We start from the raw sequence: 144,179 nt of genomic DNA, 5'->3' as shown, positions 1-144,179 counted from the left end.
AACAAATAAAACGGTGAGACCATTATTTGTGGACGAATCGATCAGGCATAAGATAATAGATATCGGATTTGGGCGCGAAAGCCTTTCATCCATTTGGCTAAGTAAATTTCTGGCATTATAGCTGATATGAGTTCGTGATGAAAACCCTATATATAATTCCTAACTAAGGTAAATTACGAAAATTATCGCGAACTGGATAATAAAAGCACTGATTGCAGCCAGGTACTACAATATATATACGGATGTTTGGAGAGCGTACAGACTCCTACATAGGCTTGGTTATGTGCATCGTGTCGTTATCCACAAGTGGTATTTCGAGTACTCAACAACCGGAGTACACATAAACAATATTGAAGCTTTATGGTCGAGGCTGAAAGTGTTTTTGAGACTTTATCATGGCTCCACAGGCCAACTATTCTGTAGCCGTATGAATGATTTCCTCTACTGAATGCATTATGATTTTAAGACCTCTGAACCTCTTTCTAGCCTTGAATCACGTATAAGACATGTATCCACTTTATTTCCTTGGTTTTGTATAATATATTTTTACTCTATACTTACTGTTTGCTGATTGACTAATATTCTCAAGGTCACTTGAAATTCGCTCAAATGTCATTCATAAATAAGAGCCTCGCCAATTCTTTTCAATTGAATATCATGGTTTATGTATACTAATACTCAGTATATTTACTCTCAAATGATATAAAATAACAGATATTTTAGTTAAAGTCAAATGATTTTCCATTCGTTAATACAGTATGAATTCCGCTTGTAGCTCTTTTAGGACTACTATTGGTCCTAAGCCTAATTAAAAAACAGGAGGATTGGATATGCTAAAAAGATGCTAACTAAAATAAACAAATCAAACAATTTAAACTCCTCACTCCAAGTCACATACACACAAACAAATTTAAGTGACGATTGCCTGTGCGGTAACAGCCACTGAATCAGTAGTTCTCACCATACGCAATGAGAGAAGCAAGATCTTTAAATATAACACGCAGAACACTAACCCAAACACATTTGATAGAGAAACTCTGGGAGTTGTGAAATCCTTCACGTACCTGAACTTCAGCATCATCGATAAACAAGGAGAATCTGATGCATAAGTGAATTCAAGGACTGGCAATGTAGGAGCACCATTCATATAACTAAAGGAGAGGCATTGGTATCTAGTGATTGATATTCATTTTATTTTTATAAATGAGCTATCTTGAGTAATACTGACTCATAAAATGTGCAGTATTGAAATGTTGATCATATATTTACAGAAACATACAGTATACACTTTTTCTAAGAGTACTGTGTCAGGAATTTTTTAAATTTACATTACGTCACATTCAGTAATCATATCGAACATTTTACAGCACAGTACACAGAGTATCACTATTGATTTCAAATAATTTAGTGAGTAATTATAGACAGATATTCTGAATTTATTTATTCAAAAATTGACATACAGCAATGTCCGGAAGAAATATAAATTTAATCATTTAATTGATCCAATTAATTCAAATGAGAAAAAAAATACTAAGTAATGTGTAGTATACAATAGAAGCATCCTTATTTTATTAATCTCTAATTGCTTTGTCTGGTATTCGTTCGAAATTTTAACATTTCTAAGTCATTCTAACTTTCTTATTTATTTACTAGTTGAGTGCACTATGGAGAACCTGAAAGCGCTGGACGGTCGTTTCGTCCTAATATGGGACTCTTCAGTAGCGAGAATCCGCGATCCCTCATCTCATATTTCTTTTTCTACTGACTTAGTATCAAATACAGTCGGTATTGTTTAGCTTGTATCTTCTCATTAATGTTTTAGACTGCAATTGATCAGTCTGTTATTGGCATATGTGCATACTGTACGTATGCCTCGATATTGCCTTAATTCACAAGCTTTTTGTAAGCGATGATGGATAGTGGCTAGCGGTGAAATCCAGAACTCACATTTCGTCCTATTTGCGACTCGTCAGCTGGATGTACTCAAATCTCACAATTGATGTTCACTCTGGGACTCGAAGACTCGAACCCAGTACCATTCGCTTCAAACCCCATCGCGTTATCCACTCAGCTACTGAGTCCTGACAGCCACTTGCTTGTGCAATGGGGTGAATAATAAAGATAATTGAAAAAATAACCAAGTTTTTTATTGTTTAAATTAAAGATATTACTAATTAGTTTACCACACAGAATTATATGATTATGCAACTATTTCGTCTTAATTACAATATTTTTATTACATTTTTTATCTAAAGTTTGATTGTATTTAGAAACAATAGAGAGTTTTAAAAAATCACAGTGGTCTGAAAAAAACATTAATCTTTCTTTTATTATAATGTTTTCAATTAGGAATAAAATATTAGTATTAATAATAATAAATTCATGATCTCAGTCAAAAACTTAACAATCTCCACAACCTCATACTGATAAGTTCTCTGTGCTCACTAGTGACTAGCTTCGTGAAGGAATTCTCGGAGTTCTAGTGAGAAGCTATGACCAATGTAGCTAATCCAAATCAGGTAGAAACAGGTATCTACCTCAGACAATGGAAGTTGGTCGGACAATTTCGTGGAGTAATGAATTAAGATAAAATCTAAAGTTAGTCAGGTTAGATTGTAATATTGAAAAAATCAAAGCCTATATGTAACAAGAAATCCATATTAAGCTAATAAATTGTGAGTTTCACAAACTAATTATAATAAACGATATGTGAAAATGAATACCATTTAGAACAGAGACAGACAAAAAAAACAAAATTTGCTTTGATAGAGGGGAGTGAAAAGGAATATGTCTAAACATGAAACAAGGAAACAATTTAGGACTAATTGAACTGACTTATAATATCTTATAAATATATCTTTGGATTCTTCGGAAACGTTGATGAGAATTCTATCTGAATTGCAGTGGCACTTAATAAAAGGTCATCGTTCTGATGGTGATCTATATGATAAACGATATTCTAAAATTAGCAAAAATAGAGATTACTTGATAACTTTTTGGTATGTTTACCAATACAACTTATGTGGAATAACCACTTTTCATCTCATACACAAATATCATAAATTGTTTTGGATATAATTCTTGTTACCTAAAGAAAACCTCGCTAAGAAATGGTTCGTCATAAGTTTACAACTCTTCGGTAGTAGGTTTTCAGTATTTCTAGTTAAAAGCTGTGATATAAGGTATATTCGAGATTGGAAGTGAAACAGTAAATCACTAGTGACTTTGAATGAAATTTATCTTATATCATAAAGTTTCTGAAGAAATGGATACCACATACTAAAATTCTACTTAGTGGTTTTTAGATGTCACTATAATGGTGGTTCTTAGCTCACATTTATTCTGTCGTTGTAGAGTCCTTCGACGACTTCAGTTGTGCTCTTAAAATTGAACTAATCTAAAGTCATTCATTTAAATTAGCCATTTAACTTGAATTTTTTTGGTGTAAAGTGAAGCGAACTACTTTTCTTTGTTATATCGTACTAAATTGATGTGTCTGACAGTTTCAAACAATGAAACGGTTGGCAAGTTGTGATATTTATAAGCATTTGAATTATAGTATGAACTAAGAATCCCAGAAATAGCATAATCGGATCAAGAATTACTAGATAAGCACAAATGAATGTAGGCTGCAATTAAACGCAACTCAATTTCGTAAACGTTCTGTATTTTGAATTCCAAATCAAACATTCAACAAGTACAAAAGTATCATTAGTTCATTCAAACACCACACAAGTACTATTCGATATTGCTTATTGGGATCTATGAAAATGAGTTTTTTCTGCATTACGACTTATACAATTGACTTTCGACTGAACTTATCATAATCTCTGAAATTGAAAAAAACAAAAACAGAAGAATGTTTTTACCCACTTCTTATATTCTTAGTAAACAATTAGTTAAAGATATATATATCCTTGTTTTCTACTGTTTGGAGCTACAAACGTTATGTGAATTATGCCTAGTTTCTTTTAGTTTATTTCAATAATCCTTCATGGAATCGTTTATACAGTTTACATTAGTATGCTTATTGATGATGAATGATTTTTATTAAGTTACGAGTATCAATTACGTCATGAATTATCAAAATCTTTATTTGTTAAATACAAATAGATGTTATTTGTCAGAGATTTCACAGCGTAATAATGGAATGTTATCTCGTTACATTTTCCTAAATAAGAATATTAAAAGATCCATCTATTCATTGATAAATAAAATAGACTAAATGGAATATTTGAAATCATTTTGTAAAGTGTATAAAAGTATTTCTATCTTCTTAAATATAACAAAATATCCTAAGTAAAGATGGATAGTGGCTAGCAGTGGAAGACAAGACGAACGTTTCATCTTATTTAGGACTCGTCAGCTGGATGTTTCTGCATTGCAGGGTCGATGTTCACTCTGAGACTCGAAACCAGTACCATAAGATTTAAATGCCATTGCTTTATCCATTTAGCTACTGAGTTCTGATAGCCACTTGCTCGTGTAATGAGGTGAAGTTTATATTCACTTGGTATTCATTGTTTGAATGTTCCCATTAATGTTTAGCACTGCAGTTGATTAATGGACGAAACGCGCATTAACTAAATTATGATGTTTTTCATTTGATTTATTTGATAAATATTTGTTTCCTCTATGTTCTTTCTGTAATTTAAATTATTATGTAATCATAAATCTTCATTATGTAGTCAAAGGCAATCAGCTATGGTTAAGCGCGAAACTGATATATCCTGGGTTTGAACCTCACGGGGGGCGGGATCGTAGATGTGCACTGCTGAGTAGTCCCATACTAGGACGAAACGGCCGTTCAATCCTTCCGAATTTTCCATGGTGGTCTAGCTTCAACTGACTCATGATCTTAACCATTGAAATTACCATAGTATCCACAAAACCCATCTGATATTAATCAACATATGCTCACTAGTGACTGGCTTCAAGAGGTATGTCCTGGAGTTCTAGTGAGAAGCCGTTACCAGTGGAGTTCAACCAGGTCTGTTGTGAGATAGTAACTCAATGAAGACAATGGTGGATGTGTCGCTCAATTTCGTGGATTAGTTGAAGTTAGACATTAACACCGTTGGATTCTGGCTCAATGGTCTAGTGGTTAAGTCCTCGCGCGCGAAACCAGTGGGTCCTAGGTTGGAGTCTCACAGGGGGCGGTGTCGTGGATATGCACTGCTGAGTAGTCCCATAATAGAATGAAACAGCTGTCCAGTGTTTCCAGGTTTTCCATGTTGGTCTAGCTTCAATTGACTAATGATTTCAACTATTGTAATTTCTAAAAAAAATCTTCATAAAACCCCTTCTGATAACAAAGAAAACCTAATAAAAAAATAATTAGCTATACCCTTTTTTAAAACTTCATTTGATCTCAAATTACGTCATAAAATGTAATTCTACAGTAGGTCAAATGATTTAACGTAAAAAAGCTTCATTGTTTTATTTGACATTGACTTCAAACGAAATTGATATTTCTTACCTTAATTAGAAATGAATGAATTACAGTATAAAATAATATAATGTTGAAAAATTCTTTCCAGATATTCTTAAAATTGAGCTTGTTCTATCTGAATATATGTAAATGGTATATTTTAATGTCCAATGAATTGACAAAAGACGTATTTAAATCAATCTACGCGTTTATAAATACTAATTTCAATGTCATAACACATAATACATGCAATAAACTAGCCAAATAATTGTTATTTGTTTCTGTCTACTGTTTGATTGTTTTTTCAAAGATCTAAGCTAGACAACATCAGAAACCTGTAAGAACTGTACAACCGTTTCGCTCTAATATGGGGTTTTTCAGAAGTACTCATCAACGACCCCACATACTGGGCTCCAACCAAGGACTTTCGTCTTCACACCTGAACACTTAACCTCTAAACTATTGAACCGGCATCTAACAGTGTTGATGGCTAACTTAAATCGATTCGTAATCTTGGAGTATATTTGTAAACACTGGTCAATTCAATTCGATGTACAAACAGGTATGAATCGTTCTATTATTGTTATATAAATTTTTCATATTGAGATGGTAGAGAAGATTTGTAGATCAGGACGATGATTTTGATGAAGTTTCGTTCTCTGAGCTGAATGGTTTGGTCGTGGAGCCTTCATCGTTCTTCTCAACAACATCGTTAGTACAAACTTCAGATAGACTTCTATGTGCTGATGATGTCGTTCAGAAGAACGATGATAGCTCCACGACGAAACCATCCAGCTCAGAGAACAAAACTCGATCAAAAATTTTCATATCCACACTTTTCATGAATGGTATCATGAATAAGTTCGCATTGATTATAACACCTAATAAGATATCCATTTTTTTAAAATATTTTCACTTGTATCTGATTGCATAACCAATAATCATTGTAATTTGTTTACATGTATGTATTGATTATAAAATATTCCGTTCAAACACTTAACAACCTGAGATCGGTTTTACAGTTCTCGACTATCGTCTATAATTTTGGAATATTTTGATTAGTTAGTAAAGATACTTTAAATACTTATTATCGAAATAAGAAAAAAAAAGTTTCGAATTAGATGAGTTGAAATGGAAGATGGTGAATTAGGCGACAGATTCAGATAAATGTAAGTTATATCTATGCGAATTTATTGATTTTTAAGTATTTAAAGAAAGAAAATTTCAATTTTAATGATTGAAAATAATTTGAATGTAGCGAATGTATGTGAAAAATAATATTGACTTAACGTGATCGGTAAATATTATTGTTACTATGTGAGGGGGAGGGGTGAGGAATGAAAAATTCCATTACAAAATTATTAAGATGGAATAGAACAATTTTCACTTAAATAAGAACGAATTAATACATTTAGCTAATCAATTGAGAAGTATGTCAGATTTTTGTCACAATTCAATCGATATACCATTGTGAAAACTGGATAATTTATTCTTATATATAAATTTGACATATATTAGAGTATAATAGCGTGCACTTGGGAAATAAGTTACATTATTTACAGTTTTGAGCCATAAGAATTGAAATCTATATACCGCTTGCTGGAAATTTTTATTTACACCCATTTTTAATTTGGTTTCATGTATTTATGGATACCGTTAACAATTGTGCTCGCAAGTAATTAACTTCAAATGGAAATTTCCGAAGTTTTAGTGAGAAGTCGTGATCATTTGGGGCTAATCCGGGTAAGAAATAGTGATGTTAGATGCAGGGTATTAGGGAATGATGGTAAATCATTTGATGAAGTTGTGAACTTTCATCGACTGCGATGGTTGGGTCACCTGTTGCCTATGCCCAACTATCGACTACCATGGCGCTCAATGCTGACTAGTGTTGGAGACTGATGGAGGAAAGTTAAGGGCGGCCAAACCAAAACGTGGTATTAGTCCACAAAGTCATTGACTTATGGTCTGAGCCATTTTGATAGATTCAGACTACTTAGTTGGGGTCCGTGTGATTGTCGTAACAAGTGGTTGGAGACTCTGTGTGACATGACTAAAAATCGATCACAATGGCTTTGGTGTATTAACTCTCTGTCTTCCCTTAAACCATGAGATTAAAATTAATTGCTGAAAACCTCCTATTACTATTAGAATTACTTTATACCTTTCTTTCTACGGACTAATTCTTTCTCCCTGTACTATATCCTTAGATGTAATCCTTCTTTTATATATTACTACCAGTGTGGCGACTGCTTCTATGAATTTGTTATTCACATTCTTGTGCTAATGAGGTGTGGTAACTTGGACCGATGCATATATATACATTGCCCTACCTTGTAGCTGACTGGCTGACTGAATCCATATCGAGTGTGATACAGTTATCCACCGAAGATAATGAGAGGATATAGAATAATGTCGCGCTTTCATTAAAGTTAGACTTCAACTCCGTAGGATAACGGTTCAGTAGTTTGGAGGTTAAACATACGCGAGCAAAACCGAAGGTCCTGGGTCCGATTGCCACTTGCAGGGCCTTGAATAAGTGACGATATGGCTGTCCAGTGCTTCCACGTTTTCAACGGTAGTTTAACTTAGATCGATGTACAATTTCAATCAATTGATGTAACTGTTTATTACAAAATATGTTTACCATTTATACAGTAAATATATCAAGGAAATGTTACTTATACGATGGATTATCAGGTGATACAAACATGAAATTAATGTAGTAGATGTAAATTAAGCATTTGTTAATGTTTAAAACTGATGGATCCATGATCTCATTATTCTATATATCGTGATACATTTCTGTATATTTACGAATCTACGTAAATTCCCCCCACATAACACAGATTTGATTTTCCAATAAGAATAAACAGTACTTTAAATTAATTGCTTAAAAAACTTGAATTCCATACTTTATTATAAACATTATTTGTATACTTTCAACTTATTCATTAGTTATTTAATCAATCAATAAGAAATACAGAATATTATAAAATTCCTTCTGAAAGTTATTCACCTATTGAGTATCCGATTATGTTAAAATGTTACGAAAATGGTTTTTATTATAAACGAATATACTTTATTATCAGAATGAGTTTTGTGGAGATTTTTAGAAATTTCACTTGTTGAAATCATGGGTCAAGTGAAGCTAGACCACTATGGAAAACCTGGAAGCACTGTCGAGGAGTCCCATACTAGGACGAAACGGCCGTCCAGTGCTTGCAATTTTTCCATGGTGGTCTAGCTTCAATTGGCTCATGATTTCAACAAGTGGAATATACTTTATGTTATGTAGGACTTATGTTACAGTATATACGGAAACAAATAAACACTGCTCAAATAATTTTACAATACTATGAAGATATTAATATTTAATAAATACAGTTACATATTGAATATATTTAACCAAGTTTAATATGACATCATATCATTAAACATTTAATATTATACTATTACGAAGGCTGATAGTAACTGGTAAAGAATATCCAATATGAATTTTAAACCATCTTAATTTTAAAATTAATTGAATTTGTAATTATAGAGTAATATAGTTCAACCCAATGGTCATTCTGGTAAATTTTAGTCTATATCTGAGTTTATTCATAATGATTATCATAAACAAAGATAAGTCAAACTACCCATTAACATAAGCAAACAACATTGTTTCCAGTTAGATCGTCATCAGGTTAACGGTAATATATAATGATACTTATATGTATAGATGAAAATATTGAACCAATCAAATCAGTTTATAAGTCAATAATAACAGTGGAATAGATTACATCAACAAATAGTAAGTAAAAAAAAGGACAAATCAATTGTGTGATGACAGATGTATTTTTCATCATTTTCTACCGTGTCAGAAGTACACATTTTGTTGTGATATGAATAATAAAGGCTTGAATCAATGTTTCATAATGGGAAATAAGTTTATGACCTGGTAAAAATAACATTTGCTATAAACTAATAAGATTACGACGTAAGAAATGTTCGAATAGTTAAATAGTGAAGTGTATATTTAAAAAAGTGGTGTAAAGAAAAATAAACAACCAGATAGTTTGGAAATTAATAACAAATGAAATCAAAAGGGGTTTTGTGGAGATTAGGAGTCTCACACTGAGACGAAACGGCCGTCCAGTGCTTCCAGGTTTTCCATGGTGATCTAGCGTCAATTGGCCCATGATTTCAATTATTGAAATAAACGAAATCGTTTTTTTCAAAGATAATTTAGCAGAAGAAAAGATAAGTGTTCCAAAATTCTTATGAATACAAAACTTGGGTTATTAGTTAGCTTCATTAAACGTCTTCTTTGTTACTTTAGTCGGTCATTCTCATAATACTCTAGCTAAACTTAAGTTGTAAACTCAGAAAGAGTGGCTTTTTAATTACTATCAGTTCATCAATATTTTCCTGCACATCATATGGATGTATTTCTTTGTGAATAACCAATTTCAATAAGCATATTTTAAAGATGCTCAAGCTCTTTTTTCTTGTGCAATCTGAGCATATCTTCCTAGCTCTACTTTCACAAAATGTAACTAAGTTTGTCTTGTAATGAATGTTTGTTTATGTGATATATTCCACTGATATTACTAATTCATAAACCATATATATATATATATTGTTCTAACTACTCACTACACTTAAAATGATTTTTCGCCTAATACTGAAGAATTAATGAATGTATTATTACAAAATGGATAGTCTATTCAACTAAACAGTTAATCGATGTCAGGTAGAGACAGGTATCTACCTCAGCACAATGGAAAATGGTTGCGCAATTTCGTGGATTGATTGAGATTAGACATTACCGCCGTTGAATGCCGGTTTAGTGGCCCGAGATCTGAATCCATTTGGATCGTATGGTGATTGCTATTGAAATATATATGTCGCCTATGCTCGTATCTACTTAGATCGCATTAGTAAATAACGGAATTAAATAAGTTAAATACGAGAATGAAGTTTTGAATACGAATATTTTGTACAAATTGATCTGGACAAACAATCAGAGGAATGAAGCGAAGAGAAGAGGGCAGAGCGAAATAATGCGCAGTCGAGAAGGCGTGTGAGTCAACTCCATTTAATCAACCGTTAATCAATATTTATAGTCACACAAAAGTAAGTTACAGATATGTGATGAGTGGGATAAAGTGTACGTACACATGCTCACATAAAAACAGTCAAGGTTAATAAGTGAACAATTAACAAAGTCAAAACGTGACTATAAAAAAATGGATAAATTGGCCTGTCCGCATGCTAAAATAAGCTATATGGGCCGGATCAACCACTACATCGTCTCACTGGTCTAGATGTTGAGTGTTCGCGCTCGAGACCGAAGACCCTGGGTTCGGATCCCGTGAGTAGGATGACGGATGCGCACTGCTGAAGAGTCCCACAATAAGACGAAAGGGCCACCCAGTTCTTCCAGGTTCTCAATGATGGTTCTAACATCAATCGGTTCATGATCTCAATCATAAAGAGTTTAAACTTTTGTGTTTAGTCATATTTAACTTGAATTGTTAGTTATTTCGTGTTTATCATTATCTAGATGTTAAAGTAATAAACAAATCATATGCTCACTAGTGACTGGCTTCAAGATATATATCCTGGACTTCTAGTGAGAAGCAGTGACCAGTGGAGTTCATCCAGGTATCACTGATGACAATGATGGATGTGTCGCTCAATTTCGTGGATTAGTTGGAGTTAGATATTAACAACGGCGGATGCTGGCCGGCTCAGTGGTTTAGTTGGTTAAGCGCCTGACGTGAGACTGATAGGTCCTCGGTTCGAGTCCCACGAGGTGGGGTCGTGGATGCTCACCGCTGAGGAGTTCCACAATATGACAGAACGGCCATTCAGTGTTTCGAGGTTTTGCGTGGTTGTCTAGCTTCAAATGACTCATGATCTCAACTGTTGAAATTACTGCAATTTTCACAAAACCCCTTCTGATACTAAAAATAAATGTATCCTATAATACATCTATTTACAAATACATTCCTATAATGAGTGTAAATACTTATTATTTGTGTATTTAACCGGAAAAAAATATGGTCAATAATGGGTTTTTTTTCTATATCTCTCTCTTATTCATTATGATCTAATTAGTGGATAATTCTTTAGAATAAAAACAGATTTTTTACAACTGTTATAACTATCTACATGCACTTTTAACAACATGGTTATATAAAACTTTGATAAAGACACTTAAATAGAAATTGCTTCATTATAACCTCTTTATTTATTTATTTATTTTGTTTGTTTGTTTTATGTTGCCGTTTATTTCAAATGGAATTGAATTAAACTTTAATTTATAGGGCATTTGTACAATTATAATGACTTGTGAAACTATTCAGTAACATTAGGCTGAATATGTTTATTTATATTCTTAATGATCTATCTTGATAAATAAATGTTAAATTCATTTAATGAAAAAAGGTAGAATGTATTTAAAGTAAATTCAATATTTCACCTGGTAATATCTGGTTCAAGTTTTTTTTTTCATTTTTTTTCAAGGAAATATCTGTATTATTGAATAACCTTTTTCTTCTTTAATGTCTCATTTCACCTTGACCATGCAAATACTATGAAATTATTTGATCGAATTCAAACGAAAGTTCTTATATAGCTAAACATAGTTTCTTTGTTTTAGTCATTTGTAAGTTATTGATTCATTTGTGAGAAATATATAAACCACATAGAACATCAGTTGGAATTAGTTTAATTGAAGTATATTGGTTGAAGTTAGATATTAAGAACGTCGGATGCCGACCGGTTCAGTGGTCTAGAGTTTAAGTGCTCGTGTGCGAAACTGATAGGTTCTGGGTTCGAATGTCGCGAGCGGGATCGTGGATGCGCACTGCTGAGGAGTTCGACAATAGGACGAGACGGACATCCAGTACTTTCAGCTTTTCCATGTTGGTCTAGTTTCAATTGACTCATGATCTCAACTATTGAAATTACTACTATCTCCACAAAACCTCTTTCTGTAAATATATTGATAAGTCATAAAAATTATGTAGAATATTTCATTTTTTTAAATGATGGCTCATTTCTGTTCATGGTATTATTCTTATTAGTTATATATGTTAATGATCGTAAGGAAAGAAAAGAGTTTCTTTTCAGATTTGCCTTTTCACAAACCAATAAACATAATTATATTAATGGAGAATATTCTTTTCAATGATTTCTCATCAGGTTCTACAATTATCACATCCAAATTAATAATCCATAAAATTGGCCAAGTTTAAGGCAGAGTACATCACTTAAAATTGTAACATGTGAATTAAAGATTGTTTGTCATATAAAATTATATCAAATCAAATCGTTCATGTTAGGATAACTAATATGAAGTAATCTAATATAGAGCAATCTTTCACAATAATATATCGTGTTAATAGTCGTCTGCCTAATTCCGTTAGACTGAGAATCCAGCAGACGGTTGAATCAATTGTTACTCAGATAAAAAAGACAGAGCTTTCCATCCAAAAGAAATATATTCAGTTATTTTTTTTTACCCTGGCCAACTTCGGGCCCAACTAGTTAATAATCAATTTTATGATATGGTGACGTAATTTGATTGATGGTCATTTTTATACCCTAAACTTATCTTATTCACACATCTTAACATTGTCATTATTATTATCATTATATTTTGTGATTGAGTTCATGAACCGATTGATATTAGACCACCATTGAAAACCTGGAAGCACTGGACGGCCGTTTCGTCCCATTGTGGGTCTCCCCAGCAGTGCGCATCCACGATCACGTTCGCGGGATTCGAACACAGGGCCTTCAGTCTCGCGCGCGAACGCCTAACCTACTGGACTACTGAGCCGGCATCCAATGGTGTTAATATATAACCTCGACCAATCCACGAAATTGCGCTACCATCTTCCATTGTAGACACCTGTTTCTACCCGACATGGATTAGCTCCACTGGTCACGGCTTTCACCAGAACTCCGAAACGGCCGTCCAGTGCTTCTAAGTTTTCAATGGTGGTCTAACTCAATCGGTTCATGATCTCGATCAAAAAGCTAACAATCTGCACAACCCCTAAAGTGATATCATTATATTGTTATTATTATTAGTAAACGTATTTAACTGACTTTTTTTCTGATGGCGATGTATAATAATTCGACAGTGTTCTTTTTCTATAGCATAAAAAGTCCCATGGTACCAAATACCACGGTTTACATCAATTCCTAAACAAACTCAAAGTCACTTAAGAAAAAATGGAATAGTGGTTAGCAGTAAAATTCACTCCACCTGTTTATTCCGATTTAATATCCTTAAACAAATGTATTTAGATCTCAGTTTTCGTATTTATTCTAGGACTCGAACACGCTATCTTTATGCAGTTAATTCATTTTTAAAATTAAAATAAAACACTAACAACAATATTTACAGAATATAATGAATTCATTGTATTTCGTCGTTATCTCTTCAACCGCACTCAAGTTACTATATTTAGTTATTTCTAGTTGATAATATAATGTGTAATGTGACAGAATTTTTGAGAACTAAAGTATTACAGGAGTTGCTTTGATAATTGTTTAATGTATAAGTTCTAAAATATTGAAACAATTTTATTGATTAAAATAACAACAACAACATCATTGAATTATGATTAAATTTGGTTGAAAAAAAGACCAAATATTACCATGGTAGTTGAAGATCAACTACTGACCTTTTTTAGCTATAAAAGTTAGGTTTTATTCTTTTGATTATTATGGGTTTTTCAAAGTTTAGAAGAGTGGAATTTGACTGTTTATTGATAATTTTAAATGAGTTCATTGGATCTATATTGTGTCTTTTATTTAGTAGGTGGTGTGCTATTGAACTCTATACGTAACTTTCAGCTCTCAATAAAACGAGTAGAATCCTATTTTTCTGTTTATCTTACGTAAGCATTTTTTATATGTACATGTAGATTGCTATCTGGATTTGGAAGAATCATTTAATGAATATTCATCTACTTTTGTTCGTATTAATAAATATATTGGTATTAACCTGACAGCAAGGAATGTACTTTTTTAGAAATACCTTCAGTCTACAATTGATTTTATTCATTATTTGATTATATATGAATGAAAGTTGAATAAAAAACATTCTTATTCTTCTTTTCAGGTTCACGTTCTTTCATCATGTCTTGGTATTTATTACTATATTTATTTATAATTGATTCTGGATAGCTTTTAACTTCAAATCTTTCATTCTGATCATGTTATTCTATAGTTGAATTGTCAATGATTCAAAACATATGTCATTTCAACATATATTTATTTGGTATATCTTGTAAAGAAAAATAATATACTGAAACTATTCACAAAGACTTCTATAGATCTAAAGAACACAATTGTTAAAGATCAGTAATGTTAACATTCCTTTCTGATGATTTGAAGGTGTTTCATTGATTCCCACATTATAATATCTGATCTCATCGTTGTGAATACTACAATTTTAATTAATTTTGTGAGAAGTCGTAGCGGATTTATTCTACAAATATCTTCTATAAATAATTAAATAAACTATTGTACATAGCTGTATAATGGCATGCATGAATTCATAATTACTTTCTTTAAATAGAAACAACATATTTTCGAGGATAAAATGTTTTTTCTTTTAACTAACAGAAACGCTATACTATCAATGTATTAATATAAGATAATCAATGTGATGAACAAGTTTTTTATGTTGCTATGCATATGGACGAGACTCTAATCTATGGACGAGCCAGTCAGAGGCATTTGAAGGATTTCAAGGTTATGGCGCCAACTTCAATGCTTAATACTAACGTACGATCGGTTCACAGGGAACTCTGTACAAAACGTGATAATTGAGCGGCTATAACAAAGAAAACGGTGAGACTATAATATGTGGACGAACCAATCAGATATAAAATAATAGGTCTCGGACTTTAACGTGAAAGCCTTTCATCCATTTGACTAAATAGATTTCTGGCCTCAATATGTGCAAATTGTAAGCTAATTCTTAAACGTAAGTCTCATTACATGTTTAATTTTTCATCATATTCATTTCAACATTAAAGTCTTACATATAAATACAAAGAGCTTTGATAATAATTCATTCAATGGATTGTTTTACAATAATCCTGAAAACAATTATTCTATTATTAAACATTCTTCTTCTTCTTTTTTCTTCATCGATTCCGTTTTTCATTTTCAATTTCTTTTCAAAAGTAAGTTCGCCAATTTGATATTTTGTTATTGAAATATTTCGATTTTCAGAAAATAGACATACATATGCTACTGTATGATTCATTTAAAAGTGATCGGCTGATAATTTTGTGTGATAATGATTCAACTTACACAAAAAACATTAGCTTTCTTAGAAGTTCAAGTACATTTTGTTGACGATTGATAGATAACCTATTTACAGGACTTTTTCTGATTACTTCCAACTAATAACATAGTGTAGTGTATCCAGCATCGAATCATATAGACTAGTGGGAATATTGTAACTTGGTTGATTGATTTCGATCAGCACTGTAAATATGAGAAAACGTACTACTCAGTAAACAAATAGTGAAATTATTTCCCACCATATAGATATCTGAAAGAAAGAAATGATGTAAATTATGAAAGAGTAAATATTAATCATACTGTAATATATTCTATTTATATTGACAGATGTAAGTAATATGTAACACCGATTGAAAGTGAAACACTTGCTTTACTTCAAATATTGAAATTTCTAAAAATCTCCACAAAACCTCTTCTGATAATAATCATCTGCTCACTAATGACTGACTTCAAGAGATATTCCTGGAGTTCTAGTGAAAAGCCGTTACCAGTGGAGTTCAACCAGGTCTGTTGTGAGATATCAACTCACTGAAGACAATGGTGTAAGGTGGCGCAACTTCATGGATTGGTTGTAGTTAGACTTTACCACCGTTGGATGCCAGCTCAGTGATTTAGTGGTCAAGCGCTCGCGCGCGAGAATGATAGATCCTGGGTTCGAACCTCACGGGGGCGGGATCGTGGATGAGCACTAATGAGGAGCCCCATACTAGGACGAAACTGCCGTCCAGTGTTTCCAGCTTTTCCATGGTGGTCCAGCTTCAATTGACTCATGATGTCAACCATTGAAATTTCTAAAAATCACCACAAAACCCCTTCTGAAAAAAGAGTGATTTTGAAAGAACAGAAAGGATCTGGAATAGAAACAGAATCGGGAAAAACCATAAGTGATGTAAAGGACAACTGAAAGATGAGCAAATGATGTATTTATTATGTGATTTTCATATTTTACTAAGCTATTTTGTGATTGTGAATTTTACAATAAATTGGTCGTTTCCACCTGTGTTCTCGCTCACTACAATACTAGTTTAATTCATTTGTGCACAATTCTTAATCTAATAAATTTATGAATTAACACAGCGAACCATCAATATCTCTAGTAATTCAATGTCTATTTTCGAATTGGTTAACTACAAAAGTCATGATTTTACAGCAAATAAGCTGAGTCTATAAAAAAATGTTATTTCCATTTATTGTAAATTGGTCGACAACAATATGCTTTGTTGTTGTAGATGAACTTATTAATAACTATCAGCATTAGGTTACTCAGAAGTCTGATGTTGATTAGATGACCATCGAAAACCAGGAAACAGTTGTTATCTGTTTTGTTCTAGTATAGGACCCCTTAAAAGTATACATCCACGACCGTACAAGGGATGGAATCCATAACATCAAGATCTTGTGATAAGATCGGGTTGTTAAACTAAGATCGATTCGTGATATGGATTATAAAATCCAACACATAATTAGTAAAATATCTTACAATAGAACTTTGTACAATAATTAGTGTACCTTTCATATGCTATCTATTTTTCGTTTAGGAATAATTCGATCAATTTTCTTGTGTGCTTATGCCAAGTTAATAACCTTATGAATATGAGAGTTAAAAGGATTCATTCTGTCAACGATGTGGCGTATTGATTTGTATGTATATGATGTCAACTAATGGAAGTTTATACATTTATTTTTATCTACTTACTTTAAAGCAATGACTTATTGATCATTTCCATGTCATTTACTTATAGTTATTAACATTTCTTTCGAGAAAGTAAATTACATATCCCTTCACATTACTTTTCTTGTTTGTATTCCCTTTTTTATACCACTAAATATAAGTACCTGGACGAGATTTACTACCGTTTTTCCTCATACAAAGATGTCTGCTTATATAATCACATATTGTACGCTATTATTTACCTTATGGATTATATCTTTATAATCATTTTCAGTAATGAGTGTTGATATGAATAATGTTATGTAATATGAACAATTGAAATCCCCATGTAATTGAGAAAACGTTTTGGGTAATTCGTAGATGCTACATTCTTGATTAAAATAAGTGTTTATAATGAAAAATTAAAAAAAGATTATGGTATTTTTTATCAGTGGTGGACTAACCTTATGAATATTGCTTGTCCAGTACTTAAAGTTTTTGTTAACGTTTATAATATATTGAGGTATATATATGAGTCAATAATTTACAGTGGAATATTTTGCAGATCATTTTGTGGTCTGGTATCGAACTCCAGTTAGATCGTATGTTGATGTTATAAAAATATACATAATTATCGACTTGATTCACGTAATAGAATAACGGAATAAAATAAGTCGTGTATGAGAATATGTTTTGAACACGTGTACATCGTACACTCGTTGTTTTGGATAGACAACCAAAGAAACGAAACAGAGAGGGCGAAATAAAACGAAACGAAGAAAGGGAGTAAGCGAACTCGATTTGACCAACCATAACTCAACATTCATAGTCGGACAAAACTAGGCTACACGCGTGCGATGAGTAGGTTAAGCATTGTATACAAATATGCTTATATAAAAACAGTCAAGGTTCATAAGCGAATAATTGACAACGTCAAAATGTAACTTGAAAAGAATGAATAAATCGGTCTTTCTGAAAGCTAGAATAACCCATTTGTCCTTGGCACAGTACCAACCGCTACAATTTATATACTGAAGAAATTAACATAAACATACTAAGCAATATACTATATTTACATTATTCAGATATAAGAAACATTAATTACTCGTTTCAGTAAACATACAAGTAAAATTAGTGTTGATCATCATCTCTCATTACTTTGTGTAGAAAAGAAATTTGTTTATTTACTTTCTAATTCAATATTCCATTACTATACTCAACTGTTATGTTTATGATTGATTAATTTGTTGATAAACAATTGTAATCATGTTATTCTATGAATTCCCGGTTACATTTAAATTAAATTAACAGTTATTCATTGGTTACGCTTGTAGATATATACATTCATCTCAAATAATAGCAGCTTCAATAACATGACAAGTTCTTATAGAACATCAATTCACAATTACAACTGATATACATGAAATACAAACTTTTACGTTATATGTTACATAAATCACATTGTTACAATCATGTAAACAACTGATATTATTAGAATTGTTAAATAAATCATATTTTACACATGTAACAAACCAAAATATAACTTAATTCATTATATTCGATAAATGTACAAGTTTACCTATCAGTTGGCCAGGGTCAAGTTTGTTTGACGTCCTGGTGATACGCACTATGGGACTGATCCCTAGAAGTAAGTGCCCCCAAATGCCCTGGTACGACCGAGAGTGGGGGGAGTCCGCTCTCCCTCTTGAAATGCCCACACATGGCCACGCGTATATAGCCACTACCAGGGAAGTCCTAGTCACTGCCTTCTCGTTGCATTACTGTTATTTACGACACTGAGAGGACGAAAAGTGAATGTCCGGCGCTTTAACCAGATTGGTGGACACGGAGAGTACACCTAGAGGAGTTAGAACACCCTGATTCCAAACCAATGGTGCACATGGGTTCCAGTATCCTGAAGGAACAAACGGTGTATGAACCAATCGTTGGTCACTGGCTGCCATGGGACTGCATCTCCTGACATTGCTTCACTGCCTTGTGGATCAGACATTTAGGTCGAAGGCTCCGGGTGTGGCCCCCTAAGAAAACCACCTGCCTCGGTTTGGGCACCCGGGCAGCCCGCACACATATCAAATGAGATTGTGTGGCGCATATGTATTTGGTGCCTTCTTGTACCAATATCTATGTGTTAAAATAAATAAATAAATAAATTACCTATAAGTATAAATGATTACGAAAGATGAGTGAAAATTTTAATTTGAATGATGGTAGATTAATGAGACTTTGGTGGTCCCTTATCTGACTCCATTTGGATCATATGAATGTTATGGAAGTACATATGTCTTTAGCTTATTTTTGTGTGACTAAAAATATCGATTAACGCTTAATTAAATAGAGTTGGTTCATTTGCCTTCTCCACTGCTTGTCATTCGCTTTGCTCTCTTCTCTTAGCTTCCTTCGCTTCATTCCTCTGATTGCCTGCCCAAATCAATAAGTGTACAAAATATATGTATTCGAAAATTCATTCTTGTATTTGACTTATTTAATTCCGTTATTTACTAACGCGATCTAAGTCAATAATTATATACTAGCATAGACGAAATGTACATGTCAATAGCAATCAGCATACGATTCAATTGAAGTCAGATCTCGGGCCACTAAAAGACCACTTTACGTACATAAAGAAAAAAAAATAAACATTTCAAATTGATAGATTATAAAGGACAAAATCTTTATCATCTGCTTGATAAGTAAAATTTTATATCACTACTGTTTATTACTGAGATGTTATAAATAGAATCTAACTGAAATAATATGCCGTGCTAGTAAGTATATTTTTATTTGTAATAAAAATGATTGTCAGAGAACATATTTCACTACAATAGATCAACTTGTTTCACTTCCATTGGCTAGGTATGTATCAAAAAAAGAGTCATAGAGACTAAATAATGAGGAACCTTCTCATTTCAATCATATATATATCTTTGGGTGAATCCATTAACTTGACAAAAGTAATAGGATATCCATAAATTGCTTACTGAACTTTTGAGCATATCTTTAACAATTAATTGTGATGTACAAATCCATTTTACATTCATTTAATACGATTTTAGTCACCGTTTGTTTATTTTTACTTCAAAGTGTAGTAAGTTTAACGAATGAAATATGGAAATGGATGATAAGTTACCCTAATGTTTATGGTGATCGGAAAAAAAATATTTAAATATGAATCGTTCAAGCGACTATCCAAATTTGATCTTGGTTAACACATGATTGTATGTGTTTTACTCATCCATCTTATACAAACATCTAAACTAATCAACAAACATAAACATCGATTATTTAATTTCAGTGGTTAAGATCATGAGTCAGTTGAAGCTAGACCACCATGGAGAACCTGGAAGCACTGGACGGCCGTTTCGTCCTACTGTGGGACTCCTCAGCAGTGCGCATCCACGACCCCGCCTCACGGGGTTCCAACCCTGGACCTATCAGTCTCGCGCACGAGCGCTTAACCACTGAGCCGGCCGGCATCCAACAGTGTTAATGTCTAACTTCAACTAATCCACGAAATTGAGCGACACATCCGCCGGCTCAGTGGTCTAGTGGTTAAGTGCTCGCTTGCGAAACCAGTAATTTGTGGGTTCGAATCTCGCAGGGGGCGAGATCGTGGATGCGCACTGCTGAGGAGTCCCACAGTAGGACGAAACGGCCGTCCAGTGCTTCCAGGTTCTCCATGGTGGTCTAGCTTCAACTGACTCATGATCTTAACCATTGAAATTACTACAATCTCCACAAAACATCTGATATCGATTATTTAATTACTAAGTAAAAATTCAATCAGTTATGTTCATAACTTCTTTACTGAATTACATTTATATTTCTATTTACATTACATCTATCATTATGGAATACTTGACAGAAACAATTAATTATAGTGGTTGTAAACTTTGTCATTTTATGCTTATTTTTGGCATTTATTCAAAGTCACGTTTCTTAAAAAAATCGAAATATCGTGAACTTATAAGATTAACATTATATTTAGAACAATAGTTCTATGGCACCATCATTCTAACGTAAAACAAATCTTTCTAAACAGATAGAAATTACTAATTGGATATATTTATCAGGTGAATTAAGTTACTACAAGGAACTCCATGTATTATTTTCTTAAGATAAGAGTGTTATTTATTAATTCTGCTTTTGAATAACTGGAGATTTGGTGCTATAGAGTTAGGTGTAAAGTTTTATTACGAAAACAAAGATTACGATAGAAACTATAAGAACAGAAAAACATAATGAAGTGAAATTAGTTTATGTGGTACACTATATTTTCAAAAGTAGGAGAAAAATGAATCCTTCTACGAACATAGAGAATTCAAATTTTAAGTCATCTACATTAACTGGATTGATCTTACATGTAAAATATTTTATAGTATAGCATTTTAATTTTCTTAGAAGCATGGTGAAATTTCACAGTTTGCCTTTATTATCGAAACAGCAGTGATATATATATATCCTGGAGTTCTAGTGAGAAGCAGGGATCAGTGAGTTTCAACCCGGTCAGTTGTGAAATAGAAACTCACTGATGACAATGGTGGATATGTCGCTCAATTCTGTGGATTAGTTGAAGTTAGATATTAACAACGTCGGACCCCGACAGGCTCAATGGTCCAGAGTTTAAGTGCTTACGCACGAGACTGGTAGGTCCTGGGTTGGAATCTCGCGGGGGGCGGGATCGTGGATGTGCACTGCTGAGGAGTCCTACAATAGGACGAAAAGATCGTCCAGTGTTTCCAGGATTCCCATGATGGTCTAGCTTCAATTGACTCATGATCCCAACTATTGAAATTATTACAACATCCACAAAACCCCTTTTGATATATATATATATATATATATATATATATATATATATATATATATATATATATATATATACCGGAAGTAACTTCTTTCAGTTTACAACAGATTCATTTAACAGACAACCATGTACATATTGGAACTTCATCTTTTAGCGTAGACAGTAAATCTTCAAACGAATGGCTTACATATTGACAAGTTTACCTATGGTAATAGGTAATCTTAGTTCAAACACTATGACGAGCATTGTGTCCTAAAAGACTTGAACTACATTTTGTTAGTGAGTAGTCATGATGATGACTTTTTTCTACTCGCTGGCTATACGAAATATGTGGAAGGTGTCATATTTTGTAACTAACATTGCAAATGTAAGGCATTACGTTAATGATTAATAAACTTAATACCTTTAAGTTGAAGCTAATGATAATATTGTTGATATTGTGGAAAGTCAATATTCATGAATATGAATAAAGCATTAAATTCTAATTAGGACGTATTAATACATTATAATCACATAATTGTATTTAGCTTACATTGTAGTGTCAGTTATTATGGCAAGCCTATATACTTTATTCTAACTTCCGGACATCCTATTTTATTCATTTTACTTGAGCCATATTTTGACCTTGTCAATCATTCGCTTATTAGCCTTGACTGTTTTCATATGAGCGTATATGTGTGTACACTTCATATCCCATGATTCATCACATGTCTGTAGTTCATTTTGTCTGCCTATAAATACTGAGTAACGCTTAATTAAAATGGGGTTGGCTTCCCAGCCATTCTCCTTGTTCGTCATTTTGCTTGGCTCTGTTTCATTCACTTCATATGCAAAATATATGTATTCACAAATCAATTCTCGTTATTCGACTTATTTAATTCCGTTATTGGATAACGCGATTTAAGTCGACGAGGATATACGAGAATAGGTGATAGCAAACATTTATACGATCTTGGAGTCAGATCAACGGGCCACTAAAGTGGTGAGCCCTTCAACGAATATCGCCGATCTAAATGAGGACAAAAATCAAACAACGGGACACCATAACATGTTACTTAATTCACATTTGATTATTCTGATAGTAATGTAATAAAATGTGAACTGTGTTCTATATATTTTGTTCAACTGTGACTACTTATTAGGTTCTGGTCTACAATCCTGATCTTAGTTATATAATGGAATTCTATAATATTCTTCAGTGTTAATATTGACATACCTACAAATATATAAAACTGATTCACAGGTCTAGGAATTCAGAACCATAATAAGGGAGTAGATTAATCGGAGAAAATATAAATTCATCTGTATGAAATCTCTTTTAGTACGTTTTTTTTTAACAACAATACGTCCGATCTACTTCTTTGTATGAGTGCTGAAAACAAATAAGTTGAAGTAACGAAATAAACTTCATTAAGTTATGTTTATGCAACAAAACATTTCCCCTGCTTATCAGTATTTATTATCAACAATTGTGACTGAAATACAAAATTTTCCCCTACTATACTCTGTCCATCATAGTAACCGACACTAATCAATCAATGTCCTAACAAACAGAATATTTAACAGTGTGTTCAGATATGTTAGTTTGATAGTACATAGCTAAAAATGTTTTCATATATGCTGTTATTTAATTTCTACTTTTTAATTAAGTGACTATATTATGTCTGAATCCATAGTAAACTGATCAGTTTATATTGATTAAAGAGATCATAAAATGTATTACTTTAGTTAAAACGTAAAAAGCTTTTCATTTTCATCATTATCGTTAATCTTGTAGGAAAAGTGTAACTTTTTCTCCATTCAAATCGTATCGGACATAAACCAACTGGAGCAATCCAGTTTGGAGTTTAATTGAAAATACCTAAAATGAATTCACTTGGTATCGTTTGACTTGTATCTTCCCATTGAGGTTTAAGACTGCGCTTGATCAGTCTGATATTGGCATATGTGCATATTATGCGTATGCCTCGATATTGCCTTAATTCACAAGCTTTTTGTAAGCAATGATGAAATAGGACGAAACGCGCGTTCTGGATTCCACTGCTAGCCACTATTCATCATCGCTTACCTAACATGAATGATTATAACGGATTCTGAAATTCATATTATGATTATATTATTATAATATTTATAAAGTTTTATTTATTATATTTGTATTATATTAAGCTTATTGAACTTTTAATTCACTGGACTATGGTATTCATCACATAAGTTGACATTAAAAAAAACACTTCAGGAATGTGTATGACCTACAAGTAATCCAGGACATTAGATGATTTTTTGTATGTGTCTATGTATACCAAGTCTATCACAATTGACAAACATTCGACCAAAAATCTTTTTTGTTTGTTTTGTTATTGATAATTTAATCATTATGTTATGTTCAAAAAAAATTCGGTATGCAACTCAGAAATTCTATTTCAAATCAGTTTAATATGAATAGTAATATTAAATGTAGAGGACATATGAGATATCAGACTGTTTCGTGTTCTAGTTGAGGAATTGTTTACGTAGTACCATTTTCACACGTATTAAAGCAATGAAAGGTATCAGCCAAGAACTTTTAATTCATTTTAAGTGGACATCCATTGTTACATGACTGACGACTACTGGTTTCCGGTTTACTTAAGAATAATTGGAATCTGTTGCAATAGCCTTAGCATTGAATTTTAGAGCAGATGCATGTATAATTGCATTATTAATAAGATCATTCATATTATTAGAAGTATCAGGGGCTTTTTATATGCATACTAGTAGTAGACTTTCATGTGAAGTGTTAAATGATATCCAGAAAAATTAAGGTAAACTACTCAATATACTCTCTTTGACTTTATCGGTTGTTAGAGAATCCAAGACATGTATAAGACATCCAGCCGCACGTTTAGTTTCTTTGGTACATTGATAGAGCCGATAGTTCTGGATATTTAATTCTGAATCAGACACTACTGGAGAGCACCATGTTTCAGTGATAAGTATGAAAAAAATGTTTGGCTTGTAAAACTATGGTTCTTAAGGCCGAAATATTATTTAGAAGTAAACGTGCATTGATAAGTAGTAGAATTAAAAAGGAAGTGTGGTATGTAAAAAAAAACCGAGAACATACTTATTGATGTTATGTATTTTGCAGATGACTGGACTATGGTTTAGTATGGCATGAACAAGTTGTAGTGCTAGAGAGACCAGGGATTTCTGAAAGACAAAGAGTCATTATTTTGACATGGTGAACTTATTTGCTGAAATTAACTTGACGGGCAATTAAGAAAGCCACCAGCTCGTTGGGGTTGAGTTAATGGTGCACAACCTAGCTAGTTCATCTTGCCTGTCTGAAATGTGATGAAAAAAGTTATATCTTTCAGATTCAGTACATAAAGAGTTTTTTTTGGATGCAAACATAGACCACGTTTGTTTCTTGAAGGCTGTCTAATCCTAGGTATACGTACGTCAAGGTTGTTGTAAGCAATTTGTGCATTAATTATTCTAGGTATATTTGTTGATTTAAGTTTATCTGGGATGACGAAATGGTGGATTTACCAGTTCTTGTTTGTTTAGCTATATAACCACCCCTACGGTTAATAGGATCCAACGTGGTGTTGGGGTGTGTATTATTGTCTGGTTGAGCCATTCTAATATTTTCGGTATTAGTTTTGGAACCAAACACTTCTGTAAATAGTTTATTCTCATATGGTTCAATTTTTTTAATCTTGACAGTATTTTGAAAAGCTTTCACGTTAAAACTATAACCTTAGATTTAATTTATTTGCATAGCAATGTAATTAATCCGAAGTTTTTTTGGTCAGGTAACAATCAATACTTTCTGTGTAGAATACTTACTTGCTAATTAGTATTAACGGAGAATCTGTTTGATCGATATAAAAAACCATTTTATGTAGAGTAGGGCCTAATAATGTTGTTGGCGCTAAAATAAAACCATCTAGGTTAGAGGATGTTATACCAATAAAACTATTCATCCAAGCTACATTTCTCGTTGATTTTTTTTCAAAAGAATATTCGCTTATTATATGGAAAAAATTGGGTTTTTATGGAAGGCAATTTGATGAGTCAAAATCTTTCCAAGCACATTTGGATAACTCTCGGTATTATCCTGATAGATAAATTAGTTGAATGTGATAAATATGTTTCGTGCTATTTGGTACTTGTCATGGATAGCCCAGTGGTAACATCTCTGACTGCGAAACTGGGTGACACGGAATCGTATCTGGTGGGGAGCATCAGTTCCCTCAAGATTACAGGTAAAGCTTGCTGACTAGTTCCAAACAGCACGAAACCCATGTCCAGGGTTTACAACCACCATCTTATTTCGACATATTGCACGTAATGTCGAGTGATCTAGACTGGTGGCCACATTGCAAGTTGGTCGATAGCGCCCGATCTGCACTAAGAAGGGCCTGACACATATGACACTGATCACCACCCAGTGATCAATCAATCATGAAGTCAATAATGTATTTCGTATCATCTCGCAGGTTAGTACTTTAATTACATCAGTAAATGAAATAGGTTTCGATTTTAATGAGAGTAGATAGTATGATAAAGTGAGATTAGTCAACTACTTCTTATCCATCTGACAAACAAGAATAATACTAAGTAAACTTAAATTATCATTTAGAGGACATCGATTCAAATCATACTTTTAGTAAAAGTTTTTACTTCATTCTAGTTAACATTGTATGCCAAACTTGCTGGAGAAGTTCTGGAAGATGTGGAATCTTTCACGTACCTCGACAGCAGCATCATCGATGAACAAGGATGATCCGATGCAAATGTAATGGTGAGAATTGGTAAATCAAGGACAGCATTCCTACAGTTGAACAACATATGAACTTAAAACAACTGTCAATCAATATCAAAGTCACAATCTTCAATACGAACATCAAGACAGTCCCTCTGTAGGTAGCTGAACCTTGGAAAACGACTACAACCATCATCATAAAGGTACAAGTATTTATGAACAGTTGACTGCGTAAGTTACTGAATGTTCGTTGACCGAATACCATCAGCAACAGCCTACTGTCGGAGAGAACAAACTGGATTCCAGCTGAAGAGGAAATTAAGAAAAGACGTTGGAAGTGGATAAGACATACATTGCAAAAATCATCAAACTGTATCACGATTCAAGTACTAACTTGAAATCCTAAAGTGAAACGGAGAAGAGAAAAATCAAAGAACACACTACGTCAGGAAGTGGAAGCAGGCATGAAAAGGATGAATAGCAACTGGAAGCACCTGGAAAGATCGTGTAGGACAGAGCTGGATGGAGAATGTTAGTGGGGGGCCTATACTCCTCTATGAGAGGTAACAGACATAAGTAAGTAAGAAGTAAGTGTATGCCAAAAAAACGAAATTCGTTGTTTTTATTCCAACCTGGCATTACATTAAGATGAAATAACTGTTTTGTACACATACAAATGATGAATACATTTGTTTATCACAGGAAGTATTCTATCAGCAGAATGATTAATTAATAGTATTATAAGAATAATTAGAAAAATATGAAAACAAAAACATACAGAAAAAAATCATTAAGATCGTAGAATAAATTGGCTGATGTATAGTTTTGTCCTTAAATCATGTACATCTTACAGTAAGTGAAAAGTGTGACTAATGATTTTATTCTAGTCTCTTTCACGAATGATATTTAATTATTATGTATTTTAGTAAATGATAGAACATAGTATTTGATGTATGTTGATGAATAACTGCTTTAGTATACAAGACATAAATATAATCAAAACAGTTCATATGATTATTGTCTTAATAATTTATAGAAATGTTAGATTACTTAGTAATAGTTTAACTCACTTTATGAGTTCATAGAAGGCTTCCATTTTCAACCTCTAATCGTTTGTTAAACTAACAAAAATATATTATAACCGTAAATATATTGTGAATTTACTTCGTATTGCTTACTTGAATCATCCTATTGATGATTAGGACTACAGTTAATCAGTCTCTTATTGGCATATATGCATACTGTGCATATTGCCTCTATATTTGTCTTAATTCTCAAGCATTATAAGCAGAGATGGATAGTGGCTAGCAGTTAAATCGAAGACGTGCGTTTCGTCCTATTTGGGACTCGTTAGTTGGGTGTCTCATAGTTGATGTTCACTTGAATGCTTGCGAATTAGGCAATATACACAATATGCACATATGACAATAAGAGACTGATCATTGCAGTCCTAAACATCATTGAGAAGATTTAAATAAACGAAGTGAATTCAAAATTCACGAGATTGCATAAGCAACAACCTAACTGGACTCAGTAGCTAAGTGGATAATGAGATGGCATTTGAAGCGAACGGTACTATTTTTGAGTCCCGGAGTGAACATCAACTCAAGGGTATAGGTACATCCAGCTAACGAGTCCCAAATAGAATGAAACTCTTATTCTATATTCCATTGCTAGCCACCATCCATCTTCGTAGATATATTGTTCCTGAAAAGTAGTAGTATAACGATCACTTATCAAAAAAAATATCTTCTCTCTATTAATTAAAGGTTTGTGAAAATTTAGTATATAACACATTTTAATGATTGAAATAATTGTTTTCAAGGTTATGAATAAACCAAGAAAATTATTTCACATATTTTACCTTATCTTTCTAACCAATCATTATTTTATATGGTTAACTACCTGATTGGTAGAACTTAGACCAATGAACTGATTGTATATGAAGAATTCTTTAAACTAACTTGGTACTTCAAGATTATTATTACCAGTTTTATGTACACAAATTATTGTTTTTCAAAGATCCTTTTTCGTGATCTGTATTGTACTCAACTATATCAAGCATTATAATTATTCATTACAAACGTGTTTAAAAATAGTAAAGTTTTGTTTTTCTGGATATACTTAACTTTGGAATAAAAATAACTATTGGATATAACTTACTGGAATTTATTCATTTATAAATTCTATAGTAGATAAATGAAATATGAAGTCTACAAATTCGATTGATCAACAAACTGATAATACAAATTCAAAAGATATGATCAGTCAAGGTAAATAAATAAATAATGCAATGTTCGTTTATATTGATTTTGAAGCAATGAATACTGTTTGCCCATTTTTAAAACAAGATTTAAGAGAGGGGGGGTTTTGTGGAGATTGGTACAAATGAATAGTTGAATTCATGAGTTGAATAAAGTTAAACTACCATGGAACACGTAAATGTACTGAACGGCTGTTTCATCTCAGTACGAGACTCCTCAGAATTCATGAACGCACACGCGGGATTCGAACCCACGACTTTCATTTTAATTTGAGATAACCATATCTTGTAATTTACATCAGAAATTTACTGTTGTTTCCGAAAGAATATATTAATATTGATTAAATTGGTTTTACAGAACCTTAACAGATCAAATTGTGGTTTGACCATAATCTTAATTAAGGAATGTCATAAGTTTCTATTTAACTCTACTTGCTTATGTTAAGGCGATCTTGTTACCTCATAAAAAATTATTTATGATTTATCTAGGAGTATATATTTGATTCTGTTGACATCTACTACTAGAAAGACTGTATGTTTTAATGAAGATAAGAACAACCTACTGACATATAAAAAGAATAATCCATTAAAACGCAAATAGTCTATTCATGACTAATTGTTTAGAAAAAAAACCCACTATAGGTGAAATCATGGATTATTGGAATGAATATGACAGGACCAAGTATTTGGACAGGTTATTTCATATCATGTCAATTAAGTCACATCTCCAGTAAATACATACACAAAAAAAAACATTTTGTTTATCAATTATTGATATAGATTGAAACCAACTTTCCAGTTGTTCCTTTTCTAACAAAATCTGTTAGCTTTTTACTTTTTCTTTTAAATAATCCCGTTTTGATGAAACATGGATATAAACAATTATGTAACTATACACCATATGTTTTTGGTGATTCTTTGGATTTCCTCTGAGCTTTTATTATATATACGAGTTGCATATGTTATAATTATCAATAATCATATCAATATTATCTTTAAATGGATGATATACTGAAATGCTTAAGATAAGTCCAAAAAAAATATGTTAGTTACTGAATTGTTTATGATTATTACATATGCAAGATTTACTGAAGGAGAACATTTGTTTCTTTTTAACAGAATATCTAATCATATAACTAAAAAGGCATAAGATTGAATCTGACAAATGAATAAATTGATGATTTTTCCTTTTGTTTATCTTACTGATAAGGCAAGAAAATAAAGTTAACATTGACTAATGAAAAGTAATTATAGAAATTAAAATCATTTAAGTGGAATGGTTTCGATTAAATATTAATGCCATTGGATGCTGACTCAGTGGTTTAGAGGTTAAGCGTTCGCGCGCAAGACTGAAGGTACTGGGTTAGAATCCCTTGAGCGGAATCATAGATGCGCACTGATGAGGAGACCCACAATAAGACGAAACGGCCGTTCAGTGTTTCCAGGTTTTCAATGGTAATCTAACGTCAATCAGTTCATGATCTCAATCAAAAGCATTTAAGTTTAGCTATTTCAAAAAAGGTAAAATGAACTATGGAGAAAATTATCTTTTACTTGGTATTCTTTTGCTTATATCTTCCTATTGAGGTTTAAGACTGCAATTGATCAGTCTGTTATTGGCATATATGCATACTGTGCGTATGCCTCGATATTACCTTAATTCTTAAGCTATTTGTAAGCAATGATAGATGGTGGCTAGCAGTGGAGTCCAGGACGCGCGTTTCGTCCTATTTTGGACTCGTCAGCTGGATGTACCCGCATCTCGAGTCCCAGAGTGAACATCAACTCTCTAAGATCCAGGTACATCCAGCTGACGAGTCCCAAATAGGACGAAACGCGCATCCTGGATTCCACTGCTAGCCACTATCTATCATTACTTACAAAATTATCTTTTGTTTTTAAAATGAAAAAAAGTTGATTATTAAACTATACATTTGTATTTCGACCAAATCTATCAATGTATGTTTTTGCGAATTATGATAATAAATAAACATAAATTTAAATGTGATTGCTTTAAGTAGTTGGTTTCAGCTTGAAAATCATTGGAGTAGTCGTTCGAGTACACCATAATTCATGATAAATAGTATAAATGTCTTTGTAAAATCTTAATTAAATGAAACGTGAATTTCCGTGACAATGTATTTAGCCTTAGTTATTTCGATAGTGATTGAAGTAAATTTCCTAAACATTCATTTTACTTTAATTTCAAGTTTATTCTATGGAATTAACACTTTTAAACATAAAGACTGGAGATCTATAAAAAAAGGAAAAGAAATTAAAATTGTTTTTCAAGCTTACAAAGTTTCAAAGTGCACATTGTAACAACAGTTATTAGCACATCAAAAGTATTAAATCGTAAAATATAAGAGTTAGACACTTATAGTTTTAGTATCAGAAGGGGTTTTGTGGAGACTGTAGTAATTTGAATAGTTCAGATCATGAGTCACTTGAAGCTAGACCACCATGGAAATCCTGGAAACACTGGATGGTCGTTTCGTCCTATTGTGGGTCTCCTCATCAGTGCGCATCTACGATACCTCTTGAGGGATTCTAACCCAGTACCTTCAGTCCTGTGTGCGAACTCTTATCCATTAAACCATTGAGCTGGCATCCAACGGTATTATATATATATGCTTGAAGCAATTAGTCCCGTTAGACGAAGATTATCAGAACTACGTGATATATTATCGGAATACATTTTGAACAGTCTGATCACACATATACTTGTTAAGAACATTTATATATGAAAACTAAAAAGTCAACTAGACTAGAAATGGAGGGTAAGAGGAGATAAAGATAATGAAGAAAATAATGTGAAAACAAATTTAAACTTAATCACTCTGGATAATAAGCTAATATTATCAGGGTAGATTTAATATGCGAAAAAACTGTTCTTAAATACACAAATGGGGTTTGAATTTCACATTATTTCTATATTATCCTTGTCTCCTATTACCCTCTATTTTTAGTCTACTTGACTTTTTAATTTTCATATATAAATGTTCTTAACAATTATATATGTGATCAGATTATTCGAAATTTATTGTGCTAATATATCACATAATTCTGATAATCTTCAGTCTTATCACACTATAAAAACTTATATTTTTTCGGTAGAACAATAATAAAACGGAATTAATCCGAAAAGTATAATGTATTTTCGTTATACATTTCTAACAATCTGGTCACATATTATTTGTATGCTAAATGAAAATGATAAATTATATTTAGGATATTTTCCTACTTGTTACTATGCAAGATTGTTTTTTTATAATCTTAGTTTGTATTGTCATTTAATGGTTTCAAATGTTTTAAAATTCCCAGTCTTAACTGTAGATTAGCTATAGACTGAAATAGCAAGTTAGTAATTTACAATGTCCATAAATAATTAAACACTTTAGGGTGATTGGTTTCTTATTGTTTCTGAACATAATTCATTTCAAATATACATAGATAAGTTTGAGATGTAAACCAAATTAATGTAAAGTAGCTTTCATAATATTGTGGTGTTTGCAACTGATATCGACAGATATAAGTAGTATGTATCATCAATCGAAAGTGAAATGCCTAATGGCAGAAGGTTAAGATGATCAAAGAAAAGAGAATGAGAACAGAGAATGATTGCTTGGGAAATGAAGTAACAGTCAAGTTTAAGATAATTGATTTACATTTTGCAAGTGAAGTACCAATTGTTTACTAAGGTTTTCTGTAAATTTCTGTCCAAATACATTCGATTTTCTCCACTTATGTTCTCGTTCAGTGCAATACCTGTTACTTGGGACACGCCATCTGGCTATCAAGTTCTGCATTTCTCTACCACGTTATACATAGTAAGCTGTGTTCTCCTAGAAATAAACAAATAACTTAATTCTTTTGGATGCTCTCACCGGGTTACTAAACTGAGCTATATTACAGTACATTAATAACTGACCAGAATATAGAATAGTTGTCTGGTGTTTTTCAGCTAATCTCATTCCATCATGAACGATGTCTTCCAAGTCAACTATTTTCTTCTACCAATGATTAAATAATGTTTCTTTTTTTCACGAGAATAACATTATGGTAAACACAACTGCCCAACTTTTATTCCATTATTTTGTTATGATGGGATACTTGAAATGGTTTCTTTTAGTATTGCTTACAAGAAATTTATTGATCACATTTGCTGACTACATGACCCAATAGCCCAGCTTTTAAAACAGTTCAAATCAATCAGCAAAAATGGATGGTGGCTAACAGTGGAATCGAGGACGCTCCTTTCGTCCTGTTTTGGGCTCGTCGGCTGGATGTACTCTCATTCTAGATTTGATGTTTACCTTGGGGCTGTAATCGAGTAACCTTTGCTTCCATTGCTAGTGGTCACTCATCTCTTCTCATAATGTCTGCAACGTAAATTAATATTGAAACAATTTGCACAGGATGTACATATTCCAAAAGAGGCTGATGAATTGCAGTTCTAAACATCAATGAAAAGATTCAAACAACCAGTACAAATGAATTTAAACTAACATTGAAAATATTTCCAGTAAATTTTGAGTATACAATTCTAGATACTGTTTGGATGCTCATTTACCTATCTATCTCACTATCAATCAACCAGTTTATTTATCTACATTATGTGTCTTTCTGTTAACATAAGTTGGAATCCTTTTTATGAATACTATGATATACTGTACTGTTTTTCCCTTTTTAATCTTATGCATTTCTGATAAATAATTGTTTAAGCATATGCAAATATTAAATCGGAAAATACGCCACAGGTTTAAATTGTCTTTAATTAACCATTTAAACTACCTGTCCATTATTATCCCATATATAACTTCAGTAATAAGAGTAAAGCGATAAGAATCACTAATGTTTCCCATGTATTTCAAAAAGCTTTATAAATTGACATTTAGAAATAAAATAATATCCCAAAGGCTAATCAATAGAATCAATTCTTTCAACAACAAAAAAGATAAGGAGACAGTTATCGAATGATATTAAAGTGTTTTCCATGTAAAGGAAATTATTTGATTACAATTTTCCATCGGCTTTTTGGTATGGTGAATATGATGAAGACATTGAAAGCCAATAATTTATAATTGTCTCTCTGTTTTTAATGACCTTCGAATATTTGATTCCAATTTGATCAAATGATTATCGTTGTCGAAATATACATGTCGCTAATACTTGTATATAATCATCGACTTAAATCACATCGGTGAATAACCGAATTAAATAAGTCAAACACGAGAAATAGATTTTTCAATACGTATAGTTTGTATAATCGTCGATCGAAAAGCAAAGTAAATAAAATATAACGGAGAGAAAGAGTAAGCCAACTCGTTTTCATCAAACATGACTCAATATTTCTAGTCAGACAAAAGTAAATTACAGACACATGATAAATAAGGTAATTAATTAACACATATACGATCATATAAAAATCGTTCAAGATTAATAAGCGAATAAGTGACAGGGTAAAAATGTTGCTTGATAAGAATGAATAGATTGATCTGTCCAAAGACTAGAATAACCTATGTGTGCCTAACATAGTACTATCCCTTACAACTTAAACAATTCGGAATTTTTGCAGTTTTTAATTAGTACTGTAAATTTCGAGGTGGAAAATAGTCATTTACCTGAAAACTACCATTTTTATGATCTAAGTCACTGTTGTATAGTCTTCTAGATAAACCACATTAGTTCTTTTAATTTTATCTACATCATTCAACATAAACGTTTAATATACCAACTGTGATAATTAGTAATTAGTAATTCATATCATTATATTAATCAGTGATAAACATTGTAAAATCACTTATCTTTATTTGATTATCTTTTAAAAACTGATTTTGCATCTTAAAACTAATATCGAAGAGATCATGATACTTCTTGTAACATTTCTTACGTGACTGGAAAGTCATTTATAATTTATTGTATTGATTAATAGTAGACGAATGAGAAATGTCAGAGTAATTAATCCATCATCATCATCTTCTTCTTCTTCTTCTTCCTCTTCTTTCTCGTCCTCCTCCTCCTCCTCATCATCATTATCCAAGTCATCATCCAACTCGTCATCATCACCCTATTATTGTTATTCTTATTCTTCATGTTCATCATCATCATCAGCATCTTCTTCTTCTTCTTTTTCTTCTTCCTCCTCCTCCTACTCACCATCATCATCAACATCATCATCATATTATTATTATTATTATCACTATTATTCATATTCGTGTTCATCGTCATTATCACCCAACTCATCATGATTATCTTCTTCTTCTTCCTCTTCCTCCTCCTCCTCATGATCATCATCCGAATCATCATCATCTTCTTCGTCTTCTTTTTCGTTGGCAATGACGATAAAAATTAAATAAATTAATGACTTAATATCAATCTCCTTTATATATTAAAATATTTTACTTAAATTATTTTAAACCAAACATTAAAATTAATTTCTATTTGGGAAAAAATCTCATTTTCTTTTGTTGTTGTAATTATACAAAGCAAAATTTGATTTATGTCTTTTTTTATCAAACATACATGGCATATCATAGAATACACATCTGTGTACATTATCCCATCTTAGTTAAGTAACAAAATACTAAAAAAATGGATATTACATCATTTTATATTATGAGCAAAGATGGATAGTGGCTAGCAGTGGAATCCAGGACGCACGTTTCGCCCTGTTTGGGACTCGCCAGCTGGATGTACCTGCATCTCAGAGTTGGTGTTCACTCCGGGACTCGAACTCAGTACCGTTCGCTTCAAACGCCATCGCGTTATCCACTTAGCTACTGAGTCCTGATAGCCACTTGCTTGTGCAATGGGGTGAAGTTTAATTCACTTGATATTGTTTTACTTGAATCTTCCCATTGATGTTTTAGGACTGAAATTGATCAGTCTCTTATTGGTTATCAGGTCTCAGTAGCTAAGTGAATAACGCGATGTCGTTTGAAGCGAACGGTACTGAGTTCGAGTCCCGGAGTGAACATCAACTCTGAGCTGCAGGTACATCCAGCTGACGAGTCCCAAACAGGACGAAACGTGCGTCCTGGATTCGACTGCTAGCCACTATTCATCTTTGCTTAGAATGCGTGAGAATTAAGGCAATACGCACAGTATGCGCATATGCCAATAAGTGACTGATCAATTTCGTTCCTAAAACATCAATGGGAAGATTCAAGTAAAACAATATCAAGTGAATTTTATATTATGGTTATTCGGGTAACAGAGTTTTTTATAAAATTTAATATTTAATTTATGCATGATAATATGCATTTTTTGTTTGTTTCTTATATATTGCTCAACTTTTATTAAGAATTAGTGAGATTATTAATGATAATGGAAATGATCATAATAATAATTCAGTAGTTCTAATCATTAAAAAGAAAAACGAAATTCCCATTTTGATTTGTTGCTTCTGTATAGAAAAAATAATATTTCTATGATATAAACAATTATATAGAGATCATGAATTGATCTAAGTTAAACAACCATTGAAAATCAGAAAGTATTGGATAGTTGATTTATTTTAGTATGGGATCCATCAGTATGTATGTATTCAGGATTCGAACCCACAACCTTCGGTTTTAAAAGCGAATGTTTATTAAGTCACAGAATTGAAATTCAATAGTTTGGAGGTCAGATATTTGCATGCAAGATCAAAAGTCCTAAGTTCGACAATAAAATGTATGCTCATATATACGCAACTCTGACGGGTTTAATCATGAATCTCTTGAAAATATCCTAACAACATTGTTTGAAGAATGTGAACTATTACCATACTTTTATAAGTTGTATCTGCTTCTATTCATTTTAAACAGTCGCTAGATGTCAGAAGTATTTAATCTCAATATATGGATTATGAATAATTAAATTGTTAATTAGTTTCCGATGTAAACTCTTCTTAATATAAACATTTATAGTGTCAAAATATACCTAACAGTTGGTGAGTACTTACAAACTGTTGTGTTTGTCATTTAATTGATAATAAGATGTGGTTATGCTTAATATATGGCAATAAAATATTTGAATGACTGATGTGGCTGGTCATTTGAGATTTTGACAACGGTTATTTATATTTGAAGAAATCATATGAACTTATTCATATGTGGGTTTTTTCAGTGTTTTATTAGCATTCACAATTTATTTTGAAATGATCAAGAAAGACAATTACAATGTATTGATCTTCAAGATATTTTACTTAATTATGGTTTTATCCTTATTCATTCAAGTACAATTAATATGATCGAAGAATATACTTTTCAATAAGTTCTCATCAGGTCCTACTATTATAAATCCAAATTGATAATCCAAAATATTGGCCAAGTTTAAAGCAAAGTGCATCATTCATTGTATCGAAAGTGCTTCCATTGACAAACACATAGTAATAAATCAGGCTTACTTAGCTGAAAAAATATATATAGTTATTCATTTCACTTGTAAGAAATTTGAAAATATTGACAAATTCATTGAATGAAATCGAATAATTAATTTTTTACCTATTTCATCATACAGTAATTTCACCATGACTCGATATTATTAAAGAACTGTTCGATGAGACTGTGATTTATGGACGAAACCAATCAGGTATAAGATAACAGGTCTGAGATTTTAGCACGAAATTCACTCATCCATTTGGTTAAATGGAGTTTTGACATTATACCAGATATCAATGTCGTAATGAAAATGCGAAATCCAATTCATAACATGAACCATCAACTGTAAATCATAATTTCAATTCCCCAAACTGGTTTATAAACCTCATTTTGTCCTAGTTATTAGGTGGACACTCTCAAGGTCAATCTTGCATCGCTCAATGGTCGTCCACAAATTATAGTCTCACCAACTACTCACTAAACAGAATGAGTTTTGTCGAGATTTTAGAAATTTCACTGGTTGAAATCATGAGTCAATTGAAGCTAGACCACCATGGAAAACCTGGAAGCACTAGAAGGCCGTTTCGTCCTAGTATGGGACTCCTCAGTAGTGCGCATCCACGATCCCGCCCCCCCCCGAGAGATTCGAACCCAGGACTTATCAGTCTCACGCTAAGCTCTTAACGAAGTAAACAGACATTATAATTCCACTTGTTATTTAATAAAATATTATGCTACTCTATATCATGTACTTCTGTAAAACTTCACTGAATTTATCATTTGAAATAATTCTCTATGATTATCACTTTATGAAAAATCTAGATATTACCATGATCTTTTAAAGTGTACATTTTACATGACTTTTCATTTTATTACTAACCAGCTGTTCTATAATTGAATTATATATATATATATATATATATATATATATATATATCACTATTTTCTAATGAAATCATCATTTGAAAAAAGCAAACATAAATCTTATTGTTATACACATTTATTTTAATTATCTCAATATAACAATAGTCAATAAGCCTTCGTCATTTTTTAAAAATCATAAATTCAAGAGAGAATATTGTTTCTTAGAAAGCAACGAATGAATTTCTAAATTGTTCAGTCAAGAAGAAATGCATGTATGATATATATATACTACTTAATAGGCATAGATAAACAAACCACTTTTGTCGAATATACCTTTTAACTTAAACATCATTTCATTCACTTTCTACTTCACTATTAAAAAAAGTAGAAAGAAATTGAAGTGAAAACTATCTAAAAGTTTGTCCACTAATTAGGTTTATTTTTCATTTTGTTTCTTTCCTTTGGTGTACATCGCATACTCTTTTTTACAAAAAAAAAGAAAAAACATGAAAAAAAGAAGAAAATACATTCGTTGTATATAGTTTTAAGGAAAAATAAATAAAGAATGATTAATGCTATTTATCAAATAATCGTCAATATACATTATGTAATATCTCATTCTTTTGTTATTCTATTTAGGTTTTAATATAAAATATAATTGTTCTATTCACTTGGTATTGTTTGGCTTGTATCTTCCTGTTGAGGTTTAAGACTGCAATTGATCAGTCTGTTATTGGCATATGTGCATATTATGCGCATGCCTCGATATTACCTTAATTCACAAGCTATTTGTAAGCAATGATAGATAGTGGCTAGCAGTGGAATCGAGGACGCGCAACTCTGAGATGCAGGTACATCCAGCTGACGAGCCCCAAATAGGACAAAACGCGCGTCAAAGTGGATTCCACTGCTAGCCATTATCCATCATTGCTTACAGAATAATTGTCCTATGTTTACTGAATTTAAAGTGAAACAGTTTTAATGATATTTATCTGAATATATGAGGTTTTTTTCTTGCTTTAAAGAACTATATTTTTCATTATAAGTTTTGGCATAAAAATGTTTAAGGTATTGTTGTACACGTTACTTACTTACTTACTTACGCCTGTTATTCCCAATGGAGCATAGGCCGCCGATCTGCATTCTCCAACCCACTCCGTCATGGGCCTTCTTTTCTAGTTATATCCGACTGTTGTTCATTCTTCTCATGTCTGTCTCCATTTCTCGGTGTAATGTGTTCTTTGATCTTCCTCTTTTCCTTCGGCCTTCAGGATTCCATGTGAGGGCTTGTCTTGTGACACAGTTGGGTGGTTTCCTCAATGTGTGTCCTATCCACTTTCATCACTTCTTCCACTGGGATCTGATTTGTTCTTTCCCACAGTTGGTTGTTACTAATAGTGTCCGGCCAACGGATCCGAAGTATTTTGCGTGGACAACTGTTAATAAACACCTGTATCTTCTGGATGATGGCTTTACACGTTACTATATATATATATATATATATATATATATATATATATATATATATATATATATATATATATATATATATATATAGTTATTTAAATTGGTCACATTAAGTTGGTCACTATGCAAGTTTTAGTGTGTTTTAGTCTTAAATAGATTGAAAAGAAGAACCATATCAGTATATAGATGACTCATTGGAAGTTAACTACTTCATTATTTTATAGTAGTTGTAAAACTTTTCAGATATATGAAAATGTATTATGATAAAGTATTATGGTAAGGTCATTCTCATTGTATACATTGTATTGATTCATGGAAATAACGATAAATAGATTGTTAAGTATTTCGTTTGTTTTGTATCGAGGATTTAAAGAATGCTGATGTTTAAACATTTACAAACTATAAGCAAAGATGAATAGTGGTTAACAATGGAATCTAGGCCGCGCGTTTCATCTTATTTAGGACTTGTCAACCGGATGTACCTACATCTCAGAGTTGATTTTCATTCTGGGAATCGAATAAGAGACCGATCAAATGCAATTCTAAACATCAATGGGAAGATTCAAACAAACAATACAAAATGAATCCACAAACTATGTCGAAAAATGACCAATCACTGCAAAACCATTAGACAACAATCATTTTAAAAAAGTAGTTAGTTGATTTCAACTAATATAAACTGGTAAATATTTATGGTTTTGAATGTGAAAGTACTCAAAATCTCATATATTAGTTGTATAAATCTAAGCTACTTTATAACAAATTAGTTAAGAAGTTTAGAACGCTTCCATATTTCTTGATTACTTTCATTATTTAATGACACCAGCTATAAACCTAATAAAGAAACCTAATAGCAAACAACGCTATTTGCTTTGGAACAAGAATAGCTATCAGTTTTAGTGAATAAAACCTATTTATACAGTTTATAGTGGCCCTCGAATATCTGATTCCATTTTGATTATGTATTTATCATTATCGAAATGAACATGACGTCAATCCTCGTATATAATGATCGACTTGACTCGCGTTAGTGATCAACGGAATTAAGTAAGTCAAATACGAGAATGGAATTTTGAATACGTATACTTGGTATAATCGTCGATTGGATAGCGAAGTAAAACAAAATGACGCGCAATGGAGAAGGTGATTGAGCCAACTCAATTAGGCCAAACGTGAATCGATATTTGTACTCAAACAAAAATAAATTACAGACACATGAAAAACAAGGTAATTATTTAACACATATATGATCATATAAAAATCGTTCAAGATTAATAAACGAATAAGTGACAAGGTAAAAATGTTGCTTGATAAGAATGAATAGATTAATCTGTCCAAAGGTTAGAATAACCTATATGGACTTGACATAGTACAAGCCTGCATAAGTTAGGTCCATTGAATTTATTACGTTTCCGTTTATTTCAAACATTTCGTCACTCAGTTACATATTACTGCTTCATTACAATGGTTTTGATCAACAATCTTTGTATATTCCATAGTTCATTTGGAGATGTTTTTGTCCAATAAATGGTATTAAAAAAATAATAATAAATAACTGTCCTTTTAGTTTATGTTTTCTCTTGGATTTTCTCTTTATATCAAAGTATTAGGAAAAGATTTTATTAAAGACTGTTATTGATTAGAAAAAAACAACATTAATCTGTATGATCCATCTTCACAAACAATTACGCACTTTCCAAACCAATTTCTTTTCCGATACAAGACGTTTACTGAGAAACCAGTCCTATTTTTATGGATTAGTGTGGTGGTGTTATAAACATTTGAAAATTATTACAATCTGTATTTAAATAAAGATATGAATCTAGGTAATTTATTACCAATCTGTATCTACTGGTATATTGTTTCTTGATAATTGTCTACGATTACATAGGATTACACAAAGAGATATTATATAATAAATTAGTTTATGTTACATCCTTGATCTGTCTACCCACTTTGGTGCTGAGGATAACTTGTCTAATCTAGATTAAAACCTTGATGTGACAGGCTGACTGGCTTAACCTTGAGGCTAGTACGCGTGAGTTTGAAGTGGGGTAAAGAGAAGAAAACTATTCTATCACCTGATTGGCTGATAAGCATCCGAGTGAGAGAAGACAAGTCCATTGGAACACTATTCGATTTATTCTCAATTCCAATCTGGTTCTCGATTTCAGAACAGTGTCAAATATACATGAATAAATAGATGTCAAACTCGACCACGACGTACAATGATTAGGAAAATACAATTATATCCAAAACTGGGAATTAGTGTAGAAAATAGAGTACAAAATACTACGTCTAAATTACGATAGCTTTGGAACAAAAAGGGCTATGGCAATGAATCATGCATCAAACGAAAGCTTATGAATTATAGAATAGACTAGAAACAAAAATAAATATTACCGTCTTACAAGATTTGAATTAAATGAAATAAATTCTCGGAAAAATAGCTCTCGTAGTTTGTCAAGGCTTCTTGTTTCTCTGTTCACATCAGTTTACAATACTGGAGAAAAGAGAAATTTCTTAGTTTTTGAAACTTTCATCTTTTAATTTGTTATCTGAAACAGTAATATTTTGTTTAACTATTCAAAACAATAGTAGATGCTCACATAATATATAATCGTAAATTATTCTTAAAACTGGATTCCATATGCTGTTATAGATCATTGCGACCAATAAAGTAACATTAGGATTCTGTGGTCTATAGATTATATTCTAAGAAACAAGTTCACTAGTCATTGCAAAACAAAAATGATAACAGAATGGTTATGACTTTGATTATAGTTATCAATCGCTCTTTAGATGTTTAGTTAACCAAGAATAAATGAGAATTATGATCATATATATGAGTTTATTCCTTACTAGTTAATACTATAGAAGAATACAATAGTTTTGATCAAGTCTGCTAAACTCACATTTAGACAGAAACTGAAGTAATAAAATATGCATTACATATGGTAAATGAAAATTACAATATGTATAATTACAAAAATAAATGAGATGATTGAGGTCGTGAACCGACTAATGTTAGACCACATTTGGAAACCTGGAAGCACTGTATGGCCGTTTCGTCCTATTGTGGAACCCCTCAGCAGTGCGCATCCGCGATCTCATTAGCGGGATCCGAACCCAGGGCCTTCACTATCACGCACGAACGCTTAACCTCTAAACCACTGAGTAGGCATCCAACTGTGTGAATGTTTAATCTCAACCAATCCACGAAATTGTGCGACCATCTTCCATTGTACTGAGGTAGATACCTGTCTCTACCCGACATGGATTAGCTCCACTGGTCACGGTTTCTCGCTAGAACTCTGAGAATTTCCTCATGAAGCTAGTCACTAGTGAGAACATGTTGATTACTAGTATAGGGGTTGTGGAGATATCAATCAAAAACTTAATAATCTCCACAACCCCTATACTAGTAAATGAAATGACATGGCATCCTATGATTATGTAACCATATATGATATATGAAATAATCAGCTATTCTCCAATCCAATAAGCAGTTGATTGAAGGTCTGTATCTTACACTTATACAAGTGTAATATGAATTAATATAAAATCAATGAATCCAAACTAATCAAAACCTTAAATTCCATATGAACTACCATTTTTTTCTCTATTCATTTCTCTATCCAAATTTTTTTTCATTATCATAATGGAATATCATTTTTAAAAAATTTTCTTTGTTATTTAAGAGAATGAATCTGTAATTAACAGTTTAATTTCGATGGTAAAAGAGACAAAATAGTAAATAATTTTAAACTATCAATATTTTAATTAAGTCAATGATAAGGTGGAATTATTTTACAAGGAAACAAAACACGTTACAGGAAGTTAGTTATTTTTTTATAAACAGGAAGTTAAATTGATGATAGTAGAATTGATTTTTTTCTTTCTTCTTTTTAAGGTAAACAAAACAGACATTCTTTTAAGTAAAAATGGACAGTAGTTAGCAGTAGAACACAAGACGCACATTCCGTCCTATTTGGACCTCTTCAGCTGGATGTATCTGCATCTCATAGTTGATATTCATTCTGAGACTCAAAACCAGTACTGTTCGCTTCAAACGCCAACGTGTTATCCATTTAGTTACTGAGTCCTGATAGCTACCTGCTTGTGCAATGGAGTAAAGTTTGAATTCACTTGGTGTTGTTTTACTTGTATCTTCCTATTTTCATTTGGGACTGCAATTGTTCAGTCTCATGTTGACATATGTGCATCCTGTGCGGAGTGCTTTTTTAAGAAAAAAACGGGTGCAGGTACATCCAACTGATGAGTCCTAAATAGGACGAAACTCTCGTCCTATATTCCACTGCTAGCCACTATCCATCTCTGCTTAAAAAGCTTGTGACTTAAGGCTATATCGAGGCAATCCGCACAGGATGCACATATGCCAATATGAGACTGATCAGTCGCAGTTCTAAATAACATTGGTAAGATACAAGTAAAACAACACCAAGTGAATTAAAACATACATTTATTATCTTTCATTACAACCTCAATAAAAATAAGTGTATCTCATTAAGAAGGCTAATACTATAAATTTCAGTATAATCATGAATAAAACCACTTATAGGAATTTATATTTTGTGCATGTATATAATTTAGTATTTGTAATATACCAACGAAATATAAATGTAAAATGTAATAGCGCGGGAAATAAAATTGTCATATGCCTTTCACCTTTTTCATTATTGGAAATTTAATAACAAAATCGAAGCATAAAATTTGTTATTTAGTTAGTGGCATTTTTCAACGTGACTATTCAGTGATAAATGTAAACTGGTTTATGCATATATATTACTATTCATTATGAATGTTATAATGTTAAGCATGTGTACTTGAAACTTCATTTGCTCACCTTGATAACTGATCATGACTGATGTAATTTTGTCTATTTGTTTTATCAGCTGATAAATCTACCATTGTTGTTATTTTAAGGATTTTATTTTCTGTAAACTTTGGATAATCTTAGAATTTCATTCTGAATGCTTATTGATAAACTATAGGTTTATTCAAAGGTGTATAGTGGATAGCAGTGGAATACATGACGCACGTTTCATCCTATTTGGGACTCGTCAGCTGGATGTACCTGCATCTCATAGTTAATGTTCACTCTTGGACTAGAAACTAGTGCTGTTTGCCTCAAACACCATCACGTTATCCAATTAGCTACGGAGTCCTGATAGCCATCTGCTTGTGCAATAGGTTGAAGATTAAATTCACTTGGTATTGTTTACTTGAATCTTCCCATTGATGTTTAGGACTGCAATTGATTAATGGACGAAACGCGCGTCCTGGACTTCACTGCTAGCCATTATTCATCTTTGCTTAGAATTTTTGTGAATTAAGGCAATATCGAGACAATACGCACAGGATGCACATATGCCAATATGAGACTGATCAATTGCAGTTCTAAACATCAATGGGAGGATTCAGATAAACAACACCAAGTGAATTAATCGGCTTATTCTTTTCGCATATCATATTATTACTATTTATAGTATTTACGTCTTTGATAGTCATTGGTTGAACTGGTTGAAGAGAAAATTAAGTTTTTCAGAAAACAATGCTCACTATTCACTGGATTGATTCATTGATTCTTTTTAGACAGAAAAGGAGTATTAAATAGGTGTTTTGTAATAGTTTTTGTAACGTTATAGTAATGATTTGAATACATTTTTTCATGAGAACTAATATAAAATCGAAGTCATTGTCAGTGTTTGATGAAACAGCTGATCATTGTTTCATAGAGTTGAATTTCCCCTGAATTTCTCACTATTGTCTCCTTTACTGTTAGTCAGGGAAAGCCGTCTTTTTGCACTCCAAGTAACTGATAAGCTTTTGTTTAGTTGACTTGGAGATCATCCTTTTCAAAAGTTACCGTAGAACTATTTTAAAATATATATGAACAGTGAATATTTCTAGACTTTAAGTGGAATCGGAAATTTTATGGGAGGTTCGTATATGAATAACGTTCAAATACATATTTATCTAATGTATATTAATTTGTGCACCAGCCCTAATGGGATGGTGTCTGATGAAATCTCAGCACGGATTCGAGAAGCTCGTTTGGCTTTTGCCAACTAACGTCACCTATGGAGAGGACGAGATATCCGAGATATCCTACGTTGTAGCTGACTGACTGACACAATTTTAAGACTTCCTCGAATATTAATATCAGTTGTTGTTATCAGAGAAATTAAAACGTTTTCATGTTTCATTACTCTTTGATATATTTACGTCTTAGTATTCATAGGATTGTTTTAGATGTTTTGTTTATTCATAAACTGTTAAATTATTTCCATATAAACTCTATACTTACAGTATTACATTTAGAAAACTCAAATGATACACATAATTTTGGTATAGTATCCTTGGATTTCATTAAAGCATAGTATTTAGATTCTTTCTAAAATCTTATATTAAGAAAGATCTGTTCAAGATAGAAATTAAAATTTAGATTGTTCTCAAATTGTGAAGATTCGGTTGAGTATAATCCATCTAATCTATAGGTTTGATTTGATAATTTCGAATAAATTGAGCAATGGGTAGATTGTTATAAATATGTAATAATCATCTTAACACTAAGACACTCTGATAAGATTGATTTCTCATACTATTGTTCTGTTTCATTAAAAATAAAACAATCGTCTCAGAGATACACTAAATTTTAGTCATTTATTTGATTAACTTGTTAAAGGAAATGCTATTTGATAAACTTTCTAAATGTTTAATAAAATATTATTATTTATATTATTTGAACACATAAATATTGGTACAAAAGGGGCACCGAATACATATGCGCCACACAAGTCACTTGATTTGTGTGTGTGATGTGATACTAACCGGGTGTTCAAACCGAAGCAGGTAGTTTTCCTAAAGGGGTCACACCCGGAGCCTTCGACCTAAAGTTCTAATCCACAAGGCAATGGGGCAATGTTAGTAGATGCAGTCCCATGGTAGCTGGTGACCAATAATTGGTTCACACACCATTTGTTCCTTCAGGATCCTAGAGCCCATGTACACCATTGATTTAGAATCAAGGCATTTCAACTCCTTTAGGTGGACTCTCTGTGTCCACCAACTCTGTTAAAGCGCCGGAAATTCGCTTTTTGTAGACAACACTGCCGCGAGAAAGCAGTGAGTAGAACTTCCCTGACAGTGGCTGTATACGCGCGGACATATGGGAGCATTTCGAGAGGGAAAGTTGACTCTCCCCACCCTTCGCGGTACTAGGATATTTGGGGGCATTCATATACCGTCGATAGATTTTTGGCAATATGGATTTTAAAAAGTATAAAGATAATTTAGCACAAAAACTTTCCATTTGATAATTTGTTTCACCTCAGTTATACTTTAGCATACATAGTTAATCTATTTGTAGAAAGTGCTAATCTTTAGTACAATCGAATAGTGTTAGATTATTTTGATAAACCGATGCGATATCATGATATAATAACGAAATCTAGTATAACGGTGTGATTTTAGTATTTATCTTACTTAAAAATGCATCACTTTTCTTAGAATTATTTAGGATGATAAGTGGTTAAACTGAAAAACCTCCAATTACAGTTAATATCAAAAAGGGTTTTGTGGATATCAAAGTAATTTCAATAGTTGAGATCATGAGTCAAATGAACCTAGATCACCAAGCAAAACCCCGAAACAAAGGACGACCGTTTCATCCTCCTGTGGGACTCCTCAGGAGTGCGCATCCACGACCCCGTTTGGCGCGATTCGAGCTCAAGACCTATCGGTCTCGCGCGCGAACGCTTAAACTCTAGACCAATGAGCTGGACGGCATCCGACGGTGTTAATTTCTAACTTCAGCTAATCCACGAAATTGAGCGACACGTCCACATCCACAGTTAAGTAAAAATTCAATATATTTTTCAGTAAAACCTGATAATTAATTCGTAATGGAGTGTAAACTGTGTGTGATCATAGTTAATTTTACAATTTGAACTTAACATACAATTTAAAATAATTTATATGACAATTAATTAATTTGTGGATACACACTGCTGAGGAGTCGCATACTAGAAAGAAACAGCTGTCCATTGCTTGCAGATTTTCCATGATGATCTAGCCTTAATTAACTCATAAATTCAGCTATTAAATTAATTCATGAATGCTGAATTGTAGGAGAAAACTACAATTATTATTATTATTACTGGCTTTATTCAATATTATATTTTGGTACAATATAGAATTCTCAGCACAGGATATTTCACCAAGCTTCTTACACACAAAAAAACCGAAACAAAGCCAAAAAAGAGGGGGGGGAAAGGTTTAAAAAAATCTAAAAAACTGTACAACTTTTCAAATTAGAGACATGTTAAGAATGCAGGTTATTGACTAGGTTAACAACCTGTTCGTTACATTCATAGTCATTAGATTATGTGAATTAGTACTAGGTATGCGGTCACTGTTGCTATGGAAATTATCAAAAAATTAAATATTTATAACTAACAAGTGAATTGAGATAATAAGTCAGTTTAATCTGACGAATAAAGATCATAGTATTAAATCAACTATTCATTTGTATATTTTTATCAAAGGTCATGAATTATCAGTAGTATATATCATTTTCTAATTACATAATATAATTAAGTGTGAATAAAGTTTAAGTTAGATTAATATGTAAAATAATTTTTATGTGTTTATTGCTCAGATCTGTCAGTATACAGTAGATAATTAGTATATTTTAAGGTTAATTAACATCGAAACTATCTACAATTTACCTAGAATTAAAAGTTTATCAGTTAAGTCACTTTTGATTAAAACTATTGGAATCTTGACAAAGCGTTTATAGCTCTTATCATAGTAGTGGTTTTTAAAAAAAGTAAAATTACAAATAAAAGCAACCACCTAGATGTATGTTTAATATCATTTAGGGAATATTAAATAAAAAGGATGTTTTTGATTGAGATCATGAAATGATTGATGTTAGACTATCATTGAAAACCTGCAATTGACGGTCGTTTCTTCCTATTGCAGGACTCGTCAGTAGTGTGGATCCGCGATCTCATTGGCGGGATCGGAACCCAAAGCCTTCACTATCACGCACGAACGCTCAACCTCTAAACCACTGAGTAGGCATCCAACTGTGTGAATGTTTAATCTCAACCAATCCACGAAATTGTGCGACCATCTTCTATTGTACTGAGGTAGATACCTGTCTCTACCCGACATGGATTAGCTCCACTGGTCACGGTTTCTCGCTAGAACTCTGAGAATTTCCTCATGAAGCTAGTCACTAGTGAGAACATGTTGATTACTAGTATAGGGGTTGTGGAGATATCAATCAAAATCCTAATAATCTCTATAATCTTATACTGATAAAAAGGATGTGTCAAACTCAACAACGACAACCTGTCAATGAGGTGTTTAGAATGAATTGTCTAATTATCAATGATTGTTTTGACCTATCTGTTATTGATTGGTATAAGATTTGACTAAACTAACTTTAAACATGTCAACAGAAAGATGTTTCATTTAAGCATTGATATAATCTGTTTATTTATTAATAGACCGATTGAAGAACGTTTTGTCATGTTTTCTTGTTATTACGCATTTTTCAATACAATTTACATTTATCTTGATTATCTTGGGTATTGTTTTTCGGACATCGATTTTTTAAAAGAAACAGTGTTTTCAACAAATTCTAACAAACAATCATAAATCTATCGTAAAAACGTTATGTTAATTTATGTTGATAGTTCCTTAACTTCATAGTAATTAACATATCCGGTCCTTCTATGTTTTACCGACGAAATTAGTATATTTAAACTTTCAATTTATCAGATAGAAAATTAAATGAAAAGGAATTTACTATTATTATTAACTTCCGATTTTATATCTTTTACTCATTTGTATCAATTAAGGAATTATTGAAATCAAAGAAGCGTCAGACAATTATTATGTACTAGTATGTAATGAATCAACAGGTTAGATTAGCAAACTTGCCAAGTATCTAATTGAATACTTTCAAATCTTGTATTGAGCGTGTTATTTTTCTTAGATTACTGAGTCAAGATCTAATGGTACACATTTCTATCTTCAATCAGTCAACGACATAGTAAAATAACAAAAAATGACGTTAATAAGTAACTAATTCACTTGTAAACAATAATCCTAACTTTCATTTACTAATCAGTAAATAATAGATGATAACTAGGCTACTAATTTTGTAAAAGTGTTAGGAAATTATTAGATGTGAGAAAATATGAATTCATTACATTTCGTGAAGTCATGTTAAGTGATCACAGTCATTATCAAAATAACAAAATTTATTGAAATCGAATAAAAAGATAGAATAACCAGCCAACTAAGTGGTCTAGAGGTTAAGCATTCGCGAGTGGTATAGAAGTTCCTGGGTTCGAATCCCGCGTACGGGATTGTGGATACGCACTTCTGAAGAGATTTTCAATGACAGTTTCCAGATTTCAGATTCCTTTTTCTATTTTAAGGAAGAAAGTTAGGAGCAGCCAAACCAAAACGTGGCATTAGCGCTTGAAGTCACTAATTTCTAGTCTTAGCCATGTTGGGAGATGCAGACTACTTGGCTGAGGTCCGCTTGACTATCGTAACCAATGGTTGGAGACTCTTGGTGACATGGCTCAGAATCCATCACAATGGCGTAGGTGTATACACTCTTTGTCTTCCCTTAAACTATGAGATCAAATTTATTTCATATCTTTCTTTCTACGAAGTAATTCTTTCTTTCTGTACAACATCCTTACATAAAATCTTTCCTTTATATATTGCACCACTGAGTTAACTACTTCTATGAATCCGGTATTCATCTTGCTGTGTTAATGAAGTGTGGCAACTTGGACCGATGTATGTATATGCCTGGTCCTACGTTGTAACTGACCATAGTATTTAGCGATATTTACAAGAATATAGATGAATGAATTTAAAGCCTAAACGACATAATCTATTCTTATTGTATATAAAGTAAATTTGTTTTAATAAACTAAATTTAACCATTTTATTACATCATTCAAAGTAATCATACCCTTAAATCTAGTCAAACTACATTTGTAACCACTTAGTAATGATCCGAAAATAACCATATTCTTATTTTTTTTAAAAAAACGATATTCATAACAATATTAACATTTTCATAATACAACAAATAAACAAATCAAAAGTCAAGATAATAAAATAACAATCAGTGAAACAGATAATGAATAGTAGAAAATAATCATCTGAATATTTTGGCCAATTCTTGTCAATGTACTTTTAAGGGTATTCTGTTAAATACATAAATAAATTATTCTTATGATGCCAGATTGTAAATTTAATCAATTCTTATATTTAAAGTATTATCTTATTTACATCTACTGAAATCCTAATCTGAGAAAAACAACAAATGATATATGATGGAATTAAATAATTATGAGATAATGGAGAAGATTTGCAGCGAAAGTGGATGTTTTTGATAGAGTTTTGTTCTTTGATATGGATGGTTTATAATCACTTCAAAGTATATTTCATTCAGTGATTAATAAGGAGCAGTGGATTAGTTGAAGTTAGATATTAACACCATCGGATGCTGGCCGGCTCAGTGGTCTAGAGGTTATGCGTTCGCGCACAAGACTGATAGGTCCTGGGTTGGAATCTAACGAGGCGGAATCGTGGATGCGCACTACTGAGGAGTCCCACAATAGAACGAAACAACCATCCAGTGCTTCCAGGTTTTGCATGGTGGTCTAGCTTCAACTGACTCATGATCTCAACTATTGAAATTACTATAATATGCACAGAACCCCTTCTGATAGTAAATTAATGAGCACTTCCCTTTCATACTTCATTTAATAGTCAAATACTTTAAATATTGAGTTTTCTGATTTTATTTAAATTGATTGTAGTATCATAGTCAATAAATTTTTGATAATTAAATACTGTTTAGTACTCATTATGGAATGTAATCCAATGTCATTTAATTGTATTAGGTTAGTTGAATGTGTGTACTGCTATGTTAAAGGTACAGCTTTTGATAAATTTCTAATTTACAGAAGACAATATGTATGTTATATGAGCCTATTGACTAGAATTGTGGGATTTGTTGTTTGAGTGATATTGTTGAGCGTTCATTATGTGTTATAGAATATCTTTGGTATTTCAAATCATTTGAATTATAGTACGAATTAAGAGTCCCAGAAATAACGCAGTTGAATCAAGAAGTACTAGACAGACACGAACGAATGTATGGTATTTAGAATTCAAAATCAAGCATTAAACAAGTACAAAAGAATCATTAGTTAATTCAAACACTACAATATCCCAACAGATTTTTTGTCTTTTAGTATAGTATGTCTTTCAGCAAGTAAATTGTGTGTATCACTACAATTATATTTTATGCTTGTAAACATTGTTTCCGATAACTTCATGTAGTAATGAATGTTATCTGTTAAAAATGATGAACGTTTGCATAAAACTAGTGTTATTTGTATATTAGAAAGGTCATTTAATAAAGGTCAGAATGATTTGGAGTAAAGTGTCCAGTCACAATCAGTATAATAGTATTATAGCAAAAATCAAAATGAAAAAGAATCGTGTGAATAAAATACATAGTAGAAGAATTTCACCTTGTTAATTGAGGTAATAATAATAATAGCAATCGTTATATTAATAATATCGTTGTGTGAATGTGATATGTAATAAGATGGGTGTTGTCAAAGTGATTACGATAAAAAAGGGTTCATGCGAATTGGGAAAGATGTATGTGAAAATTAAGATAGATGTAATAAAAAAAGTGGGAAGGAAAGTAAGAGGTTTGTAGGTATCCAGTCTTAGGCCAACGTAAACACAGACGATATACCTTATCTGGAGTTGATCCAGATGGCTTCGGCTATGTAGTGTAGCCGTAATCTAGCTCCTTGAGGTAGATTATTTTGGAACTTGATATAAAACAGAGAAAGCTTCTATTTTGATATGATGTTTACTATCTACCAAGTAAGAGAATAGTACTGTTGATCTATTTAGTAACTCTTTTTCCCAGCTCAGTATTTGTCCGAGTTTTTGAAATATGAAAAATATTTCATCTATCACTGTTCCGATATATTGTGGATCTTTTCATTTCTATTATACTTCTTTGCATATCTTCATAATGATAAAGTTTTTACATGTCACATACGTAAAAGTGTTATTCAAACTTTCATTTATACATTTACTTTTTATGAATTCATAGTATTGTAGTGAACAGAACACGGATGGGAACAATCGAATGTATTCAACACAAAATTACAGATCTTGTTCATAAAATCTAACAATCATAAAGTAAATGGTTAATTTGCAAAATGTCCACCAATTGTCTCAAAATGACTCAGACTTCATTGTTCTTGCATTTTCATACAAATTGCATCCTGTTTCCATTCTTTAATGTTCAATCCTCTTGTCTCTCTGTTGCCAGACCTTCTGTTCACGACTAACATCATATACTACTTATGTCAATATAAGTAGCACGCACCACAGTATTATTTTCATTTATCAGTTAACATTTCGTTTCATTAGCCTGATATAAATGTATAGGGATTTTTATACAAAATATATTTGGAAAGAAAAGATATAGACAAACCAACACAAAGATCATTCTTCTGAAATTACGTTTACATTCTAATTCAATTATAAAATATACAGAATAGAATTAGGCTGTATAATTACTTTATTCAAACGAAAAACATAAATATTGTCTAATCTGTTGTTGATGTATACATAGAAAAGAATTGGCTTGAATGTATGTTACATAAATGTGTATAGATGATAGAATTTACCATTCATAATATTATTTTATACAGTCTACTGGTTATGATAAAGAAAACTAATCTTTGTAAAAAATTTCCAAATAAGTGTATAACGTCTTAGATTCCGTTTAGATTTCATTCTGTCATGGAATTATTATGTTTACTTCCCTATGTTCGTTAGCTGATTAGGTTAAATATGTGTTACGTTTGAAGAGATTACGATGTCACCTAAATCCTAGGAAAAAAACTAAAATTAGTAACTCAACAATAGGACAAGCTAAAATATTACACTGCACCTCAGCCCTGATAGTTAGAGGGAGAAAACCAGATTCAGAGGAAGGAAAAGTATATTCTATAAGTGGTCGGAAGTCCAAATGAACAAGCAGACAACTCACACGTGTATATATATAGTACACTAACCTCCTTGGAAAACATCACAAATTAGCGTATTACAACAGGTAACGAACCAATGATATTTAAGGTCCTTTCAAGTAAGAAATACAAACTAAAAGTAAAAGTGAGCGCTTGTAGCTTAAAACTGAGAAATTCAAATTCTCAAAATAAAATTACAAAAATGAAACGTTTACTAAGTGATTTCTGCGGATCTACAATCCCCAACAATATGAGACAAAATGCTAAACTTTATATCCTCCAAATCTAATTAGTTATCATGTTATGAACTTTCGCCTCAATGAAGTAGTTGATAATCTTAATTTTGGTAACTTTAGGCTGCTTAGTACAGTTAATAAAAAACACATTTCCAATATTCTTACTTCGAACTGCAAGTATTTTGAATCGTCTCATGTTACTACAAGAATAAAAAGTCTTCTTGTTATTAGAAACTAGTGGAATGTCACTAAACGATGAGCTTTCATAGGAGAAAAATAATATTTACTCCACAACTGTTTACCTCAAAGTGTTCTACCATTAAGTATTGGATTCAGTGCAATAGTTAACCAATCAGTATGATGAGAAACAGTTTTGTTTTCAATAAAAGGGTCGTCAATTATTCAGTTAATTATTATTAAATCATTGAGCTCAGAGAATATAACTTCAAGAAAACAGTATTTTACTGGAGGAATCTTACTCTTATTTTGTTAAAGATTATCTATAGAAATCAAATCTATGTACTAGATATGATGGATAACAAAATATACCATTTAAAGATTACTTGCTAGTTTTGTCAATTCATTTACAATTATCTCAATTACAGTGACATATCTGGTGAGCCTAGAATTTATGGACCAACTTTGAACGAATCTAGAGTGGCTTTGAGAATGTTCACTTACTGACGGTTTTAAACCTGCGTGAGGGATAAAAACTGATTTACAGTTGATGGTTAGGAATAGGGATTCGATTGACGATTTTCATTACGAACTGACATCAGCTAAAATACCAAGACGATGTTTAGCTAAATGGATAAAGAATTTCACGCCGAAATTCAAGGCCAGTTATTTTATATCTGATTAGTTTGTCCATAAATTATAGTTTTACCATCATCGTGACTTTTCAATGTTTTATTAAGTTTAGTTCAGTTACTTTAAATATTGGATTCATGAACATTTAGTTGATCAATCAGTGAAATCAAACTTTTCTGCTACAGAACATAAGATTCAAATATTTTGACATAAAGTTAACATCTAAAATGTTAAATAAAATGTCTGTAAGGAATTGTCTACTTTTCTTTCGTTTCATTTTTTTCTAAAAAAAAGAAGAAAGAAAAGTCCTACTAAGTTTTGCTACAGTATCACCCACTGATTTTGTAAATGTCATCTAATGGATATGTCAGACATTTGTTATATTATATATATACAATACAGATAATATGGCATCAAGTAACCGAATGTCTTTTGAATGTGTTATGACTTGGATTAGATATTTATTAGATTTGAAGTAAACAGAAAGAATGAAATTAGAATATTGATTATCGGTATGGATATATATATACAGTTTGTCACAACACAGTTGGTCTTTTGCATACATAATTCATAGTTTTAAAAAGATTTATTCATCTTTTAATCTAAATCTTCTATGAATCCCTACTTCTTTATGCCGTATATATATATATATATATATATATATATATATATATATATATATATATATATATTTCAACAAACTAATTCATACTGACAATCTATTTATATATTGTTCATGTATAGTAAATATGGGCATGATTGTAAGTTATTATTCTTAAGTGATATTCTAAATTGGAATATTTTATTTTTGTATATAAAAGACAGAAAAACAAAGAAAAGAAAGAAGATCCATCGATATTGTGTTTTGAAAACCTCCCATAATTGATCTTTATTGTATTCTTACTTCATATGTATTATGTAATCCTTTCTTTTTCGTCATAACATGATAATCTTGCTTTGTTTTTGGTTTCTTTTACGTAATACATTACTTCAATGCAGTACTATACTAGTATAGATGTTGTAGTTTAATTTTAATAGGACAGTTCAACATACTCGAATACTGACTAATGTTTAAAATTTATTTCCATGTTCGCAATGATTTGATATTTCTATTAACGGTGGATAAGTAAACGAAATCGAAGAAAAGTTAAATGATTCATATTCGTATACATGATACAATTTAAAAAACATTTTTATGGTTAATGCTTTCAATGATCTTATTTAATCTAGAGATGAGACTAGAATTTATGGATGACCATTCGGCGACGTTAAAGTGACCTTGAGAGTGTTCATCTAATAACTAGGACGAAACGAGGGTTAGAAACCAGTGTGAGGAGTTACAATTATGATATACAATTGATGATTAGGGTTGGGAATTAGATTTAAGGTTTTCATTACACTTGTTCACGTACTGATTAGGGCTAAATGAGAGTTTTAAACCTGTTTGAAAGATAAAAATCGTGATTTACAGTTGATAGTTAAGGTTAGAAATCAGATTTAGGGTTTTTATCACGAACTGACATCAGCTATAATGTCAAAACTGTATTTAGCCAAGTGGATGAATGAATTTTTCGCCAAAATCTGAAACCTGTTATCTTCTACCTGATTGGTTCGTTCATAAATTATAGTCCCGCACATCTAGATGATTGTAGTAGGCAATTCTAAGTTCTTGATTATTCAGAAACTGACGTATTGGTTAGTTATAGTGTTTTCTTTGATTTTTAAAATATTTATGTCGTACACTATTACGGTGTCATAAAAACAAGTCATCGGTTCAACTTTTGCCGATTAATAACCAGTAACTTCATTTAGTTTGTCTTCCAAGAACCTCTGAATATGAGTTTCAAAATAGATATTTATTATTAACTCTACATTCATACAATAAATCGACTATGTGTAAATTCTGCTAACATAATTAAAAAATGTTGATCCCATCATAATCAAATTGGTAGGAAATACAAACGACTTCTTTAAGCCACAAGTAAGCAAAATGAAAAATAATTAAAAAAATCAAATTACCATCCGTATTATCAAAGAGGGATTTGTTAGCAGTAACAAAATAAAAACCAAAAACATAAACAATACTGATAACATTAGTAAGAAAAAAGTTGAGAAAATAACACAGAAACAAACAAAACCAGTTAAGTAATTAGTCATTTAAACATAAGTAGCATAGCAATAACTTGGATTAGAATTACAATAACAACACCATCATCACCACCACCACAAAAAATCTTTTGTTTTTCAAAAAAAAAACAGTCCCCAGCATAAATGAATTTAAAACAAACAAATTTATAATAGAAAATAAGCATAAAGAATTTACTGAATTTCGTAATGATTCCCAAACATTCTTTAGTTTCATAGTGTAAACAAAACAATTTATAGATTCTTTTTAAGAATAATCATTATTCATGTGTTATCCGCAAAGGGTTTAACCATTGTTTATTTAGTTATAAAAGGGAGATTGTATTGAATACTGTTAGTAATCTACCACTTAACATAAATAAACAAATAAATAATGAATATTTATTTTTAGTATAAAACTAATGGATATATATATATATATTCTCTATAGGTTTTTCTAACCATAGACTATTCATAAAATCACTTACATAGTAAAGATAACTGTTTATGAGAAAAAAAGAAAGAAATTTAAATGGATATTGTAAATAAAACTATAAATCGAATCATTAAAGTTTGATATTTATACTAAAATTTGGTAGCCAAGTGACATTATAATTTAAACGAAGGATATTTATGATAATTCACTTTGTATTGTTTTACTTGAAACTTCCCAATGATGTTTAGAGCTGCAATTGATCAGACTCTTATTGGTATATGTTTATACTGTGCGTATTGCCTAGATATTGCCTTAATTTACAAGTATTATAAGTAAAGATGGATAGTGGCTAGCAGTAGAATCTAGGGCGCACGTTTCGTCCTTTTTGAGACTCGTCAGCTGGATGTACCTGCATCTCACAGTTGATGATCACTCTGGGACTCGAACTCAGTGCCGTTCGTTTCAAATGCCATCGCGTTATCCACTTAGCTACTGAGTCTCGATAGTCACCTGCTTGTGCAATGGGGTAAAGTTTAAATTCACTCAGTATTGTTTACTTGAATTATCGCATTGATGTTTAGCACTTCAGTTAATCAGTTTCTTAGTGGCAGATGTGCATCCTGTGCTTACATCCAGCTGACGAGTCCCCAATAATATGAAACGCGCGTCCTGCATTCCACTGCTAGACATTATCCATCTTTACTTAGTAAACTACATCATTTGTTACCTTATTACTTCATAAAGTTTTACGTCAACTTAAACAGAACCTTCCCCTCCACCACCTCACAAGTTTTGAAAATAGATTTAAGCTACTTATTTAGCTACTTTGAAGTATATAACATAAAAAGGCAATTTCGTAACATTGATCGCAAAAAGTTGCTTAACCCTAAACTTATCTCCAATTTGACGGCCGTTTCGTCCTATAAAGGGGGTTCTCAGCTGTGCATATCCATGATCCCGCCTGGCCAGATTCAACTGGGTCTGTTGTAAGATAGTAACACTGTTGGATGCCAGCCGGCACAGTGGTCTAAAGGTTATACGTTCGCACACAAGACTGATAGGTCGTGTGTCGGAATCTAGCGAGGCGGGATGCGCACTACTGAGGAGTCCTACAACAGAACGAAACGACCGTCCAGTGCTTCCAGGCTTTTCATGGTGGTCTAGCTTCAACTGACTCATGATCTCAACTAATAACATTACTATAATATCCACAAAACCCCTTCTGATATTAGAAAAATAACTTGGTAATAGCAGAGGGTAAGACGATGAATCATAAAGATTTGTTAATATGAAATTAAATCAAATCAAAGACTGGTAGTCCATTTGAAAATTGTTCAAATCCAAAGAGTACTTCATAGCTTTTATGTTGTTTTAATCATAACTGTACAATGTATTTTTCAATGATTCGAAGTTATCGTGGATATGATGTTTGATATTTTTGAGTGTGCACTACTGTGAAGTTCCCGATTAGAACATAATTGGTAGTTTTCACTGATTTTACAACAAATACGGACTAAAATACATGTTTACTGTAAATAATCACAAAATAAAGCAATACAAACTAAATGCCAATTTCAGAACTTAGTTTCTACTTCATAAATCTCAATAAATTTTAGTTTCTACGATAATATGACTCTATGTTATTAAAAATCTCCATAGTGAAAATTAGAACAATACTGTTTTCATTTAGATTCTATTGATGCTTTACTCTGAGATATTAACTAGTTAATTTATGACTGTTACTCTTTGTGAAAAATAAGTCATCAACCTACTCTGTCCTGAGCTGTCCTTTCCAGTTGTTTCCAAGTGATATTCATTCTTTCGATATCCTCCTCCAGTTCTTTGGTTTGCTTCTTTTTCTCTTACCCTCAAAATTACATATAAGAGTTCCGTAATGTATGTCCTATGTCCTCTATCATCTTTTCTTAATTTTCTCTTTACCTGGAGGCTGGTTTTTCTCCTACCGCAGCGAGTTGTTGCTGATGATATCCTTAGTACTTTGAGTAGACCTTGTTTCGATTCCTGTGTGCAGAGTTGTGGATGCTCACAACTGAGTAGTCCCATACTAGGATGAAAAGGCCATTCAGTGCTTACTGGTTTTTAATGGTGGTCTAATATTGACTGATTAAAGGTTTTAATAAAAGACTTCGCTTCTTGAACGAACTAAGATGTTTTATCAATATGTGTGCCAAAAAACTGCGAAGACCTAAATGAAACCAAAATAAGTTCATAGTAAATAAATCAGTATTATTACAATCTAAAATTTGACCTTCATATAATAAGTTAGATAAGATATTCTTTAAGTGACTAAAGTAAAGATGAATGAAAAATGAGAACTCCACCAAATCAAACGCTTGCATAAATATATTTATATGGAATGTTCTAGTTCTAAGGAATTAATTTGTGAGTTATTGACAAATGTTACTGAAGAAAACATAAAACATATCCTGAATCTAAATAATCCTTTCAATGGATATGTTGATTCCATTCAACCCATTTTGATTTGTTTCGATTATATATTGATAAAAAACTATTTTAGTTCATGTAGGTGATTTTAGTGGTTCTGAGGTATAAATATTATATATCAGTCTTATTGTCGTGAAGGAGAACACAGGTGAGGACAACCGAATTATATTTAGCACAACTTGATAAAATAGAAAAACCATACTATAATACCTAATTTGCAAAATGTCCAATAATTTTCTCGGACTTCATTGTTCTTGCATTTCTATACTTATTGCTTTCTATTCCCGTTCATCCATTCTTGATCTTCCCAATCTTCTGCTGCCAGACATTACATTCCTGACTCGCGTTATATACTACTTACGTCCATATAAGTAGCACGCACCACACTATAGCTTTCACTAACATTTTAAACTTCATCATAAGGACGTACTTCATTTGGACGATAATTGTTTGACTTTATTCTACAATAGCTGAATTTATCCATTCCAATGACATTTGTGATCGATTGGCTTTGTCTACATTTTTAAAAATCTTTATGTGTCACTGTGTTTTCGCCGATATATATAGCTACGCATTCCATATAGGGAATGATAATCATCTACGTGGTTTAATGTCAAGTGAATAAATTATGAAATGGATTCAATCAGTTCACATTTACTTTAACCAAGCGTTGATGATAATGCTCAGAACAAAAATGAAAGCTCATAATTAAAAATTATGTCTGCATTCTTAAAATTACTCTTCGAATTCACTAATGTAAGATAAACAATTCTATGATAATTCCTCGATCACCCTGCAGAATGTTGCCATATGGAAAAATATCTATATATTTTTAGTAAAATTTCCATAGGGACAAAATAGTTTTACAAGTTAAAATGAAGAATATTCATATTTTCATAAACGTACCAGTTTTACATTCATAATATTGTAAATGATAATCAGCTTTAAGAAAATCAACAGTAAATACTACTAATTGGCTTTTCTTCAGGTTTGTTGTAAATATTCCATTCCCTCTTATTTATTTTTCTATTTAAATCTTTTAATAATACTTTTCTTATGGTCCTGTAAGAACCATAAAGACAACGATGTTTACCAACTTGACGGAATACATCAACTCCATTATAATGACCTACTGTTTTCTTTTTCACGACATCATCTTTGTAGATTTAAATGTCATCATTATGTTTTGATAATATTGTCATATCAGTGTTGTCCTTTCGGTTGTATTGTCAAAAAAACACAAATACATCTAAGAATAAAAAGGAATTGAGATGTTTGTTTAAAAATGTATATCATTTTTATTAAAGCCTGGTATTAACAGGTACAGAAATAGAGATTCCATTGATTTAAGATGCCTGTACACTAGATTGAATCATTGTTTTATCAATAATAATCATGATCTCCTTGTTTATCTAGTATAAGCTTATGGAAATGATCGAGTTTCACTGAAAACATGAACTGATTACCTCAGTTACATTCTATTTGATGATACAGAAAGGTTACTATTTTGTATATGTATTTACACATGTAACATACTGTGTTTTTTTCTAAATTCAAACCACATTTCAAAACTCAATTTTAATGTATCTTTCGAATGTTCTTTCTATCATACATAAAACATATTTGTTTTCCTCTATTCACCTTAGTCGCCAACTTGTCATTGTAACCTAATTAAATATCATAGTAAAATGTCAATGTTTCATTTATCCAAAACTTAAAAAGTAAAAAAAATAGGAGAAAGAAAAGAAAATTGATTTAAATTAGGTGAACTATAAAAAAACCATCATATGGCTTCCAAATGTTTTACAAAAGTGACTGTATTACATTAGTGATAAAATAGATTTCTTTAGTACTAATGAAGTAGACTTACTGAAAGGGGATTTGTCCTGGTTTTATAGAATAAAGTAACATATAGTCATATTAATTCACTTGGTATTGTTTTACTTGAATCCTCCCATTGATGTTTAGAACTGCAGTTGATCAGTCTGTTATTGGCATATGTACCATATATATATATATATATATATATATATATATATATATATATATATATATATATATATATATATATATATATATAGGTTCGAGTCCCAGAGTGATCATCAACTGTGAGATGCAGGTACATCCGGATAACGAGTCCCAAATAGGCCGAAACGGGCGTCCTGTATTCCACTGCTATCCCCTATCTATCTTTGTTTATAATGTATAGTCAAATTATTTTATTAATAAAATGATCCCTATAACTATTATGTCTCATACAGTTGATTCAATAGTCTACATTCTGAAGGCTCACTTAATCCAGGATAATGAGGATACATACTTTAATGTTATTATTGAATATGACTACTGATTAAAACTTTCAAAGAGTTATTTTAAAGGTGTTTGTTTAAAGGAAATCCCTAATTTATAAACATTATTTTTAGAAGATATTACATTAAACTATATAATGATTCAAAACAGGTTTTTATGTATATTTATCAAGCTGATTACCTAGATCTTCCAAGCTTCAGTTGGTTCTAAACTTAAATATATATTAGTTGTTTCCTCTTGAATGGAAAGTTAATTAATGACTTCAATGATTTCATAAGTGAACAAACTAGTTTGTAAGCAAACTTTTTGACTAAATGAATATTTGATACCTAAATATATTGAAGTAACAAGATGTAAATACAAAACGTTTATGCTAATCATGTTGCCTTAAAATCCGAGTTCATCATATTGAGAAAAAAACCAATTGCAGAGAGTATAACGAGTTACAAATTCTCTTAAATATGTTATTACTGCTTGTCAATCATTTACTTTCAAAAAATCAATCTTGAAAGTATTATTTGCTTGTATTGCTTGTTATTAAGGACTACAACTGATCAGACTTTTGTTGGCAATATGAGCATTCTGTACGGATTGCCTTTATATTACCTTAAGTTACAAGATTTATTAGCAAAGATGGATGATGGCTAACAGTGGAATACAGAACGCGCGCTTAGTAGCTATCAAGACTCAGTAGCTAAGTGGATAACGTGATGATGTTTGAAACGAATGATACTGGCTTCGAGTCCCAGAGTGGATGTCAACTCTTGGAATGAAGATACATCCAGATGATGAGCCCTTGAATAGGAAGAAACTCATGTCCTGGATTCCACTGTTAACCACCATTCATCGTTGTTTATATTCCTGAAAGTAATTTTTATCAACAATAAGTTAAGTTTACATATAGATTGTCAGGATATATTTTACACTTAAAGAAAGTGAAATCTTTACAGTAATTCATAATAACGTATTTGGTTTTGTGATCTAAATAATTTAAAGTTTTATAACCAACTTTTATATATTTTCATTTACCTCTTCGAAAAGTTACCACACTTTGTGCTTGTTAAACGCAATAAACAAAATGGTTTAATATAAGCTGGTAAGCATAAATACATTGTGTTCATCCAGTACATATTTTCATGACTTATGATCAAATTAATGATGATATGTTATTGCGTAACATCTTCAACTGTAGTATAATTCTTGTCTCATTTCTATTTTTATAAATGAAGGAAAATATTAATATTCAAGGAATTCAAATTCAGTTACTGGTTATAAATACTTAAATAGCTATCAAAATTACTGATTGAATTTGGGGAAGTGACTTGTTAGATTTTAATCAGTTAGTCTTAATGTTAACATGTTTACTCTGTAGTTTGAAGGTCTTGGATTTGACCGTGAATAAGGTCAAGGATGTAAACTATGTTAAAACAGTTAAGACTTTGATGGAGTTTTGTTCTCTGAGCTGGATGGTTTGGTCGTGGAGCTTACATCGTTCATCCGAACGACATCAAAGTAGTAAACAATGACAAATTTAAGGTCAATAAGAACTAATCAACGTCAAGGTGTACAGAACAAGTTGTGAAACGCATATGGAGAAATTCGAACACTTCACTTCTATCTGAAGTTTGTGCTGATGATGTCGTTCAGAAGAACGATGAAAGCTCCACGACCAAATCATCCAGCTCAGAGAATAAAACTCCATCAAAATCATCCATCTGAGCTACAAATCTTTTCCATCTCTCAGTTAAGACTAAACTTAATAAACTCACTAATTATTATAAATGTAAGTAATGGTAGAATAGAATTTGCAAGACAGTTAGTACGGATATGAAGCTTTACTTATTCCTTCATAATAGAAATGTGATAAGAACGATGATACTTCATTTATTCTGAAACCGTTTCTAGAACAGTTAGGATATTTAATAAGGATTCTTTCTAACAAATTTAATTAACTACACAGAGTGGTAAAGTATTTCTTAGGTGATTGTCTTATGTAATTCACTTTCGTAATCTGATACATAAATAAAAGTTTACGGATTATCTGATTATGATTGAACGATTAATTACACAGTATTAATTTGCTAATTATCTAGGAAAATAACTATAACGTTGTACCATTGATTCAGTAAGATCAACTTTGTAAGTTGTTAGGTATTATACAGTTATATACAACTTTATTATCTTAAAGATGTATGAATAACAAGTTTTACTAAAGTATCAACAACAAAAGTATTGAAAGGTCAACTGAAAACGTTTAATATACATACAAGTATTATTTCCAATTCAATCTTGTCTATAGAAATGATAGATTTTTATACCAGAAGGGGATTTTGTAGATATTATAGTAATTTCAATAGTTGAGATCATGAGTCAATTGAAGCTAGACCACCATGAAAAACCTGGAAACATTGGACGGTCGTTGTGGAACTCCTCAGTAGTGTGCATCCACGATCCCGCCTCGCTAGATTCCAACACAGGACCTATCAGTCTCGCGCGCGAACGCTTAACCTCTAGACCACTGAGCCGGCCGGCATCCGACGGTGTTAATATCTAGCTTCAACTAATCTCACAAGAGACCTGGATGAAGTCCACTCATCACTGCTTCTCACTAGAACTCCAGGAAATAACTCCTGAAGCCAGCGACTATTGAGCATATGTTGATTAATATCAGAAGAGGTTTTTTATATGTCGATTTCATATAATCACTCTAGTCAATTAATGAGTTTAACAAATTTAAATTTTCATACAAGTGGGTACTATTGATATATTATTTAATTATTGAATATCTGTACTTCATTTATTGCTTATTTTTTCTGTTGATTAATTAAGATTTTGAATCAAACCAGTCACTTGAAAAGAATATTGCAACTGACACATCCGAGAATAAATCAAAAGAGGAATTCAATGATACTAGTGCATATATTGATGAAAGTGATGATGATACTATTGAAGAAGGGGAAGAAATCATTACTTCAGCAATGCCACCAACTCAAATAGTTAATACTATAGTTACCACTACTACAAATCCAGATGGTAGTTTAAAGCGCACCACGAAAAAAACAACACGTACCGTTCTGACAACAGCAAGAATACGTAAAGTTAAACTAAAAAATTTGTCAACCAATTCAGAATCCAATCAGTCATCATCCTACTCAAAGAATCATCCAGATATGTCAAATATCATTAATTTTACAAAGTATAACTCTGAAAAATCAGATGGTAATTCGCTTGCGCAAGCGACATTAGCTATTATTCCACCACAAACTGAAGTGATTTATCAAGAAAATGTAAAACCTATTAGTGATATAGATCCAGATACTATGGCACAATTAAAGCAATCTCCTGATAGTGTAACATCCCAACAAGCTTTTACAAAGACAACTATGAAGAAGACAGTAAGTGCAACAGCAGCTACTGCTACATTTTATGCAACTGGTAGTGAAGTTATGAATCCAAATATTTTTACAAGTAATGAGTAAGTAACTAAAGATTTATTAACATTTTTGTAATAAATGCACATTTTGTAAACTAATTTTTTATCAGTAGATAGTGACTGAAGAAACACTAGACAGGATAAATCATATTCATTATTATTGATTTTGTTAATTCAAAGGCTATAAATCTTCATCAAGTAGAGTCATTTAAATACAATTAAACCCATTGTAAACGAGTTTGTATAGAAAAACAGTCGGTATACATAGAACCCTTAAAGAATAAAGTATTTTAATTTCTTGTCAAGTAAGATATTGAATTTAGAAATAATGTTAAATATTACAAGACGCAATAAATATGTTGTCTGCTAAGAGGATTTAAGATTGATCATGGTTGGAGTATTGTGGTGGCGGCCTATGCTTCTGTGACGACGGACCACGGGTGAACTCAAGGAAGCTGTTAGACGCTCAGAAGGAGCCGAAGACGTTCCATCCAATATTCTAGAATTTCTACGTGTAGCTTCCCGATTGGATAATGCTAATAACCCCCTGTATGCGGATTGGAGGACTGTAGTGATGATTTCGTTCTCAGATAGTCCGAAATCCAGGTCTACAATTTCTTGTTGATCACTGCCAGCCTCCTAACATCTCAGAATATTGTATACTTTGTTTAATCACCTACTGAATACTGAATATTGGTGGATGTAATTTCATCACCACGAAAAGGATGAGACAGACACGACACTGACTCAGTTATTAATCGGTTATAGATGTAACTGGATAGAGAGTTATCGTTGATGCGCATTGCTGAGGAGTCTGATACTAGGATGAAACGGCCGTCTAGTGTTTCTAGGCTTTCAGTGGTGGTTTAACATTGATTGATTCATGATCTCGATCAATAACTCAACAATCTCCCCAATTCCATACTGATAGTTATCTATGAATCAAATACAGAGCTTAACTTCTATATCCATGAAACTAGATTGTTTCATCAAAAGTGTTTCGATGTTAAAGTAGATTTTCAGTATTAATTTGTTTATTTCTCAACAAATCAATCCCGATACATTGATTCACATGAATTCCTTGTTTGCTTTTCTTAGATCCGCCAGTGAAGTTACCTCCGAAATTAGTAACAATATAAAAAGGTTAAAAGATTGTCATCAATCGTTTAGTTTGTCAAGTATGAATGAAAAAAATAAAACGACTTTCAACGAATCAAATAGACAAGATGCATACGAAAATGAAATGATTAGTACTGAAAATAATAATACGTCAATGAAAAAGAATGATTGTGAATTTGCAAGAACTATAACAACAAGAACTGTGACTACAACACATAGTTCCGGTTCAGCAACTACAACCACTACTACCACGACTACAACTATGGATAATAATAATAATAATAATAACAGTACAAGAAAACAGACTACACGAGTTACTAATAATTTTGCCAGTAAAAGGTCAGTTCTTTGTTGATTAGTAGTTTTTTTCTGGTTAAATCAATTTTACGTACTTGAATCCGTGAATATTGTCATCATTTGTATGGATGGCAAATAGATATGTTTGCTTGTGTGTGTAGACGTGATTTATGATGTAGGTTTTCAAATCTAAGGGTACGGTGATAATCATATTTTCAAGTGTTCTGACAAACTTAACCCAGAAAATTGTGGGCAGAGATAGATGTTGGTTTGTAGTGAAATTCAGGACGTGCATTTCGTCCTATTTGGGACTCATCAGCGGGATGTGCTTGCGTCCCAGAGTTGGTATTAACTCAGGGACTCGAAACAAATACCGTTTAATTCAAATGCTATCTCACTATCCATTTAGCTAGTGAGTTCATATAACCACTAGCTTGCGCAAAAGGGTTAAAATATGAGTCAAAAAATTGCACTTAAATGAACATTCCCATGATCTATAAAAATTGACATAAAAATTAAACCTGAAAACACCTACACTTTTTAAATACATGAAATCAAACTTATGCGGTACGTCTGTAATAACTAACACAAGGTGGTACAATGTACGAACGTTGCGTGGTACAAATCAAAGTTAAGCAGCTCATCAAACTATTAGTTCCTATATTATATTTATCTACAGTGATCACGGTTTTTAACTGGAATATGAAGACATTAGGATGGTTAGAATTACTCACCAGGAAACCTGCATGTAGGGCTTTTTACCAGCTGGCACTCATCACTAAGGCATACGTGAAACCAGAGATGAACTGATGTTCTCACAGCGATTTGAAGTCATAGCAACTAATTGCACATTTTGAGACATTACCATACAGCTGTTTCTATTAATATGTCTGTCAAGGTCACTTTTATTTAAAAGTGGATTTTTTCACTAATTAACCTCAGATAACTAACTAAAACAAGGCAAGAGACCTTAGTACAAAACAACTAACAAATGCACCTTGGTTACCATTAGTTCTCATCTAATGAGAGTTTTTGAGAAAAATTAATTATTTTAATTAAACTAATTACCACAAGCAAACATGGTTTATTATTTAAAAAATTATCAAAATTAACATAAAAATGTCAAATATTTCACAAATTGGAACTATATCTACCTGAAGTTTGTGCTGATGATGTCGTTCAGAAGAACGATGGAAGTTCCACAATCAAATCGTCCAGCTCAGAGAACAAATCTCCATCAAAATCGTTCACCCGAGCTACAGATCTTCACCATTTCAAAACCATCTGAGTGTAGTAGATTTGATTAATATAACATCATTATCCTCAAAGTAGACATTAATTATTGAATTGTTATAATATAAGATTTACTATATTTGTGGCCTAAAGTTTAAGCGTACATGCGCGAGATTGTTAGGTCCTGGGTCTGAATCTCATTGGGCGAGATCGTGGATGTGTACTTCTGAACAACATCACCAGCACAAACTTCAGGTGGAAATTCATTTTGTTTACTGGTATTTATACTCATTACTTAGCAAGATATAAAATTTCCGAAATGGCTGATTATCTAAATAAGACACAACTTTATTAAAATATCTTCGTTTGAACTTTTGAAAATTATTACTCCATTCCTTTTTTACTAATTAAGTTGACTAAAAAATATGATCTAAGTTCTTTAGATCATTTTTAAAATTCTTATAACAATTATATTTCGGTTATGAAAATCAATAATTTGTCAACTTCTTGACCAATTAATGACAGGGGAACATTATATGATGATAGTATAAGCAAAGATAGCTAGTGGCTAGCAGTGGAATATAGGACGAGCGTTTCTTCCTATTTGCGACTCGTCAGTTGGTTGCACTTGCATTTCGGAGTTGATGTGCACTCTGAGACTCAAAACCAGTACCGTTCGCTTCAAACGCCATCGCGTTATCCACTTAGCTACTGAGTCCTGAGAGCCACCTGCTTGTGCAATGGGGTAAAGTTTAAATTCACTTGTTGTGTTACTTGTATCTTCCAATTGTTATTTAGGATTTTAATTGATCAGTTTAGCTGGCGTATGTGCATCCTGTGCGGACCGCCTCAATATAACCACCACTAGCCGCTATCCATTTTTACTTAAACAGCTTGTGGCTTAAGGCCTACTCGAGGCAATCCCCACAGAATGCACATATGCCAACAAGAGACTAATCAATCGCAGTTCTAAATAACAGTGGGAAGATACAAGTAAACAACACCAAGTGAATGATAATATAAGTCTTAATAGTTATATTTTGTATTTTCCAGCTTAAAATTGACGACAGATCAAACATATTTAGGAAACCTTAATGCAATGTTTTTAACTTTATAATAATAGTTATATAGATTAGTAGATAAATAGATGGAAAGATTGGCGATTAGTTTTGATTCAAATATATAATTATATAATAATTAAGTAATGAAGCACATTTAGATATATTATTTGTGTGGTCGTAAATTGATATGTGTAATGAACGTTTGTTTGGAATGTGATGTTACCTGTAAAATAACATACATTCCAACTGGTTTGTTACTAATTCGAATAACTGTTCATATGTACAAAAGGTAAAAAAACATCAGCTGTTACATATTAAACATCCAAATGCATAATGTCAAAAAATGAATGAATTTCTACAAACGAACTCATAAAACCAATAAAACGTATTTGTCAGGGAGTGATCTCGGTAAGGCTACCATTAGAAAGCACGCAGTACCGAACAACTGTTTCATTCTAGTGCTTGATTACTCAGCAGTATGACAGGAATTAAATTGACAACTTACATATTTTGAATTAAACGCCCAACCACTAGAACCATATACAATGGCATCGAAATGTACACATTTCCAACGTTAATCAATACGAGATATGGCTTAATGATGATTTAGCTTTACAGGTAACAAATATTTTACCGTTAATATGTCTGAAGTCCACAGTTAATGATTTCGCATAAAAAAAATTCAGAATTTCATACCAAAGTATATGGTTGTTCAGACGAGAATTCTTATAAATATTCAGCAACGATATTACAAATCTGATTCAAACACTATGTTTTAAACTATTAGAATGTATATTCTCCTAAATTCAAACGGCAAACTCTATCTAGATGAAAAGATCCGCATGATTTGTATTATATTAGAACAACAAAAGTTACCGAACTCATATTAGAAGATTATTTACTTACAACCTACATCAAATTCAGCCCATAGATACATTCAACATTTCAGCATCTTACTTTTTTTCCTTCTTCTATAACGTTGTGTAAATAATTATATTTATCAAATTAGATAATACTAATTGTGGATTGCGAAATATTCAACAAGAATCTTCAATAATTAAGATCCATAACGTATGTAAATCACATGTTTATCTTATTTATATAATAAATAAAAATAGTAATAATAGTAATAATAATAATTTATCTTTACGCAATGGAAATGTAATTTGTAAAATCCTAAAAGCACATTATAGACATAATGTCTCCTTTTATTAACTAAAAGCTTTTTCATATTGTTTATAGTGTTTAAAGTAGATTCTTTCTTTCTTCCTATCTCTTTCTCTCTCCCTCTGTGAGTGAAATCGTAGTTTTATGGGTAGTTTAGTCCAAAATTAACATTTTAAGAATAGTAAAATGAATATATGAAAAAAAGATGAATTAATGGACACGTGGTGATAGTAAATAGAAGTAATAAACATAATTATCCAATAGATAGTATTTTATCCTTCAACAGAGATTTCTAATGGCTCAGGATCTAACTGGAGTTAGATCGTACAAATGATCGTTATTGAATGATTGCTGTTAAAATATACATCATAACTATTCTTGTTATAATTATTGACTTAAATCACGTTGATGAATAACGGAATTAAATAAGTCAAATACGAGAATAGATTTTTGAATGCGTATATTTTGTACACTCATTGATCTGCATAGACAATCAGAGGAATGAAGCGAAGGAAGCAAAGGGAAGAGAGAAAAACGAAATGACGCGCAGTGGAGAAGGCGAGTGAGCCAAAACAGTTTAATCAAGCGTTAATCAATATTTATAGTCACACAAAAATAAGCTACGGACATGTGATGAGTAGGATAATATATGCACGCACATACGCTTACATAAGAACGGTCATAGTTGATAAGTGAATAATCAACAAGGTCAAAACGTGGCTCAAGAAGAATGGATAAATTGGCCTTTCTAGAAGCTAGAATAAGTTATGTAGGATTAACATAGTAACCTACACTACAAATTAATTACTTTAATAGAAATATTGGATTGAAATATTCACTGTGCAATAAGTACACCAAGATTTATCATTAAAATGTGTGAAATTATATTTCACATGAACACATTTATTTTTAATGTTAAAAAAGAATAAACTTATCATGAAATCCTATCAGACTATATTAATACGACACAGTAAGAAGTAAAATATCATGATCCCTATCTTATAAATCAATATTCTGGATAGTTGCAGGTAGTCAACAGATAACCCTGGACCCAGATTTCGTACTAAACGGCACTCGTCAGCAAGCTTTATATTTAACTGTAATTCTCTTTGACAAATTCAATTCAGTTTCACACATCTCTTTTAAGGAAATATTCTAACATGATGGAAAGATCAAATCCAATGAATTCAAGCAAAAAATAATAATCAAGGATTTGTTCATTTATCATCCATATTTAAGGAAAGAGTTTAGTTCATTAGGTCAGATAAATAATACGTATTTTTACAGAGAAGACAATAGAAAATAAACTACATAGTAACTGATGCTTTATTTGACAGTTTTACCTTGGTTTTCATAGTGTATTCTGTGGAAGTATAGTCTACTATATGAAACAATTCATTAACCCTTATTTGTACTAGACTGAATAGAAAACAAGTTAACTGAAATATACACAGTTCAAGTGAACACTTAATTGCTAGTTTCGTTATGAGACTCATCTTTTCTTCTACTCATTTCTTTGTATAAATGATAAGTATTATTGGAATTTTAAATGATCGATATGAAAGAAATAAAAAACTAAAGAAAACTTATATGTGTAAGTTATAAATGAAATAATCTCAGCGATTGAAATTAAAACAATTCCAACGTTTCGTCCAGCTAACTTGTCTAAACTTCTTCAATCGCTGGGATTATTTCAAATGTAATTTTCACGCATAATGTCTTCCCTATACTTGGTGCCCAATTTTTGTTAAACTATTCGTTCTAATCTTGACGAATATTCGTATTAAGAAAACGTATATTCAATAGTTGACATCATGATTAAAATGAAGCATTGAAGATAACTGGAACATAGAGTAATTGTTATGGAAATGAAGGAAAACTTATTTTAAAACCAGAATAAATCAGAAACTTTACATTAATTCACTAATTTTCTGTATAATGGATTGATTTATTATTAGATATAAGAAAAAACTCCAACTGATTGAACCACATCATTAATAAGAGGGACTCAGAACCAGGACCTTCAGTATCATGTACAAACGCTTAACCTCTAGACCACTGAAATAGATAATTATTTTCACCCAACACAGATTGAACTCCACTGGTCACAGCTCATTGATCTAGAGCTCAATTATTCACGCACGAGACCAAATGTCTTAGGTTCGAGTCACGCATATGAAATCATGTATGCACATTACTGAGGCTTTCCATACCAGAACGAAACGATCGTCCAGTATTTCCAGGTTTTGTTTAACTTAGATTAACTTATACATTCTATGATTAAAATTACAACAATCTCTACAGACTCTTAGTTTAAATATTTCAATTCATCAATAGATCAGGCTTTGACGAAGATAAAAATTCATTGAACATATATTTTCATTATAAAACGTTCATACCCTTTTTTTAGTCCATTTTCATGTTTTATTACAAAACAAAAATAAAAATACTATACAAACATATATATATATATATATATATATATATATATATATAAACTAATTTCTTTTCTTTTTTTCTCTTCATTTACACAAAATTATTGTTTTGTTTTTGTTTTTTTTATTTTTTTGTTTTGTAAAAACAAATACTACTTATATTCTAACTTCATTCAAGTAGTAAATTTAATTTAAATGTTACCTGATTTGAAGTAGAAACTTGAACTGGATTAGTTTTCTCATCAGACAAACAAACAAACAAAAAAAAGAAGTAAATAATCACAACAAATTCGTGATGTATGATTCATTTGTAAAAAAATTTTTTTTGGTAATCTAATGTTATTTTATTTTTTAAAAAAAAAATTCTCATGAAAACAAACATTCATGTCAAGAAAAATATTCAGTTAATTTTAAGTCATATGGCGTAGCGTCATTAATATATATAAATATACTAAGATCAATTCTGGGAATTACTGGAGATTCAGATGGTGGTTGGAGGTAGTCAACAGGAAACCCTGGACCCGTGTTTCGTGCTACTCGGCACTCGTCAGCAAGGTGTGCCTGTAATCTTGAGGGAACTAGTGCTCCCTGGCGGATCCGATCTCGTGTCACCCAGCTTCACAGTCAGAGACGTTACCACTGAGCTATCCGAGCTGCGACTGATCTCCTGTAGGACTGAGATGTAATCATAATTGATTAATCACTGGGTGGTGATCAATGTCATGCTTGTCTAGTCCTTATTAGTGCAGATCGAATGCTATCGATCATGTTACAATATGGCCACCAGTCTAGGTGACTCGTCACTGCGGGCACTATATATTGAGATTTAGATGGTGGTTGGAGGTAGTCAACAGGAAACCCTGGACCCGGGTTTCGTGCTACTTGGCACTCGTCAGCAAGGTGTACCTGGAGATTTCATTAAGTTATCACTTGATACTGATTATTATTCTATAGAATGAAGTGTTTTGATCATGAGATGGAGATCCTAGATAATCATTTATGTAGTGAGATAAATGAATGAAACATTGATCATTGTTCTGAACGTTATGAATAAATTGATCAGGTATTGAATGATTAAGTTTGTAATGGTGAAGAAAATTTATAGTTCAGATAAATGATTTTGATGAAGTTTTGTTCTATGAATCGAATGATTTGATCGTGGAGTTTTCATCGTTCTTCTAAACGACACCATATCAGTACAAACGTCTAGCATGACTAAATCATTCAGATCAGAGATTTAAAGTGTCATCAAAATGATCAAGTTTAAAAATTTGATCACTGTTAAAGAAACAAATTTTAGATTGAATTCAATCAATTCATCAACTATTTTATGAAGATTATCTGATAATTTTCGTCTTCAAATTACATTATCGACATTTATCAAAGAGGCTAATTGCTTTGAATTTCTTAAAGGAAGAAGACTCCTTGCACATAATTTATGAAATTTCCATTTTCTCAAATCGTTATTTTATACATGGAAGTTATAGAAACCGTAACAACTTACTTACTTACTTACTTACTTACTTACGCCTGTTACTTCTCATGAAGGAGCATAGGCCGCCACCAGCATTCTCCATCCAACCCTGTCCTGGGCAATCCGCTTCAGCTTTTTCCAGGTGTCCTTCTTTCCAGTTCATCGGTACTTGTTTCTCCTCTCAAATCTTTTTGAATAGAAGGTAGAGCATGTTTGTAGTTACTTCGATGTCTGACTTCAGTGCTTCAGCTGGTATGTTGTCGTGTCCTGCTATTTTCCCGCTCTTGATTTGTCTGATGGCCATTCTGATTTCTTCCGTCGTTGGTGGATTGACATCTGTAGGAAGATCTGTGTGTGCTACACTTCATTTCTTCACTGATAACTGAAATGATTTAAAAGCAGCAAAATAGATATTCAAAAGCTGTTCTTTAATTATAAAAAAGAGTATGCAAGAAAACTATCAAACGGTGCTATTCTACTTCATAATTTCATTTAGTAGTCTTTCATGAATAAAAAATTCCATTTCACTTTAGCATACGACTTGTTTACATTTTTTTAAGGACTTAATTAAGTGGTGCAGTACGGTGAAATCAATTAACTTCAATTTTTTTTTATTTTGTATACACCCCAAACTTAATGTTACTAACATCGTCTACACAAATATCCGGTTAGAAATAATTTTGAAAACAGTGGTTTTTAACCAATATACCTGGCTCTTTTATTTGTATTGCTTATATAAATTTAATTATGTTTGTAAATTGATATGGGTTCGAAAATAGTTTTTAGTGATTATTATTATTAATACATTCGAGGCCTAATAGGATTGTATCTGATCAACGTATCTCTAATAATCTGTAACAACATTTGAAACTAAATTCCTAAATCTGGATATCTCTTTTCTTCACAAAACTTATAATCATCCATAAACTAATCCTAATGTATTTTGTCGAGAGATAAGCATACTTTAGCGTCAACTTTTATCTTAAACAATCATTGGATAGAAAATGACTTATCACCAAGCAGCAATTAACGAACATTTCGTTCTATTTCGAAATAATCTACCAAGATATTGCTATGAATATTCAAAGGATCAAGTTAAAGACAATAATCGTGTCAATGTCATTTAATCTTACTGTGAAAAAAGGTATGAATTTTCATGAAAATGAACAAATGAACATGACTTAAGAGAATTTGAAACACTACCATACATTATTTGCTTTAAATGAATAGTTTTAACAGTAAAACAATCAAAAAAGAGAAATGCGTCATGTAAATGTTCCTCTTTTCAATAATTCATTACTATCTACTCTTTCATTATTTACTAAGAAGTACTTCAGATAATATCTAAACAAAATATTCAGAGCAGCATATATGAATCCATTTGAAAGAAGAAAAAAAGAGTAATCAAAGTAGATGGTTACCGCTGAATAAACAGATTACCAATATACTAATGTCTAGTTTCTAAGAGAATTATCTAAAAACAATCAAGAGTGCTTCAGAAGATAGTCAATATCATACAGAATTCCTATGATGGATTAAACTGCAAAATTGTGCATGGAGGACAGTTGACAAAGTCGTTCGAAGTGAAGACCGGTGTTAGGCAAGGTTGCTTACTCTCACCCTTTCTCTTTCTTCTGGTGATCGACTGGATCATGGAGACGTCAACATCTGAAGTGAAGCACGGGATACAATGGACATCTAGGATGCATTTGGACGATCTGGACTTCGCAGATGATCTGGCCCTCCTATCGCAAACGCAACAACAGATGCAGGAGAAGACGAACAGTGTGGCAGCAGCCTCAGCAGCAATAGGTCTCAATATACACAAAGGGAAAAGCAGGAATCTCCGATACAACATAGAATGCACCAATCCAATCACAATTGACGGAGAAGATTTGGAGGATGTAAAAACCGCTACATATCTGGGCAGCATCATTGATGAAAATGGTCGATCTGATGCAGATGTGAAGGCGCGGATCAGCAAAGCAAGAGCAGCATATTTACAACTGAAGAACATCTGGAACTCAAAACAACTGTCAAGACAGTTCTACGGCATGGAGCGGAAATCTGAAGAACTACGAAAGCCATCATCCAGAAGATACAGGTGTTTATTAACAGTTGTCTACGCAAAATACTTCGGATCCGTTGACCGGACACCATTAGCAACAACCTACTGTGGGAGAGAACAAACCAGATCCCAGCGGAGGAAAAAATCAGGAAGAAACGCCGTAAGTGGATAGGACACACATTGAGGAAAGCACCCAACTGCGTCACAAGTCAAGCCCTCACGTGGAATCCTCAAGGCCAAACGAAAAGAGGAAGATCAAAGAACATATTACGCCGAGAAATGGACACAAATATGAAAATAGTGAACAAGAATTGAATAGAACTAGAAAGAAATGTTCACGACAGTGTAGATTGGAGAATGGGTTCTGGGATCCTGGAGGAACGAATGGCGTGTGAACCAATTATTGGTCACCGTCTATCATGGGATTGCATCTCCTTACGTTGCTCCATTGCCTTGTGGATTGGACCTTTAGGTCAAAGGCTCCGAGTGTGGCCCTCTAAGAAAACCACCTGCTTTGGTTTGGGCACCCGGGCAGTATCACAGCCCACACACAAATCGAATGGTTTATGTAGCGCATATGTATTTGGTGCCTCCCTGTACCAACGTTTATGTGTTTAAATAAATAAATAAATAAAAATGTTGAAAACAATTTGTATTCTACAGTTAGACTTTATACAATAAATGCCTTATCTCGATAGTGTAATAAAAAGACGAAGATTGTCAGAACCATGTGATATATTAGCGGAATATATTTCGAAAGATGAGATTACACATATGGTTGTTATTGAAACATTTATATATAAAAATAAAAGGTCAACTACACTAGAAATAGAGGGTAAGAGAAGTCAAGGATAATAAAGAAAGCAATGTCTTAACAATTTGAAACCTAATCACTCTGGATAATAAGCTAATATTATCAGAGTAAGTTTAAAGTGAGAAGAAACTGTTTTTGAATGCACAAAAGGTTTTGAATTTTCGTTTGGCTATGGCTTCAATAAACCATAGTATACACCCTTTTACACCTTTTTGCGACATCACAAAAGCCGAGTTAGGATCAGTCTTATGGCCTGCTTCGATTATGTGTTTAGCAATTGAGAATGATGGATGTTTTTCCTCTACTCTGATTGTATTTGTTTCTGCGACCATTTAGGCATATTTTCACACACCCTAATTTTTAGGTCACAATTACTCCTCCCTATGTATATGTGACCACACAGGCACTTAGTAGCTATAGCTCACACTATTCGAATCCATTGATATCTTCAATTTCGTGGTTTACAAAAGTCATATTCATTCTGAAAATTAAAACATGAGTTTGATAAAGCAAGAAACATAACCAATGAAGTTGAAAAAGTCATAATTAATTCAAGATTCAAATAGTTTTCGTTCAATCTTATATAAAGGTAGTTAAATGAACAAACTAGTTTGCAATAGTGATTTAATTGATATTCATCTGTGAAATGAACTACTTTTAATTGAGATAGTGGAGAAGAGGTGCACAGAAAAAGCTGTGAAACACATATGGAGAAATTGGGACACTTCACTTCTATCTGAATTTTGTGCTGATGATGTCGTTCAGAAGAACGATGAAAGCTCCACGACCGAAACATCCAGCTCAGAGAACAAAACTTCACCAAGAACTACTTTTTAATTATTCAGTAATATACATTTTAATGAATTCTTAACTATTTATAAAAAATAGATTTCTTTTTAAAAAAATCCTAATTTTATTTTTGCTCATTATTTACCTGTTTATATTTACTTTTTGTTCATGCTATAAAACACAACTATCATTATTCTAATCAACTCTATGGTTAATATATGAATGTTCCAATGTCATTCAAATAATGATCAATCATTATCATGACAACAATGTTATTGGTTATTAATCAAATCACATTGGATGGATATTGATTTGAATATATTGATTATTTAAATTACTGATAATAAAAATGGGTTGACAATCATGGATAGATTTTTTTGTAAGTTAATTTTTTTTTCCTAAAAGTTAATTTAACTAAATTTATTTTGTATTATTTATGACATTATTATCAGAAGGGGTTTTGTGGAGATTGTAGTAATTTCAATAGTTGAGATAATGAGTCAATTAAAGCTAGACCATCATGGAAAACCTGGAAGCACTGGACGGCTTTTTCGTCCTTGTGTGGGACTCTTCGTCGGTGCCCTGACTTCAAGAGGTATTTTCTGGAGTTCCAGTGAGAAGCAGTAACCAGTGGAGTTCAACTGGGTCTCTTGCGAGATAGTAACTCACTGAACACAATGGTGGACGATGGCTCAACTTCGTCAATCAGTTGAATTTAGACATTAAAACCGTTGGATGCTGGCTTAGTGGCCTAGGGGTTAAGCCCACACGCGCGAGACTGATAGATCCTGGATTCGAATCTCGCGAAGAGGGATCGTGGGTGCTCACTGGTGGGGAGTTCCATATTAGGACGAAACGGCCGTCCAGTGCTTCCAGGTTTTCCTTGATAGTTTAGCTTCAATTGATTCATGATTCCAACCAGTGAAGTAATTTTGTTTTGATTAAGTTTATTTATTTATTTTTAAAATTATTTCAATAATTTATAATACAGTTTGTTTGGTTATTTACTTTTTGGTTTTTTTAATTATATTGAGTAATTAGAAAATAACAAATGAAACATATAGTAAATAAATGAAAGTCAAAACTGAAATTAAGTTGGTTGAATTCATGATGTCAGTGTAGAGTCAGGCTACTTGGATATTCTTGTTTATAAGGTCTAGATTACAGCGTACATGATTGTTTTGTTAGGATACGTTAGATGATTTGCTATTCTACTTCAAGCATCATTAACTATGAATTATATAATAGTAGTGTAATGAGTATAAAGTTTGGGTGGAGCATCTATAAACAGCTCTTTGTCTTTATATATATATATATATATATATATATATATATATATATATATATATATATTCCATTCAACCTAATTGATAATTTCAGACACTAAATCTAAGTAAGATGATCAGTGATAATAATAATAATTAAAGGGGGAGTTAAGTTAGCAAAGATGCAACCAGAAAGAATTTTTCCAGTTAAAGAAGGTACGTCCTTTTTTATGAAGAAAGTAAAAGAAAGTTGTAGCAGGACCACCGCCGACTTCTATCTTGAGCCATTTCTGATAATGACCCTAGCTATCGTGTTACACCATCTCTAGGACTCTAACCGAAGATTTGTGAAGGACCAACACAGGCCAATCGTGTACAACCTTCTTCCATACTACAACACCATGTCATGCGCTGACTACCTCTCCCTTTTTTAACCGGTCTCTGCGTCGGCAAATAATGCACCACGTGGAATTCTCTGGGACGACATTCGCAGGACATATCCAAGTCACCGAAGTCTATGTTTCAAGATAGTTACACCAATTGAATTATTGTCTCTGTGCTCGAACACACGATGCCGAACCTTCTCATTACTAACATGATGTTGCCACTGAATGTCAGCAATCCTTCGGAGACAAGGATGATCAAACATGGAAAGTCGTTTAACATCCTCAACTCTGAGAGATCAGGTCTGATAAGCATAGAGCAAAAATGCTCTCACTGACTCATTCTAAATCCGACTTTTTACAGATAGACTAACATCACGAATGCGTCAAAGATGGCCTAGATAGACATAAACGGCTCTAGCTTTCACTGTATGTGAATTGATTTCATCACTCACGTCATGAGCAGCATTTATGGAGCTACCCAGATACATGAATTTCTCGATTATTTCTACCCGCTAACTACTCACAGTGAGTGTATGTTTAGGATCCTGCTAGTCTTGTAAAAATACTTTGTACTTCAAAAGTACAAAGTACATGTAAATGATCTTGTGAAGATTCATTTCTAATAGTATTTCAACTATGCATTACATCCACATTCTCTATACATAACACTTTGAAATTTTTCCTATAATGTTAGCTCACAATACATTGATATCATGTCTTCTGACTAATTCGTTTATTAATTTTGAATACATTGAAAAATTTGTGGAGTTATGAAACAACTGACTATTTTTTTTATCTCCGATAATATATTGCTTATAACTGATAAACATATTTCAATGAAATTGTTGAATCTCTTATCAATATATATGAATAGAAATTGTTTTTAGTTTTTGTTATAACTTGTGAGCGTCGATTAGAGGGCAGTGAATTATCTATCGGACCAAGGACGCGTAAACACGTGCGAGCTGCCTAGAGTCCTGATTGGCTCTGCTTTCCGCCTAGCCCAACCAGTTAAGTCCAGAACATAAGTCTCAGCCTCTGCAATATGAATCATTATATTTCAAATATATTGAGTTTATATACCAATCAAACAGACCACAACGTACCATAAAATAGAAAATAACATTTGTACAATATTTGGTTAACAGGGAAATGACACGTGAAATAAAAATAAACCACTAGAAAAATGATGCCATTTCAAGTCCAAGAATAGCATTAGACTTAACAAGATAGTTTTTGGGATATTTTTCTGAATATCCCAACAGTTTTGTTGTTATAAACACATATTTACGTCATTGATCATATGGAGAACTAAAACATATGAGCTTTTATTTAGCTTATCTTATACAACCGTATAAATATATATAATCGTAAATATCATTTTTTATGATCGAGCAATATTATCTTATTGTTAAAATCTTAAGAGTTTAGATCAGAATTTCACAAATCAACTTGTAACTCTATGCTTCAAAGCTTAAACAAACTGGACTCATTGGGAAATTTTTACAGAAAAATGTTAGTTTATTAAAGTTAACATCATTTATTTTGGCATAATTCTAAAAATAGACCCATTTTAGTAATCATATTAAGTATAACAAACTATGATAGTTCTATTAATTACTTAATTGTCACATACAAAATTCTCAATTAAACTTATCAGAATTACAAACTAACCAAATAAGTGAGTAGATAGCAGTAGAGATCACTGTGAGACAATCACATAGTTAATTTTATAACCATGTTAAAGTCTTTGTAATTGTTAAAGATTTTCGTACTAGTATTTTAACTAAGCTAATGGCTGACACTTCTCCAGATTGTAATACTATTGTGATGGACCAAAATATATATTAACTCAATGATAGCAATAAACTTATTACGTTCAAATGTTAATGTGATAATATGTCAATTATAAGTTGTAAGCATAAATAACAATTAAGGGATGTTACTTAAATCGGCAGGTTTGTACGTGTTCAGGTTGCGTTTGGTACCACAATCCACAATTATACATAATTAATAATTCCGATGAGGTTGTTATTAGTTCGAGGAATATAGTCAGACGTAAAATATCATGTAAATGTAGTTGCAGTCTATAAATGTAGATAATAGATATTTCAGAGTTCAGTTATTATAACCACAGAAATGGAGAATGAGAAACGTGTGTATAGTAGTGTATTTACGAGAACTTAACAGCGTGTGTCATGTTATGAATGATACACAAAGGAAGAAAGTGTGTTCAAGGTTATACACTTAAACAACACGTACAACCATTTTATGATAAATGTACAAACTGTGAAAATTAACAAATAATTTTTTTTTTTTTCAAAAGTAATTGCCTTCTGAATAGGTAGTTGTGGTAAAACATTAGAAATTCTGTTGAGTGTTGTAAGGAGTACATGGACTCTGTTTGTATTCAAGTGGATACACAATAAATAAAGGTAGTGTCAGAATAAAACCAGTCATAAAAATGTCAGTTACAGCTTACATAATTTAGTTAAAACAACTTTGACAGTAACAATTTGAGGATTCTATTTTTTAAGTTAGCTAGGTTGTAAAAGTAACTTGATAGGGTTTTCAACTCACGAAAAACTATTTGTAAACTTTCTGTGCTGTCTTCAAATTTCAAAGTGATTTAGAAGTTTTGCGGGAATTAAAGACTATGTAATAATGAAATAACTGAAATGTTCACGTTTGTAAATTTAACAAAGGAAATATGAATACACAGAATAAAAAACTAGATTACAATTATAAACAACGATTTAAGCTTAACCACCACTGAAAATGTTGAAGCACTGGATGTCTGTTTTGTTCTATTATGGGATTCCTCCCACTCACTGGATCCGAATCCATTGGTAATGTGTAACTTCAACACCGTTGGATGCTGGCTCAGTGGTTCCGAGGTTATGCGTTCAAGTACGAAAGTGGAGATCCTGGGTTCGAGTCCCACACGCGGGTCCGCGTATGCGCACCGCTGAGGCGTTCCATACTAGGACGAAACAGCCATCCAGTGCTTCCAGGTTTTCCATGATGGTCTAGCTTCAATTGACTCATGATTTCAACTATTGAGATTTAAATTAAAACCTGTAGAAAAGTTTGAGAGAATGAAAAAAATCTCTTACAAATGTTCTATTTGTTTTAATTATTCAATAAGGTTCATTACATAATCATCACATAGAAAGAAAACTACGATGAACTTAAAACAAGATTTCATTTTGTAAACTATAATGACGATAGAATGAATTTATTTTTAAAAAAATGTATAAATGCTTATTGCTTCACATCATAAACATGTATAATGATTGACCATAGATTGTTTATCTAATAGGTTCCTATTGAGATGTGTTAAGTTTACAAGTGATTGAATCGTACTTACTAATTTGTTTACATGTGATTGAAAAATGTACTTCAATAATATTAGCTTAATTCATTTAGAAAGATAAAATCTTTATATGTAGTATGTTCTGAGAATAAATATTTTTCATTATAATTTGTTGAAATCTGTAAGTCTAGACAATGAAACTTGTTCAACTGTTCATCAGCATGATAAATAAGCAATTGTGTAAATAGTTGTTAATTGAAAGAATGTAATTCATTTCATTGACGGATTATAAATGTTGTCTAAATAAAATGTTATTTATCTACACCATTATATCTGTAAAAAGTTTTAATCTACATAAACGAATAGATGGTTCAAACATGATTCAGACATGAGTTTCAAACATTGTACAATCAAAAGGTTACTTACAAATTAGACTAAAGTACAAATAGGAAATTTAATTACCGAAGTATAGTGAAATGTATAGAACAATAATTTCGCATACTATAATTTGAATATCCAGTGCTTCCAGGTTTTCCATGGTGGTCTAGCTTCAATCGACTCATGATTTCAACCTGTGAAAATTTCTAAAAAAGTCTCCACAAAACTCATTCTGATGTCCTATACATTGAATAATTAATATCTATAGGATAAACAAAAGGATTTAATGACTATTAAAAGTGAATCTTTTTAATTGTTTGTTTATTTAGGTGATTATGAGTTAAGCAATTTATCTAATGATTCTTTGAACTGATTATATTACAAACATTTGATAGTATTAAATTTCAAATAATGAAATAATGGGTGAATGAACACATAACAAAATGGCTTGAGAAACAAATGGATTCCAATGGTCTAAAAAAAGATCACAGGATAGACAAACATCATCCTCCATCGCGAATACATTTGATTGAGACTGGTCATAAGATTGACATCAAGTCAGTATTTGTAGTGTTGTACAAAAGCCTTCAAGGATGTATACTAAGGTTTATTGAAGCCTTAGCTATACGGAAATTGAAACCTCCCTCCTTATGATCAACCTACCCTGGTAATACGGTTGACATTAAGTAACCGGCCTATATGATTCCCTACCACCCCTTTTAAAAAAATTGTGGGGTGTGAATGAAAAATTTAGGTATCATTGATTGGTGGACTTGTTTTGCAAGTGTGTGCTCAAGTGATAATGAACAAACATTTTGTTACCTTTAATAATTTTGTGATTGGTCGTAAACTGTTCATCTTTGTAATCTGATTAGTTGAAATCGAAATCACATCTGGAGCTGTGATTGGATACCAGAATTTTCATTTTTTACATTTGAAATTTAATGATAATGAATAATTTTTTTTGTGTAATCTTAGTCTTGAAAAAAATTTAGACTTTTGAAGAAAAAGACACCAACTTAATTGCATTACCATGCAATCCTACTGTTAGTGAATGTGTATTGGGATCAATTTTTGTTTTCCGATCAAGTATACCTTGAATTGAAGTCGTTAGTTATCGGAACAGGAATAATCATATGTATCTCAGTAAAAGAAAGTTTTTGGGAAAAAGCATCTGTAAACCGGTTTGAATATTTGATAATAGTGATTACTGAATGAGGTCGGTAGTCAAATATTTAATACCAAATTAATAAACAAATTATCACCAAAGTGTGTGCATAGGCTTTTTTGTAACACACGGTGTGTTAATGGGAAAAAGAAATCAACATATCAATAAATCATCATGATAAATTACTGGTTGCAATATGTATAATTCAGGTGAACCAACCGTAGACGATCATTTAATGAACTGACTTTGACAGTATATGAAAGTAGTAATAAATTTTCCGAAAAAGACACTTAATATTTAGTAAAGGATTATTTTGTAAATGTTCATTCATAATGAGAATTAGACAACGTTAGATTTAAATGTGGTTAAATTGTAAAAGTCCATTGAAACGGTTTATTGTGTTCACTTGTAAATTATTTGTAGTTCTGTATTTTAAAATTAATTTTTGGTCGTAATAAAAACTAGTTTGTTTAATCAGTCATGTGTGAATATTGTTAACCGCCGTAATATGAAACCTGAATTATCTAGACATTATGAATGTAACCATTTTTGACAAGCATTTGAAATATCAGTTTCATGAAGTGTAAATGAACAAGCCTACGTCGTCTGACTGACTCAACAAATATTTATCGACTTTAAACGTATAAATATGAGTAAGGTCAACTGTATCAATGAACATTTACAATGCTATTAGTATTATTTATTTTCCTTATTATTATTATTATTATTATTATTATTATTATTATTATTATGTCAATTGACAAGATTCAATTCTTGTACTATGTATTTCATTGACACAAAATTTTTTGCATTTTCAATTTTCCTATAATGCTTAGTCACTTATTGTGACTGAACACTTTACTGCAAATCATCCCGACCTTTAGTGAATGACCTTTTTAATTTGTAAATATATATATCGTTACAGATGTAAACGTTAACCATTGTTAACACATTACATTGTCAAATTCATAAATGTCATGCCTTATTTTTGGACTTTATAAAATAATAAAATTATGGACTAATAACTGTATAGTGTGATGATGAAGTTAAGGAAAACGATTGTTTCCTAAATTATTTTTGATTTTTGAATATTTTAAGGGAATATTTAACTGGTACAACGAGATTGTACCAGTCATAAATAGTTGATGAGGTGTGCAAATGAATACGGTGATATAATCAGTAGTTATGAATAACTATGGAGGCTTAGTTTACGATCAGACGTACTTCTTACGTACGCATAGTTCTGGTTTCAGGAAATTTTAATATAAAACAAGAATATGAAGTTCTTGTTTTGTGTATCTATGAAACGGATAATATTCTTATTTCTTTTTACACTTACTGTATGACCTTTTATCACCATCATCATTTCAATGATGATGGTTTCAACTTGTTTTCAAATGTCATTATTTTATTCCTAAATAAGTTAATTTTCTCAATTTCGTTTACTTCTCTATGAGCTTTAATCACATTCATCTTTGTAATTATCTTATTACATTCACTAATAAATGTCATCATAAGTTTATTGACCTAACGACAAAATTACGATTTTCACTCATTTAAAATATTCCTATTAAAATGTACTCAAAATGTACTTTTATTAGATAGTTTACAAATGTGTTACTAAAACATGAACGCTAATCACATTATTTTCAATATAAAATTACTAGATTAGTCTTCATTAGATGACAAAATCTTGTCTAAGTTTTCTTAACCTTTATATCTAATAAACGTTAGAAACAAGTTTACGAATACATGAACGATAATCGCTTTTCCACTATTAATCTCTAAGGGATATCTAAATTCATGAGACATTAATAAGTGCTTAATCACTTGACCTTTGCGGCGGAAAAGTAGTAGATAAAAAATAATGGAAATCAAATTGTGGGTGGCCCTGAAAAGGGCCTTTACTCGTTCTCGCGGTCGAACGTCATCACTATTAGTTTGTAATGGCGCCACAGATAGGACAGTGCACTGCTCGTACGTTCGGCGATGGGTCGTAGGCACATGGGTATTGCCTTAAAATTCATATCCATGGCAACGACTTGATATAAATGGACGTTCTCGTTATTAGTTTTGTACGTCCCGTCAAAACCAATTACGTCACAAAAGTGACCGGCCAAATTCACTTGCTCAGCAGTCATGAAGAAGAAATACGATAGACAGTTCTCATCGTCCAATTCGTATTCGCAAAGCCCACCCAAGGATGTTATGTGAGCTTTCAATTTCCCGTAATCACCTATAGTGTACATTATAAATTGGCAAATTCCGTACCAGGAAGGTTCGCGTGTGAGAACACTTTGTACCGCATATTGCAGACATCTTGAGCGGTCAGACATTTCCCATAAGATTGGTAAGCAAAATTCCTGATGTGGAATGCAGCGGTACCGGAAATCAGCAGCGGTCTCACAGTTTCAAACTCCCCATCCGTTAACCTGCGCATCCATGAATTACCCTGGTACCTCAGGGAATTGCACTCGTGATTGTGATGTACATTCCCACGTACAACAGTCCAATAGCCGTCTATAATCTTACAAAACATAAATGCTGGACATTGGGTGTTCATAGAAGCCCTTCATTAAAAAAAATTATAAAACAATTTACCAAATTACCTCCTCCGTCTAATACGTTGTGACGAACCGCTAGATCTTATACGCCCATTTCGCCAACACACAAATTTAATGTAGGATTTTTGATCTCTGCCAATATGCGAATCTCTCACTACATAATGACTGTAAGTCGATCTTTCAAAATTTGTGATAGTGGTCTTTAACGCTTCAACCGATGGAAACGCAACCAGAAACAAGGTAGTCAAAAAGACTTCCTCCATTTCCGTTACGTGAGAAACACCAGCGCTCGTACTCGGCACGTTACTCTGCTCCATAATGACGATTGAGATTGTGCTTCGTCGACAAGTACTGATAATTTATAACAATTTTCAAGACATAACTAACCAATTAAATCTAATTTTTGGAACTAGCCATTTCATTGGACGAAACACGGGATGAAAAATATTGTAATTTGGGGTTGGAAAATTTTTTTTAAAAAAAAATGGCCGGTCGGACAATATTATTCTGGTAATACTGATTTATTATCCAGAGTGGTAATCAGATTGTTTTGTGTGTTTCTTTAACCAGTCTAGTTGACCTTTTAATTTTCATATAAAAGTCTTAGCAAGTATATGTGTGATCAGATTGTTCGAAATGCATTGCACAAATAGATCATATAATTCTGATAAACTTCGTCTTCTCATTGCATTATCGAAATTTATCAAAGGGACTAATTGTTTTAAATAAATATGTTGTTATCAATGATGGATAGTGACTAGCAATGAAATCCAGGACGCGCGTTCCGTCCTATTTGGGACTCGTCAGCTGGATGTACCTGCATCTCACAGCTGATGTTCACTGTGGGACTCGAGCCCAGCACCATTCGATTCAAACACCACCGAGTTATCCACTCAGCTACTAAGTCCAAATATTTTGTTTGTTTAAATTATATGATATACATTAAACTTTCAGTTTTTTATTTATTTCCTAATTGCTTGTTTATTTGGTTTTGTTTTTCTTTTTAGTCACATTTAAGAAGCCATTCAGTTTATTTAGTAAAGATTTTCGAACAGCTATTGAAAATGGTCAAACTAATCAGAATACTAGTTTGAACAAAACGTAAGTCATATACAAATAATAATAATAATAATAATAGGGGATTTTTCGAACTCTGGTCATACAAATGACTAAGGAAGATGAGAGGATGTATCCATCTAAATAAACTCTTTTAGATAATCATAAATCTTAGATGTCTTGGTCTGAAATCTGTCATCTAGTTAGATTTCAATCGTTACCCAATATTTATTTACAATCAAGTTAAGAGTATTTGCTAAGTACATTCTGATAATGGTTTATGAATAATATAAAATTCTACTAAGTTACAAGCATACTATCCTTTACTGAATCTTGTAAATGAAATTTGATAGAGCAATACCAATTTTATTAATACAAAGAAAGGAAATTAATCCATCAGTTATTCATTGCGTATAGATTTCTGCTACTTTGTAGAAACATCTACATACAAAAATAACAATTCACTTACTTACTTATACTACTTAATATCCTAAAAGTAGTAGACAGAATGAATAATCCTATGAATTTACTTAGAAAAACACTTATCACTTAGCTGGTTACCCATATACATAATTACATATTCTGCTTTAAAAGTCTCTTTAAATGTAAAAACGATGTATTGACAATCACTATAGAAAGAAAAAATATCATTACGTATTCTACTAGTACGACCATCTTCCAACAAACTCTTTAAATATTGAAAGATATAAGGAGTGAATATTTCTTGAATAGTTTCATCTCGAAAAACCAAATATGCTACTTATTTAGAACTGAAATCCCTACTGAGTAAACTATTTATGCTTGAATTAAACTGAAATGAAGCATTGATTCGATTACATGACACTTGAATCATAAGAACAATATTGAATATTGAATTCGATGCCAATGATATCTGATTTGAGTTATATGATTCACTTTAGAGGAAAAAAAGAAATTTTCTATGATGATTTATTCACAATTTCAAAAAAGAATGGTACAATAATTAAGTAATCAAATTAGTGAAACAATGAATTCAATGAGAATTTTCAATAGTTGAATTCAGGAGTCACTTGAATCTAGACCACCATGGAAAACCTGGGAACACTGGATGGCTCTTTCGTCCTAGTATGGGATTCCTCATCAGCGAGCATCCACGATCCCACCTCCCGAGATTCGAACCCAGGACCTATCGGTCAAGCGCGCGAACTCTTAACCTCTAGACCACAGAGCAGGCATCCAATAGAGGAGGAATGAGAATTATCGAGTTTTTCTAATGCTTATCACCTTTAAATAATGATGATCTTAGTTAGACTTGTTATTATGACAGTGTACATACTTTAAGCAATAAGCAGATGAATCAGTCGATATCAACGTGATATTTTCAAAAATAAATTCGTTTTATGAATCGCTTATCTAAGGAGAATGAAATTTATTTCTAGAAAAGGCGATAGTAAAAGATTTTTCAGTTTAAATTAATAAATCCTAGACGTTATTAAGCAGATAATACAGATATTGTAACTGTCTCAACTGGATTACGAAGATTTCAACATCTGCGAAGAAAATGTGGGATACAATGGTCAGCTCGAAATCATTTAGATAATTTGGATTTCGCAGATGACCAAGACCTCCTATCCCACACACACGAACAAATGCAGATAAACACAACTAGTGTCGCAGCAGCCTCTGCATCAGTAGGTCTCAACATACACAAAGGAAAAGACACAATACTCAAATACAACACGGAGAACACCAACCCAATCACACTTGTTGGCGAAACTCTGGAAGAGGTGGAAACTTCCACTTACCTGATCAGCATCATCGATGAACAAGGGAGGATCTGATTCAGACGTAAAGGCGAGAATCGGCAAAGTAAGGACAGCATTCCTACAATTGAAGAATACATGCAACTCAACTCAACTGTCAACCAATATCAAAGTCACAATCTTCAATAAGAACGTGAAGACAGTTCTACTGTACAAAGCGGAAACGTGGAGAGCTGCAATCATCAAAAGTGTACACGTATTTATAAACAATTGTCTACGCAAGATACTCAATATCTGTTGTTGACCGGATACCATCAGCAGCAGTCCGCTGTAGGACAGGAAAAACCAACTTCCAGATGAAGGGGAACCTGGGAAAAGACGATGGAGTTGGTGGGTAGGACACATATTGAGGAAATCACCAAACTGTGTCACGGAGCATGCTTTAACTTGAAATCGTGAAGGGTAACGGAAAGAGGTAGGTCAAAGAACGCACTGAGTCGGGAATTGGAAGTAGACATGAAAAGGATAAATATCAACTAGAAGCAATTGGAAAGAATTGTCCCGAACAGATTTGGGTGGAGAATGCTGGTGGGTGGCCTATTCTCCTCAACATGTGGTAACAGTAAGCAATCGATGAATAACTGCTTACTGTCTGACTCGATTTATTTTATCAACGATACGATTTCAAAATACCATACAAAAGGATTTTATGTATTTACACATGAAACAAATTACAGTTGAAAGTAAAATTATCTCATAACAGCTGTTAATACCATTGCATGAATAACTTAACAGGAGTTATGAAAAATCACTTTCAAATAGCATACTATTATTCTAATGATCAACAGTCAAAATAAAAATTGTAAATGAATGATTCATTTTCATTTTTACTAATATTGACATTTAAAAGTTCATCCATTAAAACACAAACCTTCATTTTAAACATCACATCGTAAAGAATATTTTCTTAAATTTCATTTCAGTTAAAATAACAATAAATATCGGTAAAAAAAAACGTACGACTGTCTAATTTTAGGTCACAAACCGATGGATGTTAGACCACCACTGAAAATCTGGAAGATAGTCATGAGATTTCGTGAATTGATTGCACAGTTGGATGTCGGCTCAGTGGTTCAGTGTTAGGCGTTCGCGCTTGTGACCGGAGGTTTTGAGTTTGAATCCCGTATGTAGGATCGTGGATGCTCATTGAGGAGGAGTCTCATACTAGGATGAAACGACCATCCAGTGTTTCCATGTTCCTAATGGTTGTCTAATATCAATCGATTCTTTCTATCAAAAATATAGTCTTCCAATAAACATTTGATCGAATTGTAAATGCACCATTATTTCTTTCATCCTATCTGACCCACATTTATTCTGATCATGGATCTTAAATTTTCACTTAATATATAAATTGATCCAAGTTAACATTCTATATGAGTCATATAAACATTATTAATTCTCCATTTTCAGAACGGGTTTTGGAGAGATCGTAGTAATTTCAATAGTTGATATCATGAGTCAATTAAAGCTAGACCACCATGGAAAACCTGGAAGCACTGGGCTCGAATCCCTCTAGGCGGGGTCGTGGATGCGCACTGCATACCATTTCTTGATTACTTGATTACGTTGAATAATCTCCGTCATAACTATTCTGTAAACTTAAAGAAGAACGTATTAAGACAGATTGCTAAGAAGTGTTCTTTGTAATTGATTCATTGATTATTTCATAAGTATTATAGTCCAGTCGTTCACAGGATATAATCTATAACACTCTCACCCTAATAAACTATGATTATCATAAATTTTAAGAACGTGCTTATAGATGAAATCAAGTTTAGCCCATTTAATTATATTTACATGAAATATGCTAAATAAGAAATCAATCAAAAATAACTTCGTCGAACTTTGTGGCAAACATTGGTTCGGTTAATTAAACTTGAGCATAGACAGTTTATATAATCATTATTTAACCAGGTCTGTTGTGAAATAGTAACTCACTGAAGACAATGGTGGATGTGTCACTCAATTTCGTGGATTAGTTGAAGTTACACATTAACACCGTTGGATGCCGGCCAGCTCAGTGGTTTAGAGGTTAGGCGTTCGCGCGAGGCGGAATCGTGGATGCGCACTGCTGAGGAGTCTCACAATAGGACGAAACGGCCGTCCAGTGCTTCCAGGTTTTTCATGGTGGTCTAGCTTCAATTGACTCATGATCTAAACCATCGAAATTACTATAATATCCACAAAACCCCTTCTGACGTTAAATATAACTTAAGTTATCTCACTTTACTATATACTTTTATATTTTATAATATAATGTTAAAAACAGTTATATACTGTCTAATTTTTCAGTGATAATGTGGATACTGAACAATTAGCATTGATGACAATGAAAGTAAGTTGGTAAAATTAGAGATTATGATTTATAACATTCTGATTAACTAAATACATTTAGTCTTATGATTAAGAATCATTGGCAAATTTTGTAGTAATTTTGTAATTATTCTTAATAAAGCATAGTCGTATACAGAATTATAACTGAAATATAATAATATATCATTAAGTGACATAAGAACTTGGAGAAGATTTCTAGTTCATTTGTATGACTTCAGAGTAGTTTCAATCTCTACGCTAAACGGATTAATCGTGAGGCTTTTGTTTTCCTCCTAGATAACATTATCATAACAAATAACACTGATAAGTGATATAGAACTGTACTTTTTTTATGGAAAGATCAGTCATCCAAATTATTGAAGAAGTTAAATCCGAAATCAGATCAATATATATCTTTTTGTTTTGTTTTCTTGAAACATACTATGCAAAAAAGTTAACAGAACAAATTAAACATTCATCTAGTATGTTGGTACACATTTTAGGTATATCGTTTTGTAACTAGTCAGAAGTCAATATGAAAGGGAATGTTTCCTTATCAAACATTTTTATTAATCTTGACTATGTATGAGACTGAAGCTGAATAAAATTTGTTTTCAATGTTTTAGTTATGAATGATCTATAACCTTTGAAAAAAAAAGAAATTCCTATGCACTACACAGCATACTCATTGAAATGGAAAGTTTCTAAATGAATATTTTTTTTAAAAATGAGCAGTGGAATCTAGGACGCGCGTTTCGTCCTATCTGGGACTCGTCAGCTAGATATACCTATGTCCTGGATTCCAGTGACAATATAAAAACAATCCACACACGAAGTAAATACGCCAATAAGAGACTGAACAATTGCAGTACTATACATTAATGAAAAGATTCAAACAATCAAAACAAGAAATGAGTTCGATTAATACATGGTTTTGAGTTTTTTTCGAATACACTAACTTTGAAATATTCTATTACATTAAATTAATATTTCCCAATGTGGGTAGAGTTTCACTCTGAGTAATTATTTACATTTTATTCATATCTCCAGTTGTGAAGTAAATGTGTTATGTTAACTATTACAGATTATCACTTTTATTTATCTAATTTTCTTAGGAATCAGAACGTATGTTTTCTGAAGCCAAATCAATGTTTGCATCAAATCAAACATTAACATCAGATAAAGTTTCACAATCACATAGTTCAAAATCAAATAATGAAATAAATATTTATTCAAGAAATGATGATGGAATTGTACAAGGTTATCAGTCACGATTTGCAAATTTACCATTATATCAAGGTTATGGAATAATTGCTCATCAGGTAGATATTAATTTAAATAAATCATTCAATTATAATTTATTGAAATGATATAATCTCAATATTTATTTTCTACTTATATTTTTTTGATAGTAAAATAATTATGTTTATTTGTAACAGAAGGGGTTTTGTGGAGATTGTAGTAATTTCAATAGTTGAGATCATGAGTCAATTGAAGCTAGACCATCATGAAAAACCTGGAAGCACTGGATGGTTGTTTCGTCCTATTGTGGGACTCCTAAACAGTGCGCATCCACAACCCCACCTCGCGGGACTCGAACCCAGGATCTATCGGTCTCGCGCGCGAACGCTTAACTTCTAGACCAATGAGTCGGCCGGCATCCAACGGTATTAATGTGTAACTTCAACTAATCCACGAAATTGAGCGACACATCCACCATTGTCTTCAGTGAGTTACTACCTAACAGCTGACCCAGTTGAACTCCACTAGTCACTGCTTCTCACTAGAACTCCAGGATATATCTCTTGAAGCCAGTCACTAATGAGCATATGTTGATTAGTATCGGAATTTATTTACTTTATCCACTTTCTACCAATTCCTTACTAGGTTTCCATTTACCTTTTTTATTTACATGCTGCTGTACCGTATTCACATTTAAGACTACGGAAATAAATGTATGCTAGAAGTTTAACATAAAAAGGATGTTGTGTTTACGGACAACAATACATGATTGATTAATCAACTTTGTGGTATTGATTGATTGTTTTGTTTTGATACGATACTCTTATAAAATGTGTACATATTCCGATGTATAATTCAATGACTAGAAACATATTCTTAATCATGTGTTGTACATCAATAAAGCTAATTGGTTATTATATACTATTAAAACTCCTTGTACTGGTTCTATTCGTTGCCTTTATTTTAATAGAAGATAGCAAATGAAATATAAATCTTGTAGATTATTAATAAATGAAAATAATGATTAGAAAAAGACTCAATTTGCCTTATTATTATTATTCAATTAATATAACATAAAATGCTGAGTATCCTCAGTGATCATATTAATAAATTAAAAAAAATAATCAATGATATGTCATTTGTAAGTAGTATATATATAACGCAAGTTTTACATTGAAATTGTTTTATAATCATTTAGATGATTAACAAAATTGTTTTCTTTATAAACTTGGATTAAAAATTTGAGCTTTGTTCTGTGAGTTAGACTATTTGGTTGTGAAGTTTTCATCGTTCTTCTGAACGACATCATCAACATAAACTTCAAGTAGAAGTGATCAAACCATCTAACTCAGAGAACAAAACCCTATTAAAAATCATTCACCTGAATTACAAATCTTCTGTATCATTTTGAGTGATTATTTTTATGGAGTTTTGTTCTGAGAATTGAATGATTTAGTCGTGAAGTTTTCATCGTTCTTCTGAATGACATCATCAGCATAAACTTCAAATAGAAGTGATCAAACCATCCAGCTCAGAGAGATTATTTTAATAATATTCCTTAGAATGTTTTTTTCATACTGTTCATCAATGAATATTCACAAACTCATATAGGATCAAACATAATATTTTCACTTATTGATTTATGATTAAAGAAAAATATTGAATTCAATAATAAGTTTTCATACTGAACTTATGATTCGATTTCATAGCTGCTTCTAATGATACTAAACCAATCATACATGACAACTTGAACGCAATAGAAAAAAAAGCGTGAAGTGTAAAACTAAAGATTGGTGAGAAGGATTTATTTGACTCCGGAAACAAATAAAAAAAATGATTTATGAATGAGTTCTTTAGTAAATGAATTATTATAGTTAGATTAGCAGTGAGATTTGTATACATGGCATTGAATTGTGTTTGACAATAATGATTCACTAACTTACCTGCTACACGCGATCTTTTTTACTTTTTTGTTGAATGTTACCTCGTTCTTTACTTAAACACAGAATACTTCCACTGTGAAATCTTACACTCACATGCTTATTCTACAGTAACTAAGTGATATACTTATTATTTATATTCATTTTGCTAGAAAGCGAAGTAAACTATGATTAACGACTTAGATTTAAATTTTCATATTTAATATTTACGACCATTCATTTAGATTGCATTGTCGAATAAAGCAAATACAGCCAAGAAATCTACACCTGAAACGCGAAATGTCAATAATGATGATGGTGATGATGATGGCAATGATCAGCAGACTTCAATAAATCTTGTCAGTGATCCAATCGATATAGGACAAATTTCAGATCAAAGTGGAACTGATATAAATTTGGTTGCAAATGCATTTGCTCATTTATTAGATGAATCGATATTAAAATTTTTATATGAAGCAACAAATCAACAACTTGTCAGATCAGGATCGTTAAATTTATTTGATCTACCAGCATATATAAGTGGTGAGCACATCTTTCTTAAATTGATTTTATGATTGAAAATCAAGAATGAATACTGGACAATGAGAGTTTTTTTTGATTTATTTTAGTGCACTAATTACTATCGAAACTAAGTTGACTGATTGTACTGATATGGGCTGATATACATAACACTTCTGTTCGGTCTAATAATTACGAACAAAGACTAGACAGACTATCATAATATGTTGGTCTATTGTTTTCTTTTAAACAGAGTTGTACTAACATATCATGATCTATCAGATAGGTTGGATACAGTACATCAGGTCAATACCTTTCAATTTTTCAAAGTGATTAATAAACAGCCAAATTGCAGTCTTCTGAAGTTTAGTTAAGCTGTTGCTATTAGGCGTGAAAAACCTGACTTATGTGTTCAAAAGGAGACGGTTATCGATATTTCCTTACCTTGGTGACAAATACTCCTTTATTTCATCTTAAAACATTTAGAAAAAAACTTCTTCTTGCATTTATTACATAATTGAGTTTTTTTTTCATTTTGACTGTCTTTCAGATTATTAATCTTATTCCATTAAATGAGCTTTACTCAATTATATCAGCGTTTATTCACTATATAGTTACTTGTTTCTGGCCATCTGAACTACTGTCACAGTCAATGTTGTAGAATTTTCTTTTATATAAGGCATATATTTACAATATTTTATTCAGTCCACTAAGTTTATGTAAACTCTTGTTATACTATACTACTGTGTCTTCAACGTAACTTCCAATTCTTCGGAAACTACTTCACTTTGAGGTGATCAGTTAAAACACCAATATGTAATTCTTTAATAAAAGATTTTATTATATTTAGAAACATTTTTGCGTGTATAAGGTGACTCGCCTGATGATACGTTTGAGAATGTCAGTATCTATCATTATTTCTATTTACCAATTGTAAGTCACTTAATTTGAAGATTATCATGAAATCAAATGGTTCACTGTTTTTCACCATTTCGAGCATAGTTGGATGCTTTATCCATAGAGTAAGAAAATCCAACTATTTCGTGAGATTGATTCTAATTGTTAGATATTTAAACACAATAAACATCAGAAAGCGCTTATATTTGTTTGGAAACAGATATTCGTACTTGCGCAACGCTTACTGCACTAGGAGGCGTTACTTCTGTGATGTTAAGCCAACTACCAGTTTTAGAATTGTTGATGTCTTCAGCTAACTAACGTCGAACAAAATGAAAATAATTGTTTAGATCAGATAGTGATTGGTGGCAGTCAACAAGAAACCATGGATATAGGTTTCGTGCTACATGGCACTCGTCAGCAAGGTGTACTTGTAATCTTGAGGGAACTGATGCTCCCTTACGGAGTCGATCTCGTGTTTAAAGTAGATCAACATTAGGGAAAATTGAATGTGATAATGATTGTTAATTAGTGATTGTATTTTGAAAATCTCACCTTTCAGGTATTAAAAGCCAACTAAATCATGTTTGCTTGTTGAACACATTGAATTATTATTCACAAGCATTTGTATCATTGTGCATTTAATAATCAGAGCTCAGTTACATTCGATTTCTGTTAACATATTTCTCCTGACTATTTTCATAAATTTTTTATGTTTTATAATATCATTAACACTGGGATCCAGGTACACCCAGTTGACAATTCGCAAATAAAAACCCAACTCATTTTCTAAGTTACACTACTAACTGTAATCCAACTATACTACTTTTCAGTAACAAATCAATAATGTTAAAACTTAGAATATAAAGAATATGAATCAATATATACACCTTAATCAGATTGAATAATAAAATCATTATAGATAAAACACCATATGATTCGTTTGACATATATACTTAGCTATTACTTAATTAAATGTTTCATTCATATGATTAAGATTGTACCTTATTGTAAGACAAATTTAATTGTACAGTATTCTCAAATAATTTACTACTTTTTTGTGTCATTTTATAGAAGATCGTAATAGTAAAATTGGTTATGATTATTTAAGTATTAAGAATAAGATCATTTCCCACAACAGGACGAAATGATCGGTCAGTGCTTCCAAATTTTCCATGATAGTCTAGCTTCAATTAATTTATCATTTGAACTATTGAAATTACTATAATATCCATAGAAACCCCTTCTGATATACATAATTATTTTATTATTAAATTATATTATTTAATATTAACGTGAATATTAGTGCTTCCTAGGTTTTAATGATCATCTAACTAAGGACAGTTTGTTATATCAACTAAGAAAAGGTTTAACAATCTCTAAAAAAATCTTCAAATTGATAGTCTATAGGAAAGCTTTCAAATATTAATGTGTTTTTTATGGTTAATAACCTCTTTCATTGAGTAAATATAAACATGATTAGTACAATAGAATATACTCCTTGATGAGATCACTTATTATTATGTTTATTAATAGACATATTAAAAATGCATAAGCAAGTGTCTACCAGGACTCAGTAGCTAAGTGAATAACGCGATAGCGTTTGAAGTGAACGGTGCTGAGTTCGAGTCCCAGAGTGAACATCAACTCTAAGATACAGCTATATCCAGCTGACTAGCCCCAAGTAGAACGAAACAAGCATCGATCTTTGTTTAGAATGTTTGTAAATTAAGGTAATATCGAGGCAATACGCACAGGATGCACATATACCAATAAGAGACTGATCAATTTCAGTCCTAAACATCAATGGAAAGATTCAAGTAAACAATATCAAATGAATTATTATTAAAAATAGTTCATTAACATAGTATTTACGCTCATCATAGCCTTGCCCAGATTTATTATTTTTGTTAAAAAGTCACCTATAACAGGTAGCAGCAACGGATAATAATAATAATAGTGGCTTTGACTGGATTTATTTTTTCTACACAAAATACAATTTCACTATGTTATATTTTTATATTATTTCCTACTAAGAATTTGTGTTGTGTTCACTTTATTCGATGAGAATAATGATTGACAACTAAGTTATCGTGAATTTGTTGGTGTTATGCGACATAGACTCTTATGCGGTTTGGATAAACCTATGGATACAGGTTTTATTCGATTACTTAATGCTGTATTTCATTGTACTAAAGAACAAATCAATCTTGGAATTAGTTCTACTTATAAGGGTGTTTGAAGAGTTGACTAGTTACTAAGAATTTGTATACGAGTAATATATCAAATAGTAATATTATTACATTTAGAGGTGTGTTTGTATTTTTTTTCTTCATTTTTGATGGTAGGGGACTGTCAGTTGATATTAGCCTCTTTTGACATATTGAGAAATTTCATACATACATAGTTCCTTTTATTATTTTGGAGCGAGTGAAATCAAAGATTAGTGCAATATAACATGAGGTCATTTTATTTTGTTAAATTTTCACTAGCTGCTTACAACCCCTAATATTTTATAATCAATATCATGACAGATATTGACATACTTATAATTAATACGAGGGTGATTAAAGATGAATGTGTGTATCATGATGTAGCGAAGATTTCGATAGAGTTAATAAAGTCATAAAACATTGTTGTTTCAGACGACAAAAATAAATAAACTCTGAGAGTGAGAATTCTAGAACACTGAACTAGTGTTTACAAATCATAGAGTTAGCATACATTAGATGATTATGTAATAAAGTGACTGAAAACAGATTGATGGTAATAAACAAAGATATGAATTAATATAAGTCTATCCCAATGGAAATTATGAATGAAAGAAAGAACTGAACTAATCAATAATGCAATAATAAGGATGTAATGTTACCAGGACAAAGAGAGATTTGTTAACATTTCTTTTTGGATACATAGATCAATTTTTAGACGTTGGATCGTAATCGCTTTGACAAATTTAAGAAGATTGAAATTTTATTGTTTGCTAATCACCTTGAAAGATATCAGTCAATCTATTTGATGGCCTGTATCAAAGAAACATGTCAAAATGGCATACTTGCATCCTGAATAGATTCGCTCAGTATTGTTATTAGGGGACAAGCATTATAAGATAAGTTGGATAGTGGTTTGTTTTTAAATCTAGAGTGTGTATTTCATCCTATTTAGAACTCGTTAGCAGAATCTGCTTAGATGTGTACTGCTGGGCTCAGTAGTTCAGTAGACAATGAGTAGTATGTTTGAAGACCAAAGTACTGGTTTTTTGTTCCTATATGGACATCAACGGTGGACGCAGATATATTCAAATGACTAGTTCACAATAAGACGAAACGCGCTTACAGAATTCCGCATCTAACAACAAGCTTTGTGAAAAATTTACAAATTTTGTGATACATTTCATACTACTCTAACTAATGATAGTAGGTAGAAAAAAATATGAATATAACCGAATAACACTGGCATTTTCACTTATTTAAATAAAATCTTAATTAAAATTCAGTTTACTTGTGAGAAAAAAGTTGAATAATTCAGTATCAAAAATGTATTTCAATTTAATTTCAAGACATCAAAGTAGAATCATCTATTGTATAAATTGGATGGAGAGAAAATGAGGAAATGTTGGATATTTTACATGGTTTTCTGATAGCTCATATTAGTATATTATCTATTTTATCCTTTGTAATGGTCATCACAGAATGAAGTTGTATTCACATCTAACATATTTCAACAAAAATTTTATTTTCTATATGATGTAATTCTTTTAATTTTCCTATTATTATTTCACTTTCAGGTCTTCCACAAAATAAAGAGCTGCCATTGTCTGATTCAACAGATGAAGGGACAGTACATCAAGAAAATGTAATTTCCTCATTTTTAGAACTATTATGTCGTTTGTTTTAATTTGAATTAATAAATACTAAGCGTTAATATGTGCGCTTTTCTTTAAGATATACACACTTTTTACACATATAAAAAGCTCCTTGTTTATCGATTGATGAAACACTTGTATATTTCTCATAAGTTGGATTAATTGTTTCAGAATTATTTCTAAACTGTCAAGTTTTTCTTGATATAACTCAAAGGTTGAATGGAAGTATTCTATGCAAAACAGATACGATTATGATAGGTGTTATTAGTATTCTTTTAATGTCAATAACAAAGGAATATGAAGAAAACAGTAAACAAATATCGTTTTACCGCATAAACTAATTCATTTACGAATTATTAAACTGTTATCGCACCAGTTTAATCACATCTACAGAGACCAGTTTCTTTAAACACTAAACTTCAAATAAAAAGTTCTCGGTTAACCATTTAAAAAAAATTGAATCAGCTTATACATTGGTAAATATGCAACTTCACTGGTTGAAATCATGGGTCAGTTGAAGCTAGACCATCATGGAAAACATGGAAGCACTGGATGGGACTCTTCAGCAGTGCGCATCCACGATCCCCCATCCCGTGAGATTCGAACCCAGTACTTACCAGTCTCGCGCCAGGCGCTTAACCAACTAGACCACTGAGCCGGCATCTAACGGTGTTAATATCCAACTTCAACCAATCCACGAAGTTGCGCCACCGTACACCATTGTCTTCAGTGAGTTGATATCTCACAACAGACCTGGTTAAACTCCACTGGTAACGGCTTCTCACTACAACCCCAGGAGTATATTTTGAAGTCAGTCACTTCCAGGTTTTCTATGGTGGTCTAGCTTCGAATGACTCATGACTTCAACCAGTGAAATTTCTAAAATCTCCACAAAACCCATTCTGAAAATATGCAACTATCAAAAATAATACATATTTTTTATTTAACAACTGACTATAGTAACATTTCTATTTCATTAACTTTGTATCAAACTTTTATTTATAAACTTTTATTTAAGTTTCATATTCGTATGATCAAGAAAACCTCAAGAATATCTGCATGAACTAAGCTAGTCACTTGATAAACTTCAACATATCTATCTTCTTCGTGATCTTAAAGGAATCAATTGGTCATTTCAAAATTCTCATCCATTATCAATACGTTCAAAGAGAATAAGTGTTGAACAGAATCAAATATTTTTATATTAGATTACTATTAACACTTTTCACAATGTTCATAAAGATATTAATATGCATTAATTTGCATTCTATTTCAGGAAATCTATGATAGTTCTTCAAATTTAAGTGATTATCATGATGATAAAAATGAAGAATTATTCAAACAAAAACAACGAATTAGTAACTTACGAGAAATTCAAGGTAATAAAAGTGTTACAGAAGGTGTTGGTCAAAAAACAAGTCGATTTGGTGTTGGAGCTCAAGGTGCATTCCGTGTTGCTTGGTCAGAAATGCCTGAAGTAAAATCATATATGATTAATAATCGATTCATATTATATAAAACTGTTTATATATATATATATATATATATATATATATATATATATATATATATATATATATATCAGTTAAGAAACATTAATTTTGTTCAAGGGGATGATGTATGAACAGTATATCTAAGATCATTTTTAGTTCTATTACAGAATATTCATAATAATTTACAACTGGAGAAAAGTAAACGGAAACAGAGAGAACAGAACAAAACTATAATAGGTCTATTGTTATACATGTGTCAGGTTGTTTTATGGTATACTGTTTGGGTAAACTATTACTAAAATTAGGTAAGTTCGCCAGGTGCGATGTAACTGTAAGGCATTTGCATGAAGAGAAGTGTAATGAGTGATCTCAGTAATAATGATAACCCCGGCTTCATTCTGGTTGGTCACTAAGTAGTGTCAAAATTACGAACCGGAGTTGAGATTATTTCCAGTCAAATTGACACAATGTGTTTGTAAAATATGAAAATCATACATTAAATGCACTATTTGCACGTTTTCCTTGAGTTGTCCTTTAAATATTCAGTCATTCTTCTATTTCTGTTGTTATTCCACTTATAATTGTCCACATGAGAAGAGCACACCGTACTATAATTTTACTGGTAGGATGGTATATATTTAATGGTTCAAACATATTTAAGGCATTTTTAGAGGTGAATTAGACATCGAAATAATGAAAAAATGAAGGGAGTGATTCCTATCTCAGGAACAGATTACAACAGGCCTTGTATATGAATCGATAAAACTGGAATTCAACTAACACTAGTAAATTTATTCATATTGTAACTCAGAGTAACCACGGCAAGATATAAGTCATCGAATCTGTTTTTATTCGCTCACTAATGAACAATAACGAGGTTTAATGAGTAGGCTCAGTAATAACAGTGATTAAGTATCTAGTGTTCCTATAATTTTAGTAGTAGAATGAAATATATTTAAATGTGCAAACACATTTAAGGCGTTCTTTGAGGAGAAGTAAACAATAAACAAAAGATGAAAGTCATTTTATATCAAGGACATATTGTCGCATAGTATTGCAATGTCTTATAATAACTTACTAGTAAAATAATTCATATAAAGAAAATATTTAGAATTAGATTGTTACAGTTACAAATGTTATAACTCGGTATTATTGCATATTGGATCGCTTTAGTACGGAGGAGGGGGGGTGAAAGATAGTTTAGTAAGTATTTACTATGGATATGAACATTAAGTCAATTGAGTTGATAAAAATGCTTAATAACTTAGATTTCAGATATTAACTATTAATGATAATCATTTAAAAACCATATCATTGCAAATTTAGTAACAGCAACAAACCCAAAAATGGATTATTATTTATATGCCTAGGCCTTTCGCAATACTTCCAATTTATTACAACATCAGAATTGATCTTTCAAGACTCTGTAATTCTCTACGAAATAGAAATCAAATCCAGATGAAATAAATGATCTGGATATTTTGCGATCAAATATAATTTGATTACCTAATGAGTATTTATTTCAGATCAACTGATATACTATGCAAGTAACTGATTAGTCTCATTAGTTTCTTATAGTTTTGAAAGAGAAAAATACATTTAGAAACATTTATGCTTTGAAACGAATGATTGTTGTAAGAGATAAGGCAACTAACTAAAGTATTTTCGAATGAAAGCTTTTAAAATTTTAGGTAGTATGTTTTGTCTAAGTCAGTTACCAAAATTTCTAAGGGGTGTATACAATCGACATCTGTTATATAATCCTAGTATTTTTATTATTACTAATTTTACTATATTTCAATTAACAATATCCAAATCAAGCGATAATTAGATATAAAAGCAATAAAGAATATTTAAATGATTTCATTATATCAGAAGGGGTTTTGTGGAGATTGTAGTAATTTCAATAGTTGAAATCATGAGTCAATTGAAGCTAGACCACCATGCAAAACCTGAAAGCACTGGATGGTTGTTTCGTCCTATTGTGGGACTCCTCAGTAGTGCGCATCCACGATTCTGCCTAGCTAGATTCCAACCCTGGACCTATCAGTCTCGCGCACGAACGCTTAACTTCTAGACCAATGAGCCGGCCGGCATCCAATGGTGTTAATGTGTAACTTCAACTAATCCGCTAAATTGAGCGACACATCCACCATTGTCATCAGTGAGTTTCTATCTCACAACTGACCCGGTTGAACTCCACTAGTCACTGCTTCTCACTAGAACTCCAGGATTTATCATTTATATAAAATTTATCGATCGAGACAAATTATATATGATCAATTATCATTGTATTTATCAGTTAAACTGTAGTTGATGTCATGGCAACTAAAATATCTTATTATAAGATACTAGTAATAAAATCAATACTGGACATTTTTAAAGGACATTTTTATTTTTAAAATTTCTTTGACAAATACAATCATTCCTCTTCATGTCAGTGTTTCATTGAAATGATAAGAATGAGGTCTATAGACATACATATGTCAACCTAGATTACTTATACTTGAAACAATCTAATACATTGAAATTCGGTTAAATACATCATTTATTTCTTATGAAAATACTGTTATTTCAATCATTTACAGGTTAAATCTCAACATCATAGGTTAAATGAAATAAACTTAATTTCCATCACTAAGTATTATATTACAAGTTCTTAAACTTGAATCATTAATTTTACAAATCTCATACCAATCGTTTTTAAACAAAGATGGATAGTGACTAGTAGTGGAATCCAGGACGCATGTCAGCAGAGAGACAAGAGGATCGAACAGTAAAGAATGGAGAAAAAATGAAATTTGTATGAAAATGCAAGAACAACGAAGTCTGAGTTATTATGAGATAAGTGATGGACATTTTATTAAAAAATTCTGTAATCTTGTGTCAAATATAATTCGAATGTCCCAAATGGTGTTCTTGTTCACTACACCTGTATCCCAGAGTTGATGTTCAATCAGGGACTCGAACTAGCTTTCAATACTAGCCAATATCTATCTTTGCTTGAAACGTTTGTGACAAAGTTATATCAAAGAAATCTGCACAGGATACACATATACCAACAAGAGACTGATCAACTGCAGTCCTAAATAACAATGGGAAGATAGAAGTAAAACAAACACTACGTGAATTTATACCAATCGTTTATTGATTTTTTTGTTGTTGAATATTTTTTGGTCATGTAAATGTTGAACAAAAGACATAACAATCTACTTTGAATACTACGACATCTATGAGAAAAGAATTGGAAGTTTATTAAAAACTATGTGGTTAGCTAAAATAACATCTAAATATACAATACCCTTGAAGTTGTAATGGTAAATTGATAGCAGACAGTGTTTTACTAAGAGATTTATAAGGATAAATTAATAAGTGTTAACAACGGATATTTTCTCAGCTTCTTTATTTAAATGTGATAGATTACTAAATATATATTTATTATTATTTCACTACAGGTTGTAGAAAGTAACTGTCTTCAACGCTTAACAAGACATGAAATCCAATTACAAGAAGTAAGTTAATGATTTTTTTCATTCCAAATTATTTTACATATAGTTTTCATTACGGGCTGATATAAACTGGATTATCAGTATAGGGCTATCAAGATCATTAAGTTTTTGATTGAGATGATGAACCGATTGGTGTTAGACTACCACCGTGTTGGATAGAGAAAGGTATCTACCTCAGTACAATTGAAGATGGTCGCGCGATTTCGTGGATTAGTTGAAGTTAGAAATTAACACTGTTGGATGTACACTCAGTGATCTAGAGGTTAAGCGTTCGCGCGCGAGAGTGAATGTCCTGGGTTCGAACCTTGCGAACGGGATCGTGGAGTCCCACAATAGGACAAGCCGGCAGTCCAATATTTCCAGGTTTTTAATGGTAGTCTAACATCAATCGGTTCATGATCTCAATAAAAAAATTGGGAACTGTAGAGCTACAGACAGTTGTCTGTCTCTGTATGGAATTTTCCAGTAATACATACATAGAAATACACACATTATTGAAACTATAAACCCTCAGCCTATCATTTGGATCGTTAAGTTGTAATTCAATAGTCGCATTTTTACATGTATTTGTGATACAGAGCATCGAGTATCTAAAATACTATTGATTTCGGTTATTTGATATCTACAATTGATGGATAAGCTATCGCGGTCTCGACTGTCTAACGTCATTGGGAAATTATCTCTTGTTCTAGGATCTACCGCTACAGAGTATCTATTTGTCCAGATATTAGAAAATGTATTTTCGGATTCGTTTGTATTTATAACACTAGACATACATTTTCTTAATTGATAGTTAAAAAGAACTACATAAGTTATTTTTAAAATCCATTCTTTTCCATTATGCTTAAGTACAAAATTTACCATTCATAAAATCAAATATATTCATATAATCAAAGATGGATAGTGGCTAGCAGTGGAATCCAGGATACCCGTTTCGTCCCCTCTCAGACTCGTCAGCTGGGTGTACCTGCATCTCACAGTTGGTGTTCACTATGGGACTCCAAACCATTACCATTCGCTTCAAACACCTTCGAGTTATCCACTTAGCTACTGAGTCCTGATATCCACTTGCTTGTGCAATGGGTTGAATTTCGATTCACTTGGTATTATTTGGCTTGTATCTTCCCATCGATTCTTAGGACTGAAATTGATGTGCCTCTTGTCGGCAGATGTCCATCCTTTGTGGATTACTCCAATATTGCCTTGGGTCATAAGCCTCATAAGCAAAGATGCAAGATACAAGTAAACAACACCAAGTGAATTTAGAAATATTCATATAATGTTTATGAATTATAGAACTTAATTATTGAACTGAAGCCGGTATGTTTATGATCAATAAACATTCATTACAATGCCAGTTTTTTCATACATTTCAGGCCATGTTTGAAGTGATTACCTCAGAAGCTTCATATTATCAAAGCCTAAATGTCTTAGTAAATCATTTCTATCATGCTCCTGAATTCGAATGCGAACCACTACATTCACCAGTTCAAGGAAATCAAGTAAATAACAAAACAGGGAAAGATTACTATTCACCATTAAATTATACTACAGGACAACAAGATGTAATAAATACAAATGATCAAGTATTAAGTGAGCCCAGTACACCATCAGTTAATACAACACCGATCGGTCCAACAACCGCTTATTCTACTAATACTATCCCAAACAATAATGCTGACTTTACAGAATTTTGTTCGGATTTAAACAATGCGAATAATCAGACTACAACACGCCGTCCTTTACTGAAGCCATTAGAAAAACATCATCTCTTTTCAAATGTACTACTTGTATGTTTAGCAAGTGAAATGTAAGTAGTTATTAAATATATAGTTTATTTTCTACATAAAAAAAGTATATGAGATAATATCCTCTTTATACTTATTCAAATAGCTTTATTGTGTAGAGAATTCTATAACATTAGTCTACTGACCATATAATTTTAATCGCGTTATTAAACACATATTTTTGAACACAGTTCTTTATTGATTACCCGCTGTTTCAAGCACATTTTAAAAATATGGTTCATAAGATGCAGTATTAGTAAACAAGTGAGATATGGACTAATTTTGTAACTTTATTTGCATAAATCATATAGGTTTTTGTGAAATATGCTGTCAAGTGTTGTCACTGTTTGACTAATATTATTTACAAACAATCCAGATGTTTACGCATACTGTTAACTTTCTATCAACATGTATCAGTTGTTCAAACAATTTGTCGATCAGTATACAAGGATACTAATCTTTTCATTATGACATCAACTATTTCAGATACTATTCCTATCTATCTATCTATCTATCTATCTATCTATCTATCTATCTATCTATCTATCTATCTATCTATCTATCTATCTATCTATCTATCTATCTATCTATCTATCTATCTATCTATCTATCTATCTATCTATCTATCTATCTATCTATCTATCTATCTATCTATCTATCTATCTATCTATCTATCTATCTATCTATCTATCTATCTATCTATCTATCTATCTATCTATCTATCTATCTATCTATCTATCTATCTATCTATCTATCTATCTATCTATCTATCTATCTATCTATCTATCTATCTATCTATCTATCTATCTATCTATCTATCTATCTATCTATCTATCTATCTATCTATCTATCTATCTATCTATCTATCTATCTATCTATCTATCTATCTATCTATCTATCTATCTATCTATCTATCTATCTATCTATCTATCTATCTATCTATCTATCTATCTATCTATCTATCTATCTATCCATAAAACTATTCTCGATTCATTTTATTATTAGTTGTTTCAAAGAGGTTACTCTAATTACTAACTGTTATGCGTGACTGAAATACGTCCAACAGCAAATTCATGATCGACATTTTCATTTTCATGGTGAGTGTCTCAAAATGTTTAACTGCTCTTTCGAACTATTTTATTATACTTAAGCATAAACTGAAATTCGTTTGATAAAAATTCAGTTAAATAAATAAATTAATTAATGAAATCTTAACAGGCATAGGGAAAATATTTAAATGTAAATTTCACTATACATAACAACCACTTGAATAGTTACATCATCAAAGAAAAAAACTTTCGATAATGGATAATCAATACATTTTGAACGTGTTACATATGCCGGAACACCGTTTATCACGACGCGCAATACTGACTAGTGTTGAAGATAGTTGGAAAAAGTTAGGGACAGCCAAACCAAAACTTGGCATCAGCCCTTCAAGTCACTAACTTCTAGTCTGAGCCATGTTGGTAGATACAGACTATTTGGTTGGGGTCCGTATGACTATCGTAACCAATGGTAGGAGACGGTGGATGACATGTCTCAGAATTAATACCAATGGCGTGGGTGTATACACTCTGTCTTCCCTTAAACCGTGAGATTAAAAATGCTTGATACCTTTCTTTCTACAAACTAATTCTTTTTTCCTGTATTATATATATATATATATATATATATATATATATATATATATATAGTATTCCATTGAAGCGACTACTTCTATGAATTTAGTGTTCATTTTGTTGTGCTAATGAGGTATGGCAACTTGAGCTGATGCATATATGTGCCTGGTCCTACGTTGTAGCTAACTGATTGACAATTTTTCACATTATTTTTGAAAATATCCCCTTCAAATCTTTTTAATTCTGTGTTCAAGTTTAATTTTTAAAAAATCCCAATCCTTAATTAGAGTGAGCGTATTATTTTGTAATCATACACTTTAATGACTCCTAATTCATTGATAAACTGACATACGAATTACTTCCCAAATAAAAGTTTTTTCGTCCAATAAATATAGATTCTGTTACATAAATTGTTGTTAGAAAACACTAGTTTTGACAAGTTCTATCATCTACTTTCAATCTGTATTATTTTAAACATTATTAGTGATATGATTTACTAAACTGGTTTGTAAATACTGTTGTCATTACAAAAAAAGGTTTTATCTAGAAAATCCTTGAACATTAGTCAGTACTAAACAGAATTTCTATTTCAGTATGTAAATCCAATAGTATTCACAAAACAACTAGGTTACATCTCATTCCGAGTCATAGGTAGTCATCATTGGAAAATTTCAAGCTAAAAATAATTGACAGCTTAACACTGGCTAGTTTTAATTGAACTACTTACCAGTATTGATTTGTGATGAGAAAAATTTATCCAGAATAAATTATTATAGTCATTATAGGAGAAATACACCTCAACAGTTATAAATTGATTATTATACTACGTATAAACCCTTTACTATTTTCTTGAAATAGATGAACTCAATAAACTGAAGAGAGAGAAAGATAACTTGGATGAGTTTAAATGGAATTTTGTTCTTATCAATTTACGCTTTTAACATTGATTAGTAAACTATCATCCATGTATATCATGAAGAAAAATACATTTTCAATGCATATTTAAATTATTAGGTTTTTACGAGATCTTGAAGCAAGATGGGAATCTCGAATGCCAATATTGAATGAAGTATGTGATTTAATAGTGAAACATGCTGGTGGTGTAAATTTTGAACCATATATTACTTATTTAAGAAATCAAACATATCAAATGGCAACGCTTCGAAATCTATGGTAAATTATGATTGTTGTTTCTTTTTTTGATTGAAATTTCTGAGCATTATGTTTAAGAGCATGTGGCGTAACTCTAATTTTTGGACGAGCCGATCAGAAACGTTTTAGAGATTTCAAGGTTACAGAGCCAGCTTCAGTGCTTAATGCTAACGTACGATCAGTTCAAAGGGAATTTTGTACAAAACGTGATAATTGAGCGGCTATAACAAATAAAACGGCGAGACTATAATTTCTGGACGAATCAACCAGGTATAAGATAATAGATCTCGAATTTTAACGCGAAATCCCTTCATCCATTTGGCTAAATAAATTTCTGGCATTATAGCTGATGTCAGTTCGTGATGAAAACCCTATATATAATTCCTAACTAAGGCAAATTATGACAATTGTTGTGAACTGGATAATAAAAGCACCAGTAACACTGGCTGCAGCCAGGTACTACAATATATAAGGATGTTTGGAGAGCGTACAGACTCCTACATAGGCTTGGTTATGTGCATCGTGATTATATCCAAAAGTAGCATTTTTGCACTCAACAACCGGTGTGCACATAGACAATATTTAAGCTATGTGGTCGAGGCTGAAAGAGTTTTTGAGACTATATCATAGCTCCAGAGGTCGACTATTCTGTAGCCGTATGGATGATTTCCTCTACTGCATGCATTACAATTTTAGAACCTCTGAACCTCTTTCTAACCCTGACAGGTTTTTGAAACAAGCATAAGAAGTGTATCCACTTTATTTCCATGGTTTTGCATAATATATTTTTACTCTATACTGATTGTTTGCCGACTGGCTAATATCTCTCAAGGTCACTTAGGGTTCGTTCAGATGTCGTCCATAAATTACAGTCTCACCGAATATGTTTATAAAAAGAATAGTTTAGCGTGCATTTTTGAAGAAAATAAACGTTAATAGATATGTCTTTATTCTACGACGAACAGTTAGGTATTTATTAGTGTTTGATTTCAACAAACGATTTCTTGGCTGAAATGACAAAGTGTTGCCATAAATCTGTTCTTACACTAACCATTTTAATTGTAGTGATTTCAAATATAAATTCAATACAGATCTTTAAAACATTGGCTATCTATGATCTAGTTTTAACTGTAAAGGCTTTTGAACAATTCAACCTTTTATAACGTGTCTCGTTGCATAATGTCTTTGGGATATATGAGAGTGTAAAGAATATGCATTCACCTCCACATTTACAAATTTTGATTTCATCATGTTCCTTTTTTTCAAAAGAGAAAAATACTTCAATTATTAAAGTATCTTGATTTGAATAGCTACCTAAGTTTACCTCTAACATGTGAATCTACAAGTTCAACAGCTCTTGTACAGATAGCTTTGTGTGACATACTACCTGGAACCTGAAACAACAAATGTGTGAAATTACCCCATCTCCTTTTAGAAATAGTAAGACAAAGGCAAGATACAGCTCTTTCATTGTACACCTGGTTTACAGTAATCATATAGTGGATGAAACCAAATAATTTTTAGCGATCTATTGTATACCTTTTGTCGTTTGGCATTAGCATTACATCCTGTCTCCTTCACATAGCAGAGGATATAGGAATCCGAACCTGTAACCTTAGTTTATGCGTCCACTTCCATTAGTTCCTTCGCCAACTAAGACTCAATCAACGGTTTTACTGATTTTCTTATGTCTTATTTATATTCATCTTTCTTCATTATCTGATCATTTACGAAACATTTACAACATGATTTTAAGTGTTTACGTTAAAAGGTATATTTAACTCCCCAAAGACCTCCCAATATTTACATAATTGGAAAATGTACAGTTCAGAAATAAAATTAGTTTCAAGGACCCGAATATAAATTAAGTTACTTATATGTTATTCATATATGAGATTTGTGAGATTATCGTACTATATAATCACCAGTTAACACTATGTAAATTCAAAAGTAAAATGAAGAAAATATGCTCTGTTATTTTACATTTTATATAACTAGAGATGATTAACTTTGGTAGCCCAAGATCTGACTCCATTTGGATCGTTTCTGATTGCTATTGAGATAGTCATGTCTCCAGTCCTTGTATATCATCATCGACTTAATCCGCGTTAGTGAATAACGGGATTAAATAAGTCAAATACCAGAATAGATTTTTGAATGCGTATATTTTGTACACTCATTGATTAAAATAAAAAATCAGAGGGATAAAGCGAAGAGAAGAGAGCGAAGCGAAATAACGTGCAGTGGAGATGGTGTATGAGCCAACTCGATATTTATAATCAAACGAAAAATAACTAACAGACACGTGATGAGTAAGATAAGGAATGCACACACATACGCTTAAATAAAAACAATCAATGTTGACAAACAAACAATTAAAAAGGGCCAAAATGTAGCTTGAGGAAAATGGATAAGTTGGTTTGTCCAGAAGCTAGAATAAGCAATGTGGGCTTGACAGAGCAACCTACACTACGTTACACTAGTGAAAAGTTTATCGAATTAATATTTCCGGCTATTTTGTTCGTTAAATAAAATTACAGTGTTCAGATTTTTGCTAATATAATTTTCCCAAATAAAAGTTAGATGAAACCTATATTTTATGTATGAGTTAACTCAAGGATTTTCTGGCATACTTTAGATCCATAAAAATATTCAAAATAGCTTTTAAGCATTGTACTTACTTACTTACTTACTTACACCTGTTACTCCTCGTGAAGGAGCATAGGTCGCTCACCAGCATTCTCCATCCAACCCTGTCCTGGGCAATCCTTTCCAACTCCTTCCAGTTGTAATTCATCCTTTTCATATCTGCTTCTATTATCCGACGTAATGTGTTCTTTGGCCTTCCTCTTTTTCGCTTCCCTTCAGGATTCCAAGTTAGCGCTTGCCTCGTGATGCAGCTTGACGATTTGCGTAATGTATGTCCTATCCATTTCCATCGTATTTTCCTAATTTCTTCTTCAGCTGGTAGTTGGTTTGTTCTCTCTCACAGTACACTGTTACTGATGGTATCCGGTCAGTGGATGTTGAGTATCTTGCGTAGACAACTATTTATAAATACTTGTACCTTCTTGATGATGGTTGTAGTAGTTCTCCAAGTTTCAGCTCCATACAGTAGAACTGACTGCGTTGACGTTGGTATTGAAGATTCTTACTTTGATATTGGTTGAAAGTTGTCTTGAGTTCCATATGTTCTTCAATTGTAGGAATGCGACCCTTGCTTTGCCAATCCTCGCCTTTACGTCTGCATCTGAACCTCCATGTCTATCGACGATGCTTCCCAGATATGTGAAGGATTCTACATCTTCCAGAGTTTCGCCATCAAGGGTGATTGGATTGCTGTTCTCCGCTTTGAATTTGAGGACCTTGGTTTTCCCTTTGTGTATGCTGAGGCCTACTGATGCAGAGACTCCTGCTACATTGGCTGTCTTTATCTGAATCTGTTCACGTGTACGTGATAGGAGGGCTAGGTCATCTGCGAAGTCCAGATCGTCTAATTGGTTCTGAGCTGTCCATTGTATTCCGTGTTTTCCTTCAGATGTCGAGGTCTTCATAATCCAGTCGACCACCAGAAGAAAGAGGAATGGAGAGAGTAAACAGCCTTGTCTGACTCCGGTCCTTACTTGGAATGCATCTGTCAGCTGTCCTCCATGCACTACTTTGCACTGTAGTCCGTCGTATGAGTTCCGAATAATATTGACAATCTTCTCAGGAACTCCGTAGTGTCGAAGAAGTTTCCATAATGTCCTCCTATCTACACTGTCGAATGCCTTTTCATAATCAATGAAGTTGATGTATAGTGACGAGTTCCACTCAACTGATTGTTCGACGATGATCCGTAGTGTTGCAATTTGGTCTGTGCACGACCGATCCTTTCGGAATCCAGCTTGTTGATCTCGAAGTTGGGCATCTACTGCATCCTTCATCCGGTTCAGCAACACCCTGTTGAAGACTTTCCCTGGTATTGACAGTAGTGTAATGCCTCTGTAGTTTTCACATTTGCTCAGATCTCCTTTCTTTGGAATCTTGATGAGGTGTCCTTCTTTCCAGTCCATTGGCACTTGTTCCTCCTCCCAAATCTTTTTGAATAGAGGGTAAAGCATGCTTGTGGTTACTTCGACGTCTGATTTCAGTGCTTCAGCTGGTATGTTGTCGGGTCCTGCTGCTTTCCCGTTCTTGATTTGTCTGATGGCCATTCTAATTTCTTCCGTCGTTGGTGGGTTGACATCTATAGGAAGATCTGTGTGTGCTGCTTCGATGTTCGGTGGATTCATTGGAGCCGGCCTATTCAGGAGTTCCTCGAAGTATTCTACCCATCTGTTTCGCTGTTGTTGAATTTCAGTGATTGGCTTGCCTTCTTTGTCTTTGACCGGCCTCTCTGGTTTACTGTATTTCCCTGATAGTTTCTTCGTTGTATCGTAGAGCTGTTTCATATTTCCTTCTCTAGCAGCTTTTTCTGCCGTCGTTGCTAATTCTTCCACGTATTTCTTCCTGTCGGCTCTAATGCTCCTCTTCACTTGCTTGTTTGCTTCTATGTATTCAGCTTGTGCTTGGACTTTCTCTGCTCGTGTTCGGCTGTTGTTAATTGCTGTCTTCTTGTTCTTCCTTTCTTTGATCTTGTCCAGTGTTTCTATAGAGATCCATTCCTTATGATGGTGTTTCTTTAGGCCCAGAACCTCTTGACACGTTGAAGTCAATGTTTCTTTGATGCCTTTCCAGTTGTCCTCCATGGTAGTTTCTTCTTCCTTCAGTAGATCTTGAAAGGCTTGGAATCTGTTGTTGAGAGCTATCTTGAATTCATTGAGTTTGTCAGTATCTCGAAGGAAGGCTGTATTGAACCTTTGTATTGCTGTTTGTCCACTTGTCCAGTTCTTTTTTAGCTTCAGTTTTAAATTGGCTACAACTAGGTGGTGATCTGAAGCTACGTCAGCTCCTCTCCTGGTTCTCACATCTTCCATTGTCCTTCGGAATTTTTTTTATGCAAATATGGTCTATCTGGTTCTCTGTAGTGTGGTCCGGTGAGATCCATGTAGCCTTGTGTATACGTTTGTGTGGAAATATTGTGCCTCCTATGACTAATTTGTTGAATGCACACAAATTTGCAAATCTTTCTCCATTTTCGTTCCTCTCTCCCAGTCCATGTCGTCCCATAATATCTTCATATCCAGTGTTGTCTATTCCGACCTTGGCATTTAGATCTCCCATCAGAATGGTGAGGTCCTTTCTTGAGCATTTCTCTATGATTGACTGCAGCCGCTCGTAGAATTGATCTTTAATGTCGTCGTTGCTATCATTGGTGGGTGCATAACATTGGATAATATTCATTAAGATCCCCTCCTTCTTTGTTTTGAATGATGCTTTGATGATTCTGGATCCGTGGGATTCCCATCCTACAAGTGCATTTCGTGCTACTTTGGACAGCATAAGAGCAACTCCCTGTGTGTGTGGAGCATTTTCCTCTTCGTGACCGGAGTATAGCAGCATCTCTCCCGTAGCTAGCCTTTTCTGTCCAACTTGGGTCCAGTGGGTTTCGCTGATTCCCAGTACTGCCAAGTTGTATCTCCTCATTTCCGTTGCTATTTGGCTGGTCTTCCCGGTTTCCCACATTGTTCTAACGTTCCATGTACCTATAAAAATTTTTGCTCTGGTTGTTAGAAGGGGCATCGGCCTCGTGGCTTCCGAAGGAATTCGGCTTTCACCATGAAGCGTCATAATTCTTCTAAATGAAGACCTTCTAACTCTCAGGGCAGAGTTAAAATGGTTTGAATTATTTTTTCTGGTAAGCGTTTTTTAGCGAGTTAGTTTTCTACGGGATGGGGACGCTAACCCCATGCCCAACCCTCCTCCTTTACCCGGGCTTGGGACCGGCAGTAACTCTAGAAGAGCTACAGGCGGAGTTTTTAAGCATTGTGGTTTTTGATAATGAATAATTGAAATTAGTAGTCAATTAGAAAAAAATATTTAATAATTGAGATCATGAGTCAACTGAGGCTAGACCGTCATGGAAAACGTGGAAACACTACACTTTCATTTTGTCCTATTGTGGGACTCCTCAGCAGTGCACATATACGGTCCCACCTCGCCAGATTCCAACCCAGGACCTATCAGTCTCTCACGCGAACGGTGGACCTCTAAACCACGGAGCCGCCATCCAACGGTATAAATATCTAACTTCAACTAGTCTACGAAATCGAATGACACATCCACCATTGTCATCAGTGAGTTACCATCTCACAACAGATCTGGTTGAACTCCACTGGTCACTACTTCTCACTAGGACCCCAGGAAATACCTAGTGAAGTCAGTCACTAGTGAGCACATAATTTTTGCAATGAAACATGGTGCCAATGGTTAAATTTAAAAAGAGGTTTTTGTTTTTCTTAATCTAAACTATATTACTTCAACTCAATGAATCAAGTACTTTATGTACTGCATGCGACATATCATCTGCTAAATGTGTTTTGATGTTGATAGATTTATTCTTTACTTTTGAGAAAAAGTATAACCTCACTGATTGAAATCATGAGTCAATTGAAGCTAGAACACCATAGAAAACCTGGAAGCACTGGACAACCGTTTTTTCCTAGTATGGGACTCCTCAGCAGTACGCATTCACGATCCCGCATCCCGCGGGTTCGAACCCAGGACTTATCAGTCTCGCTCCAGGCACATCATTAATTATATGAAATCCTATGCATGTTTAAGAATAAATGTTTCATTTCTCTGTTGATTAGTTTTTTTCTTTTATACTGAATAGGTAAACGAACAAGAAAATAGTCTTTCATGAATATATGGCAATCAGTGATTATAAGACTAAATTATGAGTTTGAAATGAATTCGGAAATGGTTTTATATTATATAGGCATGTAAGAACTCATTACAGTTTATATTAGGAATATATTGACTGTTGTTAAAATACCTAACTGATTTCAAACACTACTGATAAATGATTTATTCCATTCATTGATGATATAGTTCTACGTTCTATTATGTGAAACTAGGTAAATAAACAATGTTACGATTAAAAAAGTTGATGTTTAAAAAAAATTAAGTAAAAATATGATTCAGTATAAGTGATCTTAAATAATGCTAAACACCAGCAACTTGATTTGTTTATTTAAATGTCTTAATTGAAAAATAATCATTTTTTATAATCCTTCCCTTATTGAAATTATCCTTAGGTTGGACGGATAGTGGCTAGCAGTGGAATCCAGGACGCACGTTTCGTCTTGTTTTGGGACTCGTCAGCTGGATGTACCTGCATCTCCGAGTTGATGTTCACTCCGGGACTCGAACCCAGCACCGTTCGCTTCAAACGCCATCGCGTTATCCATTTAGCTACTGAGTCCTGATATCCACTTGCTTGTGCAATGGAGTGAATTTGAATTCACTTGGTATTGTTTTTACTTGATCAATTTCAGTCCTAAAACATCAGTAGGAAGATTCAAGTAAAAACAATGCCAAGTGAATTATCCTTAGGTTGGTTTCAATTTAAAAAAACAGTTAGTCTTTGCTTACTAAAACCTTTCAATTTTTTATCGATTTTTTTTGTTTTAGTCAACGGGATAACTTTCGTTCAGCATTAGATAATTTACATGCTCATCCAATAAGTGGTAAAAATACAATCAATTCGTTTTTAGCACTTCCAATGCAAAGATTAACACGTTTAAAATTATTAGTTGAAGTTATACGTCGATTACAAGATGCAGTTGTACGAGATTCCAAAGATAAAACACTTGAAAAACATCCTTTTCGTGTACCAAGTGTTAGAGAACGAGAAAATGTACAACTTGCACTTCGTGAATTGAATCGAGTGAGTTAAATGGTTTTTACTTTCATTTGAAATTATATTCTATAAGCCTGTTAATTATCAGTTTATTCATAATGTAAAAAATACTTGTGTTATTCAAATATTCATCAAGTAAATATTTTAACAAGAAATATAGTTTATCTATATATAGTAAATGAACATTTACTTCAGCGGTCATTTTGTAGTGAAGAGGACACAGGTGAGGACAATCGAATCATATTTGACACAAAATTACAGGACTTGTTCACAAAATCTAACAATCATAAAGTAAATGCTTAATTTGCAAAATGTCCACCAATTGTCTCAAAATGACTCAGACTTCATTATTCTTCCATTTTCATACAAATTGCATTCTGTTTCGATTCTTTACTGTTCGATCCTCTTATCTCTCTACTGCCAGACCTTCTGTTCACGACTAACATCATATACTACTTATGTCAATATAAGTAGCACACACCACAATCTTAGCTGTGTGTATGTGTGTGTGTGTGTGTAAAATTGAATGTAGATAGAATTACACTCATAATGAGTGGTATTGTAAAGTATAATCTTTCTTATACTATATTCAGTCATTGCTTAAAGGATTATGGATGACATTCAGTTCGTAAAATATATTATGTGTTTTAACTTTTTAGTTAAATTCCCGAACATAGTATTGTTTAAATTATTATCAGTCAAAGTATAAGACAAACTAACTATTGAATTAAGTTACTTTATTCTGTTGTTTTCATTTAGTCTATAAATTCAACACTCATTTATATACATGTATAGGAATATATATGTGCATATATATGATAGTATTATGAACACAAATATTAACTACGTGCATCCATACACCTATGTATTCTGTAGTCTAGGTTTCGTACTAATATTCTTCCCATTAAATTAAAAACTGTGTACATCTAACCATTAGATACATTTCCCATCTATTTATTGTTTAATTGAAATATATATATAACCTATTTTGTTAGGAGATAGAAACAACTCCATGCTCATTGACTGTATTTCATAAAGTTAAAATACACTAAACACTTTAATTTATTCTAACATTTTAGTTTGTAAGAGATTTTTGTAATTTCCAAGGTCAATAATTGCCACAACCTTCATAATTATGTTATACACATGCTCTTAAGGGACATTTGGAGATTTCAGCAAATTGGGAATTTTAATTTCTAATAATTCTCAATGTAGGGTTGTGGAAATTATTGGGTATTGATTTAAATCATGAACCTATCAATGGTAGACTATCATGGAAAACCTGCAATCACTGGATGACAGTTTTGTCATGATATGGGACTCAGCAGCTCGTATCCACGATTCTTATAATTCATTGAACATTTAATATAGATCTTACTGTTGTAAAGTTAAATATTGATATATTTGCATCATAATGTTTTTATATTCATGTTGTTAATTCATTAAAATATTGTCAAAATGAAATTTACCTAAAAACATGTAAATTATTTAACTCCAAATTGATTATGTAATCAGAAATATTTTGTTACCAAACTTTAAAAAATAATGAATTGAGCCTTTGTTGTAAGAAAGCTAAGTAATATAGTGTTAGAATGTTTTTCACTAAAGACTTATACTACTTTTAAAATAAATAGTCATAATATTGCACTATTATGAAATGTTCACCTTTTGAAGGTCATTGAATTTTCCAGTTTATGAATAACTGATGAATGATTTTTATTAAGGTGTTTCATGTAAAAACAACAGACAAAATAAGTTGAACATGATCAATTATCAGATCAATGATGAAGTCTAGAAGGGAAATATTAAAAAAGAATGTCGGTCAATTTTTCAAAACTGATACTGTTCAATGAAATTGAGCGATACACAGTGGCAGGTCCTTGGTTCGAATCTAACGAGGCAGGGTTGTGGATGTGTACTGCCGAGGAGCCCGACAATGGGACGAAACGAGTGTCCAGTGCTTCCATGTTTTCCATGGTGGTCTAGCTTTAATTGACTCATGATCTCAACTATTGAAATTATTACAATCTCCACAAAACCCCTTCTGATACTGTTTCTCTCATAACTGATGTAACCGCAACAGATAAAATTTGAAGAGTTTGGTTTTTTTCACAAATTTAGATCTTTCAGTAAAACACTCAGAATTAATAGTTCAGCAATAAGCCATTATAAACGTCATTGTATAGATTATAAGCAATAAGACTCAAAAGATTTAAAGCTCAAATATCGAAAACTGGTATTTATTCCAGTTAAGTCAAAATGAACAACAACTACGTTCCAATGGTTACGAAACTGTGGTATTTCGTATAATAAATAAACAAACATTAACCAAGCTGCTTAAGGTTAAAATATTCGTCGACCACATTAAAAGTAGAAATATTCAAATCAGCCGGTAAACTTTTCAGATGGAATGAAGTATTTCAGTATGTCGAAAGCACGGCGTTAACGGGACATTTGGAGACCGGATGATAAAACAACATAAGATGGCAGAACACACTGTAAGATTCAAAAGACGATTTAAGGCTATTTTTATTTATTATGTAAATACTTACCAACTCCTCGCAATATCTACACATTCCTCCTGCTTATTGCTTTATTGTACTACTATACTACTATTCCGATAATTTCTATGTCATTCACCAGAAAAAAGTTTTTCTTAAAATATTATTTGACTACTAAAAAGATTTCTAGTAGAAAAAGTAATTGCTTAAAATGTTTCTACCTAGCTTCTAACTGCAAGCGAGACTGAAAAAGAACTTATGGACAGAAAATCTCGACTCCTTACACTATCCTCTTCTCTTGAATTTCCAGACAATGTTAAGGTAAGATTACAATATCTCACATAACTTGTTCGTGTTCTATTTTTATGTTTTGATGTTTAAGCGGAACAGTTCATTTCTGTCTTGACTGATATATGATGAATAGGATATGTTGACCAACTTCTGTCAATTATGTTTTCTAATTGAAACTATTGATAGTGTAATGGCCACTTGTAGATATTGCTGTAGATGAACATCATAAATGTATTTGAACAGAATACACATTGAGTATCTATAAAACTGGGTTCAAATAAGCCAAAAGTTTAATAAATTCCGAAAGTAATCAGAAACGTAGAACAAACATAACTTCCGCTTGCAAGAATTCAAGCAAAAAAACAAGAAAATTCGGAAGAGGCAAACATTAACTTGGATTGTACTCTACGGTGTCGGATATCCCTTTGCTAAATAACTTTCAGAGGTTCAATCAAGGAATCGTGAAGTACCAATATAATCTAAATTTATATAACCATAAGTATCATGACTTTGTAGCATACAATAATCATCGCACTAATTCTAAATACGGACCCTTTTGTCTACAAAAGATGTTTAGCTCAAGTCATTACGACTGTGAGAGTAATGTTGTGAAAAAGCAGTTTCACTGGCGTTAAATGGTACTGGTTCTTGTATGTGCCTCTTTATCAACCATAGACATATAATGTAACCATAGTACGAGTTATATAGAATCTTCATTCAGTAAAACCAATACGAAAATAAAAAACTAGCGCTAATTTCCTCCAGATTGATCCATGCTTTTCAAATCTTCAGTGTACTATACTGTATCGTGTTTTTCATTATGATAAAAGATATTCCATGCTTGATGTTAATGATCATCCAGTATTTCGTTAAAACCTGGGTGTTCTACTGGTTTTACTAAGATAGGACGAGATAATCCATGTTTTAGATTACATATCGCGATAAGAAGAACAATTAAAGTCAAGGTTCTACGTGTTGACCTTCAAATAGAATCGGATAATCTTCTATATTGTCAAACATGACAGAATTAAAATTAATCATTGAAAGAAGTATTCATTTGTTTGGCATACACAGATCGTCAAAATGTTTCAGTGCTATATAATTATAATCTTCAATTTCGAGTAACTACCTGAAAATCTTTTTCTGGTTATTTTCAGTTTAACTGACTAAGGACAACAAGTGAAAGGCTCTTTTTAATTGACAATATTAAAGGAAGAAACTTAATAGATACATATGGCTTGTCAATTCAGTCCAACTAAATGTTACTGGGAATGATGTAATCACATACATAACCTTATAATTTCAGATCAATTATTTTAGCCGATCACTGCCTAATATTGTCAAATATTATTCAATCATTAGCAGTGATAACTAACCAGTCATCAAAGTTGACCTTATACAATATCCTATATCATTTGATGTCCCAGTATCCCGTGTTTATTCATTTCATTAATCCAGTTTTCAGTTAAATTATTAAGATTAGATGGATTGTTAAGAATCTTTGTTTTTAAAAATTCTATCCTTGATTATATTTTATAACAAATATTTTCATTGAATTAGCGAATAGCAATTAGTGATAAACGTCTTATTAAAGAAGGTGAACTTCGTGAATGTTTATCAGAAAATGGACGTATGTCAGTATTACAAAAGTTAACTATTCGTAAACCAAATACATTCTATTTAATATTATTTAATGATATGTTGCTAATAACAAAGAAGAAAAAGTGAGTGTTTGTCATTTGTTTTCAAATGAGCTATTTTGATGTTATGTAATATTTCATGTTAAAACAAATTTCATTGTCATGGTACTAATTGAATTCATGCTTAGTCAACTTGAGGGATATTTATTGATTAGTTCTATTCTTATCAAATTACTTCACAATATAGTTTGGTATCATTTATATGTTAGTAAGATGTATAGAAACAGATTAGGTAAAATAGTATTATCACTATAGGATTGTGGAGATTATTAAGTTTTTGATTAAAATCATGAACCGATTTATGTTAGAACACCATTGAAAACCTGGAAGCATTGGACGACCGTTTCACTCTATTGTAGGACTCTTCAGAAATGCGCATCCACGATCCCGCTCGAGGGATTTGAACCCAAGGCCTTCAGTCTCGCGTACGAACGTTTAACCTCTAAATCGCTCAACCGGCACCCAATTGTGTTAATGTCTAACCCCAACCAATCCACGAAATTGTGCGACCATCTTCCATTGTCCTGAGGTAGATACCTATCTCTACCCGACACGGATTAGTTCCACCATTATTACACTCAAGTTGGTATAATCCCATAATAAGCAATGGTGTATATAGATAAAGAAAACGTCATTTTATTCTACAATTTTTTGGCATAATTATGTAGGTTAGTTTACTTCAAACTTCTGAAAGAATAAGCCGTTCTCAATAATAATACATGGAAAATAGTATTAACACAGTGGTACAGTAAATAGAACTCTATTGTATGATTCTAACAAACTCTTAACCATCTACGATTTTAGTTAAGTATATTGTTTCGTAGTGCCCAATAAGGTACTATTTCTGAAAAACTGTCTATCGCTATCAGGAGACATTCAAAAAGTTATATTTTTATATAATTTTTTTAATGGTTAGGTTGGATATGACCGACCACAAATTAGTACTTTAAAAAATAAAGTTTTTGATAGAATCCAGTCATATTTACCTTACTTACTTACTTATACCTATTACTCCTCGTGAAGAAGAATAGGCCGCTCACTAGCATTCGCCATCCAACCCTGTCCTGGGCAATCATTTCCAGCTCTTTCAAGTTGTTATTCATTCTTTCCATATCTGATTCTATTTCCCAAAGTAATGTGTTCTTTGGCCTTCCTCTTTTTCACTTCCCTTCACGATTCCAAGTTAGGGCTTGCCTCGTGATGCAGTTTGATGATTTGCGTAATGTATGTCCTATCCATTTCCATCGTATTTTCCTAATTTCCTCTTCAACTGGAATCTGGTTTGTTCTCTCTCACAGTACACTGTTACTGATGGTATCCGGTCAGTGGATGTTGAGTATCTTGCGTAGACAACTATTTATAAATACTTGTACCTTCTTGATGATGGTTGTAGTAGTTCTCCAAGTTTCAGCTCCATACAGTAGAACTGACTGCGTTGACGTTGGTATTGAAGATTCTCACTTTGATATTGGTTTCAAGTTATTTTGAGTTCCATATGTTCTTTAATTGTAGGAATGCGGCTCTTGCTTTGCCGATCCTCGCCTTTACGTCTGCATTTGAACCTCCTTGTTCATCGATGATGCTTCCCAGGTATGTGAAGGATTCTACATCTTCCAAAATTTCGCCATCAAGAGTGATTGGATTGCTGTTCTTCGTTTTGAATTTGTAGACCTTGGTTTTCCCCTTGTGTATGTTGAGGTCTACTGAATTTTTCATAACGTCCTCCTATTTACACTGTCATATGCCTTTTCATAATCAACGAAGTTGATGTACAATGACGAGTCACACTCAATTGATTGTTCGACGATGATCCGTAGTGTCGCAATTTGGTCTGTACATGACCGATCCCTACGGAATCCAGCTTGCTGATCTCAAAGTTGGGCGTCTACTGCGTCTTTCATGCGGTTCAGCAACACTCTGTCAAAGACTTTCCCTGGTATTGACAGTAGTGTAATGCCTATGTAGTTTTCACATTTGCTCAGATCTCCTTTCTTTGGAATCTTGATGAGGTGTCCTTCTTTTCAGTCGATCGGCACTTGTTCCTCCTCCCAAATCTTTTTGAATGGAAGGTGAAGCCTGTTTGTAGTTAATTCGGTGTCTGATTTCAGTGCTTCAGCTGGTATGTTGTTGGGTCCTGCTGCTTTCCCGTTCTTGATTTGTCTGATGGCCATTCTAATTTCTTCCTTCGTTGGTGGGTTGACGTCTATGGGAAGATCTGTGTGTGCTGCTTCGATGTCCGGCGGATTAATTGGAGCCGGCCTATTCAGGAGTTCCTCGAAGTACTCTACCCATCTGTTCCGCTGTTGTTGAATTTCAGTGATTGGCCTGCCTTCTTTGTCTTTGACTGATCTCTCTGGTTTACTGTATTTCCCTGCTTGTTTCTTCGTTGTATCGTATATTTCCTTCTCTTGCAGCATTTTCCGTCGTCGTTGCTAGTTCTTCCACGTATTTCTATTTGTCGGCTCTAATGTTCCTCTTCACTTGTTTGTTTGCTTCTATGTATTCAGCTTGTGCTTGAACTTTCTCTGTTCGTGTTCGGCTGTTGTTAATTGCTGTCCTCTTGTTCTTCCTTTCTTTGATCCTGTCCACTGTTTCTGTAGAGATCCATTCCTTATGATGGTATTTCTTTAGACCCAGAACCTCTTGACACGTTGAAGTTAATGCTTCTTTGATACCTTTCCAGTTGACCTCCATAGTAGTTTCTTCTTCCCTCAGTAGATCCTGTATGACTTGGAACCTGTTGTTGAGAGCTATCTTGAATTCATTGAGTATGTCAGCATCTCGAAGGAAGGCTGTGTTGAACATATGTAGTGCTGTTTGTCCACTTGTCCAGTTCTTCTTTAGCTTCAGTTCTAAATTGGCCACAACTAGGTGGTGGTCTGAAGCTATGTCAGCTCCTCTCTTGGTTCTCACATCTTCCATTGTCCTTCGGAACTTTTTATTGATGCAAATATGATCTATCTGGTTCTCTGTAGTGTGGTCCAGTAAGATCCATGTAGCATTATGTATACGTTTGTGTGAAAATATTGTGCCACCTATGACCAATTTGTTGAATGCACACAGATTTGTAAATCTTTCTCCATTTTCGTCTCTCCCTCCCAGTCAATCCATGTTGTCCGATTATATCTTCATATCCGATGTTGTCTATTCCGACTTTGGCGTTTAGATCTCCCATCAGAATGGGGAGGTCGTTTCTTGGGCACTTATCTATGATTGACTGCAGCCGCTCGTAGAATTGATCTTTAATGTCGTCGTTGCTATCATTGGTGGGTGCATAACATTGGATAATATTCATTGTGATTCCCTCCTTCATTGTTTTGAATGATGCTTTGATGATTCTGGATCCGTGAGATTCCCATCCTATAAGTGCATTTCGTGCTACTTTGAACAGCATTAGAGCAACTTCCTGAGTGTGTGGAGCATTTTCCTCCCGTATCTAGTCTTTGTTGTCCAGCTTGGGTTCAATGGGTTTCGCTTATTCCCAGTACTGCCAAGTTGTATCTCCTCATTTCTGTTGCTATTTGACTGGTCTTCACCGCCTTCCATATTGTCCGTACGTTTCATGTACCTATAAAAATTGTTGGCTTTCACCATGAGGCGTCATAGTTCTTCTAAATGAAAACCTTCTAACTCCCAGGGCAGAGTTTAAATGGTTTGAATTATTTTTTCTGGTTGGCGTTTTTAGCGAGTTAGTCTTCTACGGGATGGGGTCGCTAACCCCATGCCCAACCCTCCTTCTTTACCCGCACTTGGGACCGGCAGTAATTCTAGAAGAGCTACAGGCGGAGTTACCTACTGATCTATATAAAAACATATATTGTGTTAACTTACAAGAAAATTGAATTATCATTTCGAATGAACTCATGTTATTGGTAGTAGTTTTCTAGTGATCATAAACCTTAAATTATTTAAGAATCATTCTATACTAAACCATATTTCAAATACCATCAGCTTGACACAGGTTATGATAATGATCTGAATGGGTGAGTGGACACGATTTATTCCGTGAAATCTAGTTACTATTTTATGGAAATTTTATTAGATCTGATACATATCGAGTCAATGGTATACGAGTTATATCATTTGTAAAGAATCTAAAATATCTGTTTAATATAGGACACTTAAAATTGCAGTAGTTTCATAGTAAGCGGTTAAGGAAATAGCCAGCATTGAAACATAAAATTAGTAATATAGCAGAGTGAAAATAAATATACTTTACGATATTAATTGCAACAATCATTAAAAAATCGCAGCTATTTGATAAGCATGTATTCACCAAATGTGATGAATAATACAAATCTCTCATGTTAGTAATATGTTTATTTTTCAATAAACTGTCTGAAAACATATAAAGCGGAATAAATAGCTGCACGTAAGAAAGAAAACATGTACTGAAAACGAACTTAAAACAGCCTGTAAACAATCCTACTCATATATACGTAAGGATATCACAAAAACTGGTCATGGGTTTAACTTCAGGTTTAAAGATGAGGGCTCGGTATTCAGACATTGATAAGTAAATCAATAGATATTGGCTTAACAGTTCGATACCTAAAGAGATGGTGCTTGCACACTGTTGATGAGCAACATACTAGGACGAGACAATTATCCAGTGTTTTCTGATATTTCATGGTTCTTTCACCAATTATCGTTAGTTATGAAATTAATTTGTTAAAATTTAGGTTATACAACATCTTATTATCGTTTCCAAATGAAACACTGAACAGTTTAAATGTTTTTACGTCTTTCAACATTAATTTTTTAAATTGCAATTTCTTTACACTTTTTTTCCAAACAGAAATGAACGTTTTCTTGTTTTGGATTATTGTGACCGTGCATCAGTACAACCTTTGGTTCAACGTAGTGGTGATCCGTTTAATTCTGGTACAAATTTACTAAAGAATCCTAAGAATTCTATTTCTGCCGAACCCCTTTGTCACATTGATCCTTCGAATGATGATTTAAAAGTTGTTCCGCAGAAATTTAAACGGTTGCTTTCACCAGAATTTGAAGATGATGTGAATAATATCAAAAGTAAAACTAAAACGAAACGTCATAGACATTTTAAAACTACAGTTGATTTTAAAAATTTGTCCGATTCAAATAATAATGATAATAAAGATGAGACAAATATAATTCTTAGTCATAGTGAAACAAGTGAATCGAATAAAGAATGCTCCAGTTTGAATGACAATAATCATATGAATAACTTGGCGAACATCTCTACTCATGATACTAATACTACAACAAAAGCAGCAAACTCTCTTATTACCAGTAGTCTTAACACAAGCAAAACAACTAAACTATCCAGATCTGGAAGCAGTTTGAGTGGTTATCAATTACGTTTCAATCAAGAAAAAAACAGACATTTAAAATCAAGTATATTTAATACATCACAGCCAAGTACTCCGGTTAATTGTAAAACAAACATTATTCACTTAAAACTGCTTGGTAGTCATAATGGGACTTGTCTTGAACTAACCCTTTCAACTAATGACAAGTAAGTTGACTGAAATATATTTGAAAATAGTTCACACCATGAATTATGTTTATCGGTTTCGTCTTCGTATGGGATCACATAGAATAACATAATCATAAATAAAAGTGTAAAATACTTTTAAGCTATTCATAGAAAGTCTATTGATATGAAATGTTGACTTTTAATAAGAAATGCTACCTAAAATGGTAAGTTGTTAATATACACTGGTTTATACAAAGCAGATTATAGCACTGTATTTTAACAAATAAAAGATCATTCTTACTTTTCACAAAGAAAACAATTCTATTCATACGAAGATTATAAATATAATGAAATTCATTCAGTTTCTTATTTGGATTAGATCAACCGAAATGAGTCCATAATAAATACTTCATCTACTTCCATTTACATAGGTTTTACTGGGTCGTAAGAATATCAGATAACATATGACTTTTTGATTGCAAAGCATAATTACTTAGCAAAGATACAAGTATTATATATATATATATTTTAAATAAATTAAAATTTGGAAATTGTTTAATGATGAACTGTTCAAAAGTTCAAAAATTATGTTCATTTAATACAGTAGTTAGAATCAAGTTGAAGTGGAGAAACTTTTAACTCATCGTTCAACGTTCGATGGAACTATAATTTATGAATAACCTTTTGAGTTATAAATAAGAACTTTCGTCTAAATTTAAACGAATAGTTTCACAATATTTGGGCTCCGAGTTGTGATTAAATCACCTTGAGAATGTTCACCTACTTACTATGGTTATTAATTGGTATGAGGAATTATGATTTGTATTCACAATTGAATGTTACAGTAAGAAATTGGGATTAAAGTTTTTATTACCAATCGACATAAGCTATAATACCAAAATGATATTCAATTATATGAGTGAATGAATTTCACTCAAACATTCAATACCTGCTCTCTTAATTCTGAGTGGTTTGTCCATAAATTATAGTCTTGAATGATTGCCTACAGATAATATTTTCAGTTAAATTGAATTCTCATTGATACGTTCCTGTTGTTAGTTCTTTTATATTCAAGCGTAACCCAAAATGACATGATTTGTAACTGATTAACTCAATTGAAATGACTAATATTTTTTTTTGAAAAATTTCATTAAAACATAAGATGCCAAGTATTACCCTATATTTTGAACTTTCTTTTTCTCTTTCAGTAAAGAATTCGAAAGTTGGTGTAAAGCGTTTTCCGTGTGAAATAATCATTTTTACTAATGTATCAATAAATATTAACAAAATTTACAAACGGTAAAGCAATATATTGTTTACTCTTAGCAAGGTATTTTCAATTACTTAATATCTCAGCTTTACCAATGATATAATTTTTTGATTGAAATAACGAGTCGATCAATGTTAGACCACCATTGAAAGCCTTGAAGCACTGTACGGTCGTCTAGTCCTAGTATAGGACTTCTCATCAGTGCGCATCGACAATTCCACACACGGGATTCAGACCTAGGACCTTCAGTCTCACGCGCAAACGCCTAACCTCTAGACCACTGGGCCGGTATTTGACGTTATTAGTATCCAACTAATCCGTGTTGGGTTTGAGGCAGTTACCCATCGAAGACAACGGAAAATAGTCATGCGATTTCGTCGATTAGTCGAATTTAGATTTTAACACAGTTGGATGCCGGCTCAGTGGTCCAGGGGTTAAGCATTCGCATGTGAAATCGATGGACATGGGTTTGAATCCTGTGTCGGCAATCGTGGGTGCGCACTACTTTGAAGTCCCATACTAGGACGACAGGACCAACCAGTGTTTTCACATACATAGTTCCCAAATAAAACTGATCATATATTCTCATATAGCTCGATGATTTATATCTCAATAAGAGTAAGCATTCAAGAGAATCTATTAATATGTCTTCTAAAAGAACATCACAGACTCAAAAAGCCATATGATCCATAATATGTAATAGATTGGAAACACTTAATAGTAGATTCTTTCTTTGACATTATTTACACGATCCAGTAAAATTACTAAAGTTCTAGTTTAATATTATCTTTTGTAGCAAAAAATCTACCTAACTATATATTAATAAAAAGCTATACATATAAAATATGTTTTAGATACTACCCGTTATCAGATATATGTGTAAATATGCAAAGATTTGATAACACACTAATATTTCAGGCCATTTTCTAATTTGAAGACAACTATCTATTATTAAAGATATACCCATTTAGTGCTTAATACACTTCAAAAAATAGTGGGTTGTTTCATATTGGTAGACAATAATAGAATTTTAAGATAACTTATCACGATATTCTAGTGTATCAGTTATTGCATACCAGAGTAAATAAATTACTTAGAATGACGTATAAAACATTGAATATAAATATAATTTTTTGGTAATTCATATTTACTAAATACTCAATGTCAGTAGTGATATAAAGCTTAAAGTTGTACGTTTGGTTTTAGAACAAGTCAATGAAATAGGTTCTCTGATATAGTGAAGCATATGATGTATTGGACTAATTGTATAAATATGAATGTGTTTTTGACTTTCATCCAAACAATGATTATAAGTAGTTTGAATATTTTAAGGTTATTAGTCAATGCTTTCGCTATGGAAACTCACTCGTTTGAAAGGATGTGAGCTTATATTTGGGTTTTATAAATAGTTTGGTATAGTTTTCACAAGATTTCTATGATGATTCATTAAAACATCAAATAAATGATCCTGTAGAACGATAATCTATGATCTATGTTCATGGTTCTTTAATGTATTTATTAAACACAATAGTATTTATTATTATGTTCAGTGTTAGTAAAATGAATTGATTGAAGGTGTACTTTGATCAAAACGGAGCATATTAATTCTTCAGAAGGACCATGTTATGTACAGAATGATGTTTTATACTTTATCATTTTCATTACAACAATCATTTTTGAACTAAATCTAAGTAATTTTAGCACAATGTAATGACGACCTTTACAAAGCTATTCATATGGTGAATATTGCTTGGTATTTATTTATTTATTTATTTGAACAAATAAATATTGGTACAAGAAAGCACCAAATATATATGCGCCACACCATATTTGTGTGTGTGTTGGCTGTGATACTGCCCGGGTGCTCAGACCGAAGCAAGTGGTTTCCTTAGAGGACCACACCGCGAGCCTTTGACTTAAAGGTCTGACCCACAAGGCAGTGGAGCATCGTGAGGAAATGCATTCCCATGGTGCCCGGTGACCAACGATTGGTTCGTACGCCATTTGTATTCTCAGGATACTGGAGCCCATGTGCACCATTGGTTTGGGATCCAGTTAAAGCGCCGGAAATTCGCTTTTCGTCCTCTCATTTTCGTAAACAACACCCCCGCCACGAGAATGTAGTGTGTAGGACTTCCCTGGCAGAGGCTGTATACGCGTGGCCGTGTGAGAGCATTTCGAGCGGGAGGGCGGGCCCACCCCACTCTCGGCCGTACCAGGGCATTTGAGGGCATTTGGTATTTTGTCATCAATGTAGAGCAAAAACCAAACAATAAGTCCATTATTTGTTCTTCGATATCTAGTCAATTTAATACAGTTTTACACTGAATAGTTTGTGTTCTACCATGAAAATTTTATCAGAGATTAAAATTAACTACGAATAAATTAAACAGTAAAGTACAATGTACAGATAAATATTGTCAAAGCCTCTATTTTACTCATAATAAGATAACTCTTGATCCATTTAAACAATAAGTAACAAAGAGTAGGATGTATTCACAACGTAGACAATAATTCAATGATTTAATATTAAATTCTGTCAGTCAAAATCTTAATGTTGAACAACGCGCTTGGATTATGATGTCTGTAACAAAAAAAATATTTCATTGTCTAGAAATACTTCTAACAAAAGTGAGAACAGGGTAAATATTTACCCATTATAATATTTGAATACATTTTGTCTTTTCAAGTGGCCGTTATGAATTAGAGACCTCCTCTGATATTTTATGTTGTTCATTTTGTATTTGTTTATTAGAATCTCCCCCATTGATGTTTAGGCCTGCAATTGATCAATATCTTGTTGACATATGTGCATCCTGTACGGATTCCCTCGATATTGCCTTAATTCACAAGTATTATAAGCAGAGATGGATTATGTCTATGAGTAGAATACAGGACCAACGTTTCGTCCCATTTGGGATTCGTCAGCTAGATGTACTTGCATCTCAGAGTTAATGTTCATTCTGAGACTCGAACCCAGTACCATTCAGTCCAAACACTATCAATTTATCCACTTAGCTACTGAGTCCTGATAGGATGAAATGCACTTCCTGTATTCCACATCTAGTCACTATCTATCTTTTCTTATAATTCTATTTTGTATTCATTTTCATGTAATCATTTACTAATAAAATATATTTTTTTCTAGGTTTGAATAATTGAATTTCAACACTTACAATCTTCTTTCGTCAATGATCATAAATATACATTGAACAAATATTTAAATTGTCCTACTGTATCCATCATGTGTTTATAATTCCTTCTTTTTTTTGTTCTTCCAATTTCATCACTATTACAATAGTGTAAAACATATTTGTCCCATTTGTTTCATTCAAGAAAATCTATATAGTGTGTTAGCAATTAAATGGATTAATGTAATTGGAGATTAGAGAACAAAAACAGCATTGTACATGATAGTATTCATATTCATATTATTATTATTACTACTACTATTTGTTCTCATTTTTCTATTGTTTTTATCTACTGAGTACAGACAATTGAATTGATTGTATCATTCATTATTTATCATTATCACAATTATTATTATTATAATCATCAATCAGTAATCAATAATATTAGGAATTATTTCATAAAATGTTGATTAAGCTCATACTACTTACATAAATAATGTTGATAATGATGACGTTTATGTTTATACATATGAATCTTTTACATTTACAGTAATAAATATTCAGTAGAAAATAATATTGACTTAATGTTAAATTGTATTTTCTATGGTTTATTTAAGAAAGATAGAAAGCAATAACGATTCTTTGTCTTGTACAAACTTCATTTGAAAGAAAAGGAAAAAAAGAAAGAAAGAAAGAAGGACAACGTTTAGTTGGTTAATCTGATAGTAATTCATCAGTGAGTTTTCTTTTCTTTTCTTTTTTTCCCTTCATTTTCAATATTTAAATTGTAATACTTGGTTAAAATAGTAAACTAAACCACTTTCTAAACAGGATCATTATTCATATGTTGGTACATTAAGTTCAACATTAGAATTGTTCAATTTCAAATAAGCTTCATTCAATTAGAGTACTACAATTTATATGTATATTGTAATCAATTTTGTATTATTTAGTGTTAAAATAGAAATGATTGTAATACTTGACAGTTTTCTGGTGTGTTTTTTTTTCAAATTTTTTTTCTTCTTTCATTCTTTACGATGTTGCATGTGTTCAATCTCTTCATTTTATCCCTTTACATTTTGTTCTTGTTGTTGTTCATTTAACATTACTTATTCTCTTTAATTATCTTTATTTGAATTCTATCATGAGTATTATTTGTATTTTAATAATGTTAAATGACGTTACTTCATTTTATAATCATAGACCTATATAAACATTAATATTTTGTAACAAAAATAGAATAATAATGATCATAATGATTATAGAAAATAATATAAACGATTGTTTTCTTTTTAATGTCTTTATTTCTAATGAAAATCGTGTTGAAAGTAGATATTAGTAGTGTTATTTAGAAGGACAATAAAAACATTTTCCTATTGAACTATTCAGATCCGAGAGACAGAGAGAGAGGGAGAGAGAGGAACTCTATCAAAATAAAGGAACATGCAATGTATATAAAGATATAATATCAATTGATTGATCACTGGATGGTGATCAATGTCATGTGTGTCAAGTCCTTCTTAGTGCAGATTGAATGCTATCGACCAAGTTGAAATGTGGTCACTAGTCTAGATGACTTGACATTGCGCAGTGGTGACGTCTTTGACTTTGAAACTGAGTGACACGGGATCGAATTCATCAGAAATCACTAGTTCCCTCAAGATTACAGGTACACCTTGCTGACGTGTGCCAAGTAGCATGAAACCCGAATTGAGGGTTTCCTGTTGACTACCTCCAACCACCATCTTATCTCAAAGGTATAATCTACACAATATAGGATCATTGAATAATAACCATTATCAGCATGTTTTGTTATATGCTAATCGCTTATTCTAATGGCCACATTCCTACAATTGAAGAACATATGGGAATCAAAACAACTGTCAACCAATATCAAAGTCACAATCTTCAATACCAACGTCAAGACAGTCAGTTCTACTGTATGGAGCTGAAACTTGGAGAACTACTACAACCATCATCAAGAAGGTACAAGTATTTATAAATAGTTGTCTACGCAGGATACTCAACATTCGTTGACCGGATACCATCAGTAACAGTGTACTGTGAGAGAGAACAAACCAGATTCCAGTTGAAGAGGAAATTAGGAAAAGGCAATGGAAATGGATAGGACATACATTACGCAAATCATCAAACTGCATCACGAGGCAAGCCCTAACTTGGAATCGTGAAGGGAAGTGAAAAAGAGGAAGGCCAAAGAACACATTACTTTGGGAAATAGAATCAGATATGGAAAGGATGAATAACAACTTGAAAGAGCTGGAAAGGGTTGCCCAGGACAAGGTTGGATGGCGAATGCTAGTGAGCGGCCTATTCTTCTTCACGAGGAGTAACAGGCGTAAGTGAGGAAGTAAGAAATCGCTTATTCTGTCGCTTAAATCATTACAGTAATAAAAACTGTATTCACTTGAAAGTAATCGATGTTGAGATTACATAAATGTGATTTCATTTACTTGTAAGTGAACATGATCTACTCCCTATACAAAAAACAATTTGCAACCTAAACTTTTGAATCACATCTACTCTGATTAACAATTTTCAGAATGAGAAAGCATAATGAATATTAATTACTACGTTGATTAATAACGGATAATACATTATTTTTCAGAGAGGGGCTTTGTGGATATTATAGTAATTTAATTGTTGAATTCATGAGTCATTGAAGGTAAATCACCATAGAAAACCTGGAAGCACTGGACAGCCGTTTCGTCCTAGACTGATAGGTCCTGGGTTCGAATCTCGTGAGGTGGGATCGTGGGTGCGCACTGCTAAGGATTCCCATACTGGGACGAATCGGCCGTCCAGTGTTTCTAGGTTTTCCATGGTGGTCTAGCTTCAATTGACTCATAAATTAAACATTTAAAGTGTATTGTTTATAAACATATAAGTAGTAACCAACAGAAGTTTTATAGTTGAAAAAAATTTCTAACTGAATACTATTACTCAGGATAATATAAAAATAAAAATAAAAAGATTCATGGAGGTTAGTATAATTTGGAAATAGTTTTCATCTCAGATATAAGTTAACTAGAAAAGTTATGAAATTAGATTTCATTGGACAACTCTTTTGTTATACCCTGAGGCAGAACCTCAAATATTCATGTCCCATGTTAATAATAAAATTTCTAAACAAGTGAATGCAAAGAAAGTTATTACACTTTTTTTTAATTTCAATTAGTTTTTAGATGTTATTCAATGCCATCATAGATACTTGATTCAACTGTAAATTGGTTAATTTAGTTTCAACCTGTTACATAGCCATATACTTGATTATGTTATAACTGAACAAAAAGTTTAATGTTTATTTAACCAGTCTTCAAATGATTAGAAATAAACGTCTAGGTTTAAGTACTTACAAGCAATTTCATTATATTTAATCAACATAATAACATAGAGGAAATAACAGGGAATATTGTTGGTTGATGTCGAGAGTTTGTGGAGATTGTTAATCTCTATAGTTTACTTCATGGTGTTTAGAAACGTAAAACTATTGGATGACGACTTGATAGTCTAAAGGTAAGGTGGTTCCTAGGTTTGATTCATAATGAGGTTATGGATGCGCACTTCGATCGAGTCCCATACTCAGAAGAAATAGATACTAAAGTTTCCTAGTTTTCAATAATTGTCTAACCAAGATCCGTTCGTGATGTAAAATACAACATCCATGGGTTGCTACTCAGGTGGCCAAATAGTACAATACTCTGTCTGCATTTGAATCACTAAAACTTACTGCTTTTGTTTTCTATGTATTTTACACTTAATAATGAAAACTAAATTAACCAGCTCACAACTATAAATCAAGCATTAAGAATTACCCATAGATGTACGATATTCAGAAACAGCTGAGTGACTCATTGTGAGCACCATTTGTTGCTATTTTTAAAGATAACTTGAGCATATTTCACGACAGAAGGCCCATTCGTTTGACACACTTTCTTATTATGGTAACAGACATCATTGCTAAAGGATATCCGTGCTTTGAGAAGGTAGACAATCATATTTCTTCCAGAACCCCTTGAAATATAATCATCCAAACATTAGCGTGCGACCTGTCTTTCGAGCCACTGTATCATGTGATTTATGTTATTCTGTCAGAATCAATCAGCAAGAAGACATTGATTTAGGTTTTGTACCGATTGTCAGTTATCAGCAGTTCATATTCTTCAACGCTTAGAAAAAAGGCGACTTCCGTGTGATTCAAACTAGCATGACTTAGTAATTACATTCATAGACCTTTTAGAAGCCCGGTATTTGACTCCAGTTAAATTGTTTGCTGGTTTTTATGTCTCCAATCCTCGTATATATTCATAGACTTAAATCGTGTGAGTGCATAACGGAATTAAATAAGTCATATATGAGAATGAATTTGGAATACGTGTATTTCATACAACCTTCGATCCAGAAAAACAAAGCGAAGAGAAGGTGAAACGAAATAATGCGTGGTGAAGAAGGCACGTGAGCCAATTCGATTTAATCAAGCGTGAATCCATATTTATAATCACATCAAAAATAAGTTACAGACATGTGATGAGTAAGATACGAAATGCACACACACATGCGCTTACATAAAAACAGTCAAGGTTGATAAGCGAATAATTAACAAGGTCAAAATGTGAATCAAGAAGAATGAATAAATTGGCTTCTTCGGAAGCTAGAATAAGCTATGTGGGATTGGCATAGCGACTGACATTACAACCTTAAGGCAACCAACCACTTAAGGATATAAGAGTATTAACCTGATTATTAATTAATCAGCAATCAAATTTATGCTTATTTACTTAACTAATTCTCACTTTCAATTATCATTATGCACAAATTATACCATAAACTAATAATAAAAAAAGTGTAATAAAAGTGGATTATACGCAAATATAACCGGTGAGACTATAATTTATGGACAATCTTTTAGAGACGCTAAAGTGACACTGAGAGTGTCCACCTAGATGGTGGTCGGAGGTAGTCAACAGGAAACCCTTGACCCGGGTTTCGTGCTACTTGGCACTCGTCAGCAAGGTGTACCTGTAATCTTGAGGGAACTGGTGCTCCCTGGCGGATTCAATCTCGTGTCACTCAGCTTCACAATCAGAGACGTCACCACTGAGCACGAAACCCGGGTCCAGGGTTTCCTGTTGACTACCTCCAACCACCATCTAAATCTCAATACATAGTGCCTGCAGTGACGAGTCACCTAGACTGGTGGCCATATTGTAACATGATCGATAGCATTCGATCTGCACTAATAAGGACTAGACAAGCATGTCATTGATCACCACCCAGTGATCAATCAATTGTGAGTGTCCACCTAATAACTAGGACCAAATGAGGATTACAAACCGGTGTGAAGAATTATAATCATGATTTACAGTTAATAGTTAAGGTTAGGAATTAGATTTAAGGTTTTCATCACGAACTATAATGCTAAAACTCCATATAACCAAATGAATGAATGAATTTCGCGCCAAAATACAAAATCTATTATCTTATATCTGATTGGTTCGTTCATAACTTATAGTCTTGCCAACTTATTTTCATATAACTAAAGTTACACTGTAAAAATTTTACAAATAACTTTGAAAATATTTCTCATAGATTTTAGTAAAAAATAAAAAATAATAATAATCCCTAGTTTTACATATAACGCAATCGAATATTGGATTAGTAAAAAAGAAAATCAATTTCTGGTTACTATAGCAACTACTTTCAAAGTAATTGTCTATTTTTTTTGTATTTTTGCTTTATCACGTAAATCTATCTTCTTTCTTATTTAGTTGCATTGGTAAAGATTTTAAAATAATTGATGGTAGCTTTCATCATAATTTTGAAGAATAATTGAAGATTTATATAAAGAAAAACAAGACAAACAATCATTTATGTATTGTTTTGTCCCAGTTTCAATATTGTCTATAGTCTATATTCATAATTACATCATTTCGTGATGAAAAGTATAATAGAAAATAAAATATATAAATCAACCAATTTAGGGTAATCATTAACTTTCTTATTAGTGTAATGTTTTCATTCTTCCTTCCAATCCATGAGTATGATATTCATTGTTTCTTCTCAATCAAACACATTCATTTTTTAAATGAGTTTAAAAATTATAAATGAAGAGTTTATATGAGTGAAGTTTGTGTTTTGCCAAGAAATAAACAATTATTCGTATGGGTTTTCAAACAAGTTGTACAAGCTAATGAGTACAAGAACTCAATAGCTAGCTGATATTTTGAAGTGAAAGATACATAGTTAGAGTCTCAATGTGATTATGAATACTAGAATGCAGGTATATCTAGTAGATGAGTCCCAAACAGGATTCCACTGTTAGTTACTTACCTTCCTTAATCGAAATTAGACATATTTGATCAGATAATAGGTAAATACTTCGTTCATTTTGTATATCGTTCATATTGTACTTTTTATTCCATTTTTTTTTTATTAACTGTAAAATAACTGTTGTAACGTGTGACTGCTGATTAGATGGAGCAGCGTATTTATCGATGGATTTCAGTGACACGTAAAACATGTACGAACGACCTAGAGTCCCGATTGGCCCTGCTTCGTTGTCTATCCCAGCCACTCGAGTGCAGAACACAAGTCTTAGCCTCTGAGTTATGAATCATTATATTTCAGACATACTCTATTTATATGCCAATCAACCAGACCACATCGTACCATAAAATAGAAAACAACATTTGTACAATAATTAACAAGTGAAATAAATATCGACCAATAGGGAGTGTACATTTAAAGTCCAAGGCCACCATTAAACTTAACATGATAATTATTGGTATATTTTTCTGCACATCCTAACAATAACGATCAATAATCAAATATTTTTTCCCTTACATAAAATAATTTAGTTTTCGTGTTGTTTACTTCAGTGATTTTCGAAGATTAATTCTGTTTGACGGGAGTCTTTGTCATAGATTGATATTGTTTCAACATTTATTCTTGAAATCAAGGATCATTGAATTATTGTTTTTATCTAGTTTGGATTGTCTCTCAACAGTATACATTCGAGATATTGCTCAAGTAAACATTATAGATTTAGTTCATCTAGTAAATATGCAACTTTTAAAATACAATGACTAAGTTCAGTGTTCTACATTACCAGCTTCAGAAATCCAGCGATACAACACCATACACTTAATGTAACTGTCTTATTTGGTAAATGATAACACACATTACAGAAAGCTGAAATAATTAAGTGTACTGTCAAACGAATAAATAAACTTCATTACTTCCTATTTCAAAATGAGTAATAAGTAAAAATTTTGACAAGATATTAATTATATTAGATTTCTGAGTAAATTTATGAACTTCAGGCATTGATTCACTTAAAAGCTTGTTTTTTTAATTACAGTACTTACACAATAATATAAAACTGTAGTAAACATAAATCCACTTGGTGTTGTTTTACTTCTTTTCAGAAACTGCTGAAAAGAAGACTCCCTACGCAAATTATTAAAAGGTTATTTTACTTGTATGTTCCCATCGATCAGGCTCATATTGGCATATGTGCATCATGTGCGGATTACCTCGATATTACCTTAAGTCACAAGCTTCATAAGCAAAGATAGATAGTGGCTAGCAATGGAATACAGGACACATGTTTCGTCCTATTTACGACTCGTCATCTGGATGTATCTGAATCCCAGAGTTGACGTTCACTCCGAGACTCGAACCCAGTACCGTTCGCTTTAAACTCTAACGTGTTACCCACTTTGCTACTGAGTATTGATAGCCACTTGTTTGTGCAATGGGGTGAAGTTTAAATTCACTTAATGTTGTTTTACTTGTATCTTTTCATTGCTATTTAGGACTGCAATTGGTCAGTCTCAGGTTACATGGACAGATGTTACCAACTAAATTATCGATCTGCATTTCACCTAATTTGCAGTTGATCAACAGTAAAAGTCGATAAAATCATATCAAGTATAGGAAATTTACTTAAATTTAAAATCTAATTTTTCTAATCATCTAGTTTGTTTATTTCTTTTGTTTGGTTTATTTTAGAGAAAGTACCAATAATAATAATAAATGAAGAGAAAAAAAGTTAAAGAAAAAACAGAATTAGTAAATCAGTCAGTCAGTCAGCTACAACATAGGACCAGGGACATATATGCATCCGTTCAACTTGCCATACCTCATTAACACAACAAGATGGACACCGGATTCATAAAAGTAGTTAATTCAGAGGTGGTAATATATAAAAGAAAGATTGCAATAAGGATATAGTACAGGAAGAAAGAATTCGTTCGTAGAAAGAAAGATATGAAGCGATTTTAATCTCTTAGTTTAAGGGAAGACAGAGAGTGTATACACCGACGCCATTGTGATCGATTCTGAGCCATGTCACCAAGCGTCTCCAACCATTGGTTACGATAGTCACGCGGACTCCAACCAAGTAGTCTGCATCTACCAACATGGCTCAGACTAGAAGTTAGTGACTTCAAGCACTGATGCCAAGTTTTAGTTTGGCCGCCCCTTACTTTAGTAAATCAGTATATGATCAAGATGACTAATCAACTACTGTCTTGAAAATCAATACCAGGAAATTACAAACCCTTACTAAGGAGTTACGATATGACACAGCTTAAAAAATATAGTCGAAATAAACACATTATGCTTCATTTAATTTTAACAGTATAGGGTTATAGAGATTGTTGAGTTTTAATTGAGATCATAAGCCGATCAATTTAATTATTTAATTTTCCCTACTTTCTTGTATTCTCTTCTTTCTCCTCTGCTTACCACCAGCTAATCATTGTTAATATGTAACTGACAATTGAAAAAAAAACTCAGGAAAAGTGATGACAAAAAAGAATTGTAACCTCTACTCTCTATTGTGTACTTTTTCGTTATTCAAGTTTTACTAGACTATTTGTGTGTGTTTAAATTGTTGACCTGATTTTCTCATCTATCAAATATATATATGATAGATGTATCCTCATTTCACCTATCGGTTTCCATTTTCATTGACGGAAATGTGCGTGTGTGTATGTTTGTATTAGTGAATGTGAAATGTTGTTTATCACTAATTGTTGACGATAGAGGTAGTGAAGACAAATTAACTTAGATAAATTGCTATGAGTTAGGTTAAGTGGATTACACTTCTAATCCAAATAAAATTTAAGTGTCGTGTGATGCTTAATATTGGTTATGGGATAAAACAGATATTAGCGAGTTTTTCGTGAAAGTTTCATTTGAAGAAAAATACTTACTTACCTTACTCCAACTATTTTAAAGTATTTTAAATCAAATTCGAGATGGGTATTTCCCGTTTAATTTGAATGCAACTTCCGATCTATTTAAAGTAGATTGAATGAAATTTGATTCAACTAGATAATCAATTTCCGAGGGCGAATATGCTTGCTTTAGTACAAAACGTTCACGGAAATTGTTCGACCTGAAAATATAGAAGCATCGATCAGTTTGTTACTCTATGATGGTGGTCACCGATAACCTGTTCAGTGATTGGACAAATAACCTCAGGATAAACAGTCAGATATGAGTCGATATATGATGTTGCACATTTCCAACTTTAGTCAATTTGTCCAGTATCGTCAGTAATATATATCTTTCTGCAGAAATGAGTGAAACGCACCGTTCACAGGCTCCTACTAGAAGCTCAGCAACTCATCGTTGAGTGTTTAATTTTTATTTATCATTGTCTAGTAATTTTTTTACCACATTAGATTATGTAAATGAAAATAAACTGAATAACTTTAGCATAAGATAATCTTTTATACCAACAAAAATTGACGTATATGGGCAAGTATGAATAACCGTTTTGCTGAAGTGTTTAAATACAAAATGAAATCTGATCACTGTCATAAATAAATCAATATTATACAAATATAATTCTAGAAACATTAAATGTAGTGCAACAATCATGATTAACCAAAAGTCTATTATTTTCACTTCGAGATGGATTTACTAAAGATCTAGTAGAATAATTCTTCGACTATTAATCTTTGTTTCCACTCTAGAATTAGTCGAAATTTCACAATTCCAGCAATATTCATGTCTTCTATACAGAAATGTTACATCTTGTCTTTGATCATCTTTTTATGATTGAACTAAGCAAAATGATGATGAACAGGGTGGATCTGATACAGATGTGAAGGCGCGGATCAGCAAAGCAAGAACAGCATATTTACAACTGAGGAACATCTGGAACTCAAAGCAACTGTCAACCAACACAAAGGTCAGGATTTTCAATACAAATGTCAAGACAGTTCTACTTTCTACTGGGGCGGAAACTTGGAGAACTACGTAAGCCATCATCCAGAAAATACAAGTGTTTATTAACAGTTGCCTACGCAAAATACTTCGGATCCGTTGGCCAGAAACCATTAGCAACAACCTACTGTGGGAAAGAACAAACCAGATCCCAGTGGAGGAGGAAGTCAGGAAGAAACGCTGTAAGTGGATAGGACACACATTGAGGAAAGCACCCAACTGCGTCACAAGTCAAGCTCTCACATGGAATCCTCAAGGCCAAACGAAAAGAGGAAGATCAAAGAACAAATTACGCCGAGAAATGGAAATAGACATGAGAGAAATGAACAAGAATTGGATGGAATTAGAAAAGAAGGCCCAGGACAGAGTGGGTTGGAGAATGCTGGTCAGCGGCCTATGCTCCATTATTAGTAACAGGCGTAAGTAAGTAAGCAAAATGAATAAAACCTTTGTTTTAGTCTATCTATTTTGTTTCTATGGATGCGATGATTCATTAATTTACCCTCTTATAGTCCTTTCTAAGTCTATTTAGCAATTTCTAAAGGGTTAAAAATAGCTTATTCATGGCATAATTAAGCTATGTCATTGATTTAGCTTGGAACTTTTTAAGCTTTCATATTCGTTCACTTAATGAATAATAAAAAGTGTAAAACAAGTATTCATAGCTCATGTTATTAGATTTACTGAATTTTCGGATTGTCAGACTTCATTCATGAATTCTTACTTCAGGAGTGTACTAGTTATCACCAGACACACGTTGATTTATATATATCTATGCTCCATAGCGTCAATTAACCACTTTTTACATTGGCGCAAAATGTTATTATTATTATTCCAATAGCTGAGATCATGAGTCAATTGAAGCTAGACCACCATGGAAAACTTAGAAACACTGCACGGCCATTTCATCCTATTGTGGGACCTTGCTTCGCGAAATTCGAACTCAGGACCTATCAGTTTCGTGCGCGAGCGCTTAACCACTAGACCACTGAGCCGGAATCCGACGATGTTAAAGTGGATACAATTTCTGAGGAGCCCCGCGACAGGACAAAACAGCCGTCTAGTGCTTCCAGTTTTTTCATGGTGGTCTAGCTTCAATTGACTCATTATCTCAACTATTGAAATTTCTATAATTTCCACAAAAGCCCCTTCTGATATTATTATTATTTGGCT

General features: G+C 32.4%; 1 protein-coding gene across 1 annotated transcript; it reads left to right on the top strand.

Annotated features, from left to right (window-relative positions):
• Window positions 1–28,963: 28,963 nt before the first annotated feature.
• On the top strand, window positions 28,964–128,388 carry MS3_00010490 (uncharacterized protein; the record flags this gene model as incomplete). The annotated part of the gene is made up of 15 exons (XM_051218866.1): window positions 28,964–29,256; window positions 65,290–65,935; window positions 66,992–67,344; window positions 88,435–88,528; window positions 92,581–92,623; window positions 93,717–93,923; window positions 96,008–96,305; window positions 100,966–101,033; window positions 102,320–102,520; window positions 105,992–106,048; window positions 107,422–107,855; window positions 110,469–110,627; window positions 118,164–118,419; window positions 122,745–122,908; window positions 127,683–128,388. Exons 1-15 carry the CDS (start codon window positions 29,190–29,192, stop codon window positions 128,386–128,388), a joined length of 3,753 nt encoding a protein of 1,250 aa, XP_051072458.1. The 5' UTR covers window positions 28,964–29,189.
• Window positions 128,389–144,179: the final 15,791 nt, after the last annotated feature.

This window comes from Schistosoma haematobium, chromosome ZW (genome assembly GCF_000699445.3).
Source record: "Schistosoma haematobium chromosome ZW, whole genome shotgun sequence".
Classification (NCBI taxonomy): domain Eukaryota; kingdom Metazoa; phylum Platyhelminthes; class Trematoda; order Strigeidida; family Schistosomatidae; genus Schistosoma; species Schistosoma haematobium.
The sequence above is the reverse complement of the archived record's forward strand: the minus strand, read 5'-3'. Positions and strand labels throughout refer to the sequence as shown.